General features: G+C 46.3%; 9 protein-coding genes and 2 long non-coding RNA genes across 14 annotated transcripts; 8 read left to right on the top strand and 3 right to left on the bottom strand.

Annotated features, from left to right (window-relative positions):
• Positions 1–45,808: 45,808 nt before the first annotated feature.
• On the top strand, positions 45,809–47,529 carry LOC104582595. The gene is made up of 3 exons (XR_730384.3): positions 45,809–46,131; positions 46,666–47,157; positions 47,242–47,529. It is a non-coding gene; the product is annotated as an uncharacterized LOC104582595 (long non-coding RNA).
• A 573-nt stretch (positions 47,530–48,102) lies between these two features.
• On the top strand, positions 48,103–55,404 carry LOC100838981. The gene is made up of 8 exons (XM_010232742.2): positions 48,103–48,441; positions 48,540–48,768; positions 48,884–49,000; positions 49,120–49,248; positions 53,886–53,935; positions 54,015–54,112; positions 54,246–54,530; positions 54,653–55,404. The coding sequence occupies exons 1-8, from the start codon at positions 48,372–48,374 to the stop codon at positions 55,172–55,174; spliced, it is 1,500 nt and encodes a 499-aa protein (XP_010231044.1). The 5' UTR covers positions 48,103–48,371; the 3' UTR covers positions 55,175–55,404.
• Positions 55,405–55,929: 525 nt separating this feature from the next.
• On the top strand, positions 55,930–60,222 carry LOC100829900 (50S ribosomal protein L21, mitochondrial). Of its 2 annotated transcripts, XR_730383.3 has the most exons (6): positions 55,930–56,431; positions 56,522–56,602; positions 57,193–57,294; positions 59,114–59,188; positions 59,287–59,438; positions 59,978–60,222. XR_730383.3 is itself a non-coding variant. In XM_003567874.4 (5 exons), exons 1-5 carry the CDS (start codon positions 56,003–56,005, stop codon positions 59,386–59,388), a joined length of 789 nt encoding a protein of 262 aa, XP_003567922.1. In that variant the 5' UTR covers positions 55,931–56,002; the 3' UTR covers positions 59,389–59,783. The 2 variants fall into 2 exon arrangements, 1 of the variants encoding a protein (XP_003567922.1); XM_003567874.4 differs by lacking the exon at positions 59,978–60,222 and having other exon boundaries at positions 55,931–56,431; positions 59,287–59,783.
• Positions 60,223–61,961: 1,739 nt separating this feature from the next.
• Positions 61,962–66,399, bottom strand: LOC112270623. The gene is made up of 2 exons (XR_002962929.1): positions 63,088–66,399; positions 61,962–62,937 (listed from the first exon to the last, which is right to left on the bottom strand). It is a non-coding gene; the product is annotated as an uncharacterized LOC112270623 (long non-coding RNA).
• Positions 66,400–66,586: 187 nt separating this feature from the next.
• On the top strand, positions 66,587–74,291 carry LOC100829591 (probable ubiquitin-conjugating enzyme E2 23). The gene is made up of 10 exons (XM_003567873.4): positions 66,587–67,006; positions 68,894–69,596; positions 69,679–71,096; positions 71,215–71,340; positions 71,425–71,562; positions 71,631–71,834; positions 71,940–72,003; positions 72,815–72,954; positions 73,034–73,345; positions 73,673–74,291. Exons 3-10 carry the CDS (start codon positions 69,690–69,692, stop codon positions 73,898–73,900), a joined length of 2,619 nt encoding a protein of 872 aa, XP_003567921.1. The 5' UTR covers positions 66,587–67,006; positions 68,894–69,596; positions 69,679–69,689; the 3' UTR covers positions 73,901–74,291.
• An 835-nt stretch (positions 74,292–75,126) lies between these two features.
• On the top strand, positions 75,127–79,792 carry LOC100829288 (putative ubiquitin-conjugating enzyme E2 38). The gene is made up of 8 exons (XM_014899228.2): positions 75,127–75,287; positions 75,375–75,498; positions 77,430–77,564; positions 77,644–78,081; positions 78,158–78,221; positions 78,414–78,553; positions 78,652–78,963; positions 79,193–79,792. Exons 1-8 carry the CDS (start codon positions 75,268–75,270, stop codon positions 79,490–79,492), a joined length of 1,533 nt encoding a protein of 510 aa, XP_014754714.1. The 5' UTR covers positions 75,127–75,267; the 3' UTR covers positions 79,493–79,792.
• A 1,458-nt stretch (positions 79,793–81,250) lies between these two features.
• LOC106866218 lies at positions 81,251–84,365 on the top strand. The gene has a single exon (XM_014899227.2). It carries the CDS (start codon positions 81,359–81,361, stop codon positions 84,080–84,082), a length of 2,724 nt encoding a protein of 907 aa, XP_014754713.1. The 5' UTR covers positions 81,251–81,358; the 3' UTR covers positions 84,083–84,365.
• Positions 84,366–93,537: 9,172 nt separating this feature from the next.
• On the bottom strand, positions 93,538–95,370 carry LOC100828988 (ribosomal L1 domain-containing protein 1). Its single transcript, XM_003567871.4, has one exon. It carries the CDS (start codon positions 95,222–95,224, stop codon positions 93,917–93,919), a length of 1,308 nt encoding a protein of 435 aa, XP_003567919.1. The 5' UTR covers positions 95,225–95,370; the 3' UTR covers positions 93,538–93,916.
• Positions 95,371–95,503: 133 nt separating this feature from the next.
• On the top strand, positions 95,504–98,584 carry LOC100828685 (cytochrome c oxidase assembly protein COX19). Its single transcript, XM_003567870.4, has 5 exons — positions 95,504–95,824; positions 95,968–96,033; positions 96,243–96,331; positions 96,412–96,509; positions 98,246–98,584. The coding sequence occupies exons 2-5, from the start codon at positions 96,024–96,026 to the stop codon at positions 98,352–98,354; spliced, it is 306 nt and encodes a 101-aa protein (XP_003567918.1). The 5' UTR covers positions 95,504–95,824; positions 95,968–96,023; the 3' UTR covers positions 98,355–98,584.
• Positions 98,585–99,074: 490 nt separating this feature from the next.
• Positions 99,075–103,187, bottom strand: LOC100828383 (exosome complex component RRP41 homolog). 3 transcript variants are annotated; one of them, XM_010232741.3, is made up of 12 exons: positions 102,983–103,187; positions 102,853–102,899; positions 102,681–102,741; positions 101,957–101,998; positions 101,810–101,877; positions 100,580–100,658; positions 100,448–100,484; positions 100,069–100,185; positions 99,893–99,978; positions 99,589–99,678; positions 99,345–99,427; positions 99,075–99,265 (listed from the first exon to the last, which is right to left on the bottom strand). In XM_010232741.3, exons 1-11 carry the CDS (start codon positions 103,037–103,039, stop codon positions 99,383–99,385), a joined length of 729 nt encoding a protein of 242 aa, XP_010231043.1. In that variant the 5' UTR covers positions 103,040–103,187; the 3' UTR covers positions 99,075–99,265; positions 99,345–99,382. The 3 variants fall into 3 exon arrangements, with proteins under 3 accessions (XP_010231043.1, XP_010231042.1, XP_003567917.1); XM_010232740.3 differs by having other exon boundaries at positions 99,075–99,262; XM_003567869.4 differs by having other exon boundaries at positions 99,086–99,427; positions 102,983–103,186.
• Positions 103,188–106,096: 2,909 nt separating this feature from the next.
• LOC100828080 (aldehyde oxidase GLOX) lies at positions 106,097–108,284 on the top strand. The gene has a single exon (XM_003567868.3). The coding sequence runs from the start codon at positions 106,446–106,448 to the stop codon at positions 108,282–108,284; it is 1,839 nt and encodes a 612-aa protein (XP_003567916.1). The 5' UTR covers positions 106,097–106,445.
• Positions 108,285–142,017: the final 33,733 nt, after the last annotated feature.

Below are 142,017 nucleotides of genomic sequence, written 5' to 3'. Positions count from 1 at the left end.
TAGCGGCCTCATCTTCATCGGGCGGGTTGTCGACTCAGGCGGAGTCGATGACTCTCGACTCCTTCCACTTCACCGCTCATTCACCAGCCAGGCGCGCAGCCTTCGACTCGCTGCAGTCTGGTGTCGATCTCACGTTTGGAGATTACCACATACGGGCCGACGAGACCGGAATCCTGCAATTCCTTGATCTCATCGCACCCCCACTCGAGCAGGATCGACCTTTCGCTGCGGTCAGATCGCCCTCGACATCCGACTTCTCACACCCCAGCAGCGTCAGGAAATCGGATCCCGATCTGTTCTCTACCGGATCGGAACAGTCTTTTCCAGCAGAAAGCCCCGTCCCTAGCGACGCTGGCGACTACTCTGATCAGGCAAGTAGCCACGCCGGCAACGACTCGGAGGCTCGGACCAACATTGCTCAGGTCTTCATGACGACCGCCGCTGACCCTCAAGCGGCTCAGAACAACTGCACTCCAGAGGAGACGGCTCGCGTCCATGAAGCCAACAACTCTGGAGCAGCCATAACCAACCCTACCGCCGCAGAGTTGCAACTTCTCAACAGTTGTCTCCTCCAGGCCCGTGGGGATCTGGTCAAAGAAAGACAGGACCTCGACCTGGCGAGGAGGCAACACGAAAAACGAGCACGCCGAATGACTCGAGTGGACTCGCTCAGCGAGCCATCTCGCGACTCGTCCCCTCGCAGGCGAACTCACCGCAGGAACCGACTCAACAGGGTGCCAACCGGCGACCGAGCCACTCAGAACCTTGAGTCGAGCTTCCTGTCGGTCGATGATCGAGGTGACATGATCCCCGAAACCCCGGAAGCTGCCATCATCGCGGCCACGACCTCCCTTCGGACGATCCAACCGCCGGAAGGAGACCCGCGGTCTGACATCCACAGGCAGATCCTGGATAGCTTGAACAAGGCGGGAGCCTCCTGCATTAGCCAGGAGCCTCGCGACCGAAGAACAAGCCGGGTCAGGACTCCACCTCCCAACGCGACCCGTCGCGAGCACCGTTCTCCCCGACCGAGGCGAGACCCCCGCCCAGCACGAGAGACGCCTCCTCGGGTTGAAGAACGCGACCGCAATCGCAGAGTCGATCGTCACGACTACTCCTCCGAGTCAGATCAAGACTCCGAGGTATGCGGAGCACAATGCTTCAGCCGACGCATCCGCCGCACCCGGATGCCGCGAAACTTCAAACCGCCGTCTGACATGGCCAAGCACGATGGCACCCTGGAGCCGAGAAGCTGGTTGGAGGACTACCTCACCGGAATCCGCTGCCAGGGAGGCTCCCGCGCCACTGCCATGCAGTGCATACAGGTCCAACTCAGGGGGCCAGCATGCACCTGGCTAAACAACCTTCCCAATGGAGAAATCGCCTCCTGGGACGATTTGGTACAAGCTTTTACTCGTAATTTAAGGTCAACATACAAGCGTCCAGTCTCCCTGGAGGAATTCCGAGCCTGCTCCCAGCGAGAAGGCGAGTCCATCCGTTCCTACATCCAGCGGTGGACCACCACCAAGCACGCGGCTGAAGATATCTCCGACGAGAGTGCAAACGACACATTCAAGTGGGGACTCCGGCGAGTCGACTCAAGGAAGAGCTGGGTCGAGTCCGACCTGCTACCATCAACTACTTGATGGAAATAGCAAACCAGTGGGGTGACGGCGAAGACTTGGTACGCAATGAGCGACGCCGATCCCTCACTCCGGTGGGTTCTCCGGAGCCGACAAGCACAAACCGCAGTGGCAACGGAAGCCACGTGAAGTAGGGCAGCCTCGCCTCGCCCAGAAGCTAGCAGCTCCCTGCCCCTTTCACGTCTACAAGGATGAACAAGGCAAGATCAAGCCTGGTCATTCACTTATGGACTGGAGGCGCTTTAAAGAGCTGCACAGCGAGATCGTAAGAACCCAGCAGACATCTACAAATGCCGGGTTCTAGCAGGTACCAGGGACTCACCCGTACGCAAATACGGGCGTGTCTGCACCTCTGCCGCCTCCCATACCGGGAACTTTGGCCATCGGTGCACCGCCACCTCCACCACTACCGGGAAACTTCGCCGGAGCTGTTCATCCAGTCCAACGCGCGCCGCCACCAGAGCCTGCGCCTGTTGTTGAGGAGTACTATCCCACCCCGGTGGGCTATATCTGCATGGTACAAGCGGCTACCACAGTCGAAGGAGCACGGGAGGAGGAGCAGAACTTCGAGTCGATGAGCATCCGTCCTCGTTCGCCCGACACCTCCATCGTCGCTCAAAACGGAGCCGGACGTATTCGCGACGGCTCCACCTCACTTCACGAGCACCTCCACGAGGACCGCTCAGTCCTGCGTCTGGCAAACCAGGTTGCCGACTTGACTCTCAGGCACTCAACCTGATGATAAGAGCATCTCCACGAAGATCTACAACTCAAGAGAAACGACGCGAGTCCTCATTTATCCTTTTTTGTATTACTTTACACAAAAACTTTATCTTAGGATGCTTTAATTTTTTAGCCTTACTGTGCTTTGTTTTCTTCCTCGACTATGTACTCCGGTGCACAATAAAGATATCACTCATTCTCTAAGCATCTAATAGTCTTGGCCGCACCCCTCACTCGGGGGCTCCGCCAATCGACTTGCCTGATAGTCTTGGCCGCACCCCTCACTCGAGGGCTTTGCCAATCGACTCAACTAATAAGTCTTGGTTGCGCTCTCATACGAAGACTGTTTCCAATCGACTCGCTCAAAAGTCTTGACCTCACCCCTCACTCGGGGGCTCCGTCAATCTACTCGCTCAAAAGTCTTGACCGCACCCCTCACTCGAGGGCTCCGTCAATCGACTTGCTCAAAAGTCTTGACCGCACCCCTCACTCGGGGGCTCCGTCAATTGACTCGTCTAAAAAGTCTTGACCACATCCCTCACTCGGGGGCTGCGTCAAACCGACTCATGGATAACATCTGGTCCCCCAACCTACGGGAAAATTAAGGCACAAACAAATGCCGCCCGAGCTTGGCTCGGGATTTATTGGCTCTTCTACAAGCAGCTCATAATATGAGCCTAAGATACCTACATCTACTCGTCAATCGCTGTACTCTTCACGGAACCTCACATCAATATTTTTTACAAATTGGGATCTAACACCCCAAAGGTACGCACTTCAGTTGCTTCTATTACATTCAAAATTCTGACATTACAGATACTCAGATCTATCCCTGACTGTGACTGCATACAGTCACGCATAGACCCGGGGGCTACTCCCATCGGGAGCGCTGGCCGCGCACCCGACAGGCTCCAAGCTTACAACTGCTCTGACGTCACAGCTGCGATCAGCTGGCGAGCCGCGAACTCCACTGAGTCGTAAACAAGCCTTAACGGAAGGTCTTCCGGCACTGACGGAGGTGGAACATGCAACATGTCTAAATTGAGTGAAGGGTAGCGAAGCCGAACAAATGCAAAGGACACAACTGCTCCTTCCACCATTTGTTCCTGCAAAATCCCCTTCACCAAGCCACCCGCACTAAATCTCCGGATCAAACCCTTCAGGTCCTTCGGACTCGTCAGTTCCGGAAACAGGATGTTGTGCTCAGTTGCCAAGCACTCTTGGCACGACTCAAGGCAGTCCGCAGCCTGAGCAACTCGGTCTTGTAGCAGCGCCAGCATGTACCCTCGGTCACGATTGGTCCAAAAGTTTGGGACAGCAGGACTCGCATACAGGATCTGATTCAGGCGATTCCTGACTCGTTCAGCTTCGGCGTGCGGTTCTGCCACAATCCCTAACCAAAAAGAGGATGATTAATCAAAAGGCACCTTCATCAAGGACTACAGCAAGAAGAATTATTCATACCTCTAAGATCAAGACTCATCTTTGCCAGCTCTCCAAGAAGAAAGTCCTCTCGACTCGAGGCAACTTGGAGCTTTGACTCAAGGACATCAATCTTGCTATGGGCACTTAGAACCTGATGCTCCGCGTGTTACAGCCGCGTGCGCGTCGACTCAAGGTCATCTGAAGGACTCATCGCAAGCGCTCTTTTTGATGGACTTAAACCTGAGTCTGCGCTTGACTATTTATAGTCAACCACACACTCGGGGGCTACTCCTATCGGGAATCGGATCCAAATCTGAGTCCATATCAAACCTTATTGGATGACAGTATCCAGCTTTCAAGTAAAACTCACACCTGAAGTCATCAAGCTTTATTCAAACTGACATTTTCTTTTTTTATTGCACGATCACAAGATTTCAGGTTTACAAGATTACAAGACTCAGTCCAGTCACGACTCCATCACAGTCGCAACTGGACTCGGGGCTACTCCCATCGGGAGCGCTGGTCGCGCACCCGATAACTTCTACTTCAACCTTGAGTCATGGGAAGCACTTCATTCTTCACGCCGCAGTGCGAGTCCCTCTTCAGCTGCTGCTCGCCACTCTATGATGGCCTTCGCTATGTCAACGACCGTAGCAAAGTATGGGCGCATATCAAACTCATCCCCAAGATTTATCGGGAGGACATGAACATGACTCAGGTCAAGCTCCGGATAATGGATCTTCACATGAGAAAGCACAATCTTGGCTCCCCTCAACATCTGGAGTCGAAGCATATCTCTGACAGCCAGCCCGTTCTGGAACTTCTTCATCAGCTTTCCAAGGGTCAAGGGGTCATCCTTCTGATGCCAAATCGATTGATAAATCAAGGCAAGCGCATCTCTACACAAGCCAAAGTACTCTTGGACTTGCTCGACTTGAGCCATGAGTAACGCCAGATCGTGACCCCTCGTTCGGTCTGACCACAACGAGGAGCGGTCACTTGTATGGCGAGCATTTTGCATATCTTTCACCCGTTCTTGCTCGCCACGCGAGTCAAGTTGGAAGCCTGCACAAAAAAGCAGGTCGTTACCTAAAGGAGTCGATGCGCTAGAACGACTCAAAAAGCTCTTACTTTGGAGCGCGGTGCTGAAGTCCCGAAGCTTTGAGAAGACAAGCTCCTCCCGAGTCGCAGCTGCCTTCACTTTGCTTTGGGCAATCTAGATCTCGGCGGCGGACTTCCGTGCTGATATCGTAGCCTCCTTGGCTCGAACCTCATCGTCCTGCAGACGCGTCTGCAGGTACTCCAGCTGACCTTTGGCTCTAGGCTCTCTCTAGAGCCAAGGCATCAGTCTTTCCCTTCGATTGCGGGGTCCTCATCATTTGAGTCGCACCCGTCGGAGCAGTCGAAGGAGCCGACTCTTTGCCTTTTGGAGGAGCCGACGTCTCCCGCGCCCGAGTCCTCTTGGTGGACTCACTCGTCATCGAAGGACTCGGCGGGGGGCCGACCCTCTGCACAAGGAAAGACTAACTTATACTCTTTTTGCAGCAATTGAAGAATTCACGACAATGATTTTTCAGGGTAACTAAAGGTTATCATTTCAGTATTTCTTTCAAAATATACAAGTACATTGTTTTGCAGGAACAAAATCAAAAAAGGCTATGGCAATTCTAGAAGTCAACTTTGCCAACCTCTTGGTTTGCCAGGTCGCCCAACTGCTGGGCCCAAACACCTGATAACTCTCTGCTAAGAGAGAAGTAAAGCGTCAGGTCAGCCTCTTTGCCACTCGCCAGTCGAGGAGGCCCAGTCGCCACCCGGCGCAGCAGGTCTTCATCAACACCGTGCGCAAGCGCCAGCAGAAATACCGACTCAGCTCCCGCAATGTTCTAAGAGTGGTAATAGTTCCCCAGCGGATCGGGCGACGACTCGAACAAGGCAATGAGCTCCGCCGGCGACTCAGGGATCGGCTGGCTCAGGAGCATCCTCTCCGCAAGACTGGAGACAAGCCTTGTCGACCGGCGCAGCCTGCTCTTGGCTTCAGCATTCACGGCCTCGACTGCTTTGAGAGCTTCAGTTATTGATTTCCTTCTTGGAATAAACTGAACCTCAGCAGTCGGGTCGAGAGCTCCTACACAAAAAGGGAGTCGCATTAAAAACCAGCTTCGGTTCAAAAGATAAGCGGATAACAGGGTCGCTAACTTACCAGCAACAGAGCGTACCGCGCTGTCAATACAGTCACTCCAAGCTCCTTCTCGCTCCTTCTCTGCAGCGAGTTGGGAGTCGAAGGCCTCCTTCGCCTGGCGCCCTTCAGCCGCCAAGTCTTTGGACAACCCTGCCATCGCAACAACGAGCAAATACTAGAGTCAGCAGCAAAATTGACTCGCGAAGCAAACTAGCTATCTACAAGCTTACCTCTGGCAGCCAGCAACTCGGTCTGGCACTTCTCCAATTCCGATTGGAGACGATCACGATCGGCCTTCATCACCTCGAACTGATCGATAAACTCCACCATGGAGGAGACGATTGGCTACAAACATATTGGAGTCATTTTCTTTGACTCTTACTCCCATCGGGAGCACAAACAAAAACAAATTTCGTCATACGTAAAATACTTACGTGGCGGATTGAGGAGGATACACCAGTTGACGAAACCACCTCAGCACCCTCCAACTGAGCCCGAGGTTGAGTCGACTCCTTCCGCTCGTCCCCAGCGGACACTCTTGCTCAACGGCCAGTGCATGGCATGTTGAGGATGACGGACCCGTTAAGTCCATCACCACAACACTCTTCGGCAGGGTTTGAGGTTGAGTCGACTCATCATGTCGACTCCCTCCGCTCGTCCCCAGCGGACACTCTTCCTCAATTGGCAGTGCCTGCCAGGATGAGGATGACAGGCCGGTGGGGCCCATCACTTCAGCATCCTTTGACTGGGCCTGAGGTTGAGTCGACTCGTCATGTCGACTCCCTCCGCTCATCCTCGGTGGATTCCTTTGGGTCGCTGCCCCATGGGAGGCAAAAGAACATGCAGCCTTCGGGTTTGACCCCCCCATGAGCTTTGACTTGATGCAACATCTTGAGTCCATATCTAGGCACGGGGACAGTCCTGCGCATCTTCTTCGGCTGGTCACAAGCCTCAGCAGAAGACACCTCTCGGGTGCACTTGCTGCTTGACTCCGCTCCAGCATCCTTCAGTCCAAGCATCTGAGGAACAAGGTTGCCGGCTTCACCACCCAACGTGCGTGTCGCATTTCCCTTTCTAGAACTCATCTCTCGGCTCATTTGCCTCTGAGAATCGATTTCGGGATTTGTCACGTTCTGCAAACAAATTCAAGCTTCGTTAATGGATTCAATCTCCAAGACACCCAGCACGGGTTAACTTCAGGAAAGAGACACGAGATTACCTTTTCTCCGGAAAAGCGAATCCGATCTTCTCTTGGCAGTTCTTCTTCAATGGCGGCAATCCGATCGCGGTTCTCCTTTTCCGCCGATCGGTCGCTTGAGGAGCACGCGGCGCTCGCATTGGCGGAGGTCTTCTCAATCTTCTCCATCTTTCCATGCTTGGCCGAATCTAATCTCACTTGCTTTCGGCCGAGTTTGAGTTGTGGGCGCTAGGGCGTGATGGCAAGAGGAAGAAGAAGAGATAAGAACTGGTTTATCCCAGGGCTTCTTAAACTGGGTTAAAAACCCTTGAATCCGGGCCAACCGATTCCAATTCTTGGCCACGCGTCCCGCATCCATAGGAATGCGAAGAGACGAAAGTGGGAAATAAACTGCCCGCCTTCCGGGCTCAAGAATCGAGGAGGTTATCATTACGCCTCATTAACCGCATACTGAACGGTCACTTCACTACTGGCGCATGCTAACAGTGCCCTTAGCCTGTCAAGCTAGACTGCGCACGGGTCTTTTTGATTGACCAGGAGCGACTCCTCAAACTTACCAGGTACGTTACCCGTGACGATTATCATCCAGCATTACTTTTCGGCTCAACAGTCGATGCTAATATCTGTTCATACAGCTTTTTGATTCTTGATTGAGTCATCATATTCGACTCCATGCAGTCTACAAACTTATTACGCACAGCTAAAAAGGCTTGCATCCACTTTGTAAAATATCCCGTATACCATGTCCTTGACATGCGAGTCGACTGTCCACAGTCGAAAAGATCTTTGAGTCGCACCCACAGCAGTTAAGCACTCAAAGATACGCTCATTGCGTACAAACTAAGTCTCCAGGATCCAATCCTTGAGCCCAAAGTCGCACCAGCTGCGTCACTGCGGTTAATATGCGCTCATTGCGTACCGATAAGCCTCTAGGGTCTAACCCTTGAGCCTGAAGTCACACCAGCTGCGCAACTCTAGTTTATCCATGCTCATTGCATGAAGGTAAGCCCCTTCATTGGGCCTGGAGTCGCACCAGCTGTGCAACTCTAGTTTATCCATGCTCATTGCATGAAGGTAAGCCCCTTCATTGGGCCTGGAGTCGCACCAGCTGCGAAACTCTAGTTTATCCGTGCTCACAGCGCGAAGATAAGACCCGTAGATCCTCTATTGGGCCTAGAATCGCACCAGCTGCGTTGTTCTAACAATCCACATTCATTATGTGAAGATAAGACCTGTTATCAGGCCTGGATACGCATCGACTGCGTTAATCTAGAAACCCTCGACTCAGGGAGCATCAGCTGCGTTTATCTAACTTAGGAATCATTTCCTACATACCATACTAATTGTATGAAGATAAGACCTGTTATCAGGCCAGGATATGCATCAACTGCATATTATCCGGAAAATACACGCTACGGGACTTCTCTTACATTCACGTTCATAACGTGGTGACTCGCAAGTTCTCTGATGACCAAAGGAAACGCACCAGCTGCGTACTTCGATTATGCTCACAACATTAAGATCATAACTCCTCACATACGAGTCGAGTACGTGAAACGTCAAAACTGGAATTCCACTTCGTAAGACTCCATTGGGCTGAGTAAAACTCGCCAGTTGCCAGGTTCGAGCCCGGGGACTCGAGCCTGAAGGAGATAATAGTCTTTGCCCTAGCGCAATTAACTGGACTTGACTCAGCAAGAATTCCAGGCATATTATGCATCATCCCTATGACTCAAGCTTCAACCAAGGATTCGATGCACTTCCGAATCAATAGCTTCTCAGCTATGCATTGGCTTCTCAGTTGTTCATCATCATCAACAGAGACTCGACTCAAGCATTCTTGTTGAGTCAACCCTTCATCATTTGAAGCACAAACATCAGCTCAAGACTCAAGAACTCTTTACGAGTCGATCCTTCATCATTTGAAGCTCAAGCAATCAGCTCGACGCACTACCGAGTCAACAAGTCCATCAGCTGCAACTGGCTCGAATCAAGATAGATGAAGTCTTTATAAAAGTCCCTACTCAAGTCTACGACTCAACTAGACACTTGGGGGCTACTGACGTGGTTATGACTAATCACGTACTCAACTCGAAGATACCCGTCATGGCCCACCACGAGGTCCATGAGGTGGACGACTACAACTCCTGGAGTCAACATGCCAATCTCGACGACTCGAGATAAGGAAGCTTTAAACTTAGCATATCTTACCATTGTAACGGGCTTGGACTCTCCCTGAGACCTAGACTCCTCCATATATAAAGGACTAGGAGGGGGGAGCCAACGCAGATCGAACACCACGCGCACACATCGCATACACCCATCCTTGCCAGATCAACTCTGCGCACCCTATCCTCCGAGGCTCCATTGTAATCTCATCGTCAATACCAAGCTCAGACAAGCAGACGTAAGGGTATTACCTTCTGAGGGCTCTGAACCTGGGTAAATCGTGTCCCTTGTGTCCTTGTTAGCCGACGGAGTCGCTGATACGCACGCTACGTGTCTTCTCCCTGATCTGAAGCTCATCAAGATGGGCATTGTCGAAGGTAACACCTCGTCAGATAAGCCTCTAGGGTCTAACCCTTGAGCCTGGAGTCGCACCAGCTGCGTAACTCTAGTTTATCCATGCTCATTGCATGAAGGTAAGTCCCTTCAATGGGCCTGGAGTCACACCAGCTGCGTAACTCTAGTTTATCCATGCTCATTGCATGAAGGTAAGCCCCTTCAATGGGCCTGGAGTCGCACCAGCTGCGTAACTCTAGTTTATCCATGCTCATTGCATGAAGGTAAGCCCCTTCCATGGGCTTGGAGTCGCACCAAGACCGTAACTCTAGTTTATCCATGCTCATTGCATGAAGGTAAGCCCCTTCAATGGGCCTAGAGTCGCACCAGCTGCGTAACTCTAGTTTATCCATGCTCATTGCATGAAGGTAAGCCCCTTCAATGGGCCTGGAGTCGCACCAGCTGCGTAACTCTAGTTTATCCATGCTCATTGCATGAAGGTAAGCCCCTTTAATGGGCCTGGAGTCGCACCAGCAGCGAAACTCTAGTTTATCCGTGCTCATTGCATGAAGATAAGACCCATAGATCCTCTATTGGGCCTAGAACTGCACCAGCTGCATTGTTCTAGTAATCCACATTCATTATGTGAAGATAAGACCTTTTGTTAGGACTGGATGCGCACCAGCTGCGTTAAATCTAGAAATCTTCAACTCAGAGAACACTCCCTATCCGCACTCATTGTGTGATGATAAGACTTCTTATCAAACTTGGATGCGCATCACCTGTGTTCATCTAATTTAGGAATCATTTCCAACATACCATACTCATTGTGTGAAGATAAGCCCTATTGCTAGGCCTGGATATGCATCAACTGCACATTATCCAGAAAATACCCGCTACGGGATTCTTTTAACATTCACGTTCATAACGTAGTGACTCGCGGGATCTCTGATGAGCCGAGGAACCGCACCAGCTGCGTACTTCAATTATGCTCACAGCATAAAAAGTCATGACTCCTCACGTAAGAGTCGAGTACGTGAAACGTCAAAACTGGAATGCGACTCCGTAAGACCCAATGGGCTGAGTCGAAACTCGCCAGTTGCCAGGTTCGATCCCAGGGACTCGAGTCTGAAGGAGCTAATATAGCCTTTGCCCTCGAGCAATTAGCTGGATTCAACTCAACAAGAATTCCAGGCATATTATGCATTATCCATGTGATTCAAGCTTCAACCAAGGATTCGATGCACTTCCGAATCAATAGCTTCTCAGCTATGCATTGGCTTCTTAGTTGTTCATCATCATCAACAGAGACTCGACTCAAGCAGTCTTGTTAAGTCCACCCTTCATCATTTGAAGCACAAACATCAGCTCAAGACTCAAGAACTTTTTACGAGTCGATCCTTCATCATTTGAAGCTCAAGCAATCACCTCGATGCACTACCGAGTCAACAAGTCCATCAGCTGCAACTGGCTTGATTCAAGATGGGTGAAGTCTTTATAAAAGTCCCTACTCAAGTCTACGACTCAACTAGGCACTTGGGGGCTACTGACGTGGTTATGACTAATCACGTACTTAACTCGAAGATACCCATCATGGCCCACTACGGGGTCCATGAGAAGGACGACTACAACTCCTGGAGTCAACATGCCAATCTCGACGACTTGAGATAAGGAAGCTTTAAACTTAGCATACCTTACCATTGTAATGGGCTTGGACTCTCCCTGAGACCTAGACTCCTCCATATATAAAGAACTAGGAGGGGGGAGCCAACGCAGATCGAATACCACGCGCGCGCACCGCATACACCCATCCTTGCCAGATCAACTCTGCGCACCCTAGCCTCCGCGGCTCCATTGTAATCTCATCGTCAATATCAAGCTCAGACAAGCAGGACGTAGGGGTATGACCTTCCGAGGGCCCTGAACCTGGGTAAATCGTGTCCCTTGTGTCCTTGTTAGCCGACGGAGTCGCCGATACGCACGCTACGTGTCTTCTCCCTGATCTAAAGCTCATCAAGATGGGCATTGTCAAAGGTAACCCCTCGTCAGTAAGGGTATTACCTTTCGAGGGCCCTGAACCTGGGTAAATCGTGTCCCTTGTGTCCTTGTTAGCCGACAGAGTCGCCGATACGCACGCTACGTGTCTGCTCCGTTTCTAAAGCTCAGCATTGTCGAAGGTAACCCCTCGTCATTGGTGCCGACCGTGGGGAAGACGTGTGTCGGATCTACGACTCCAGCGGCCTCATCTTCATCGGGCGGGTCATCGACTCAGGCGGAGTCGATGACTCTCGACTACTTTCACTTCACTGCTCATTCACCGACCAGACGCGCGGCGTTCTGATCTCGGGGTCTTGTGGTACACAAATATGCTTCTCAAACCATATGGTACCTTGATCGTCCTCAACGAATCCTTTTGCCTTCTCGTTAGCCATATTATCCTTTATCGTCCTAATTTCTGAGTCTTCTTTCTGGGCTTCTCTAATTCTGTCCAGCAGAGTGGGTTGTACTTCCATGTTGGTTAAGTAACCTTCCGGGACAATCTCTAATCTGAGATCCTTGAATTGCTCACACAATTCAGCAGGCAACTCTCCAGCTGTAAGTCCATTAACATAGCCCTTGCGGCTCAAAGCGTCGGCTACTACATTAGCCTTGCCTGGATGGTATTGCAGATTCAAATTATAATTCTTGATTAACTCTAACCATCTTCTTTGTCTCAAGTTCAACTCCCTCTGGGTGAATATATACTTCAAGCTTTTGTGATCGGTGAATAACTCACAATGCTTTCCCATGAGATATTGCCTCCAAGTCTTGAGTGCGTGCACTACAGATGCTAGTTCCAAATCATGAGTGGGGTAATTTCTCTCATGATTCTTAAGTTGTCTTGAGGCGTATGCTACGACTCTTCCTCCTTGCATCAAAACACATCCCAATCCTAGACGCGAAGCGTCACAGTAAACTTGGAAATCTTCCAGTAAGTTGGGTAAAACAAGGATGGGTGCTGATACTAGCCTCTTCTTCAAATCTTGAAAACTTTCTTCACATTTATCAATCCATTCAAATTTCTTCTCTTTCTTCAATAGTTCAGTCATAGGTTTGGCAATCTTGGAAAAATTCTCAATGAACCTCCTGTAGTATCCAGCAAGTCCTAGGAAGCTGCGAACATCTCCAACGTTCTTAGGAACTTCCCATTCAGTCACCGCTGCTACTTTAGCGGGGTCAACGGCAACTCCGTTTCTTGACACAATGTGTCCCAAGAAACCAACTTCGGATAACCAAAATTCACACTTGCTGAATTTTGCATAAAGCTTGTGCTCTCTAAGCTTTTCCATGATCAGACGCAAATGTTCTTCATGCTCTTCTTTGCTCTTCGAGTATATCAAAATGTCATCGATGAACACTACGACAAACTTATCCAAGTATTCCATGAATACTTTGTTCATCATATTCATGAAGTATGCTGGGGCATTGGTAAATCCAAAAGGCATCATTGTATACTCATACAAGCCATATCAGGTGGTAAATGCTGTCTTGGGTATATCTGCTTCTCGGATCTTTAACTGAAAATATCCTGATCGAAGATCGATCTTTGAGAATACACGGGCTCCTTTCAATTGATCAAATAGATCATTGATTATGGGTAGTGGTTACTTGTTCTTTATCGTCACCTCATTTAGTGAACGATAGTCTATGCACATCCTTTGACTCTTGTCTTTCTTTTCCACAAATAGGACAGGTGCTCCCCATGGTGACGAGCTAGGGCGAATAAATCCTTTAGCCAACTGTTCTGCGAGTTGCTTCTTTAGTTCCTTGAATTCATCTACAGCCATCTTATACGGTCTCTTGGCTATAGGTCCACTTCTGGGCAATAACTCAATAAGGAATTCCACATCACGGTCCGGTGGCATGCCTGGTAATTCCTCTGGAAACACATCCGGATATCCTTTCACTATCGGTACATCCTCTAGGCTAACCCCCTTAAGAGAATTCACCTTGGGTATCTCAAGCTCATAGGTTGACTTGAAACGGATTCGCTTCTTTTCCGAGGTTGTGAGTGTAATTGTCCTCTTGACACAATCTATAAGTCCTTCATACTTGGTTAACCAATCCATTCCTGGGATCCCATCCAAACCTTTTGATCCTAACACTATCAGGTCTGTGGGGAAACTATGTTTTCCAATTTCTAGCGTCAGCATTCGGCATTCATAAGCCGCTACCATCTCTCCCCCAGGTGACTTCACCTTCATAGGGTTCACTAAAGTACTAGTTGTTAATCCATTCTTATGCACAAAACTCCTTGAGATGAAAGAATGCGATGCACCAGTATCGAACAGTACGAGTGCTTCAAAAGAATTTAGACGGAAGGTGCCGATTACGATACCTTGCTCCTCCGTGATTTCCTCCACGTTGACGTGGTTCACATTGCCCTTCTAGAATGGATTAGGCTTTGCTCCAGCCTCATTGAACTTCTCCGGACAATCATTGGAGTAGTGCCCCATCTTGTGACACTTAAAGCATTGCACTTGGCTCAGATCCCTGCCAGTGGTGTGGTTCTGCCCTGGGTTGACTCCATTGTTATGGCCACTGCCCTTGTTGTTGTTGATCCTTGGACGCTGGTGCTGATGCTGGTGCTGGTGGTTCCGGTTGCCATTACCTCCCTGGTGGTGGTGGTGTCCTTGACCTCCATGGCGGTGATGGTGTCCATTCCCTCCATGGCGACTCTGATGATTTCCACCATGCTTAACCATCGAAGAGCTGCCACTACCCTCGTACGAGGTGCGCGGCTTCTGGTGTGGACCAGTGTGGTTGTTGCCATGGTGAGGCCTCTTCCTCCTGTTTTCCATCTAATTCTGCTTGTTCTCCAGAATGATGGCTTTGTCCATGAGGAACTGGTATGTAGGAATGTAAATAACTGCCAGTTGAACGGCGAGTTCCTCGTTCAAGCCATCCAAAAACCTTTCCCGGCGTTTTGCATCAGTGTTGACGTCGTCCGGGGCATAGCGTGACAACTTGTTGAAAACTTCAATGTATTCTGACACGGTCCTGTTCCCTTGCCTCAGTTCGTGGAACTCCCTCTTCTTGAGGCTCAGCACGCCCGCAGAGATGTGGGCGGTGCGGAAGGCATCTTGGAACATTTCCCAAGTTACTTCTTCCATGGGAGTGGTAATCTGATAGGTCTCCCACCAAGCTGCGGCAGGTACCTCAAGCAGGTGAGCAGGAAACCTCACCTTGTCAGCTTCAGTGCAGCCCACTGTTACTAGGCATTTGCTCAAAGAACGGAGCCAATCATCGGCCACAATTGGTTCCGAGGAGCTGGTGAAAGTAGGTGGACGCAATCTCAGAAATCTGGTTAACATGTCCACTTGAGGTGGTGGGTTGGGGTGCTGGTTGTTGTGGTTGTGGTTGTTGTTGTCGTTGTTCATCTGTTGGGTCAAAGCTCGCAGGATTTGGGTCTATGCGGCTAGCAGTTGCAGCATGGTGGCAGCGTTGTTGTCATGGCTCTCCTCACTGTTGTTGTCACCACGGCGGGTATCGCGTCTCGGCGGCATCTGTTTTGGGACAGCATAGATGAGAAATAGATAGATGTGGTCTAAAAGGACCTTAACCCAACAACGAGCAAGCAAGGCATAACAATCACCAAACAAGTAAGATCCAACAAGCAAATAACTTGGTCCAGGCATCCAAGCCCAAGAAAAGAAGTACAAAAAGGAAACGAACAAAGTTTTGTTATCCAAAATAATTTACTACTATTATTTGTGGCATCAATAAAACCAAAAGTGACAGCTCACATATTACGTCTACCATGAGTAAGTACGTACCAATGGGTTATTATCCTATCAAGGTCAACTTCAAATCTTGTAGTTCTTCATAACTTCATTCGTTGAAATCTTCACGAACCCTTGTCGCAATCTCGATCCTCAACTTCTCCTTCTTCATCCTCTACGGTAACTCTAATACTTTTGAAAAGGAGAAGAATGTTTCAAAACTTTCAAAATGGAGACAAGAACATGGAAGAGTAGATGAGTTGAGAATATGGGTCACGATCCTACAGGCAACACAATGCTCTGATACCATCTGAAGCGACCGCCCCCGTACACGGGTTCGATCTCTGTGCTTTAGTGCTAGTCCCTGGATCGACTCACTAGCACACACATTTTCAAGATGTAATATCATAGAACAAAGGTCTCAATATTACAATGTATCATCCAGAATTTAAAAGTACTTACAACTCGCATAACCCCACGGGTTAGCTGGAAATAAAACAAATGTTTAGCAGCGAAAGCGAAAGATACAAGGGCACATCAACACCACGGGGAGAACGTGTTGGAATGTAGGCCCGTAACCCAAACAAGCAGAACGTACATCTTACTCGTCGTCGGAGTTTCCTGCATCATTAAACGATGCAGCCACTAGGGTCAATACATTGAATGTATTGGCAAGATTCACCAGGAGTTATAACAGAACCTAGCAAGTATATGCATAATGTGGCAAAGTGGGGTTCAACGCTATTTGCATAAAAGCTTAGTTATTTAATCCTATCTTTTAAACAAATAGATTTTATCACTATTGGACATGGGGTAGACACATCCATGTTCCTATTAAACTAAGGACATTGAGTAGACACATCGATGCTCCTAACCCAAGTTCAAACCATTCATTTTATTAAGAAATTTGAATGAGTGAGACTTTCCTTACAGCTCCACATCTAGTTGCTCATATTGTCCATTACCGGGGACGCGGCTAAGTACTTAGTTTTGACGCTCTCGAGAGTTTGTACACATTCCCCACAAAAAACCGACGGGTTAATTCCTTGCTGTCCTCAGGGTAGAGTAGCAACGGCATCGATTACGAGATTTTCAGAGGTAATTCCCTAAACCACGAGAGAATCACACTCCCCCTACACATTCTACCTCAGTACAATTTCTCGGGTCTAGGTTCATACAACTTACTCTTGTCTCGCCAGAGCCCATATAGCATTGTGGTTGTACTGGAAGCTGCTAAATAGGAAACTAGTCCAGTATCTGTTACCCCAGGTGGCATTCCACATTTGCAACGTAGGCGCTCCCCGAATCCACGGGAGAGACGTCCATGGACGATCCATTCCCGAATCCACGGGAACTCGACTCAGAGGGACCCATAGAAATGGACCTGACGCCGCTAATCCTCAAAATCTTCAAAGCAGCCCACCCAGGACGGTTCATCGAATTAATGGTTTTGCCTTAAACTAACAAAACATTTCATATCACCAAAGGCATAACAATATCATAATGTGGTTATTTCCCCCGTGATACTACCATAGCCTAGCATTCAACTACAATCGATGGCAATTTGGTACTACGGTAATAGCGAGGGTAAACTATACTACCTGTGATTTATAGCTAGCATAGAGGTACGAGTAATATTCCTAATGCATCTAATAAAACATCTAGTGCATAGTAAAATATTTAGGAGAATGATCAAAATGAACTTGCCTTGTCCAAGGTTGTGGTAGTTCTCGCACTCTTCGCAACAACAAGGAATACACTCCACACAATCTAAAAGAACATACACACAATAAACACAACATTCGATACAAAAACATGCTATGATGCATATGCCATGACGATGCAAACATAGGTTACTTCTAAATGTAACAAGTTTTGTTTCTGTTTTGGAAAAAAATTCAAATGATTTGGACAGATTATACAATAAACAAAAGATAACTATTATGCATGAAACAAGGATGGCTTTAATTAAAAGATTATATGGTTTTTGCAACCATAGAGCAATATTTAAACTCGTGTGCCATTATTATTCACAAAATAATTTCTCTTCTCGTCCTAATGGACAGAGAACATGCTCAAATAATTTTACAGCAAGTTAACATGTTCAAAACCATTTTGAAACAATTCATTTGAAATTTAAACCATAATGTAACATCCCAAAATTTCAAACCTTTACATGTGCATTGCATCCATGAGCATCATGCCACAATTGCATGTTTGAATTCAAATTTTGAATCACAGACTTTAAGAGATTTTGTTTACATCCCTGTAACCTTTGGATTCTCAAACCAATAGGGTTGAGGTATAAAAAGGGTTTAATGCATATATAAGCTATCCCATAATTTTTGGTTAACTAATTGGAGTTGAAAAAGTATTTTATTCAAACAGATATATAGCCCTAAAGTCATGTATAGGGCAAATGTATTTTTATATATTTTATTTTGAAGAGAAACTACTTCCAAAAGTTGTATCATGGTAGAACATGATTTTACAAATTTTCTGGAATTCATTTGGGCCAATTTGGAGTTCAAAATCAAAAGTTATCAAAGGATTGAAAAAAAAAAAGAAAAGAAAAGAAGAAAACCGGACCGAACCGGCCCAGCCCGACCGGACCGGCTCGGACCGACCGCGTCCGACCGAGCCGGACCAGCCCGGTCCGCCCGCGCGCGCCCGGGCCGCTGACAGGCGGGGCCCGCCTGTCAGGGCCTTCTTCCCCGATGGAAGGCGCCGCGATCCCCGCGTGCTTGCCGTTTTCGCCAGCGCGCGCCGTCTCCGCCGCAATCCCCTCGCTCCGTCCCGTTCTCGCAGCCCCGAGCACGTCCCTATAAAGCCCTCGCCCCCGCTGTTCTTTTCCCCCTACTCGCCCCCGCTCGAACGCCGCCAGGCCGCCCCGATTTCTCGCCGTTGAAGCTCCGTCCGCCGCCGTTTTTCCTCTCTCCGACGACGTCGCGGTGAGACACCTTCGAAGCGGCCGCCCTCTCTCTGTTTCCCTCTCTCTCGCGCTTCTTCTGACACGCGCGCCGACATTTTTGGTCCACTGCAGCGCCCGCCGACCGCCACCCGAAGCCTCGCCGGAGTCCGCCGCCCGCGCCGTCGCGTCTCCGCCGTCCTAGGCAAGCCCTCCGGCCTCCGGAAGCCGCACCGACCCCGTCCCCGTCTCCGCCGTGCCGCGCTGCGCCGACCCCGGCCATCCCCGCGTTGCCCGCGTCGCCGGAGCACCCCGCGCCGCCGCCGCCCGTGCCGCGCCGTCGCCGGAGAAGGTCGCCGGAACCCTAGGTAAGCCCGAGAGCCCCCGTCCGTCCGATCTTTGATCAACGGCTCGGATTAGATCGGGTTAATTCCCTTAAGTGAACCGGTACGCGCCTATCAGAAGCTGCCACGTGTCACCCGGTTTTATAAAATAAAAATGTAATTTTAATCCCCCGGAATTAATAAAAGGCACTTTTGCAGATAGGCCCCTGTACCTTCAAATGATCATAACTTTAAATCTGTTTGGCCAAATTTAGTGATCCACACCTTTTTGGAATCCTTAGGAAATTTAGAATCTTTTGGCACTGTCCAATTTCAAATTTGAATAATTGAATCACATTCAAATTACAGATTAGGGTTTTATGCCTTTTAAATCATAACTAATTATCTAGAAGTCCTTTTTGAATGAAACAAGTGCCCAAAATTTTGTTTCATTGTCCTCTGTCCAATGGGACAGAGAAACAAATATTTTGAACTAATCTATCTGGCTGATGCCAATAAAACCTCATTTTAGAGTTTAAATCCTAGCCATTGCAATTTATTTAAAAACCCTAATTGCATGTGCTTAATTATCAACGCCTTGGACCAGTAGATCACCCAAATAAAACCAACCCACCCATGTCATATGTTTTGCATCGCATCATGGCATACATATTCTTTTTGTATGTATTATGTGTTTATGTGTGTGTATATGTTTGTTGATTGTATAGTAGTCTCGGAGAGCGAACCTTGCGATTGTGACGAGTGTTTGAACTCCATCTACTATCAAGGCAAGTTCACTTTGATCATATACCCATTATTTTATTATGCACTAGATTTTTATTAGTTGCGTTGTCAGGATTATTATTGTATCTATGCTAGCTATGATCTGTCCTAGTAGTATAGGATACCTTTGCCATGACTTCACCACCAATTGCCATCGTAGTAGTAAGAGGCTATGCTATGATAATATACGAGGGTGGTATTATTACAAATATGATACTATTGAATTACAATATGATCTTCCTAGTGTATGGCAAAACAAGTAATTCAATGAATCGTCTTGGGTGGGCTGCTTTGAGTTTTCGGATGTCGTGATGTTAGGTCCATTTCTATGGGGCCCGCTGAGTCGTCTCTCCGTGTGATTCGGGAGCGTCCATGGTCGCCTCCCCGTGCGATTCGGGGAGCGCCTGCGTCACAATGTGGGATGCCACCCGGGATAACCAGAAACTGGACTAGTTTCCTGTTTAGTAGCTTCCAGTACAACCACATGGTATTATGGGCTCTGCCAGGATGGATGTAAGAAATATGAACCCGGATCCGAGGTGACATCGGTATGTAGCAGTGTAGGTGGGGGCGCGTCCCTCAGGTGGTTTGGGAGAATATGTTCTGAAAATTCCTGTAATCGATGCCGTTGCTACTCCACCTGGAGGACAGCAAGGGATTAACACGTCGATTTCTTGTGGGTAAAGTGTACCACCTCTCGAGAGTGTCAAACTAAGTACTTAGCCGTGTCCCCGGTTACGGACAATTATGAGCAACTAGACATCGGAGCTGTAAGGAAAGTCTCACTCATTCCAATTTCCTAATAAAATGAATGGTTTGAACTGGGTAGGAGCATTGATGTTTCTACTCAATGTGCCTAGGTTAATAGGAGCATGGGTGTTTCTACCCCGTGTCCAATAGAATTCAAAACTATTTGTCTAAAAATGATAGGATTTGAACAATGATGCTTTTATGCAAAATAGCCAAACCCCACTTAGCCAAACTATGCATGTACTTGGTAGGTCCTTTATAACTCTAGTGAGCTTGCCAATACATTCAAATGTATTGACCACGTAGTGGCTGCAATTAATAATGCAGGTGGGTCCGACGATGAGTGAGGCTCGTCGTTTTGTCATGGGTCATGTGCTTACATTCCAACATGCTCTCTCCTCTGGGGGTAGATGAGGCCCTTATACTCTACTTTTCCGCTGCAGCTTCATGATACATTGTTGTCATGGTTTTGAACATTATTTGTTTATGCTGGCCCAAGAGGTCATGCAAGTTTGTAAGTACAATTTAAGTTCTGGATGATACGATGTAATAAAGTACATTTGACCTTTGTATCTTGGTATTACATCTTGAACTGTGTGTGCTAGTGAGTCGATCCAGGGACTAGCACAAGTAAGCACAGAGATCGAACCCTTGTGAAGGGGGATCACTTCACATAATCAAGCATTCTGTAAATTGCTTCTGACAAAGTTGTTCAAAATTTAATTTGGACAGTGTCAAAATATTCTACAAGTTGTGACGATTCCAGAAAGGTGTGGATCGCAAAATTTGGACAAACGGTTTGAAAGATATGATGCTTTGAAGTTACACGGGCTTTTCTGCAAAATTGCAATTTTTAATTTCGGCCGAAAATTAAATAAAAAAGGTTCGCCACGTGGCGTGACGGGATTGGTCGGAAGCTAGGGTTTCCCCTGTCGGCAGCGCGGGCGGCGGACGGCGGCGTCGCGGTGGCGCGCGGGCGGAGGCGGCTCGGGGGCGGAGGCGGCTCAGGGGCGGCGCGGCGCGCGGGCGGAGGCTGAGGCGGCTCGGGGCGGCTCCTCGCGGGAACGGGCGGAGGGGCGCGGCGGCGGCACGGGCGCGGAGGCGGCGCGACGGTGCGGGGAGCACGGGCGGCGGCGGTTGGCGCTGCGGTGCGAAGACGACGAAGGCGACCGCGTCAAAACGTGCGCAAGAGGAAGAGGAGAGAGGGTAGGGGGGTCGGCGCGGGGAGAGGCTCACCGGAACGGCGGCGAAAACGCGAAGAACGGCGACGGCAGTAACGAACTCCGGCGAGAAATTAAACTCTAACCGGTGCGAAATCGGACGTGAGGTTTGGGGAAAGTGGAGGAGAAAGAAGAGGGTGTCAGGGTGACGCGCAGGGATTTGAGAGAGGGCTCGTGCGCGGAGAAATCGAGGTTGGATCGTGCGCGTGCTCGCGGGCGTCGTGGCCGGGGATCTCGCTTGGTAGTTGGGGAAGAAGACAATGGTGGGGCTCGCCGGTCAGTGGGGCGTCCGGGCGGCTCGGGCTGGGCCGGTCCGGTCCCGTCCGGTCCGGTTTGGCTTCGGTTTTTCTTTTCTTTTTTCTATTTTCTGTTTTTGCACCTCAAAATTGATTCAAAGCTCCAAATCACTCCAAATAAAATGCGACAAAATTTGTAAAATCATATCTTCATATGATCTAACTTTTGGAACAAAAGTTGCCTCAAAATAAAATATTTAAAAATACATTTGCCTATAAAATGGCTTTTAGGGCCCTTAGGCTATCAAAATAAATTATTTTCAAAATAAATTCAAAAGCAACTTTATGGGATAGCTTTATATAAGCATTAAATCCCTTTTTATACCACAACCTTCATGGGTTAAAATACAAAATGCTCAAAAGCAAGATTAAAGACCAAAATCAAATAAAAGCACTTTTGAACAGGGATTCTCAAGATAAACTTTAGGGTTTTCAAATGTGATTAAATGCAAAGGTGACATAATGCTTATGATATGCAATGCATATGAAGGGTTTTGAAAATTGGGATGTTACACATGAGGTCGGACCCTGATCTGTTCTCTACCGGTTCAGAACAATCTTTTCCAGTAGAAAGCCCCGTCCCTAACGACACTGGCGACTGCTCTGATCAAGAAAGGTGCCACGATGGCAACGACTCGGAGGCTCAGAGGAACATTGCTCAGGTCTTCATGACAACTGCCTCTGATCCTCAGACGGCACAAAACAACTGCACTCCAGAGGAGACGGCTCGCGTCCAGGAAGCCATCAACTCTAGAGTGGCCATAACCAACCCTACCGCCGCAGAGTTGCAACTCTTCAACAGTTGTCTCCTCCAGGCCCGTGGGAATCTGGTCAAAGAAAGACAGGACCTCGACCTGGCAAGGAGGCAGCACAAAGAACGAGCACGACGAACGACTCGAGAGGACTCGCCCAGCGAGTCATCTCGCGACTCGTCCCCTCGCAGGCGAACTCACCGCAGGAACCGACTCAACAGGGCGCCAGCCGGCGACCAAACCACTCGGAACCTTGAGTCGAGGTTCCTGTCAGTCGACGATCATGGTGAGATAATCCCCGAAACCCTGCAAGCTACCATCCTCGCCGCCGATACCTACCTTCGGACGATCCAACCGCCGGAAGGAGACCCGCGGTCTAACGTCCACAGACAGATCCTGGCGAGCTTGAACAATGCGGGAGCCTCCTGCATCAACCAGGAGCCTCGCGACCGAAGAACAAGCCGGGTCAGGAATCCACCTCCCGCCACGAACACCGTTCTCCCCGACCGAGGCGAGACCCCCGCCCAGCACGGGAGACGCCTCCTCGGGTCGAAGAACGCGACCGCAATCGCCGAGTCGATCGTCGCGATTACTCCTCCAAGTCAGATCTCGACTCCGAGGCATGCGGAGCACCATGCTTCAGCCGCCGCATCCACCGCACCCGGATGCCGCGAAAAACTTCAAACCACCGTCTGACTTGGCCAAGTATGACGGCACCCTGGAGCTGAGAACCTGGTTGGAGGACTACCTCACGGGAATCCGCTGCCAGGGTGGCTCCCGCACCACTGCCATGCAGTGCATACAGCTCCAACTCAGGGGGCCGGGGGGCACCTGGCTAAATAGCCTTCCCAGTGGAGAAATCGCCTCCTGGGACAAGTTGGTGCAAGCTTTTACTCGCAATTTCAGGTCAACATACAAGCGTCCAGTCTCCCTAGAGGAACTCCGAGCCTGCTCTCAGCGAGAAGGCGAGTCCATCCGTTCCTACATCCAGTGGTGGACCAACACCAAGCACGCGGCCGAGGAGATCTCCGACGAGAGTGCAATTGACGCATTCAAGCGGGGACTCCGCTGAGTCGAGCAAAAAGAAGAACTGGGTCGAGTCCGACCTGCTACCATCAACTACTTGATGGAGATAGCGAACCGGTGGGCCGACGGCGAAGACTCGGTACGCAATGAGCGATGCCGATCCCCCGATGGCGACGACGACCGCGGCCACGAGCGTAGGAGGAAATGCAAAGGCCGCGCTTTCGAAGAAGCCAACACCCCAGAATTCGTTGCAGCCGGTTTCGGCTCCGGCGACGAGAGGAGCCACTCCGGTGGATTCTCCGGAGCCGACAAGCGCAAATCGCAGTGGCAGCGGAAGCCACGTGAAGGAGGGCAGCCGAGCCTCGCCCACCAACTGGCAGCTCCCTGCCACTTTCACGTCTACAAGGATGAACAAGGCAACGTCAAGCCTAGTCATTCACTTATGGACTGCAGGCGCTTTAAAGAGCTGCACAGCAAGATCGCAAGAACCCAGCAGGCAGCTACAAACGCTGGATTCCAGCAGGTACCAGGGACTCACCCGTACGCAAATACGGGCATGGCTGCACCTCTGCCACCTCCCATACCTGGGACTTTGGCCATTGGTGCACCGGCACCTCCACCACTTCCGGCAAACTTTGCCAGAGCAATTCATCCAGTCCAACGCGCGCCGCCACGAGAGCCTGTGCCACATCTGCATGGTACAAGCAGCTACCACAGCCGAAGGAGCACGGGGGGAGGCGCAGAAACTCAAGTCGACGAGCATCCGTCCTTGTTCACTCATCACCTCAACCGTCGCTCGACCAAACGGAGTCGGACGTGCTCACGACAACTCCACTTTGCTCCACGAGCACCTCCACGAGGACCACTCAGTCCTGCGCCTGGCAAACCAGGTTGCCGACTTAACTCTCAGGCACTCGACCTGATAAAAAGAGCTCCTCCATGAAGATCTACGACTCAAGAGGAACGGCGCGAATCCTTATTTATCCTTTACTTTACGCAAAAACTCTCTCTTAGGATGCTTTAATTCTTAGCCTTACTGTGCTTTGTTTTTTCTTCCGCGACTATGTACTCCGGTACACCAAAAAGATATCATTCTCTGAGCATACAATAGTCTTGGCCATGTCCAATCGACTCAACTAATAGTCTTGGTTGCGCCTCGCATACGAAGACTGCGCCCAATCGACTCGTCTAATAGTCTTGGCCGCACCACTCACTCGGGGGCTCCCCCAATCGACTCGTCTAATAGTCTTGGCCGCACCCCTCACTCGGGGCCTCCGCCAATCGACTCATCTAATAGTCTTGGCCGCACCCCTCACTCGAGGGCTCCGCCAATCGACTCGTCTAATAGTCTTGGCCGCTCCCCTCACTCGGGGGCTCCGCCAGTCGACTCAATTAATAGTCTTGGCCGCACCCTTCACTCGAGGGCTGCGTCAATCGATTCGCTTAACAGTCTTGACTGCACCCCTTACTCGGGGGCTGCGTCTGACCGACTCATGGATAATGTCTGGTCCCTCAACCTACGGGAAAACTAAGACGCAAACAAATGCCGCCCGAACTCGGCTCTAGACTTATTTGCTCCTCTACAAGCAGCTTATGATACGAGTTCAAGATATCTACATCACGTGAATATCTTTACAATCGGGATCAAACACCCCAAAGGTATGCACTTCAGTTGTTTTTACATTCAAAATTCTGACATTACAGACGCTTGGGTCTATCCCTGACTGCATATAGTCACGCATAGGCCCGGGGGCTACTCCCATCGGGAGCGCTGGCCGCGCACCCGACAAGCTCCAAGCTTACAACTGCATTCAAAGAAAGACTCGATCAAGAGATATTCTGCTCTGATGTCACGGCTGCAATCAGCTGGCGAGCCACGAGTTCCACTGAATCGTAAACTGGCCTTAGCGGAAGGTCTTCTGGCACTGACAGAGGTGGAACATGCAACATGTCTAAATTGAGTGAAGGGTAGCGAAGCCGAACAAATGCAAGGGACACAACTGCCCCTTCCACCATTTGCTCCAGCAAAACCCCCTTCACCAAGCCACCTCCACTAAATCTCCGGATCAAACCCTTCAGATCCTTCGGACTCGTCAGTTCTGGAAACAGGACATTGTGCTCAGTTGCCAAGCAATCTTGACACGACTCAAGGCAGTTCATAGCCCGAGCAACTCGGTCTTGCAGCAGCGCCACCGTGTACCCTCGGTCACGATTGGTCCAAAAGATTGGGACAGCAGGACCCGAATACAAGATCCGGTTCAGCCGCTTCCTGACTCTTTCAGCTTCGGCATGCGGTTCTGTCACAATCCCTAACCAAAAAGGGAGGATGATTAATCAAAGGGCACCTTCATCAAGGACTACAGCAAGAAGAATTATTCATACCTCTGAGATCAAGACTCATCTTCACCAGCTCTCCAAGAAGAAAGTCCTCTCAACTCGAGGCAGTCAGTTTCGACTCAAGCACAGCAATCTTGCCACGGGCACTCAGAGCCTGACGCTCCGCGTGTTTCAGTCGCGTGCGCGTCGACTCAAGATCATCTGAAGAACTCATTGCAAGCAATCTTCAGGTTGGATTTAAACCTGAGTCTGCGCTTGACTATTTATAGTCAAGCACACACTCGGGGGCTACTCCTATCGGGAATCAGATCCAAATCCGGGATCATATCAAACTCCTACCGGAAGTCAGTTTTCAGTTTTCAAGTCAAATTCACATCTAAAGTCATCAAGCTTTATTCAGACAGACATCTTTATTGCAAGATTACAAGATTACAGGATTGCAAGTTACAAGACTCAGTCCAGTCACGACTCCTCACAGTCGCAACCGGACTCGGGGGCTACTCCCATCGGGAGCGCTGGTCGCGCACTCGATAGATTCTACCTCAGCCTCGGGTCACGGGAAGCGTTTCATTCTTCACGTCGCAGTGCGAGTTCCTCTTCAGCTGCTGCCCGCCATTCGATAATAGCCTTCGCTATGTCACCAACCATGGCAAAGTATGGGCGCATATCAAATTCATCCCCAGTATTTATTGGGAGGGCGTGGACATGACTCAGGTCAAGTTCTGGATAATAGATCTTCACATGAGAAAGTGCAATTTTGGCTCCCCTCACCATCTGGAGTCGAAGCAGCTCCCTGATAGCCAGCCCGTTCTGGAATTTCTTCATCAGCTCTCCAAGAGTCAAAGGATCATCCTTCAGTGGCCAAAGAGAGTGATAAATCAGTGCTAGCACGCCTCTGCACAAGCCAAAGTATTCCCAGACTTGCTCGACTCGAACCATGAGTAACGCCAGATCGTGACCCCTCGCTCGGTCTGACCACAAAGAGGAGCGGTCACTTGTGTGGCGAGCATTTTGAATATCTTTCACCCGATCTTGCTCGTCACGCGAGTCAAGTTGGAAGCCTGCACATAAAAGCAGGTCATTACTGAAGGATCCTCCCGCTTACCAGGGTTCGATCTCTGTGCTTACTTGTGCTAGTCCCTGGATCGACTCACTAGCACACACAGTTCAAGATGTAATATCAAGATACAAAGATCAAAAGTACTTTATTACATCGTATCATCCAGAACTTAAATTGTACTTACAAACTTGCATGACCTCCTAGGCCAGCATAAACAAATAATGTTCAAAACCATGATACCAATGTATCATGAAGCTGCAGCGGAAAGGTAGAGTAAAAGGGCCTCATCTACTCCCAGAGGAGAGAGCATGTTGGAATGTAAGCACATGACCCAAAGAAATGTCGACGAACCTCACTCTTCGTCAGTTTCACCTGCATTATTAATTGCAGCCACTACGTGGTCAATACATTTGAATGTATTGGCAAGCTCACTAGAGTTATAAAGGACCTACCAAGTACATGCATAGTTTGGCTAAGTGGGGTTAGGCTATTTTGCATAAAGGCATCATTATTCAAATCCTATCATTTTTAGATAAATAGCTTTGAATTCTATTGGACACGGGGTAGAAACACCCATGCTCCTATTAACCTAGGTACATTGAGTAGAAACATCAATGCTCCTACCCAGTTCAAACCATTCGTTTTATTATGAAACTGGAATGAGTGAGACCTTCCTTACAGCTCCAATATCTAGATGCTCATAATTGTCCGTAACCGGTGACACGGCTAATGTGAAATCATATGTGATGTGTAACATTGGCAAGTGTTTTAGATGAAACATTGATGTGGATACTTTGGATAATATGGATATTTAAGTGATGACATGTATCTTGTTTGGACTTAGTGTTTTGCTAGTGGTGTGCTGATCCATTAGTTTCTTATGTGAAAACATGGCGTGAGTTGTGTGAAACTTACCCTGAGTCAAGTCATGGACTTGTGCTCGTACTGGTTATTAGTATGTTCGCTTTCAGGTGTTGCCGGAGCTAGAAGAACTGGTCGATGACGGGATCGAGAGACGAAGCTTGGGAAACTGAGGTCGAGGTTCAAGGTCATGCGGGACGTTCGTGCGAAGGAACAATGGAAGTGAAGGCTACGATGATCCGGAAGGGCACCGGTTTTTCGTATGTTGTTTATACCGGAGATGTACGGTATTGGAGATATTCGATACGTGATGGTCGAGTTTTGAAGACATCACAAGAAGAGTTGATGGCATGAAGTGACATCGAGGTGAAGATATGTAAGTCCAGCCGTGGCTGGATGAGAGCTGTTTAAAGATTAAACAGTAGCGTCATCAAGATGGCGTCGGATGGAAAAGTGATCCACATGAAAGTTGTGCGCGTCGTCGAGACGAACAACTTTTATTTTGGAGTCATATCAATCCGCGGTCGTATGCGGGCCCCACAGGCAAAATACTGACCGGGACAGAGGAGTCCGTGTTGGATTCGGATTCGGTTTAGGGTTGCGAATTTCCCCTTATAAGGACGTGAGGGAACTCAAATCTTTCGATCTAGATCAATTCTTAGAGAGTTCTTGGATGCATGGTTGCATCTTTTGTAATCGATCGACATCGTTGCAATAAAGAGATTCGTTGGCGGTGTCATCTCTGTTCTTCTCGGATCTTCGTGAAATCTTCGTGCTAGATCTTTCTAATACTTTGGTGCAGGTTCATCACAAGTTCATAATACTTTGCTGCAGGTTTATCACGAGATCAAGAGAAGATTGCGATTAATTCATTTTTCTTGTTATTCCTCGAAATTGGTTTTAGATTAATCCTCGTAACTTTCTGTCAGCTGTTACTATTTTGATCATATCTTTTGATTGGTAAGTCCGATTGAGCTGATTCTTGTTGCGTTGGTTAGATAATTTTAATACCTTTCTTTTCCATACTCATACGTAATTTTTTGGTTCATTCAATCAAAAGTTACGGCTGTTTTACTATCACAGACAGAAAGCTGATTTAGGGTTTGAACTCTCGGGAAAAGTTTTAATTTGCTTCCGCGCAATCATTCACCCCCCCTCTGATTGCCTATCTCGATCTCACAGCTAAGTACTTAGTTTGACACTCTCGAGAGGTGGTACACTTTACCCAGAAGAAATCGACGTGTTAATTCCTTGCTGTCCTCAGGGTAGAGTAGCAACGGCATCGACTACAGGAATTTTCAGAACATAATCCCCCAGACCACCTGAGGGACGCGCCCCCACCTACACTGCTACATACCGATGTCACCTCGGATCCGGGTTCATATTTCTTACATCCATCCTGGCAGAGCCCATAATACCATGTGGTTGTACTGGAAGCTACTAAACAGGAAACTAGTCCAGTCTCTGGTTACCCCGGGTGGCATCCCACATTGGGACGCAGGCGCACCCCGAATCGCACGGGGAGACGACCATGGACGCTCCCGAATCACACGGAGAGACGACTCAGCGGGCCCCATAGAAATGGATCTAACTTCACGACATCCGAAAACTCAAAGCAGCCCACTCAGAACGGTTCATTGAATTACTTGTTTTGCCATACACTAGGAAAATCATATTGTAATTCAACAGTATCACAATGTAACAATACCACCCTCGTATATTATCATAGCATAGCCTCTTACTACTACGATGGCAATTGGTGGTGAAGTCATGGTAAAGGTATCCTATACTACTAGGACAGATCATAGCTAGCATAGATACAATAATAATCCTGACAATGCAACTAATAAAATCTAGTGCATAATAAAATAATGGGTAAATGATCAAAGTGAACTTGCCTTTATACTAGTTGTTATTCAAACACTCTTCACAGTCACACAGTTCGCTCTCCGGGAAAACTATACAATCAAGCAAACATACACATACATTAACACACCATACAAGCAAAAGAATATGTATGTCATGATGCAATGCAAAACATGTGACATGAGTTTGGTTTATTTTATTTTTGGGTGATCTACTGATCCAAGGCATTGATAATTAAGCACATGCAATTAGGGCTTTTAAATGAATTGCAAAGGCTAGGGTTTAAACCCTAAAATGAGGTTTTATTAGCATCAGCCAAATAGATTAATTCAAAGCATTTATTTCTCTGTCCCATTGGACAGAGGACAATAAAACAAAATTTTGGGCACTGGTTTCATTCAAAAAGGACTTCTAGATAATTAGTTATGATTTAAAAGGCACAAAACACTAATCTGTAATTTGAATGTGATTCAAATATTCAAATTTGAAATTGGACAGTGCCAAAAGATTCTAAATTTCCTAAGGATTCCAAAAAGGTGTGGATCATTAAATTTGGCCAAACAGATTTAAAGTTATGATCATTTGAAGTTACAGGGGCCTATCTGCAAAAGTGCCTTTTAATTAACCGGGGAAATAAAATTACATTTTTATTTTATAACTCGGGTGCCACGTGGCGCATTCCTATTTGTTGGTACCGGTTCGGTTTAAGTGAATAAGGACGATCTAATCTAGACCGTTGGAGATGGATGGACGGACGAGATCGATCGGGGGAGCCCACCGGCGGGTTAGGGTTTCGACGGCGGAATCCGGCGGCGGCGCGGCTCGGGCGTGGAGGCGGGCGGCGTTCGGGTGGACCTCGGGCGTCGGGGAGGACACGGAGAGGCGCGGCGCGGCACGGCGGAGACGGGGGCGCGGTCGGCGTGGGCTCGGGCGGCGCGGGTCGTCGCCTAGGTCGAAGAAGACGCGGCGGCGCGGGTGCGGCTCCGGCGAGGGATTCCGGCGGCCTGGCAGCGTGCGAGCGAGGGAAAACGGGGGGGGAAAAGAGAGGGGGTCGCGGGGGTTATATAGACGTGCTCGGGCGTGAAAATGGAAGGCGGAGGAGGAGATTGCGGCGGCGGGCGCGCGGGAAAGCCGGCCGGAAATCGTGGCGGCGGCGCGAGGGTTTCCTTCCGGGGAAGAAGCCCTTGACAGGTGGGCCCCACCTGCCAGTGGGTGCGGGCGCGCGCGGGCGGCCGGGCGGGCTGGGCCGGTCGGGCGCAGTCGGACTGGGCCGGTTCGGCCCAAAGTGGCCGGGCCAGTCCGGTTTACCCTTTTTTTTTTCTTTTAGACCTTTTCTTTTTGTGTTTTTCTCATTTCTTTGATATCTTTTGAGTTTAAACTCCAAATTGGTCCAAATAAATCCCAGAAAATTTCTAAAATCATATTCTACCATGATACACTTTTGGAAGTAGTTTCTCTTCAAAATAAAATATATAAAAATACATTTTCGATATAAATGCCTTTAGGGCCATATATCTATTTAAATAAAATACTTTTTGAACTCTAAATAATTGTCCAAAAATTATGGGATAGCTTATATATGCATTAAACCCTTTTTATATATAAACCTTAATGGTTTGAAGATCCAAAGCTCAAATAGGTGTAAACAAATTCTTTTAAAGCCTTTTGTGATTCAAATTTGAATTCAAACATGCAATTGTGGCATGATGCTCATGGATGCAATGCACATGTAAAGGTTTGAAATTTTGGGATGTTACAATTACCTAAAGGATTCAATGTGCTACCACGACTCAAAAAAGCTCTTACATTGGAGCGCAGTGCTGAAGTCCCGAAGCTGCGAGAAGACAAGCTCCTCCCGAGTCGCAGCTGCCTTCGCTTTGCTCCGGGCAATTTCGATCTCAGCGGCGGAGTTCCGCGCCAATGTCGCAGCATCCTTGGCCCGAGTCTCAGCATCCTGCAGGCGCCTCTGCAGATACTCTAGCTGACCTTTGGCTCTCTCTAGAGCCAATGAGTCAGTCTCTCCTTTCGACTGCGGGGTCCTCATCGTCTGAGTCGCATCCGTTGGAGCTGTCGACGGAGCCGACACTCTGCCTACTGGAGGAGTCGACGTGTCCCGCGCCGGAGTCTCTTTGGTCGACTCCCTCACCATCGAAGGACTCGGCGCAGGGTCGACCCTCTGTATGAAAGAAAAACTAACTCACCTTTTTTGCAGCAATTGAAGAATTCACGACAACGATTTTTCAGGGCAACTCAAGGTTTATCATTTCAGGATTTCTTTCAAGATATACAAGTACATTGTTTACAAAAACAAACTCAAAAAGACTACGGCAGTTCTAGAAGCCAACTTCGCCAACCTCTTGGTTTGCCGGGTCGCCCAACTGCTGGGCCCAGACACCTGACAACTCTCTGCTAAGAGAGAAGTAAGGCGTCAGGTCAATTTCTTTGCCACTCGCCAGTCGAGGAGGTCCAGCCGCCACCCGGCGCAAACAGGTCTTCACCAGCACCGTGCGCAAGTGCTAGCAGAAATACTGACTCAGCTCCCGCAATGTTCTGAGAGTGGTAGTAATTCCCCAGCGGACCGGGTGACGACTTGAATAGATCAATCAGCTCCGCCAACGACTCAGGGATCGGTTGGCTCGGGAGCATTCTCTTCGCAAGGCTGACAGCAGCCTTGTCGACTGGCGCAGCCTGCTCTTGGCTTCAGCATTCACGGACTCGACTGCCTCGAGAGCTTCAGATATCGGTTTCCTCCTCAGAATAAACTGAACCGCGGCAGTTGGGTCGAGTGCTCCTACACAAAAAGGAGTCGCATTCAGAACCAGCTTCGACTCAAAAGAAAGCAGAACACAGTGTGATCGACTTACCGGCAACAGAGCATACCGCACTGTCAATACGGTCACTCCAAACCCCTTCTCGCTCCTTCTCTGCAGCGAGTTGGGAGTCGAAGGCCTCCTTCGCCTAGCGCCCTTCAGCCGCCAATTCTTTGGACAACTTAGCCGTCACAACAAGGAGCAAATATTAGAGTCAGCAGCTCAATTGACTCACGAAGCAAACTTGCTATCTACAGATTTACCTTTGGCAGCCAGCAGCTCAGTCTGGCACTTCTCCAATTCTGATTGGAGATGATCGCGCTCGGCCCTCGTCGCCTCAAATTGATCGATAAACTCCACCATGGAGGAGACGATTGGCTACAAACACATTGGAGTCATCTTCTTTGACTCTTACTCCCATCGGGAGCGCAAACAAAAACAAATTTTCGTCATACGTAAATACTTACATGGCGGATTGAGGAGGATACACCAGTTGATGAAATCACCTCAGCATCCTTCAATTGAGCCTGAGGTTGAGTTGACTCGTCGGGTCGACTCCTTCCGCTCGTCCCCAGCGGACACTCTTGCTCAGCTGCCAGTGCGCGGCGTGATGAGGGTGACAGACCCGTTGAGCCCATCACATGAACATCCTTCAGCCGGGCTTGAGGTTTAGTCGACTCATCGTGTCGACTCCCTCCGCTCGTCCCCAGCGGACACTCTTCCTCAACTGGCAGTGCCTGCCAGGATGAGGATGACAGGCCAGTTGAGCCCATCACTTCAGCACCCTTTGGCTGGGCTTGAGGTCGAGTCGACTCGCCATGTCAACTCCTTCCGCTCATCCTCGGTGGACTCCTTTGGGTCGCTGCCCCATGGGAGGCAGAAGAACATGAAGCCTTCGGGTTCGACTCCACATGAGCTTTGACTTGAGACACAATTTTGCCACCTGCCACAGCCGGGGCACTGAAATTATTTTCAGCAAAATGAAGACTATGGAGAACGAGGCAAAATTAGAGAAGACCAAAATACAAAAGCTGCTTACCTACTTCGAGTGGTGTTGGCGAAGAGTCCATACCGACGCATGGGGACAGTCCTACGTATCCTCTTCGATTGGTCACACGCCTCAGCAGAGGACACCTCTCGGGTGCGTTTGCTGCTTGGCTCCATGCCAGCACTCTCAAGACCGAGCGTCTAAGGAACAAGGTTGTCGGCTCCACCACCCAATGCATGCGCTGCATTTCCCTTTCTAGAACTCGTCTCTCGACTCATTTGCCTCTGAGAATCGGTTTCGGGATTTGCCACGTCCTGCAAGCAACACAAGCTTCGAATAACTGATTCGATCTCCAAGACACCCAACACGGGTTAAATCCAGGTAAGAGATATGGGATTACCTTTTCTTTGGAAAATCGAATCCGATCTTCCCCTGGCAGTTCTTCTTCAATGGCGGCGATCCGATCGCGATTCTTCTTTGCCGCCGATTGATCACCTGAGGAGCGTGCGATGCTCGCATCGGAGGAGGTTTTCTCGTTCTTCTCCACCCTTCCACACTCGGCCAAATCTAATCTCACTTTCTTTCAGGCGAGTTTGAGTTGTGGGCGCTAGGGCGTGATGGCAGGAGGAAGGAGAAGAGATAAGAACCGGTTTACCCCAGGACTTCTTAAACTAGGTTAAAAACCCTTGAATCCGGGCCAACCGATTCCAATTCATGGTCACGCGTCCCGCATCCAGGGAAATGCGAAGAGACGAAAGTGGGAAATTAACTGCCCGCCTTCCGGTCTCAAAGATCAAGGAGGCCATCATTACGCCTCATTTACCGCATACTGAACGGTCACTTCGCTACTGGCGCACGCTAATAGTGCCTCTAGCCTGTCAGGCTAGACTGCGCATGGGTCATTTCAATTGACCAGGGGCGACTCCTCATACTTACAAGGTACGTCTGTAGGGGCGCGTAGAGATAAACAAAAACTTTTCCTACGCGAACTCCCAAGATCTAGCCGAGGTAGAAGGCCACGAGGATTACCACTAGACGCGCAGTTGCGGATTATTGATGCGGCGCCTTGATGCAGTGCAGTCCCTCGATCCGATCCAGCCGATCCAATCCTGCGATCGTCGAAGTGCTGAACGTACAGCACCTCTGCCGGTATCCACACGTGCGAGGAGGAGCTCCGGCGGCGGACTGCTAGGTCCGGTGCGACGGTTGAACTGAATCGGGCTAGGGTTCTCAACGCATGAGAGTGGAAAAACCGTGCCCCTTAGGCATCCCACGCCCCTGCTTATATATCGAGTGGAAGTGGGCTCCAAACCTTGTGGCCCATCCACCCTGCGAGTCCAACTCGCATTGTCAGCCCAATTCCAGTTCGGGTCCAACCCGACCAAATACTTGCTCCCGCTCTTAAGTGTGTGACCCCACAGGCTCATGGCGACTTGGACACGATTGGAGTCCGACTCACAATCGATCAATCGGTAGCGGCTCCTAGCAGAACGTGCCGACTCCCAAGTACCATCGAGTCATGACGACGTACCTTCCAATGTGACATACGTCTTAGTCCTTTTTGCCTCACGATATACCTTGTCGAACTATAGGCGATTAATCGTCATCCCTTTAATAGTTCAACTCTCTTCTCGATCTGTGATATACGATTCATCCGACTAACTCTTAGTCGATCGACCCGGTTAACAATTAACCAAGTCGCGCATGGCCATGCTTCCCGAATCATATCACTCGAGAGGGCCCAGAGAATATCTCTCCAGTCGGAGGGGCAAAATCCCATCTTGGTTATCCACATCACACAGCTTGATTCTCAGTCAACCCGAACTCTGCCTTTATAACTGCCCTGTTACGGAACAACGTTTGACAGAACCTAAGTTGGTGATCCACAACTCGGATTGTGCGATAACCTCAGGTCTAAGGATTACATTGATTGAGACATGCAAATGACGACCTACTCGTTGCATCTCAATATGGGTCAGTCCGACTCGCTAAACTCTTTAGCCGAGTCCGTGTAAGCTAGAATGACATCACCATGCCCATGACAAGTGGAACCGAGTCATCAGCCAACTTTCACATTAGTCTAGGTTATGTATCCAGCACAACCTCAATGACTAAGGACAATTTAGTATGAACAACATGAATACATAGTTCCACAATCAAATCACATATTCAATGATACATATCAGATGTTCAAACAAGGACAACTCAATAATATTTATGAATACATTGGGAATTACATCATACATGATTGCCTCTAGGGCATATTCCCAACAACGTCACCCGTGACAGTTTTCACCCAGCATTACTTCTTCAACTTGATAGTCAATTCTATTATCTGTTCACACAGCACCTCGACTCTTGATCGAGTCAAATGATTCTCGAGTCATCATATTTGATTCCATGTGATCTGCAAATTTGCTACGCACAACCAAAAAAGGGTTGCATCCGCTGCATAAAATACCTCGTATACCATGTCCATGACATGCGAGTCGATTGTCCGCAGTCGGAAAGATCTTCTAGTCGCACCCGCTGCGGTTAAGCACTCGAAGATACACTCATTGCGTACAAGCTGAGTCTCCAGGATACAATCCTCGAGCCTGAAGTCGCACCAGCTGCGTCACTTCGGTTAATACGCGCTCATTGCGTACTGATAAGCCTCTAGGGTCTAACACTTGAGCCTAGAGTCGCACCAGCTGCGTAACTCTAGTTTATCCATGCTCATTGCATGAAGGTAAGCCCCTTCAATGGGCCTAGAGCCGCACCAGCTGCGTAACTCTAGTTTATCCATGCACATTGCATGAAGGTAAGCCCCTTCAATGGCCCTGGAGTCGCACCAGTTGTGAAACTCTGGTTTATCCGTGCTCATAGCACGAAGATAAGACCCAAAGATCCTCTATTGGGCCTAGAACCGCACCAGCTGTGTTGTTCTAGTAATCCACATTCATTATGTGAAGATAAGACCTGTTATCAGGCCTGGATACGCATCGACTGCGTTAATCTAGAAACCTTTCGACTCTGGGAACACTCCCTATACGCACTCATTGTGTGATGATAAGACTTCTTATCAAGCCCAGATACGCATCAGCTGCGTTTATCTCAATTCAGGAATCATTTCCTACATACCACACTCATTGTGTGAAGTTAAGCCCTATTGCTAGGCCTGGATATGCATCAATTGTATATTATCCAGTAAATACCCTCTACGGGACTTCTCTAACATTCACGTTCATAACATGGTGACTCGCAAGTTCTCTAATGAGCCAAGGAAACGCACCAGCTGCGTACTTCGACTATGCTCATAGCATTAAGATCATGACTCCTCGCATACGAGTCGAGTACGTGAAACGTCAAAACTGGAATTCGACTCCGTATGACCCCATGGGTTGAGTCGAAACTCGGCAGTTGCCAGGTTCAAGCCCGAGGACTCGAGCCTGAAGGAGCTAATATAGCCTTTGCCCTAGCGCAATTAACTAGACTTGACTCAACAAGAATTCCAGGCATATGATGCATTATCCCTATGACTCAAGCATCAATCAAGGATTCGATGTACTTCCGAATCAACAGCTTCTCAGCTACTCATAGGCTTCTCAGCTGCTCATCGTCACCAACAGTGACTCAACTCAAGCATTCTTCTTGAGTCGACCCTTCATCATTTGAAGCACCAACATCAGCTCAAGAACTCTTTATGAGTTGATCCTTCATCATTTGAAGCTCAAGCAATCATCTCGATGCAATACCGAGTCAACAAGTCCATCAGCTGCAACTGGCTCGAATCAAGATGGATGAAGTCTTTATAAAAGTCCCTACTCAAGTCTACGACTCAACTAGGCACTTGGGGGCTACTGACGTGGTTATGACTAATCACGTACTCAACTCGAAGATATCCATCATGGCCCACTACGGGGTCCATGAGAAGGACGACTACAACTCCTGGAGTCAACATGCCAATCTAGATGACTCGAGATAAGGAAGCTTTAAACTTAGCATACCTTACCATTGTAATGGGCTTGGACTCTCCTTGAGACCTAGACTCCTCCATATATAAAGGACTAGGAGGGGGGAGCCAACGCAGATCGAACACCACGCGCGCACATCGCATACACCCATCCTTGCCAGATCAACTCTGCGCACCCTATCCTCCGAGGCTCCATTGTAATCTCATCGTCAATACCAAGCTCAGACAAGTAAGACGTAAGGGTATTACGTTCCGAGGGCCCTGAACCTGGGTAAATCGTGTCCCTTGTGTTCTTGTTAGCTGACGGAGTCGCCGATACGCACGCTACGTGTCTTCTTCCTGATCTAAAGCTTATCAAGATGGGTATTGTCGAAGGTAAACCCTCGTCAGATAAGCCTCTAGGGTCTAACCCTTGAGCCTAGAGTCGCACCAGCTGCGTAACTCTAGTTTATCCATGCTCATTGCATGAAGGTAAGCCCCTTCAATGGGCCTGGAGTCACACCAGCTGCGTAACTCTAGTTTATCCATGCTCATTGCATGAAGGTAAGCCCCTTCAATGGGCCTGGAGTCGCACCAGCTGCGTAACTCTAGTTTATCCATGCTCATTGCATGAAGGTAAGCCCCTTCCATGGGCTTGGAGTCGCACCAAGACCGTAACTCTAGTTTATCCATGCTCATTGCATGAAGGTAAGCCCTTTCAATGGGCCTAGAGTCGCACCAGCTGTGTAACTCTAGTTTATCCATGCTCATTGCATGAAGGTAAGCCCCTTCAATGGGCCTAGAGTCGCACCAGCTGCGGAAGTCTCGTTTATCCGTGCTCATTGCATGAAGATAAGACCCATAGATCCTCTATTGGGCCTAGAACCGCACCAGCTGCGTTGTTCTAGTAATCCACATTCATTATGTGAAGATAAGACCTTTTGTTAGTACTGGATGCGCACCACTTGCATTAAATCTAGAAATCTTCAACTCAGGGAACACTCCCTATCCGCACTCATTGTGTGATGATAAGACTTCTTATCAAACTTGGATGCCCATCAGTTGTGTTCATCTAATTTAGGAATCATTTCCTACATACCATACTCATTGTGTGAAGATAAGCCCTATTGCTAGGCCTGGATATGCATCAACTGCACATTATCCAGAAAATACCCGCTACGGGATTCTTTTAACATTCACGTTCATAACGTAGTGACTCGCAGGTTCTCTAATGAGCCGAGGAAACACACCAGCTCCGTACTTCAATTATGCTCACAGCATAAAAAATCATGACTCCTCACGTACGAGTCGAGTACGTGAAACGTCAAAACTGGAATTCGACTCCGTAAGACCCCATGGGCTGAGTCGAAACTCGCCAGTTGCCAGGTTCGATCCTGGGGACTCGAGTCTGAAGGAACCAATATAGCCTTTGCCCTCGAGCAATTAGCTGGATTCAACTCAACAAGAATTCCAGGCATATTATGCATTATCCATGTGATTCAAGCTTCAACCAAGGATTCCATGCACTTCCGAATCAATAGCTTCTCAGCTATGCATTGGCTTCTCAGTTGTTCATCATCATCAACAGAGACTCGACTCAAGCATTCTTGTTGAGTCGACCCTTCATCATTTGAAGCACCAACATCAGCTCAAGACTCAAGAACTCTTTACGAGTCAATCCTTCATCATTTGAAGCTCAAGCAATCAGCTCGATGCACTACTGAGTCAACAAGTCCATCAGCTGCAACTGGCTCGAATCAAGATCGATGAAGTCTTTATAAAAGTCCCTACTCAAGTCTACGACTCAACTAGGCACTTGGGGGCTACTGACGTGGTTATGACTAATCACGTACTCAACTCGAAGATACCCGTCATGGCCCACCATGGGGTCCATGAGGTGGATGACTACAACTCCTGGAGTCAACATGCCAATCTCGACGACTTGAGATGAGGAAGCTTTAAACTTAGCATATCTTACCATTGTAACGAGCTTGGACTCTCCCTGAGACCTAGACTCCTCCATATATAAAGGAATAGGAGGGGGGAGCCAACGCAGATCGAACACCCACGCGCACACATCGCATACACCCATCCTTGCCAGAACAACTCTACGCACCCTAGCCTCCGCGGTTCCATTGTAATCTCATCATCAATATCAAGCTTAGACAAGCAGGACGTAGGGGTATTACCTTCCGAGGGCCCTGAACCTGGGTAAATCGTGTCCCTTGTGTCCTTGTTAGCCGACGGAGTCGCCGATACGCACGCTACGTGTCTTCTCCTTGATCTGAAGCTCATAAAGATGGCAATTGTCGAAGGTAACCTCTCGTCAGTAGTCCTCCGAAATGAAATTCTCTTGATACATCCTCTGCATCTTGATGTTTCTACACATATTCGTTGACAAAATTGCATAATATCATGCTTGAACAAACTGAACTAACGTCATAAGTTTTGAAAAGCCGCATGAGCCGACCACGTCTGTAACATCCCAATTTTCAAATTCTTCATATGCATTGCATATCATAAGCATCATGTCACCCTTGCATTTGATCACTTTCAAAACCCTAAAGTTTGCCCAGAAAACTCTTTTGCAAAAATGCCTTTATTTGACTTTGGGCTTCGATCTTACTCTTGACTATTTGCATTTTTAACCCATGAGGGTATTGTGGTAAAAAGGGATTTAATGCATATATAAAGCTATCCCATAGATTGGCTTTTGAAAGTATTTTGAAAGATAATTTGTTTCGATAGCCTAAGGGGCCTAAAAGCCATTTTATAGGCAAATGTTTTTATAAATATTTTATTTTGAGGAAATTCTTGCTCCAAAAGTTAGATCATATAAAAATATGATTTTGCAAATTTTGTTGCTTTTTATTTGGAGTGATTTGGAGCTCCGAATCAATTTTTGAGGTTCAAAAACAGAAAATAGATAAAAGAAAAGGAAAAACAGAGGAAAACCGGCCGAACCGGCCGAACGGGACCGAACCGGTCAAACCGGACCGGACCGGACCGAACCGGACCGGCTCCGCCCCGCCCGAGCCGCCCGCTCTCACTGACCGGTGGGACCCACGCATCATCTTCGACCTCCGTCCGAAAAATCCAGCCACGCACGCCCGCGAACTGCCCACGACTCCACCTCCGATTTCTTCGCGCTCGAGCCGTTTTCTCCAAATCCTTGCGCGTCATCCCGAAGCCCTCGCTTATCTCCTCCACTTCCCCCAAACCCCACGTCCAATTTCGCACCGGTTAGAAAGTAATTGCTCGCCGGAGTTCGTTGCTGCCACCGCCATTCTTCGCGTTTTCGTCGCCATTCCGGTGAGTCTCCGCCCGCGCCGACCCCCTAGTCTTCCTCCTCTCTTCCTTGCGCACGCTGTGACGCGAGCCGGCCGCGATTTGGAGCTCTGCGCCTCCGTCCGCCGTCTTCCTCGGCGCCGGCCGCCGCCCGTGCTCCGCCTCCGCCTCCCGCTCCGCCTGGCCGCACCCCCGCGCCGCCCCGCGTGCCCCGCCCGTGCGCCGTGCCGCCCGCCGCCCTCCGCGCGCTGTCCGTGCCCGCGCCGCCGCCTGGGCCCCCCCGCTCCGCCCGCGCGCCGCCCGTCGCGTCCTGCCCCCCCGCGCCGCCGTGCGCGCGCCGCCCCCGCCGCTCGCCTGCGCCGCCTCTGCCCGCGCCGCGCCACCCCGCGCCGCCGCCGGCGAGCTAGCCGCCGGCCGGAACCCTAGAAACCGGCCAGTCCCGCCATGCCACGTGGCAGGTTTTTTTTTTTTAATTCGGCCGAATTGGATCATGAAATTTTGCAGAAAAGCCCCTACAACTTCAAAATTCCATATCTTTTAAACCGTTTGTCCAAAATTTACGATCCACATCTTTCTGGAATCGTCACAACGTGTAGAATATTTTGGCACTGTTTAATTTCAGTTTTGAACAAATTAGTCACAAGCAATTTACAGATTGGTTGAATAGAGTTTAAATTTCAAATGAATTGTTTCAAAATAGTTTTGAGCATGTTATCTTGCTGTAAAATTATTTAAAGTTGTTCTCTATCCATTAGGACCAGAGAAGAAATTATTTTGTGTATAATCATGGCATACAAGTTAAATAATGCTCTATGTTGCAAAAGCCGCACAATCTTTTGTTTTAAACCCTATTCATGTATCATGCATATTAATTACCACTTTGATGTTGTATAATCTGTCCAAATCTTTTGAGAGCCTTTTCAAAACAGAAACGAAACTTTGTACGTTAGAAGTAACCTTTGTGTGCATCATCTTGGCATATGCATCATGGCATGGTTTTTGTATTGAATGTTGTGTTTATTGTGTGTGTTTCTTTTATTTTAGATTGTGTGGAGTGTATTTCTTGTTGTTGCGAAGAGTGCGAGAACTACCATAACCTTGGACAAGGCAAGTTCACTTTGATCATATCCCATTGTTATTGTTGTTTTAAAATACTTATGCATTAGTGTTGTTGGTAGAGATGCATTGATAGGACTATTACTCGTACCTCTATGCTAGCTATAAATCCCAGGTAGTATAGTTTACCCTCGCCATTACCTTGCTACCAAATTGCCATCGATTGTAGTTTGAATGCTAAGTTATGGTAGTATCGTGGGGGAAATAACTACATTATGATATTGTTATGCCTTTGGCTATATGAAATGTTTTGTTAGATGTAAGGCAAAACAACTAATTCAATGAACCATCCTGGGTGGGCTGCTCTGAGGATTTTGAGGATTAGCGGCGTCAGGTTCATTTCTATGGGTCCCTCTGAGTCAAGTTCCTGTGGATTAAGGAATGGATCGTCCATGGACGTCTCTCCCGTGGATTCGGGGAGCGCCTACGTTGCAAATGTGGAATGCCACCTGGGGTAACTGAGACTGGACTAGTTTCCTATTTAGAAGCTTCTAGTACAACCACAATGCTATATGGGCTCTGGCGAGACAAGAGTAAGTTGTATGAACCTAGACCCGAGGAATTGTACTGAGGTAGCCGTGTAGGGGGAGCGTGATTCTCTCGTGGTTTAGGGAATTACCTCTGAAAATCTCGTAATCGATGCCGTTGCTACTCTACCCTGAGGACAGCAAGGGATTAACACGTCGGTTTCTTGTGGAGAATGTGTACAAACTCTCGAGAGCGTCAAAACTAAGTACTTAGTCGTGTCCCCGGCAACGGACAATTTGAGCAACTAGATGTGGAGCTGTAAGGAAAGTCTCACTCATTCCAATTTCTTAAATAAAATGAATGGTTTGAACAGGGTAGGAGCACTTGAAGAATCCACTTCAATGTACTCTAGGTTAATAGGAGCATGGGTGTGTCTACCCCGTGTCCATTAGTTAACATTATTATAACATTCCTTTGTAGTAGGGTAATTTATGTTCTGCTTCCACGCAAACAGCCTGAACTCCACCTTGCCAAATACTGCATATACTTGGTAGGTTTTGATATAACTCTTAGTGAATCTTGCCAATACATTCAATGTATTGACTCTAGTGGCTGCATCGTTTAATGATGCAGGAAGCTCCGACGACGAGTAAGATGTACGTTCTACTTGTTTGGGTTACGGGCCTACATTCCAACACGCTCTCACCGTGGTGTTGATGTGCCCTTGTATCTTCCGTTTTCCGCTGTTAAACAGTTGTTTTATTTCCAGCTAACCTGTGAGGTTATGCGAGTTGTAAGTACCTTTTAAATTCTGGATGATTCGTTGTAATAATGAGACCTTTGTTCTATGATATTACATCTTGAAACTGTGTGTGCTAGTGAGTCGATCCAGGGACTAGCACTAAAGCACAGAGATCGAACCCTTGTAAGGGGGCGGTTGTTTCAACGTCAAATGGTGGGAACATAAGATCATTGACGTACCATGGTCGGGGTCATACTCCTTGCAAGATAAGCTGTAAAAATGCTTCTCCGTCGATGAATCAACAAGGAAAAAGACCAAAAACACGAAAAGACGCATCATGAGAACCACTGACTCCATGGCATAGGTTGCAACGCTTACACAAGGGCGACGAAGAAGTCAGGACACCAATCTTCTAGATGACGGCATCTCCATCGCCAAAACGCCACGAGAAGCACACAATAACCTAACAAAAGAAGGTAGCAAAACTTGATGGCGGACATTGATCTGCGGTTCCCCTCGTCTCTTATGGCCAACTCAGCCGTGAGAGACAAGGGGAACCACTGGAGATTGAAACTTCCTCGAAGACGACGGCGGCTAGCATCTTCACCACTTTATTTGGGAGGATTTTTACGATACCTTTTGCTACTACTAAGAGATAGAGTAGTAAAATCTAATCAACTGTTTGGATATTTTAGACTTTTTATGTCTAATCTTTTTCGGCCCAAGGAAAGGCCCATTGAGCCAACTGATACGCCGTAAAAGACCTCTTGTGTGGAGTGCGTTTCATAGCCAAGTCGGCTTGTGGTCTCCTTAGGGTTGTCATGTGCGACAGCTCGTATGCGTGTTGTAACGTTTTTTTGCTCGGTTTTCCATTAATTAACCCGGCATCGAAACTTTTTAATTAATGAGCCTCCGTTTCGAAAAAAAAATAACTGGACCGGGGTTGGGATCGAGATCCCGAGAATGGAGCTGCGGTTCGCGGGGGCAGCGATGCTGGCACCGCCAGGGAGATGTGGCACCCGGGGTGAAGTGCGTCGGGGTGCGGGAAGGGGCGTGACCTGGGGTGTCGGTGATCGGCAACATCCATGATTCAGTCTACGCACCGATTTCTAGTTTGTTGTCCCAACGGCCAATGGATGTACTGAACTATATAAATTTGAAATTTTGTTGCCAACTACTGTAGTTGTCAGCTGAATAGGTGATGTTCAGCTCAGTAAATAAGATATCATAGCTGGAAACATAAAAAACTTCTGATCACTTTAACAGTAACAGATAACAACATATAGTTTGATCATTCTGAAAAAAATAAGTTATGTCTTACATAATGCAATCTGGTCACATAAGTAACACAGCCAAAAGTTCTAGCAGAGGGTAGCCTTAATGGACGACAACTAGAAAAAAAAAATACTAACATGAAACAAAGCTTGTGATCTCTGTAACTACTCTATAGATCGGCAGGAAGAACCCACAAAGCTTTATCTGACGTTGGAGCTTCATCAAGACTCTGCAATTCTGGACTTTCGTCCTTTACATCGAAGATCTGCAGTACTTTCTGGCGGGGTAACACAAAATAGACGCGGTTCCGTTGCAAATAATCACCACAGCCTGAGCACGAAACACCACAGTAAAACAGGGACAAGAAGAAGGAGCGGTCGCCGAGATCGTCTACCGTGCACCACCGCCGTGCGGAAAAATCCATCCTATGGATTCTGGCAACATCGCCAAGGGTCGCCCCCGAGGAGAGCGAGGCCGTCAGCCGGCGTACCAGGAGAGCTCGTCGTTGGATTCCACGAGGAAATAATTGGCCGCAGCATATTCTCCTCCATACCCGAAGCTCTCGTGGATCGTCTCTTCGATCGCGATAGAACTGAATTCCGGAGCAGCAGGGCCGGAGAAGTCGATGACGCCGAGGCTGGTGGGCGTGCCGTTGAAGTAGAACTTGCCCCGGCACGCCGCGATCGGGCATATGACGTTCTTCTCGTAGTAGTTCATCTCCGGGACATCTATGGCTCCAATGTCGTAGTCATGTTTCCCCCAATGATCGTCGTCTCCGACACGACAGTACCAGATGAAGGTGGTGTTCGGCTCGACGACGAGCGCGACGCACCCTGGAGCTGTCGGCTTGTCGGAGAGCAAGCAGGCGCAGTCCATGAGTTCATCGGCTTCGAGCTCCAACGGCGGGAGCTCGATCTTGGTGCTGGTATGAGGACTCCATAGGAAGGTTTCCTCGGAGATGGGGTCCCAGGCGAGCATGAAGCCGTGCGTGGTGGCGCAGACGGACATGTTCTCCAGCTCGCCGATGTCGGCGTTCACGATCGGTTCCTTCCCGGACACCGTGAACAGTACCGTTGATGGGTTTTCGGTATTGTTGTGAAAGTTGTTGTGAAAGGCCAGGCATGGGAAAGGCACCGGCGTCGTCGACATCGTCTTGGTGTCTGATTCTAGTCGCTGATAGACTTTTCCGTCGGTATGCTTTCCTGGGCGGAACAGGGATGCTTAAGTAGATGGATTTATCAAGCAGAAAACAGAAGCGCTGCACATGAATCGGTATAGGAATCGGGATCTCGATTTTAGCAAGGAAATCAAATTTAGGACAGTAAAACTGGGCACCCTAGCAGCCCTCTCAGGCCATCACTCCTCTTAGCCGTCAGATTTAATGTCTTCATTATTCTTGGCCGTTAGATGGGAGTGATTATAACATAATCTCGCAACTGGGCCAAGTGTCCTATGGGCTGCTATTCTGGTAGAAAAATCGGTGGCTCAGGGTTAACTGGGCCTTTCTGTCCGAGCAACCGGCCCACGCAGAGATGTTTACCGGAAAGCCCTGAAGAAGAAACGCACGCACGCACAGAACAGTTCGGGCCTTCGGGGGTCTCGGGAGAATCAGGGGCGCCCGGCGAGAGAGACGCAGCGGCTCACCGCTGCCGGCCACCGCAGCTAGCCCCCACCGGCGTTCTTCCAGCTCCGCACGCCTGCGCCTAAGCTCCACGTTGCTCCGCCGCAGCCCGCCCCAACGTCTCCCCCGGCCCCTGCCCGTAGGGCTAGGTCACGGATCCCCGTCCGGTCTCGCCGACTCGCCGTGACACCGTCTGTCCGTCTCCTCGACTCCTACGAATCACCGCCGATTCTGCAAACTTCAGCGGGCAGCAGTCCATCCCCTGCTCCTAATCGGTAGTCCCAACTCGGCAACTCTCCTCTCCTCTGTTGTTTGATGTTAGAGCTTCTGTAGTCCGTAGTTTAGTGTACAAATCAATTAATCAAATGATTCTCTTCTATAATCTGTTGTTTCAATTTAATTTTACACGAGGACAAAATGTATAACAGAAAGATGATATTAAAATATGTCTAAATATGTACGTATTTATATACTAAAATACGTCTAGATACATGTAATAAAAAAATCATTTAATATGGGACGAAGGGAGTACATTTTTTTCCACCACGAACCACCCAATGAGAATTTCATGGTGTGTCCTCTCGTGTCTGAACCATTCCCTAACGATGGATGTTAATTCAATAAATTGGATAGTGGGTGCGTTATTCTCCTTTCTTGATTGGACAATCTTCGCATTTTTATTTCCCTTTGTTTGCGCATCAACTCCGGTTCCTTCCGAAGCCATGGTTATTGAATAATCGTTTTATCTGTGTCCTTGCTCTTTGTTTTGCCCGTTTGAGTACACAACTTACTTTTTGTGTTTGTTTCAGGAATTGTCGGGCTCACTGCCGGGGGCTGATCTTTTGTGAGGATGGCGCTTTTATTGTCTCCTTCCGCTCTTCCGGTCATTGAGCTCACCTCTTTGGTTCACAGCGACTCGGGTTGATAGCACGAAGGTTGCTTCCCTTCCCCTTCCCGACTGCAGGCTGTGGCGGCGCTCCCCTGTCGATGGATAGTTGATCTATAGTTGATAACACATTGGCACCCTTTTTTAGCTGAACTATAGTTGATCGCCTCAACAGTTCAGATCGTGAAAGCTATTGCAATATTTACGCATAGTGTCTTGTCATTTCTCATGAATTTTATCTTCAGTTGTTGACTTCTTCAATTTTTAAGGGTGCATGAAGTGTATTTTTAAGCTGGTCTGGATTACAGAGCTTGTCACTCTTGCCAATTTATTTTAAAAACTATCTGCAGTTTTTTGTGAGGGGGCCATCCAGCTTTATTTCTCTGATGACCCTGTCGAGCTGGCATGCAAACTGGTGGAGCCATTGGACAAATTCTATGTGTATGATTCAAGTTTTCGTTTCATACTGGTTATTCAGTTTTTTGTTTGGATTTTTCAGTTGGGTGTTGAGAAGGTAAAGACTCTGCAGAAGGTGCTTACATGGCAGGAGGAAAAGGTGTAATGTCAGTGTTGAAAACTTGAAGGCAACATATTATGCGATTTTCAAGTGACCAAATCTTGATCTTTATATTGCTTTCAGTTGGAACACGGGTTCTAGAATACTTTTGCGCACATTTCTATTAAACAAATTATGTTTATTTTTTCTTCCCAGTGTAGCAACAGTTGTATTTATTTTACTGTTGTTGCAGTCCTACGGGTACCTAACAAGGAGTTGCAATTACCTCTTGATAACCTTTTCTAGAGGGTTACCTGTTGATAACTTGATCCTATTTGAACTTATTTCTTCTTCTTTTTTGCGGGGAAAATTTCCACATATTTCAACCACTCCAATTTAACATGTTTGAACAAATCTCTATTATTTCTCATCCATGATAGATAGGTTGTCGCAACTGACGCCTTCACGATCTAGTCTGAATGTAAAATCTTTGCCTCCGCCGCCGACTCTGCTTCGGTTCCTCGAGAGTTCCTTCTCCTTGAGGAAAAGCGGAAACCAACTCGCTCGTCAAGTTGGACCATGGCCCCTGTATGGATGCGTTTCTACAGGCTCAAACTTATGGGTTTATTTTCTTTGAGCCCATGGAACCAATTTATATTGTTAAATCCTCTAAAAAATTATAAACAAGATTTCCATCAAAAATAGGAAGCAGGTGCCCTGCCGTATCATTCTGCAGGGCCCAGGAAATTAAGGTGGCAAAGTCTCCGGCAAACCGCTCTTCTGTTTTACCGCCGCCCAGGTGTTTCGAGTAGTGCTGAAAACGAGGGAGTGGATAGGGATCTTCTTGGCCAAAAGCTCCAGAAACATTGGCGCTCCCATCCCCGATAGATCTCTGCCGTGCTGCGTGGCGCGTCTCAGCAAGAGTGTATATATAGTCCACGGCACACGCGGCGCGCATGCGGCGATTGGCCCTCTCTGCCTGCGTCACCGGATAAGCAGCAACCATCCCAGGATCGCCGCGGAGCTTCTTTCTCTTTGACTCTGCTCCTACGTCAGAAAGAGAAGGAAGGAAATGGAGACGAAGCCGATATCGCCCTCGCCATGAACCTTGGTTGGCAAATTAAACTCGAATAATGGAGGACTGCTTTTCACGCATCCTGAACCTTGCTTGGGAGCTACGACGGCACTTGACGCATTTCATAGGTAGTACCAAGTTAATCGAGCGTGTAATCGTTGTTCATGTCGACAGTTCTCTTTCTTAATTCGTTTCTGATTATGCGTTGGTGTTTTTTCTCTGACAGAAAATTTGTTTGGGTGCATCGACTGGATTCCTCAAGGCCATGAAGTTCAGTTCTCTACTTGTTATAGGGAATCATTGCCTGCCACTGAAAGATATGTTCATGGATGGAGTCCCGCGTCGTCCATTAGTGATGCTCCTGCACAAGGGTTGTCCGTTGGTAATACTACTGCAGAAGAGGAGCTATCTGAAGCCATAATTTTCAGAAATGTCTCGTCCAAAATTTGTCAAAGGTTCAGTTTTTCACCTGGCTTCCTTATTCAGATAAAATTGACTTTCGAAGATGGTATTATTGCTTACACCACTAGCTAGCTAATTAAACCAATTTGCAACGGTCTGTGCTGTCAGATCGTATGCCAGGTCTTCGTGTCTTTTGCGTGGCTTCAGATTAGTACAAAGATTGGCATTCCATGTGCGACGGCTGTGCAGTCTCCTTGCAAATGAATTTCATGACAGACTAACCAGGCTAGTTAGTAGTTACTTCCTTCTGGCTTCCAACTGGGGCATCTTGCCATCCCAGTGCTCAAGCCCATGTAGTGTGTATCTCTGTTTACAGACTAAAACCTTATGGGTGCTCACTACAGGTTCTTGCATCGTTTCTGGACAACACTGCAGGGCTCTTCCGAAGATATAGGATGGCTGCAAAGAACTCAAATGTCGCTTTATTCAGTTGATGGCACGTCTCGCTTTAAGGAGCTTTTGCATGATGTCAGGTGAACTGTTTTCCCTGTCTGGCAAAGTACTTATTAGTGAATTTCGTGCAAATTAATGCATTGCTATGGTTTGCAGAACATGCGTAGAATAGTTATGAATTATTACATCCATTTGTTTTCGTAAAGGCGCTGTTTGAGTTGATGCTATCTCCAAAATTGAGTGTTACCATTAAGATCTTGTACACTACTTCCATAGCACAAGATCATAATTATATGGAAATACTTTTGTTTTCGATAAAGTTGTGGAAGTACTTTTGTCACGTGCTTGGAGAATTTGCGAATTAGAGAAAGATCGCAGGAAGTAAGGGTGCTCTACGGGAGGACGAGGCTTGTAACCTCGTCACCCCGTGGCAGGGAATTGGGGCGCCCAAGGCGCAGGGGAAGATAGGGGTTGGGTTTTTGATTGCTTACTTTATTGATTGACTAGGGGGGACTATAAATAGTCCTCACAAACTTGGGGATCAAGCTAGACTCTTACAGAATTGGAATAAGACTCCTAATCAGATTGGAAACAGTAGGGAAAACCTTCTACGGGACGAAACCTTTCTATCTCCAATCTGGACTCTTAATTACTCAAATTAACTAAGCTGACCCAGATGTTGGGTCCTTCTCTGCCCTAGTGGCCGACGCCTATACGTGCGCCCCCACATGACATCTCCCCCTGCATTCTGAACCAGCTCGTCCTCGAGCTGAAAATCTGGGTAGCGCTCCCTGAAGACGGGAACATCCTCCCAAGAAGCTGCTGAAGCCTGCTGTCCTGCCCACTGGATGAGGACTTGCTGTACACCGCGGGCAAGGCGAGCACGGAAGGCTTTTGCTGGCGTAGGCTGGACGCGTCCTTGAAACATGGCGGCAGAATAGGCGGCGCATTCGGGGGAGGCCCATGGTATTTCTTCAAAACACCAACATGGAAGACATTATGGATACGAGCACGAGGTGGCAGCTCCAAGCGATAAGCCACTGAATCAATCTTGCCAAAGACCTTGTAGGGACCATAAAATTTAGGTGCCAACTTACCCTTTGCACTTGCGCCGAGGAAGGCTACTGGTCTATGGTGTAAGCGCAGCCAAGCCCGTTCGCCAACGTCGAAGGAAAGCAACCGATGCTCGCCATCATAATAATGCTTGTAGTGCTGGGCAGCCTGGACCAGACGCTCACGGATGTCAATCAAAAACTGGTCACGGTCGGCGATGTTGCATTCCACAGCTTGATTGCGGATTTCGCCCAATGTATATGTCCATAAAGACGGAGGATCACGTCCATAGACCACACGGAAAGGTGTGTCCTTCAGTGTAGTGTGGAAGGAGGTGTTGTAGCAATACTCTGCGCAAGGGAGCCCATGAAGCCACTGCCGAGGACGGTCGCCCGTGAAGCAGCGCAAATAGATGGCAATGACTCGATTGACAGCCTCTGACTGGCCATCCGACTGCCGGTGGAATGCCGAACTCATATGCAGGCGAGAGCCAGAAGCTGCAAAGAGAGCTTTCCAAAAACTGGAAATGAAAACCACATCGCGGTCAGAACGATGGAGGCTGGAACACCATGGAGGCGAACAATGTCGGTGAAGAAGGCCTTGGCTACCGACTCCACAGTGTAGGGATGCGCCAGCGGAATAAAGTGGGCATACTTGGAGAAGCAATCAACGACGGTGAGGATGATGCTTTTGCCACCCACCTTTGGCAGCCCTTCGATGAAGTCCATGGAGATATCTTCCCAAACACGAGATGGCACGGCCAAAGGCTGAAGTAGACCAGCCGGATGGAGCTCCTCGGTCTTGTTGCACTAACACACCATGCAAGCCCGAATGTAGTCCTGGAGAGCAGCACGGGCTTGCGGAAGGTGGAAGTCGCGGCGAAGCCGATGAAGTGATTTTTGAATGCCTTCATGGCCCTCGTCGTGAGCGGCCAGCAGGACATCCGCCACCAATGGAGATGATTGGGGCACGTACGCACGGCACTCGAAGGTGACAAGGCCATCCACGAGGGCCCAAGGGGACCCTAACTCGCCAACCTCCAACCGCTCACACAATGTGACGAGAGCAGGGTCAGTGTGGGCTGCTTGGCGAAGAGCATCTAAGAGGTCGAAGGCAGGACCCGTGATTGCACAGTCACGGGCGTCGGGGAAGTCGCGTCGAGAGAGAGCGTCGGCCACCGTGTTAAGGCGGCCAGGTTTATACTCCACCGTGAAGTCGAACCCCAAAAGTTTGCCAACCCAATGATGTTGGGGTATTGTCGCCAGGCGCTGGTCGAGGAGGAACTTGAGGTTGTAGTGGTCCGTCTTGACGATGAAGGAGCGACCCCATAGGTACGGCCGCCAGTGCCGTACTGCCTGGACCAGGCCAATGAGCTCGCACTCGTAGGTTGCCAGGTGCGCATGGCGAGGAGTGATCGGGCGACTGAAGTAGGCGATAGGACCCGTGCCTTGGTGCAACACAGCACCAAACCCCGAGCCTGAAGCGTCACACTCCACGGTGAACGGGAGGGTGAAGTCGGGAAGCTGCAGCACGTGTGCCTTTGTGAGCGCGGTCTTCAGCTGAAGGAACGCCGTTCAGCCTCCTCTGACCAGAGGAACCCGTCTTTCTTCAGCAGGGCCGTGAGGGGCGCAACCATGACGCCGAAGTCACGGATGAACTTGCGGTAATAGCCTGCCAATCCCAGGAAGCCGCGGACTGCATGAACAGATCGTGGCGTGGCCCAGTCGATGATGGCCAGCACCTTCTGACTGTCCATGGCGACGCCATCCGCGGAGATAACATGACCGAGATACGCCACTGATTCCTCCCCAGAGACACACTTGGAGCGCTTGAGATAGAGTTGGTGTTGCTGCATGAGCTCCAGGACAACCTTGACATGACGGATGTGGTCTGACCAAGATGAGTTGTACACCAAAATATCATCAAAAAAGGGGGGTGTAATGTCATGGGCGTACATCCCAATAGGGGCACAGCCCTAGGTATCCAAATAAGGGACAATATCCCATTAGCATCTCCTAAATTAGTTAGTCATGAGATAAGATAGGAATATTGAGATATGGTTTGTTAGGAAAGTAGAGATATGGTTTGTTAGGAAAGTACGAGGTGACCCTGGACTCAAGAGGCACGACGACACCATGAAAGGCAGCCGCACCTCAAGGGCAGGGAGGAGGTATAACTAGATTGGTTTATTCTTGCTTCCCTCATAACTATTACAGGGGGGCCCTTTATATAGGGAACACTCGACTTGACATCCAAGAAACTAATCTCTACTTTCCTAACAAACCATATCTCAATATTCCTATCTTATCTCGTGCCTAACTAATTTAGGAGATGCTAATGGGATATTGTCCCTTATTTGGATACCTAGGGCTGTGCCCCTATAGGGATGTACGCTCATGACATTACACCCCCCTTTTTGAGCAGCTCGTCCTCGAGCTGCGGTGGTGGCCACGGCTGAAGTCCGAGGAGGCCCCAAGCTGATGGCCGGCCATCGTTGTCATGGTTGTGCAGCAACTTTGACTTTGGATGATGAAGCACCCATGTCCCTGCCACCTTTGGAAGAAGTGGCCTCTCCCTTGCACCCGCGCCTGAGGGCAGGAACCACCATATTGCTGCAGCACGTCTCACCACCTTTTCCTACGCCCGCCCCGAGAGGCGCTTCTTCCCGGTTGCTGGACAACCAAGGCGCTTGTTCCTGCTCCTCGCAAGCTTGGCAGGTTGCATTACCACCAGGGCTGGCTTTAGTTGTGTCACCCATAGAGGCGGCGACGATGAAAACAGCAGCGGCGGTGAAGGCAATGGCGATGGAGATGAGATTAGCGGTGCTGCAGTTGTTGGCGATATGGTTCTTGGCGTGGCTGCTTTCCGTTGATCCACCCACGCGCGGATCTTGGTGCAAATTGCATGCACCTTATTGAGCGCAGCTTTAGCCTTTGCGATTGGGGCTTGCAGTTCTTCGAACGCAGCTTTAATCCTGTCGCATGTAGCTTCAAACTTGGCGGAAGGAGATAACTCCGTGGCATCAGGCATGATGGAGATCGACTTCTCTGATACCAAATTGTCACGTGCTTGGGGAATTTGGGAATTAGAGAAAGATCGCCGGAAGTAAGGGTGCTCTACGGGAGGACGAGGCTTGTAACCTCGTCGCCCCATGGCAGGGAATTGGGGCGCCCAGGGCGCAGGGGAAGATAGGGTTTGGATTTTTGATTGCTTGCTTTATTGATTGACTAGGGGGACTATAAATAGCCCTTACAAACTTGGGGATCAAGCTAGACTCTTACAGAATTGGAATAGGATTCCTAATCAGATTGGAAACAGTAGGGAAAACCTTCTACGGGACGAAACCTTTCTATCTCCAATTTGGACTCTTAATTACTCAATTTAACTAAGCTGACCCAGATGTTGGGTCTTTCTCTGTCCTAGGTGGCCGGCGCCTATATGTGCGCCCCCACATCACAACTTTCAAATAGGAATTGAACTAATCATTTTTTTTTGTTACAAAAATTGTATATTGTTGGATTAGTTGCTAGGCAAAACAAACTTTTTAAAAAATTGGGATGCACGGACACCTTATAAAGAAATGACATCTGAAGTTCCACGTTTCGAACTACAAATCAATTTGGACGAACCGTGCAATGACACTGAGATCTGGTTAATGTTACAGAAATGGCATTCATTATCTACCTAATACTTTGGTCTACTTGTTCATCCCTGGTAAGACATCTTTCTCAGTTTTGACAGATAACCTTAATATGCCGCAGCTTAATAATGACTCACTGCCTTCCTTACGCAGGCCTTTTTAGCAACCATAGTCCACTTTACTTTGTCAATACCAAAAGGTTCTTCTCCAAAATGGGGCTTACTTGCCATATTGCAAAGATTCATAGCGAGGTAATCCAGGTTAATAGGGGTGGCCATACAAGATATTTCCTATAAGTTTTTGCATTTTCTTGTTGGTTCCACTGTATATTGCACAAGTCCTTTTCTTCTGCTGGGCGCTAGACTTACCTTTCGCTTTGACTAGGCATCGGTGGAGAAGAATGCACGGGAACTAAAACTATACATCGAAGAGCTTTACTGGGGATCTGGCAAACAGGTTTTGCTCCTGGGACACAGCAAAGGCGGAGTTGACGCGGCAGCAACACTTTCATTGTACTGGTCTGAGCTCAAGGGCAAGGTTGCCGGCCTGGCACTGGTTCAAAGCCCATACGGTGGTACCCCGGTGGCTTCCGACATCCTTCGCGAAGGCCAGATCGCTGACAGGGAGACAAGGAGGATCATGGAACTGATAGTATGCAAGCTCATCAAGGTCCACACTGTCTTAATTTGGTTCATGTGTTACTTAGCTAAAAGCCTAAAATACAGTAGCTCATGTAGCAAATTGTTATTTTTTGTGTGTTCTGTTTAACAAGTGGAATTGACTTAGTGCAGGGTGATATGAGGGCTTTGGAGGATCTTACATATGGCAGGAGAAAGGAGTTCATTTCCAGGCACAAGCTGCCCGTGGGCGAGCTACCGATCATCTCCTTCCACACCGAAGCAAGTGTCGTGCCAACGGTGCTCGCGACAATGACCCGCATCGCGCACGCCGAGCTCCTCCCATTGCTGGCGGTGGCACCCTTGCCACGCTTCTTATCCGAGTACATGGAATCATTGCTTGCTTCTCTGAAGCTGCCGGTTGTCATGCCGGTATCGGCAGCAATGGCGGTCAGCGCGCTCCACCTGCGGCTCCGGTACGGGGAGAGGAGCGACGGGCTTGTGACGCGGCGCGACGCCGAGGTGCCGGGGTCCGTGGTGGTGAGGCCGGAGAGGAGGCTTGACCATGCGTGGATGGTGTTGTCGACGCTGAGAAAGTGCCGTGGCGAGGCTGATGCTACCCAGGTGTGCGAGGCTCTGATGGCCATGCTCGTTGAGATCGGCAGGAAGAAAGAATCGCTGCTGATCAGTTGTTGAGCAGATGTTCTTTCTTGCTTGGACTGGATTTTCCTCTGCTTCTCTTTAGTTGAGCTAGACTTTACTACGCTTGCGGAAAATGTTTACAGGACACGGTGATACGTGGTACTTACAATATTATCAGTGTTCTTTTCTTTAAGAGCATATCAAACAACAAATATGATGGTTATGTTTTTGTTCGTTGCTTCCCTGGTCTTCATCGACACAAGTCCTGAAACATGCTTCCTCCGTTTCAGCGTGTAACTTTTGTTTCAGGAAGAAAGAAAATGCTGCTGATCAGTTGTTGAGCAAGCTGTGTTCTTCTGCTTGGTCTGAATTTTCCTCTGCTGATCAGTTGTTGAGCAAGCTGTGTTTTTCTGCTTGGTCTGAATTTTCCTCTGCTTTTCTTTTGTTACAGGACAACAGGGGACAATGTCAGCGTTCTGTTTGATCATCATGATCCACCTCAAATATTAAATCAGTCCTTGAAAAATTGACTATTGATATCCAAATCGACAACTTTGACAGAACGGAAAAGTTTAAATTTGGACATATATTTATGTCCAAATCGACAAGTTTAACAGAAAGGAAGTTCTAATACAGTTCTCCTCAGACGTAAACCTTTCGTGTTTACGCCTTCACATATCGAACACGTAAATGTTGGATCTGTGCTTTCTCCACGACGCATTGCGAGCTTGGACCCACAGGCAGTGTCACACTGTCACTCCACCGAGACGTCTCCTACCTCTTTCCTTAAACCCTCGTGAAATCACCCCGGAGAAAAATATTTCCATTTCTACCCTCGCTTCCTCTCCGCCTCCCTCCGCCGCCAACGCCGCCGCCGTAGCCATGGCGACGCGGCGATGCCTCCTCCGCCTCCTCACGCGCCGCATCGTCCCTCACAGCCCTCAACCGCTCGCCCCGTTCGCGATCGCGGCCAAAACCCTAACCTCCCTTCCCGAGCCCCTCGCTCCCGCTCCTCCCCGCGCCGCCGCCGCCGCCTCGCTCGGCCTCCTCTTCCCCTCGCGCCGCTACTTCGCGACCCGTTCCTCCGGCGACGAAGGAGACGAGGACGACGAGGAGCACTACGAAGACGAAGGGAGCGGGGACGAGTGGGGGGAGGGCGACGAGGAGACGCCCGCGGCTAAGCCCCCCAGCGGGAAGACGGAGGAGGAGAAGCTGGCTGAGGCGGAGGAGATCGGGTACAAGGTGACGGGCCCGCTCGGGAGCGACGAAAAGCCCTTCAAGCCCTATGAGCCCGTCTTCGCCGTCGTCCAGGTCTGATTCTGAACCCTCTCGTTCTGCGATTCGGCTCGATAGTGGGCGTGGATCTAGTGGGTGACTGGGTGCGGTTGCTTGTTCCTGCAGATTGGTTCGCATCAGTTTAAGGTGAGCAATGGCGACTCCATCTTCACGGAGAGGTTGAAATTCTGCGATGTGAATGATAAGGTAATGTGGCACTTTGAGGACACCTGTTTCAATGATATATGGTTTAGATCATGTCCTGGTACCTTAATTTATGACCAAGACTTGTAGGGTAACCGTTTTGATTATGAGCTTAAGTTCCCATTATGAAGCGTTTATCTTCTATTTCATTGGAGATTGAATTATATTACGGAGTACTCCAGCATGAAATTTTTTAAATTCTGAGCTGATACTAGAGCCACATGAGGCATAGACTTGTATTGTATCCAGTGCATGATGTAATCTTTGTATTATGTGGCCACTGTCTATCTTCAAATATTTTGTACCACTTTGGACTTGTTGATTTTGCTCCATTTATGATGGGAACTGAAAACTTTGAATCGTCAGATTACGGGTTTAAATTTGCTCAATATTAGGTGCATTTGTCACTGCACCTCAACCTTGTAATATTTTCCTCCGGCTTACCAATTTTACAAATGAAATACAGAAATACAGACTACTCATAAATTCCTTTAATAATTTCAGTAGCGAGCATATATCTCTACTTGCTTCTTCTAATTCTCATTCCATCGATAATTTTGCTGATGCTTTGTCATCTGAACCACTTGATGCAGTTAATTTTGAATCGAGTTCTCATGCTGGGCTCACAAGCTGAAACAATCATTGGGAGGCCAACTCTTACTGATGCTACTGTCCATGCTGTTGTAGAAGAGCATGTAAGGGGGATTGTTCTTTTAACCTTTGTTATTTTTATTTTTTAGGTTAATCAACTACTTCATTAAAATGGAGTTCATGGAACAGTTTAGGAAGTATAAGCTATATTTGTTGAAACAAGTTTGCAAGGGTATGAGCTTAAATATTACATCTGCATCTGGCAAACTATGCACTGGGCAATATCTATGCGGATTCAGATTTATCTAAATCTGCTTGTACTAATGATAGTACTAATGAATCATTAGTATGTGCGCCAGTCTTCGTATTCATGAACCAATTAGATGAGCTTATTGTTGCACACTTGCACTTGTAAGCTGATAGTACTTGGGGTATTTCTCCATTACTTTGCCATCGGTAAAGCTGAGAATGTACCTGATAGCAGGGGCGTAGCGCCCTGTATGGCAAGGTGTGGCACCTGCCATACCTTGGTTTCGTGCGCCATTAGATTAGGATCCCTTCTTTTCTGTTTTGTGAACGAGAATTGAAAGAAGAGGTAGAAGATGGTGGTGTTTGGACTTTGCACCTTAGGTGGACAGTGGGCCTTTTCTTTTTCAGTTTCTGACCAGAAAGAAAGCATGATAAGTATACAATCGATTCCATGATTATTGCTGCCGTCTTTAATTTCTCGTCTTCCTCCTCAAACCTTCCGATTGGCAAAGCAACCGGCATCGGCGCATCGCCGAGCGCCGAACAAATATCCCGTCTGACAGCTCACGGCCAACCGCGACCATTCCTCACACGGCCACACACCGCACTACAAGTCTACGACGAAGTCAAGCACTAGATTAAGCTGGTGTCAGAAATTTTATAATTTAGATGAGACTATAGTGCATCCATATGTGACAGGTTATTGTTATTGTTCTTTGTACGAATATATTCGATGAATTGGTGGGGATTTTTTGTTTGGGCTTTACTTATCAAGGTATGTTTCTATCAAAATATGTTCGCGTAGAGATTATACTTCTTGCCGTGCCAATTAAATATTCCGGCGGGGCTGACTTTGTCACCTATGCCTTGATTTCTGTTTTTGTTGTAGATACTCTATCTTCTTCTAACCGAATGGCAATCAACTGCCTTTTTTTCAAAATAAAAATGTTACGCCATATGCTTTAATGTATTCGTTACTTTATCATCTTACGCATTAACACTCCCACGCTACCATTTCGCCACACCAAAAAATTAGTTCGTCCTCCGCCACTGCCTGATAGAAGGATTCCTTGACTTATTTCGTTTGAGTTCAGTAAATCCAGTGCTGTGTATCAGTACACTTTCCTTGATTATGCCACCATCAGCTGATGATATTCATATGCTAAACTTTTTCAAAGTTACGAATGCATTGAACTTTTTGGGAACAGTATATTGGGTATTGTAATCATGCTTATCATATGTGGCAGAGTCTAAATGAATGTGTGCTCAACATATATTTGCATGAGACAAGTACTACATACCCTTTTGGTCCCTCATTTGATGCATTACTCTTGTTTCTACTTTTTATGTTTCCTCCAAACTATCAAAATTTAACTGAAATGACATGTTTATAAGTTATAACGTGAAATGCATGTAATGGTTGAGTCTACTTCTAATGTATGTTAGTTTAATTTTACTGACATCATTGTTCAAACGTGTGCATAAACATTGGTAGTTGCTTGACAGTATTTACCTCCATGCTTTACTGTTTCAATTTTTCTTGTGATGCAGGCATATATACTTTTCTAGAATTACTTAACCAGCGCCCAGTTTTGAACTTTTGATACAATAGGGTCCTTCTGTAGTATAATATTACACCATTTTGAGTTCATTGCTTTCAATAATCTTTCTTAGGCTCTAGACGCAAAAGTTATTATATTCAAGAAGAAAAGGAGGAAAAATTACCGCCGAACAAAGGGACATCGTCAGGTAATTGCAGTATTCACTATTCTCAAAATAAAAGGTTTTCTCATTATTGATCTTATCCTCTAGATTATGTTCTTACTGTCTGTCGTGACAATTTCCAGGAACTGACTAAGTTGAGAATAACGAACATAGAAGGAATAGATAAGTCCTGTCTTCAACAAGAAGGAACAGATAAGTCAGAGAGTGCTGCTGTTGCTGCTTAAATGAAGACAATGAATCAAGGAACATTGTTGTGACAGCCGCCTTCATGCATGTACCAGATATTCTTTGATTGATTCTCGATACACGCATAATATGTTGCTTTTGCTCTCATTAACTAAAGCAAAGATTGAACCAAAGCTGAAGGTCTTGTCTCTGTATCCACATTTTGGTCCACGGGCTTCTCGAGCTGTGCCTCACATGCAACACCGCTATCTTGAAAAGTTTGCGGTCTGAATTCTCTGATGCGGGGTCAGCTCCTGTGGTTTATAGCTACACTGATTTTCCATTCTGTTTTCCTGTACTGCTCACCCTGTTGAACGACTGATACATCACTGTCATGTCTACTGTCCCAGTAATGAATAATGAAACTAAAATATTTGGTATCCATCTGGTTAGAGATCTGACACTGTTCATGCTGCAAATGCTACTGAAATGATGTGTTAAGTTCTTATCCAAGGAATGATGTGTTAAGTACTTATGCTTCTGCGATGGCAATCTAGTCTTTCACAGATGTCTCGTTACTAAGCTTTTCCTTTGTTCTTATCAAATACTACCTTTTTTTCACTGATCTGAACGTGTTTACTCTCTCAGGAGTTATCCGTTCGCTGCATATGAAGTTGGGCACCAGTTTGCAGTAGAGTAGATCCGTTTTGATTCTGGAGCTGCATCAGCCAGCCATAGTGTGGCACTAACTCTAGCAACAAGGAGAAAATGTTAAATTTACTCGGTGGGTATGAGAAATTGTTGTTTGCCTACTGTCACTTTCAGTGAATTGTTAATTATATATTTTATTTTGATGTGTCCATGAAAACCATCGATCTACCTGTAAAACACAAGGAAATTTTGAATCCTACCTGTCTTCTCATGTTCACTCGAGTCAACTTGGCTATTTAAAAAAAAACATACACAAAAGGTTTGTGCGTCCAATTTATTAAGATCAACTTGGTCACACGATTTGCCATATAAACTTTCTCCCCTCGGAATCCACTTTGCAAGGCAATATATATGCAATGATGCAATGGACATTAGCACCAAGGAGTACTTTAGTTTATTTAATCCTTGTGCGATAATTTTATTTACCTCCTGCTCAATAATTTTTAATCTGTGGAGCTTATGGGGAACTTTCTTGATCGCTATGGGGGATTGTACTTTCTTTTGGGTCATTTTGTGTGGTTGTGGTTGTGCAGACTTGCATTTTGCTTTAGTTTGCAAATGCAAACATGCATGTACATTGTTATTCTGCCATAGAATGATATTGAAATGTTGATTATTATTTTGTTTGAAATGGGAGGCAGGAGCTCTGCCTGTTCAGATGAGATGAAAAGAGTATGAAAGAGACAAACAACTGCCCCGGGGCAAGGAAGTATTTCACCTAGTTTTGAGTTGGCTTGTTGAAGGTGCCATTGCTGTTGTCAGATTATGATTTCTTGAATTTGCTTGCTCTTATATATTGAACTTCACAGCATATGCTACAAGTCTATGGATATGCGCATCAGATGATTGCATGAACATAGGCTTCTCTTTCAGACCAAGGGGTATCATATACATGCATGTATGGAATTCCAGACATGCAGTATGGATAAACAATTCGGCTACTATCATGCTAAGCCTACAAAGAAGTCAGCAGATGTCCAGGCACAGCACTAACAAAACAAAAGGAAATGTCAATCTAACATGCAAGTGCCATGGAACCATGATCTTTGTAGATCTCACACTGAAGGCCAGTCTCTTGAGGCAAATTGGAAGCCTTGTTCACCTACAAAGCCTCCACCAATCAAAAGTTGCCACACCTGAAGAAAATACATAGGCAGGGAGAGGGAGGTTGGATGCAGAGTGATGCCTACACAAACAAAAGCACTTTTTCCTAAAGGCAAAGCATGTCCATGCCATGGCACCATTGGTGGGTGCTATTGCATTTGCAAGGTCACACACAAAGCATCACATCCTTGAATTGTAATGGAGGAACTGTTCAGATTGGAGCATATCCTCTTCAAGTGCTTGTTTTGGTTTAAAGATTAGCTGACTTGGCATCCTGCTTCGCATCTCCCTTTCTAGGTGTCATCTCACATCCCCACTTTGTGTCATGGAATGGAAGTTCGAGCTTATCCAATCCCTTCTCCCTATCTCTATACCTTTCACAAGCCTATTTTGTGACAACGGAAAGGTCACCATCCTTCCTTTGTATTGATCAAACCCAGCTTCTTTTGACACTGAAATATATAATAGCTGAAAACAAACATATACATGGCTGAAAATAATTTTTCGGATACTTCCAAGTTGAAGCTCTGGTCTGCATGCTCTAGCGAATTTAAGCTAAAGGCTATTTAAAGGGAGCAGAAGTGTATGATGCAAAGAAAGAGCCTTTTTTTTCTTGCAAGGTCCCATTCACAAAATCTCGACCTGTTAGGCTGTTACCCCTAGATTGGAAAGCTAAAGAGCAAAGCAGAATATGCCGAAATAGTGGTTCGAGCTTTTTCTCTGTGTAAAGCTTTGGCTCAAGAAGATTCTGAGACAATCCTAATCTGATGATTTTTCTGGTGAGCTCCCATCCGTAAAACGTCGATCTGCTGAGCACTTGAAAAATAACTTCTTTCAATGAGAATTATGAAAGCTTGAACTCCATGGAAAGTTCATGTGTACAAAAGCATGGCAAGGCATATGCTGCAAGAATAACCTGTACTTTTACTATAAGGCAGATTCTACGGTGCCCATCACTCCCTAATACTCCAGGGAGTATTAGGCGAGTGCATTTTTTACTTTTCGTATTAGTAGTAATAAAAATAAAATAAAATAAAAAAGCAGCAGATCTCTCGTCTCTCTCCCCGTTTCTCCGATCCCAGGCCGCCTCCACCGCCCCAGGCCCCAGCGAGCCGATGTCCCTCCAGCGCGCAGCCGCTGCCGCCCTCCAGACCATGCTCCGCCACCGCCCCAGCGGGCTGCCGTCGCCGCATTCCAAGTGCTGCGCCGCCACCGCCCCGGCGCGCTGCCGCCGTCGCATCCGCCCTGCCCCGCAGCACCGCCGCGGTCTGCCCAGCGCGCCCCGCCGCCGTGATCCGCTCTGCACCACGCTGCCGCCGCGGTCCGCTCTGCGCGCGCCGCCGACATCCCAGCGCACGCCTGCCGCCTTCCTCTGACTACTCCGGCGAAGGGGAAAGGAAGAAACCGCTCATGATGTTTATTCTTACGTTTTTATCCTTACCTTTCTACTACTCTCCTCTTCTTTGAGTTGATACTCCATACATCTAAATTGGAGTAATAAGGAATGTGAACTAATCTGCACCCTTGGATCAAAGGAAATGAACGGTCCAAATTAATTTTGAGGTACCGTAGAACAGCTCTACTGTAAAGCTTGACGCATAAAGACTCTTAGACCTTTATTTTACAGAGCTCAATTATCAATTGTACTGCAAAATGAACTTTGCTGCAAAACGAATTGCACTCACCAAAAATCATACAGCACAAACACTGGCATCACTCGTCGACGTTTCTGAATTATCTTTCTCAGTTCTCACCAAGTCCATTTCTTTGCCATCACATTTACAAAACATTGTCTAATACCCGAAAAAAAGATTAAATAAGCCATGTTAGCATTATTGATCCGATTTTCATATTCGTATGTATATCTATTCTCCACTATTCTTTAAGATTCGCCCGACTTTATCAAAAGAGGTGAACCAAAGCAAAACCCAAATCTAGCGAACCTGGTCGGTGCACCGAAGCAAAATCCAATTCTAGCGAACCCAAGTCACAAGATCTGTGAGGATAGAGAAAGAAGAAGAGACACATTCCCTGACCTAAATGCTCTTGTACTTATAGCTAGGTTCCATTAGTTTTTGACTGCCTTGTGGCTCCAAGATCTAGTGGGGTTGCGCAGGTACACCACTGGCTGCACTGCACGCTGAAGCAAACTTCTTGTGCCGTTGAATTTGGTAGGGGAAAAGGAGATGGAACTAATAACTAGCAGGTGCACCGTGAACAGCAGCACAGTCCTCCCATTGCTACAGTGCAAGGATTGGATAGTGGAAGATCTGTCAACTGTTAGAAGCTCTACATGATCTTGATCATAAAATCACATCTGAACTTCTGGTTCATTCTGTTCTTGGCCCTGAAGCCTTGTGAATTTGCAATGGAGGGTTTTCAGACACAATGGTTTTTGTTGTATGCATGCACAGGCAAACTACACACCTTTACAGTCTGTTTTAGCACTAAGCCGGTCACTTCTAAAACATAAAGACATAAGAAGAGAAGAAGAAAATGCGTTTCATATTTTCCAAATGGAGCACTGAACTATCACCGCCTAGCTAGGCATGCACCTGCCTACTCCACCCACTAGAGCTGCTAATGGACATTAATTAACCCTTCCAAAGAAAATGCTAAAGAACAAATTTGCATGGTGTTCGGAACTAAACATGTTTAGTCACAAAGCGTGTCCCATGAGCCTCCCTTAAGTGGGTTTCCGCCCTACAAAATATGACACGTAGCCTAGCGAGGCATGTTTTTTGGCATCGGAGTTAGATCCCTTGAGGTAGTGATGCCTCTACCTGATGAAAAATATATAGACTCCCTCCACCCCATATTAAGTGGGTTTTCGCCTTATAAAATATGACGCATGGCCTGGCGAGGTATACTTCCTGGCCATCAGAGTTCGATCCCTAGATGTAGCGATGTGTCTCTACCAAAATTATACATATATTGTTGGGTGGCAATCGTGTCTCTTCTACAAGTTCTTTTTTCAAAACAGAGCTGAATTGAATTGATATATACTCTCGAAACGAAATAAAAGTGTGAAACTAATGCATATATAAACGAGTGAGAAAACAGAAAGGCTCGCGCAAAACCTAGATTGATGCCGTGGACATCCGGACTCTCTTTTGTCGGGATTGGTCGGATAATGTTCGAAAAGTCGAGACATGCTAGCTTTTTAACCTTGGCCTGATACCATAGTCCGAGTAAACTAGCTAAGACAGACAGATCCTAAAACTCAAAAGTTAGATAAAAGCGTGGTTGTCCGAACCCGTGCTCTCCAATGCATGGATCAAAGAGGAGGTATATCCTCCAAATTATCCCCTCTCCTTTCACCATCGACACTTGATCCCTCTCTTCTTCCCCGGAATATCCTTCAAGATTCCTTAAAAGGGAAGGGACATCACAACATCCCATGCACACACCACTTCTTCCATCACAAGATTCAGGTAACCAACCAAAGAAAAGCTGATCAAATATGTCACGGTTGGTGCCTGGAAAGTGCAAGGAGGCTAGCCGGCTTTCGGTTATTTGCCACATCAAAATCACTAATTAATGAAAGCTGAAACCAATGCTAGCTAACTTCAAACACCAAACGCAGCCACTCGCGTGTCTTGACAGCTTATTATTATTATTGTTATGATGTGTTAAGACCGGAAATCAAAGATCTGACTGGTATTTTTGGTGCAGAAAGCTGAGGGAGGGAGCAACCAAAGAATGGCTTTTTGACGTGCTGCACTTTGAATGGCGTATGCAGGAGCCATGTGGATGGATATTCTGTATGAGATCCCGGGATCCTGTAAAGGATGATGGGTGCACTTTCAGGGGCTGCTAAGAGAAGTTAGCAATGTCCTAAGTCCATAATTATTACTCCCTCCAATTTATAAAAAAATATCGTCCATTTTGTATTAATTTTGTACTAAATTAGTACAAATTTTGTACCAAGTGGATGATAGTATTTTTTATTGATCGGAGGAGTGCTTTTCGAGCTAGCTGGACTTTAATTTTGATCATGGTGATTCACTTAAACAAATTTAGAGAGTCTTTTTTTTGCGGGTAAGAGAGTTTTCCTAGGGGTGTTCAGAACGGTTTCAGTTGAAAAACTTGAAATCGTGAGTTTTTTTCTAGTGCAATTTTTGCCTGGATGATTAGACCTTAGAAGGAAAATGAACTAGTTTACCTCTGACGGCTTTCCACGTTTTCAGTGAAACCGAATTTGAAAACCCTACTTTTTTCCAGTATTTCTGTGTAGAACAGGAATAAAAAATTGAAAATAAGTCGACCAGACAAGTGCAAGAATTGTTATTTTTTTACTCACTCTAAAATCCTAATATCGGCTAGCTAATTACTTAGCTCGAGCTGCTTGTGAGTGGTGAGCAGGACGGTCATTAATAAACACTATTCTTACAAGGTAACATGGGGTTCTGAATCAAATCAGTGTCAACACAATAAATAATGATTATGTATAAATTTTAGATGCATAATTAAATTATCCTGAGAAAATCATATGCATGATTAGAAATTTAATGAACACCAACTAAATTCATAGTCCATGAAAAGCTAGACTTAATCTTTATCTTTACTATATAAAAGACTCTATTGACGGCAGTAATCCGTCACGTTCTTATCTTAGAAAAAATAAACTCCTTGCTCCCTTTTGATGCAATGGCAATGTTGTTTGCCATCAAACTTGTGATAAAATTACAATCACATCCACTAATATTATATTATGTACATAGTGATAATGATTTTTCATAGTCTAATTTATCTATAGCAAACATAATTTGTTCTAACTTATGAGTTATGAATAACAACCCTTAACAAGAGCAGAGATAACTAAGCTAATAAAATATATAACGAATTGAAAAATGTGTCCAACTTGTTATTCTTTTTATTAGCGAGTCTGAGTCAAATCGCGATCTTTGATTTTTTTTTAAAAACTTTACTCCCTCCATTTCGATTGCGTATTTGTTTTGTTCCAAGTTTATTGATTCTAATATTTATAAGATCAAATGAGAGTTATAAAAAATGTATTTCGTGAATTTAGTCAAAGTTAAAAAGATAACTTCAAACAAAATTAGTACAGTACGTGTTAAACAGATAACTCACCAAGACGGGAAGCCTATTTCGAGTTTTCGATCGAGGTTAGGTAATCTGATAAATTCTTGATTTAAATTTGTCCAAATATAAATGTATCTATTCTTAAAAACGTCTAGATACATGTAATATTTCGATAACAATGTAGCACGAGTAACTTCCATTTCTACCCGACGCGAGTCAAGCAGCTGAACGAGGAGGCTCACAATCATTTCAGAGGAGTGACAGGACAAGGCGGGCAGTAAGCACGGGGAGAAAGCAAAGTCCAAAACTCAATTCCTTTTTTTCACTTGGGGAATTCTCTCTCGGGGGCCAACCAAAATGGAGCGGGAGCATAAAGGTGTGGCAGCGAGGAATCCCATTAGCGCCAACGATTGAGTATACTAATTAGCAGTATCGGCACGATTAAAGAAAGCAAAAGAATTTGGGCGCAGTACCGGAAAGGCGAGGCCTTGCGCACCGTAGAAATTGGCCATCAGTCCATCACGAGCAGGGCCGAGCACCGAGCAAAGAAGAAGCTTCCCTCTCCACCTTCTCTCTACGCGGAGTCTCTTCCTCCCACTGCCACTGCGCCGTGCTGCGATTTGGTCTTCGGAGGAGAGGAGTTTGCGGGCGGTTGTTTGTTTCTTTGGAGGTGCTGGGGGGTCAAGGAGATTGCGTGCTTGCCATGGTCGAAGCGCTCGGGGATGGATTGAGGCGTGGGGGAAGAGGAGGCTTGCTCCCTCTTCTTCGGTGATCGGTTTTGGGCTCCGTCATGGCGGCGGTCTGGGCTTGGCACAGGTATTGGCCTTTTTCCGTCTTAAGTTTTTTTTCGCATTGTGGTAGAGGCGCCGCCGCCCCGCCTTCCCGGCCGGCGGCCGCACCACCGCGACGCCGGCCTTGCCTACGCTGCCGCGACCCACGGCGGCCCTGCGCTTGTTCATAACGAGGGTGGGTCTGTGTGTCCTCAATGGCGGATTTCTCATTTTTAAATTCGCTCTATCAGTGTCATGTTTGCTGGGTAAAATTTGGTCAAGACTATACATGCAAAAATCCAAAAACATGTCCATCAAGATTACGCCACCCAATTCCTCGGAATGAGGAATATGCTTCAAGATGCCTTTTCATCTATTTTGGTCCATTCCATTTGTCCAATCCTCAGCTGGATCTGCTTCTTTTGACTGTATTTAATCAAACAATATTAAGTTGAGGTCAACCCAAATCGATTGGGCCAACAAAGGAAGCTCTGGTAGAGTTGTAGTCGATTACAGCTTAGCCCAGCAACGGCGCTGCCGGCGCATCTCGGCAGCCTATCCAGGTGACGACAAAGGTGGCAACTAGTAAATTGGGTGTCCCAGGCGTTACGTCATAATCTGTTTATAGCTTATAGTGAAACACCTGGAATTTGTCGGCCAGCATAATAATGGTGGGAGTGGATGGAGCTATATTTGAGTATGGTGGTATGGGATATTATTATATTTTAGTTTGCTGTTCTCTTTTTCTTTGCCGGTTTTAGGTGATCATAACTAGCACGGAAGTTATTGTTTTGATGATTTGATCTGATTTGTTTGGCTGGCCTACTCATCAGTGGGTTGTCTTTTAGCTGTTTTCGATCAACTGTGATGTTGAATTATGTACAATTTGTCGTTGTCATGATTTTTACTATGAAAGGATTCAAGTTTCATGTAAAACAAAGAATCAAAGTTTGTTAACTAAAAACCAGGTTCCTCAGATTAGACTAATTAATCCCAAACATCTAATTATTAAGTAATTTAATACAAAGTTTTAGTTTTCCAATTAGATTTATTCAATATTGCTTTAGCATAGACTTTTTTGTTTTCCCTCCTTTTCAGTTTTGACTTGGGCTCTGCCTTAGGCATTTTAATTACACTTTGGCTAAAGAACGCATCCATCGATTGGTGAAACAAATTTTAACAGTATATGTATGTATTTTCGTAGTGATATAAGTTCTTATCTCTGGTTTGTACTGATAATTTTGTGTCATAATCATAATATTTGTACCATGTCTATCCCCATTTTTTTAGCGATGCAAGTTCTTATGTCTGATTGGTGTGTATACCCATGTTCTTAAGCACACAAGTCATTGTGAAATTGGTCTTTGCAGCACAAAGTGGCTTCACAGAAATGCTACCAAGTGATTCTTCTCATTTTGAGTCCAATTGGTATTTGGAGTTTAGAGTTTATCTGACATCTTTTTTGGAATATAAGATTTTTCATTACCATCAGTATCTAGCATATAAATAAGATTTTCCATGATGACTAAGACTGTTGGGTGTGACAAATCTTCGAAAGCCATGCGACTCGATCTGCTTAAATTATTATATATCATAAGTATCTCTACTATTGTATGCTAGAATGCTATAATAAATAAGATGTACCTGAGCTGCACAATCTCTTCTCAGTTTTCACCATGGTTTTTAATTGAGAAATTGGCTTAACTTATATAGCATATTGCTTCTGTAGGATCTTTTTAGAAAAGGAACTGTAGGAGAGGCTCCAACAGTGAAATGTATTAATAAGAAGAGATATATACAAGTATTTACAAGGGTGAAAGATCCCAAGACACAAGCACACCCGCAAATACATTAGTCTATTTCTCAACTTTTTAAATTGTATTGTTTTGTTAAGACAAACAGTTGGACTAACCTCCTTCTGATATGGTTGCAGGATCTGCTAATCTGTGTACCTGGATTTCCTGCGATCCCGTCATATGTAAAGTCATCTCTGATGAAACATTGTGGGTTGCTTTCTTGACGAATATTTGTCATTGGGTGGTGGCATATTCTCTGATGACTACTTATGTCTGGTGATTATTGAAAGTAAACGCATCTTTCAATTGGACTTTCCTCTCTGGGAATTATCTTCTGTGAGAAGCAATTCCTAGTTTGAGGGCAAATCTCCTTTGGCAAAACCTACATACCTATAGTTCTGGGCACATCTCCTTTGGGAAACCTACATACCTATAGTTCTGGGCAAATCTCCTTTGGCAAAACCTATCTATAGTTCTGGGCAAATCTCCTTTGGCAAAAGTACCTACTGTTCTTCTGTCCTCCTTTGTCATATGCTTTTGCTTCCAATTGCTCCCTGGACAAATCTCCTTTGGCATTAGCTTTAGCAATAGTTTGTTATCTGGGCACATCTCCTTTGGCATTAGCTTTAGCTTCATAGGCCTTTCTGGGCAAATCTCCTTTGGCATTAAGTATTACTGTTTCTTATTTCCTATTTGGGCAAATCTCCTTTGGCGGTTACTGATTACTATATCAGGGAATTCTCCTTTGGCGCTAGCAGTCAAGTGTGCTTGCTGTACACATTGGCCGAACGCCACCTTGCTGCTCAAACCATATCACAGAACACAGCTTATACCAAACAGGTGGGCATGGATTAAATCTAATATTTCTTAACAACATTGGTTGTCTCATACCATATAAAAATAACCAAATGTGGTGCTACAGGATTTGCAGACATGGACTTGTTTGCAGTTGACTCAGACAGTGAGTCGTACACTGGAACCAGTGACAGCGAGGACCAAGAAGAATGTGAATTTACATACAGCGACCATGCACAGAGCATCTTATCAAGCTTGGATGAGAGCATCGGCAAGATTGATGATTTTCTTACTTTTGAAAGGGGGTTTCTTCATGGGGACATAGTCTGCCCTGTGTCTGATCCTTCAGGTCAGTTGGGCCGTGTTGTTGGGGTTTCAATGTTTGTTGACTTGGAGACAAACTCAGGTGATATAATAAAAGATGTGAACAGCAAGCAGCTTTCAAGAGTGAGATCATTTGTCTCGGGTGACTGCGTGGTTATGGGACCATGGATTGGGCGAGTGGTCCGGGCATTTGACCTGGTCACCATTGTGTTCAGTGATGGAGCAAAGTGTGAAATGCTGTTAAGGGACTCTGAGTTGCTGAAGCCCATCCCTCCAATCCGTTTTGAAGATGCACCTTACTTTTACTACCCAGGCCAACGTGTGAGGATTGCTCATCCCTCTGTTTCCAAGTCAGGAACATGGTTGCGTGGATCATGGAGGGCCAGTCGAGATGAAGGTGTCGTGTCTGATGTTGATGTAGGGCTGGTGCATGTGAACTGGATAACCTCGGTGACGAATGTTTGGGGGAATCAATCAGCAAGTCCTTCAAACTTTCAGGACCCAAAGAACCTCAGTTTGCTGTCATGCTTTCCTTATGCCAACTGGCAGTTGGGTGATTGGTGCACTCTCTCTGCTTGCCTCGATGGAAGTCTCGGGACAATGGATGCTGTCAAGTCTTGCTTCTCAACTGAAGAGCATAAGTGCAATTCCCACATGCAGATAGATTTTGGGACTTCCCGGTCAGAATGTTCTCAAACATATGTCGTTGCCAAGACAAAGAGCACTTTTGATGTTTTATGGCAAAATGGAAATCTATCTCTTGGTCTAGAACCCCAGACATTGGCTCCTGTTAGCACCCCTGGTGATCATGATTTTTGGCCAGGGCAATTTGTTCTGGAAAAACTGACAGCAGAGGAGGATGCTGAATGCCAGCGGATTGGGACAGTGAGAAATGTGGATGCACTTGAGCGGACTGTAAATGTAAAATGGACTGTTCCAGTTGATAGTGACATTATCAGGCATGGAAGTAGCCCCACTGAGGAGACGGTGAGTGCTTATGAGCTAGTAGAGCACCCGGATTTCTCTTTTTGCACTGGTGAAGTCGTTATTCGATCAGCTCTTAACATCGATAAGTCTGAAGCCGATCTCACCAATGGAACCATGACCGTTAGCAGGGAAAGTCTGGATACCTCCTCTGGCTTCTTATCATGCATTGGCAATGTTCTTGGGTATAAGGATGAAGGAGTTGAAGTCCAATGGGCCAGTGGTGCGATATCCAAGGTAAGCTTTGTGTTGCTTTGTTCTATTATCATTTGTTTACCCACTTTTACAAGATATATGGTTTGGCCAGAATATTGCTAACTTATCTTTCTACCTTGCTCCTTTTTACCAATTCCAGGTGCAGCATTTTGAAATAATTGGATTAGAGAGGCTTCTAGATAATTCACTGGGATCTATGAATGAGGTGCATACTTCTGTCGATGACGAGGCCGAGCAGGACGAAACTCAGCATGAGAGCACAAAGGTCAGCTTGTGTCTATATCTTTCGTTGTACCTATTATTAAGTTAGAAGTACTGAAATTTAAGCAACTTAATATTTTTCACCCAGAATGCTCTGGAAGAGTCTGCTGAAGACTGCACCGGTTCGTTACGCAGTGCTTTCCTCTTCCCCAAAACAGCTTTTGTTTTTCTGACAAATGTGGCTTCTAGTTTGTTTGGTTCCCAAGGTTCTACATCTTATAGCTCAGTAAGTTCTATATCTTGCTAATTTAAGATTATTATTTTCACAACTCTAAGATGAAGTTGTTCGTTCAGGTTACTGCAGATCTGCAGTATCAAATTGTGAAGACAGCAGAACTACATCCATCTGCAGAAGAACTTTCTGAAGAAAAACAGTCCGTGGAGTTAGTGACGCAGATTCAGAAGCCACAATTACCTTCAGAAAATGACATAAAAAGATTTGATGTTGTGGTAGACTGTTCTGATCATCACTTTGTGAAGGAACGTGGCCACGAAAATGTAATAATTTACCTAGTGCAAATTTCCACCTTTCTTTTGGAGCTATAGTGGATATTGGATCATGTGCTAGTTCTTTGTTATAACTATTAACTCCTGATCTATTAGGTTAAAAGAGGTTGGCTGAAGAAAATACAACAGGAATGGACGATCTTACAAAATGATTTACCAGGTTTGTTTCTCTCTTTCTTTATAGTCTATTACAAGTATGAAACTGAATCTTGTCATTGGCTCATTGCATCTGAAAGTTTGGTATATTTTTATCATAACTTGCTATTATTTTGGAGTCTATCACGACATAATCTGAATAATCTATATGTACCATCACTCTCCATTTGAAACTTCGAATATTACATGTAGATGTGAATCTTTGGTCGCACTGGTGATGCAATCATATAAAATTGCTTTGCGGTTCAAATTAAGTTAAGATGTTGTACGCTCCACAGGATAGCATAGCATGTAAGGGTTCCTCTAAATTCTTGTTTGCCATCTTTATGAGATAATTGCGGTGAGAAAGCCTAGCTCATTATAGTTGCATTGTTCATGTGACATCTTATCTATTGTTCTTTTTACTATGATGAGTTAATAGAGCTGTCAAAGATGTGTGAACCAGAACATGGTTCTTTGGTTGGAGTTATTCCCTTCCCTTGCTGATTAAAATAACAAGTTCGTAAATGACAGCTGGAAATATGTAATTGTAACCTTGGTGCGTAGAATTTTTTTACAAAATTAAAGTGCGGAGTAGTGATTTCATGAATAAAATTATTTTGGACAAATTCAACATATATTGGCATTTATATACGGCCAATACTAGCTCGGCTTCAAGATCACTGTTATGCAAGTAATACTTATGTAGTAAAACAACACTTCATTGTAGCTATTGGATTTAGTATCAAGTACAATATTTTATGAAATAACAAAAATGAGTCATGAAACAGATTTTCTGATACAGCATTTACATGTTCTTCGCTTTTACTTTGCAGATGATATCTATGTTAGAGTTTATGAGGAAAGGATGGATCTTCTGAGGGCTTGCATTATTGGGGCAGTTGGAACGCCTTACCATGATAATTTGTTTTTCTTTGATATTTTCTTCCCACCTGATTATCCTCATGAACCACCTGTAAGTTAGGTTTTCTACTGCTCTTGCCTGTATCTTCCTGTTGACATCGTCTCTCTGAACAGTAACTTCCTTTTTCCAGTCTGTTCACTATCACTCTGGAGGCCTCCGCCTGAACCCAAACTTGTACGAATCAGGCAAAGTATGTCTAAGCCTTCTCAAGACATGGGCAGGAACTGGGAATGAAGTGTGGAGTCCAGAGGGCTCGACTGTTCTTCAACTGCTGTTATCCCTTCAGGCTCTGGTTCTCAACGAGAAGCCTTATTTCAATGAGGCGGGCTACGACAAATTTGTGGGTAAAGCTGATGGAGAGAAGAACTCCATCACATACAATGAGAACGCTTTCTTGCTGTCATGCAAGTCCATGATGTACATTTTGCACAAACCACCAAAGGCAAGTCACCAGCTCCGAACACTTTGTACTTGACAAGTAGTCAGAAAATCCCATGCATGGACAACTATCGAACAACTGATATGGCTCGACTGAATGTTGGTAGGCCTTGCTAAATTATAGAACTAAATATTGTCTATAAAGTTAGAATGGTAGTGATTTTGAGTATAATTTATGATGCCAAATGTTCTTTCTTTTCTGTCTCTCTATATGCATCTCATAACCAACCTTAAACTTCATATTTTACTAAGTTCCGCTGTACCTTTCAGTCGTAAGATATAACATGTGTACTGAATACTGATGGATTTTTTCCCACTTATCTTCATTCAGCATTTCGACAAGTTTGTCAAGGAGCACTTCGCTGGTCGCGCGCCGGACATCCTCGAAGCCTGCAGCGCTTACCTCGGCGGCGATCTCGTCGGCCATGCGCGCGACACCGCATACATATCAGATGACGGCTGCAAGAACTGCTCAACTGGATTCAAGATCATGCTCGGCAAGCTACTGCCGAGGCTCGCCGCTGCCTTCTCCGAAGCCGGGATCACCTGCGGCGAGTGACTTCAGACCAGGTGCGCTCTCCTACATCCGCAGCGACGGCTGCGGTACTCCAACGTGCCATCGGTATTGTATAGGATTTGGAATAAAATGCTACCTGGCGGAGTATATATGACAACACTCGTAATGTGCTGTGTGAATCTTGTAAAGCTGGGAAAACTTGTGTATATATGATTGCTGAACTGTAGTGTGCCCAGAATCCCAGATGTTGTTTGCTGGCACTTGGAGTTGGTTTGTGCTAGTGCCTCAAGAGTGTGATGGAATGGAAGTGTGTATGTAAATTCGTGTGTTCAAATAGTAACCTGTCTGTGTAGTTGACAGCGAAGGTATCTGTTTTGTATGGACGTCCTCAGTTTGAATCACAAACATGGCTTAAATTATTTTATCATCTTCAGTTTGTTTTGTAGCTCTCTCTCTTTTCTTTGCATCCTTCTGCATATCCATCTCCTGTATTGTTCCCCAGTACCCACACAGCAATACAGCTCCCCGTGAATGGCTTCCATTCCACCGGCCGGATCTTGTGAACTGTTTGACTTCATTAATGAAATTAATGAAATCGGGAGCTGAGCTCCTTAATTCAAAAAATAAATGGGCTTTGTGAACTGTTTGACTTCATTAATGAAATCGGGAGCTGAGCTCCTTAATTCTAAAAAAAAAATGGGCCATGTGGTTGCCGATGCCTCCTGCATCCTGGCCCTTGCTGCCTCTCCTCTTCGCCGGCAACAACAAACGCAAAACAAGGACTTTGGCAGATTCTAAAAAAAAAAAGAAGAAGAAGAAGAAGGAATTTGGCATCTCGAACGGCTCTCGGTTTGTCCTAATATACTCCAACGGCCAACGCTCAGCTCCTCGGCTTGCCCCTTTGAGAAATGTCTGGTTTTATTAGTCCGATAAACAAAGTCACAAATGAACGAAGACTGAAACAAAAACAAACAACAAAATTCCTAACAAACTGTACGAAATTACGGAGTGGTATAAGTTTGAGATTTTGGCACGGATGAACTACCAGCATTTTTTTAGATGTGCCCACAATCAGACGCAGAAGGCCCACTTTTCAAAGGGAAAGGGGCATTTTCCCCGTAAATCCCTTTTCAGAATGGCCCAAAAGGCAAAAGCCCAAACTCATGCATTTTACACTCACACGCACTCCAAAGTCCAGTCCACTTTTCTTACTCTCGGAAAAACATTATTTCCTTATTTATAAGGACTTTATAAATATATTTCTCTCTCTCTCTCTCTAGTCCTCTCCCAAGCGAAACGCCCTTCCGCGGCGCACCCAAACCCCTCCTCCCCCATCCCAGCGCCCGCCTCGCCGGAACCCTAACGGGCGCCGCCGCGGGGGCCCGGCGATCGCATTGGCGGGGCCACCGATGGCGACCCACCCCTCCAAGTGAGTACCCCCGCGCCGCCGATCTGGTCGGAACGCCCAATTCTCTCCCCCCTCCCCGTTTCGTCGCTAATTTTGGTTTGGTCGCAGGAGGAGTTACCTCTGCGCGGGGAGCTCCACGTTCGATGATCCCGATGTGGTCGAGGTGTCGCCGACCTCCGCCGCCGCCGCCGGGGGGTGGAGCTCCGGCCACCAGAAGAGGAAGCGGAGTCAGGTATATCTCTTCTTCTCGTTGTTGTTGGAATTGGGAGCTGTGGCGCGTGTATTGAATTCATGATGCGGCCTGTCGATCGCCCGTCGGAGTTTAGGGGAGGAATGGTTGGTTAGGCGATGCCCTTCGATGTTTTTATTTTACCTGCTAAGTTCCTGATTCCAGACTGCACAATTGGAACATGGTTGTTTGTAGCTTTACGTAGTGTCATGGATCGGGCCTGGTCTGCGGGTCGATGGTCTGTTTAATGGTCTGTGATTGTGTTTGGAAATAGGCTGGTACTGGTACCTCGTTATGTTTGCTGAATTTTATTTGTTGTGCCTGTATTTTGATATTCTGTAGGGTTTTTAATGCTTGTGTGTTGGGTCCCTGTGCTACTGCGGTTTCACTATTGTCTGATTGGGGGGATTATAGTTAATTGATTGGTGAAACTGTAATTTTTCAGGGTTTGTTTGGTTGCCTTGTTTAGTTGATATGCTTGGCAGGAGGGAAGCAATCTGGAGTCTGGGGGGAATCTGGAATTGCAACCTATTTTGGCCTCTTAGTTATGGATGAGAGGCTGTTCAGGCTGGGATGGGGAAACTGGAATTCATTTTCAAACGAAGTATAGGGTGTCATAGCCTGTATAATGCTCATTTGTTAATGATCTTAAGTTGTTTTATCTTTTAGGTTGCTACTTTTATGTATTATGTGCTTCTAGATTTCACGTTTGGAGTGATAATTCTAGGACCATTCCCTTCAAGTATTTTAGAACTCCCTTCAAACTTCAGATAGTCCTAGGACCATGTAGCTCTGGAAAAGCTAATACCAGTTGACATGCCGGTGATTTATACACGTAGTTTTGTGTGAAATCCTTTGCAAAAAATACATTGACAAAACCTGTTGACTATTCTATGTCATTAGTTTTCTGTAAATAGTTTGAAACCATTTAAACTAAGTTTGCATTTTGCACATCAATGTTGGCTCTTAATATGCTTGTGCTGTTAACTTCCTGTACCCTGTTCTATTGGTTTTGACACTAAATAATACCACCCATGTCCCCGCTCTGTCATATGTTTTTTTTTAAGCGGACCTGTTAACTATTCAATGTCATTAGTCTGTTTCTCTTATGAAATGCTATTGTTCTAACATACTGCTATTTTTTTTAGAGCATTTGACTTGGTAATCTCAGAGCTTGTGAATACCTTACATTAATACTCTATTATATGAAAATGCTGCTGATGCTAGAACCAAAATTGAGATTGCAGAAACCATTCTGGTTTGGTTAAAAATTGCATGACATTTCACTGATTTTTTGTGTATACTGCTTCAGCCAGAGTTGGGACATCCTATGTAAGATTAGCTTTGTCCATAACTTCATACAATATTAAGCTTATAGGTGTTCTAGTTGTGTCATAGGAAAGCAAGGAAGAGTTTGGGTGTATTGATAGGCAAGATAAGCAGTGGATAGTCTAGGGTAAGACAATGTCATGTTCGAAGATTTCACTCCCACCTGGACTTTTTTTTATGGCTCTTCTTTTATTAGTGGAAGGTGGGTAGTTTATCTGGGGCGGATGCCTCCTAAAGAGTAACGGAGGTGTGCGAACGTAGTCTCAAGCGTTGATTCTGCTCGTGAGCGTAATGGTATAAGCCTGCCTGACTGTGAGACTGACTGGTCGAACAGAGACGAAAGTCGATCCGGGAGGGATTTGAGACCTGAAGTCAGATATTGTACTAGAAATGGAATAGAGGAGGAAGAGGTGACTGCTAGGCAGGCAGTGGTAGCGCATGCTAGAAAGCTAGTAAAGCGAGCTTTGATTGGTTGGGTCAACTATCCAGAAACAATATCATCAATTGAGTTTTTGTGGTAGAATGCCATTGTGCTAGCGAGAATGGCATATTGATTTATTTTGCACTGAATTAATATGTTTCTTTTTTGCCGAGGGAAATAATAGGTTGTTCCTCATGAAGTAATTGATCTTGATGGTGATGATGATCCTGATGGAGTTACGATTATTGGTCAGAAAGCACCAGCTGAAAAGAATAAACAAGCACTTGGATATCCTCTTGATTGGCCGAAGCATGTGAAGGTAAATCTCTTGTCTTTCCTTTCCATAATATTTACTTGCATACTCTCTGACAGGTGTTTATCTGTGGGAACAATTCCAGACCAGTGTGGCTGATGACATTGCAGGACCAAGCACCTATGCTTCAAAGAATACTGCCATTATGGGTGGTTTGAAAAAAGTTATAGAGTATGATTATGATGACTTCACTTTTGATTCATTCGAAGAAGATGGTTTCTTTGAAGATGAGTATGATTATGAGGATGGCTACGACTATGATGCTACACTTTTTGAAAGTGAATATAACTATAATTTATCTGCCAAGTTTGATGACTTGGATATCCCACCTGGTGTGGAGGCTCCTTTACCATGGCTGCAGAAAACTGCTGCTGAGATGTCAAATAAGACCAAACCCATTATGATAGTGGATGATAAAGTTGACGAAAAATACAATGCATTTAAGCAATTCGATACTGTTGACTGTCACAGTGATCATTATTATTCAAAGCCAGAGTTAAGAAGGGTTCAGGTAGTGAAGAAGGTAAGGGTTTTGACATGCCCTGTTTATATCCTTCCATCTTAGTTCAGTACTAAGTTGGTCCTATTCCTATCGACAGCCATCAAAAGACTGGGCGAAACGTATTCAGCATGAGTGGAAAGTCTTAGAAAAAGACTTGCCAGGTAGTTTGCCTTGCTTATGCTCTTTTTTTTCATGAACTTCCTCTTGGTACTGATTTTATTGGTCAGCATCTTGCTGTCATAACTTTATAGTTTAAATGTCTTTTGTCTTGATGAAAATTCCTTTTGTGTCGAAAGACACTGCATTTGCAAGTCATTTCTTGATTATGTTTGGCTTTTGTCCAAATTTAATAGATACCATATTTGTGAGGGCATATGAGGATAGAATGGACCTTCTTAGAGCTGTCATTATGGGACCAGCAGGCACTCCTTACCATGATGGGCTCTTTTTCTTTGACATTTATTTCCCTCCTCAATATCCAAATACACCTCCAGTAAGATTTTGTTGACCTTTACCTCCATGAATAAGTGTTGTTCTTGATTCAGTTTGCTTTTATAGGCAACATCTGATAATGAGTTAATTTTTATGCAGCTTGTTAGCTACCGTTCTGGTGGGTTACGGCTTAATCCAAACTTGTATGCTTGTGGAAAGGTGTGCCTTAGCCTCTTAAACACCTGGTCGGGTAGTGGATGTGAGAAATGGAATCCATCCAATTCAACCATGCTACAGGTCCTGGTCTCCATTCAGGCTTTGGTTTTGAATGCCAAACCTTATTTCAATGAGCCTGGGTATGCTAATTCAGCTAATACACCTAGCGGGGAGAAGCGATCCCTAACATATAATGAAGATACTTTCCTGCTGTCATGCAGGACGATGCTGTATTCTCTTCGAAATCCACCAAAGGTATGGATATACCTCTGCTTATCTGAAAAGCAACCCTACTTGTTTCATTGACAGTAATACTACTTTTGAGAACCAATGTAACCATGCCTAGTTGATAACTGGCATGGACTCTGATAGATCTGTGGACATGAATGTCTGTTCATGAATACATTTTTATGATGAAATTACTTGTGCTTTTGGCATGTGCCTTGAATCCTACACACCTTTAACGTGGATGAATTTTCTGCAGCATTTTGAGAATTTCGTCGCTGGCCATTTCCGCAAGTATGGGCACAATGTCCTCGTAGCTTGCAAAGCCTATCTGGATGGTGCCCAAGTCGGATGTCTTGTTGGAAACGGGGTTCAGGATGTCGATGAGGGTGACAAGAGCTGCTCGCTGAAGTTCAAGACATCCCTGAAGAGATTATTCGAGGAACTGCTTATGGAATTCACCGTGAAAGGAGCAGACTGTGACAAATTCCTATCCGAGAAGGCGAAATCCGCTGCTGCCGCTACTAGAGCGACAACAGACACCACATTGAGGCTATAATGGGTGGGTCTGTGCGCCAGATGAAACGAGAGTAATAATTTTGCCATCCAAAAGTGATTCTAGCTACTCCTCCTATCTTCGGTATGATAGGAGTGAATTTGCCCGAGAAAAAATTCTCGCTGTTTTCCTGTAACTAGTTTGTAAATACCCCTGCCTAGCTCTTCCGGTGAACATAGGTGCCGTAGTCCATTTATATATTTAGGAACAATGTCGAGGGTATTTTACCTCCTAAGCTTATTCCCCCATCTCTGATTAATGTCACCATCCTAGGCTGAATATCCAATGAAGTTTCTCAGCGCATACCTGCCTTGCTCGTTCTCGGGATCTCAGACCGATTGTCTGCCGGTATATCCTGTTATTTGCCTTTTTTTAGTACAAGATGACGATCTGATTCTCCGGCCTGTCGTGATCCCCTTGGATGGTTCTATCATTCTGAACTCGGAATTGTCCTACGTGGGATTGGCAATGGCCGGCAGGTACACTCTTGTTGACTAGCACTCCGTTGCAGTTGTGATTTTCGTGGGATTTAGGTTGTTGATCAGCCCTTACGCTGATTTTCTTCACAACTAGGCACCATCCTGAAATTGTTTTCTCCAAACTGACCACATTCGATTTGTTTCCACGGATTTCCACACGAAGAGAAAACGTGTTGTTCTGTCGTTTTTATTTTATGAACAGCTAATGCTTAGCAGTAAGAATGTTGAGCAGGTTCCATGTGCATTCGCTGATTAAACTGTGAAAGATGTTTCGTATGAGATCCCTGACACGCTAACATGCTAACATGCTAACATGCTCCGTGCATCTGCCACCGTTATCGGCGGAACAAAGTTATTAGTCCAACCAACTTGCTGTTACCAATCCTAAACTAAATATCACCCGTTTTTTCTTCTAAAAAGTAAAACTAATCGGATTAATGTCATGGGGAATAGTAATCATAGCCTCATACTACTATGTCAAGAGATAAAGGTTAATAAGAGCAAAAAGAAGAGAAGATCAAAATAGTCTGGGGCAGGTGACCGAAAGTTGGTCAAAAAATCATCACCAAATACTCTCACACACATATGTTCATTTAAATCAAAATGACAAAAGGAAAATATTGCCATGTACTCACTTAAAATCGTTAAAAAGAAAAAGATGTGTAGTCAGACGGGCCAGTCATAAACGCCTCAGCATAAATGTAAAAAAAAGATACTACTCCTATCAAAAGCAAGTATAATAAACCTAACCACCAAACTACATATCCTTGCTGATGATGATTGCCCTATTGGCTGTGCTATAAGCGAATCTCACACACATTTGATCTTAGTGTTTTCCCGTTCTCTGCTTGTCTTTCAGCTGTTGGGTGTCGATAACTTAGAGATGGAACAAGTTGAGAATATTATTGCTCTTGGCAAAACGATTGCCGCTCCCGATAAGGTGGCTGCCTGGAAGGTGATTGTTGTTGCTGTGCTTTGGAACATTGGACTAGCAAGAAATTGCAAAGTCTTTGATAATCACGTTATTCCCCCCGACGATTGTTGCGAAGCATTGTCTGAAACGCTGGTCTCATCGTCTCAAAGGGATTGAGAAGCGGGCTGCTCTCGCTGGCTTTAATGAATTACGTGGCGATGGCATGAGCAATACAGCCAGCAGCCGGCTGTGCTAATTAATCAAAAATCAAAAATAAAATAACAGGAGAAATTACCATGTACCGACTACCGAGAGTCTGAGAGAGACGAGCACCATGCGGGTGGCTTCTTAAACCAATAAACCCCATCGCAGTCAATCCTGGGTCGTCCACCTTCTCCGATCTCCATTTCCTTCCCCAAAACCAAACCGGGGAAGAGAAGAGGAGGAGATCTCACTCCTGCACCTCCTCCCGCTCCAATGGCGTCGCCACGCACCAACCCTGCCCCCTGCCTTCTCCTCCTCGTCGTCGCCCTGCTGCCGATCCACGCCGCCCTCTCCGCGGCCGCGCCTTCCCCGGCCTACTCCACCCACTGCCCCGCCTTGCCCGCCGCCGCGGACCTCCTCAGGGGCAACGACAAAGACAACGACGACGGCGACGGCTCCGCCCACACGCTCCAGGTATCCTCGCCCACGCTGCAACTCTCCACGGGCTACTTCTCCGGCGGCGGGGAGCGCCTCTTCGGCCCGGACCCGTCCTTCCGCCCGCGTTCCTTCTCGCTCCTCCCTTCCTCCGTGCTCCGCACCGCCGACCCCAACCTCCTCCACGTCACCGCGGCTCTCACCGTCTCCGGCGGCCGCCGCCCTTTCCTGCCGCCGCGCGGCGGGCGGCACCTCTTCCAGGTCGACGGGCAGACACACCGGTTCCGGCCCCGCCTACCGCGCTTCGTTGGCCGCCGCGGCACCCTCACCTTCGAGCTCGACGGCTACTACTCCTCCGCCTCCGGGGACCTCTGCATGGTCGGCTCGGGATCCGGCCGCGCCGCCGACGGCACCCCCGTGCGCCTCGTCCCCGCCGTGCTTCGCCTCCGCTTCCCCAGCCCCGCCAACCTCACCAGCTCCTTCGTCACCGGCCGCCTCCAGAGCACGGACTCCGACTCGTTCGACCCCGTCTCGCTCCTCGCCTACGCCGAGGAAGGGTACGCCTACGCCGAGAGCGCCTCCTGCCCTCAGGTAACACCCGCTGCGCGGAGCGCCCGTGATGTGTTCGACGGGAGGAATTTCTCGTGCAGCAACCTCAAGTCAGCGCTCAAAACGGCGTTCAGACTGGACTATGCGAACGGCGGGCAGTTGGCCGCCTCCTCGCTGGGGATCCACCAAAGGTACATGTTCGTCAACCGAATCCACTGCGCCGCCGACGGTGCTGTGCGTGCCTATGTGGCGTTCTCAAACGTTTCGGATTTTTCCATGTATTACTTCATGGTCGGTGAGAAGGCGATCGTGGCAGAGGGGTTCTGGGATCAGAATGCTAACCGGCTTTGCCTGAAAGGGTGTCATGTGGTGAATTCAGGACCATCCCGTGCCGAGTTGGCGGTGGGTGAGTGTGGGATTGGGATGAGCTTCTGGTTCCCGGCATTGTGGTCGATTCAGGAACGGAGCATTTCTGCAGGGTTGGTTTGGAATACAAGCCTGAAAAGTGAGGAAGGCATTGTTGGACATTCCAATGCAGCTCCGAACTTCAGGGGCAACATTGCTGGTCTGAAGTATAACTACACCAAAGTTGACGAGGCAAAAAAGTATTACAAGGAGTCTGGCCTGAACAAGGCGAGGAAGGGAAAGTTCCCGGATAGCAGTTCTTATCGTGACTTGGCATTCAGGTTCTACTTGCGGAAAGGAAGTGGTTCTGGATACGCATCACCGGTCACTATTGGGTCAATGTTGTATGATGGGAACTCGTTGGTGGTGCCTACCCTTTTCTCTCGCAATGCAACGATGGAGATGAAGCAGAAGGTACTTAATGTCAGCTATGACATTTACTATGTTGGGAATTGGTCACTGGAAACATTTAGTCGTCAGCATATCTCGGCAGAGGGTGTTTATGACACTGAGACAGGCACTCTGTCCCTGGTCGCATGCCGAGAGGTTAACGTCTCATCAGACTGTAAAATTATGTTAACTGCTCAGTTTGCTACTTTGGATGCAAAAGCGACACAGCATGTCCAGGGCAAAATTAAGAGCTTGAGGGAGAAGACTGACCCTCTTTTCTTTGAAACACTGGACATTGCTTCATATGGGATGTACACAGACCAAGTGGAAAAATCAATATGGAGAATGGACTTGGAAAGCACCATGGCCCTGATCTCAATGACATTATCGTGTATCTTCATTGCTGTGCAGCTATTCCATGTCAAGAAGGTTCCTGAAGCACTTCCTGCCATGTCAATCACTATGCTCGTTGTTCTCGCTTCAGGTTACATGATCCCTCTTGTGCTGAACTTTGAGGCTCTCTTCAAGAACAACAACAAACAAACATTTCAGTTCTCAGATGGCGGTTGGCTTGAGGTGAATGAAGTTATGGTGCGTATCATTACCATGGTAACATTTCTGCTACAATTGCGCCTTCTTCAGTTGGCATGGTCCGGGCGATCTGTGGATGGAAGCAAACATGAGATATGGGTTGCAGAGAAGAAAGTGCTCTGGATTTGCTTGCCATTGTACATCCTAGGGGGAGTTGTAGCTTCGGTTGTCCACGTGAGATCTAACCATAGAGGAAGGATGTTAAGGCACGTTGCTCGCATCATGCCGGTACGACATGCATTCTGGGAGGACCTTGTGTCTTACGGAGGATTAATACTTGATGGGTTCTTGCTCCCCCAGGTCATCTTGAATGTGTTCTCAGCCTCCAAAGTCAGAGCTCTTTCCCCAGGATTTTACATTGGTAGCGCCTTAATCCGTGCACTGCCTCATGTATACGATGTGTTCAGGGCCCGGCATTTCGTGCCTAGCTTGAGACCATCTTACATATATGCAAGCTCCCATGATGATCTCTTCAGCCTGGCATGGGACATCGTCATACCCTGTGGAGCAGTACTGCTGGCATTGCTTCTGTTCTTCCAGCAGCGGCTTGGGGGTACCTTCTTCCTTTGTTCAAAGAACAGGAAGTCGAGCGAATATGAAATGGTTTCCACGGCAACTTCGCCGTGAGATAAATAGAGGAAGCTTTTACATGTAGAGTAAGAGAGATAGTTGTTCTGTTTCCTGATGGACGTCATGTTTATTTTACAAGCGCTCTTGTTTTCAGCAAAATTAGTCACATGCATGTATACGAGAGAAGAAAACAGACAGGCAAAGTTCGGTTCTTAATTAGCTACTCCTTTCTTCATGTTACTGTCCAGCTTTATTACCCTTGTTGACCGTTCTGGCTCCAGAGACAGCTCTGGTGGATCTGTATAGCGAATTACTTGAAATCTGCTTCTGTTTTTCCATCTGGGCTCGCGTTTTCATGTGTTCCCTGTGCATGCATCCGAGACTTGCCTGTCTTTGATAATTTGTCATTGCAGATATCGATTCACTAGCCCATGGCTCAATATGATGCCTCTTCAATTTGGTAACTCTACATCGATTTGCTTGTCATTTGTTCGAGATCTCTTTTGTGATCTGAACCGATGGCAGATGTATCAAACCCATGAAAAACGCATACCATTGAGTTACTCAGTTACATATGATTACTTAGGAAATTAGCATTCTTGCTATCAGGGAAAAAAATGAAATATAATCGGGCTTGATGCAATGATCTTAAAGAAACTGCAACTAAAGTGATGCTAGGAACCAACTGCAATGAGCCCTTTGGACTGTCCATTCCAGTTTAGTTGCCCGAGTCGCCTTTTGTGAAGCTAGATTTTGCACAGTGAACCAACTAAACTCGTCCATTCCATTCTCACAAACAAATCAAACAAGGAACTGGTGTTCATGAAGGATGTCTTAACTGCATTATCATACAAGACTAGTGGAGTGCCCGTGCGTTGCTACGGCGGATACCCGATCCAGATGTATGTCTATGAGTATACCCGAAGAGTCGTCTGATTATTCATGTGTAGGTTATGGATATAAGTTTATGCCAGCTTATCCTTACTTATCCTTACTATACACAAAATTAATTTCTAATACCAGTCTCAGCACATGACATGACAAATTGGAGGCAAGGGTTCACCTCAAATAAAAGATTGTACTATTTTTCAATCGGTGGCTCAGATCATTTTCCAGTGTAAAAAAATAAAAAAAGAACGGGACGATGGGTCTGCAGGTTGGAGCTCCACAATCTCCTATTTTTTTTTTTTGACTATTTCCAGGATAAGATACATTGCGTACATGACGGTCCATGAAGCAGCAAAAAAAATATCCGAAAATACTGCTAGCAATATATAGTACTCCTGCAGTCCTGCCCGCAATAAATTGCACGTAAGCAAATACATAACAACCTACTGAATGACAAAACTGCATGAATAAGGAGACTCAAATAGAGGTGGAACACAAAGGAAGTTATTGAAAGAATCTATTTAGCTATAGGAATACTCAAACTGAGTCGTGGAACGCAGAAAATGGGGATACACCAAATAATCTCAGCAAAGCTACCATCACCAATTTTGACATGTTGATGTACCTGAGTAAGATAATTTGACAATATGAAGAGAGTCAGCTTAATGGATTCAGCAAGTATAGCATGCTAATCTTAGAAAAAATGGGACGCTGAATCTAGAATGAGCATGTAGACAAGTTATAACTTAATGTGACAACAAATTAAAGCTTCAAACTGATATTTTTCAGATTAAATTGGATCTTGATTCCTTCAAAAATCTACTCGATCCGCTATAGCGCTGTAGAGAGAAAACATGTAGAGAACATATATGTATTCAGAACAGGCGGTCGAAGACTTTATTGTCTCTCATCAAAATCTATGTAGAAAAGTTAAACCTTAATGAAAGTATAAGTAAATGTTTATAGGTAAATTTTTCCTACGAAAGCATTGGTTGACTCACTATAGGTAGGAGAAACCCATAGTAAAATTTCTCTACAAAATCATTGGTTGACTCATGATAGGAAGAGCACGGGTGAGGACAGTCAAGATATGCAATAATGACCAAGGCCCTGCTAGAATTCCTAAATATTAAAGCTACAACCCTGCTTTGAGCAAGAATGGCATTATTATCACTGTCATTATCTTAAATGTGAACTGTCAGGACCCAACATTCAAATAATTATCTCGGGCACAATTGTATACCTTCTCCTCAGCACATGTCAGTAAGCCTTTTTTACCTCTCTTCACTGCAGCCATGTCATACCAAAACTAACAAAACTTGCAGTGAGATAGTTTGAAACAACACAAAATTGTAAAGATGGTGTAAATTCAGTCAATTGCAGTTGATGTAAATAGTTGATTGAGTCGAGTCTGTACCATAGCGCGGGCGTCTGCGTGTTGAGCGGCGAGTCATTGCCTGGCTCTGCCATCCCAAGAATGAATCACGCATCAGATCAACCTATATAGCAAACATACAAATGCAAATAGTCCATTTGCTAAGGACATATTGTAGGATTTTTGTGTCCTGCAATTTTATTATTTATTGGAATTCTAATACTCGGTTATCTCATTATGGAATCACGTGCTCATGGTTATATGATGCATGAAATGTATGCTTGTTGGATGGTACTTAAATACACTTCTGTGTTTTAAGGAAGCTGACGATTATCAATGGAATACAATATATCTTGTATGAGTATTGAAAAGACTGCCCGGGCACGTTGATAATCGGAAGGAGTTAGGTCATTGATTAGATTACAGCTCTAATGTCGACCTACATGATTAGTGGAATTTAAACATGATCATGGCACATTTCTCACAGGTGCGTGTTCCGAAGATCCACAGTTAGAGTCCCTAACGGATGAACTATATCGTGGTTGGTAGTTTAATCTGGACTCTATCTGGAAACTAGTTTAAATCTAAAGATTTAAAACTAGAACTCTTATCTGTAGATACAGTATAAGAAGGTTTTTACCTCCTAGTCTCAGATTGCGGAATTGTGAGTGGCACCACGAAAAAACGCAGAGGATTAGGGGGTAGACCACCAAAATTTCCAACATTGGTATCAGAGCTCACGGTCCGTTCATGGCGGCCAAAATCCTAATCCGCTGCCGTCCTCGCCGTCGCGCGATCCCGGAATCCTCATAGCTGTACTCTGCTTCACCTAACTCTCATGAGGACTCGCGCTGAAACAGAGGAAGAAAGGAATCGATCTGTGGCTGCTCCCTCGAATCAACTCCGCGTGCTTGCCGCCGGAAGTACCGGAGCAATCTCCGATCGTAGCAGGTAGCAGTGAAGCGATCAAGGCTGTTCATGCTCGCGCCGAACTCACGCCAGGATCACCACGTGATATCAATCACGGAAGTACTACTATCCAAATCCATCAACTCCTCAAGAATCGTTCAGCTCCTAGCTAGTAGCCTCCGTCGATCTATCTCCACCGCAACAGTCGGGAATCACGAAGCTGATCGATCTAACACACGCTCGCGCGGAACTCTCGGCGAATCAGTACAACTCGCCAATCACGTGATTGTGAAAATCACGGAAGTACAACTCGCTGATCGATCGGCTCGTTGGAATCGATGCGCTCTGCTCTATTCGCCATCACACGCGCCGACTGCTGCCAGGTCACGGCCCGCAAGGTGCGCGTGGACCGGGGCAGCCGTGGCTGCAGGAACCGCTGCCTCTCGCCGAAACCGACGCCGCCTCAAACTTCGATCTGGCCGCCCCGTCCTGCTTCGCACAGGAACCGCCGGCCTGCTCCGTTGCCAGGAATCACCGCCACCACCTTCGGGAAGCGACGACGGCTTGCTCCGCCGCTGTCCCGATGCTCCACGCCGGCGGCTGCTCTTCTTCCCATGACGCCGCCGGCCTGTTTGCTAACTGTCGCCAGCCTGTTCTGCCGCCGGGTCAGCCGGCACCTTGCCCGGCTAGCCTGGTCTTCCTCCCGATCGAGGCCGCCGCGAGCAGTACATGGGTCATGGACTCATGAGAATTGGAAACAGATTGATATTCCTGGGCGCTACTCGCCTGGATTGCTCGATTGTTTGGGCTCCTGCAAAGCAGAGGAAATACTCGTGGAAGGGAACCAACTGCTCGTATTCAACTACGATCAGGAATCAGCTATCATGTTCAATCTTTATGGGACAAGTCCGGATATTATTGGTTGAGGCTACTGGTGTAAAGGATATAACATTTTTCCTGAGCTAATCGCACTTATCATTGGAGGAAGATGAACAAACTCCGTGGAACGAAATGATTACACTTAACGGTATGTCTAGTAGTATTTTTTTTCCTTGTACTAAATGTTCGTTTACAACTATTTTCCCCAAATAGTTGGAATATGTTTTCCGCTGCTACATCTTATATAACTAGAACACTATAGCAACTTTAATGACTTGCAAACAATTCCAAAGGAAACATATATGTGTATTTAGGCTTTTATGCTAGATATGATAATACTTTGGAACTGGAAATTTTATCATCAAACTCGCTTAGGAGAAAAGCCATTAATATTGCTATAGGACACTATTTTCACCTACAGTTGAGAAGAAAATTATTGTTCTCAACTGGAATTTGTTGGTTATGACATACTATTTGGAAAGGGAAGAGCAAAAATATTGCTCAACGAAGAATATTAGTGCATCATGGATTTAAATACAATGGTCTCTTTTATTGACGATCCATTGGAAATTGGTAACCCATATTGTTTATCTGGTGGAATAACTTCATAGGGAGGAATACTCATAAGAGGAACACATGCTCAATTTTTTTTATTAACGATGGTATTTACAACTTGGTAATATTCAAGAAATATAATTAAATATCTTGTCGATTATGGAATTCTAAACTCTAAGTGGGAGGACTATATTATTGCTACTTGGATTATTTATTTTTTCTCTAGCACTCCCGCTAAAGGTCAGATGTTTTAATTTTTTTTATCTGTTTCATTGATGCATTTTATATGGTTATGAGTATCTTCTAAAATACAACTTGTGAGGTTTATTATGTGTTCGTAACATTTTATACTGAAGTGGGAAATAAGTTTCTGAAGGGATTTAAGTACTGATTGGTGGGGGAAGTACACACTTCAGGAATATTAATTGAAACTTATGGAATGAGCATGGAATTTTATAATTTTACACCACATTTTACTGTCATGTAATCCATAGTTCAATGAAGGAATAAAACATTTGGATACTCTCTTGTTTTTTTCTTTTGAAAGATGCATTACATACTGTTGTAGGTTCTATGATTAATCACCTAGCACAGTCACTCCTCATGGTTTGGGAACTGGAAAGGAATTCTTTTATTTACATTCTGACAGCATGGAACTGAAATAACTACAAAGCACACCAACATTTTTTTTGATTGGGTATTCTTGTGGATCAAATGGAATCAATTTTGATTTGGAAAGGAAAACTGGTGGAAAGTAAGAACACACTATTTATTATTTTGATCAAGAGTGGAATGATATTGACCCCACAGTAAAGCACAAGTTGAACTCCGGATACTAACTTGATTAGGATAAGTGGGAGTAATTAACTTGGACTATCATATGTGTTCTTGGAGAAAGTCACTCTAAAGTTTAGAGGAATGACTAAAGTCATATCAAATGGCTAGAGGTTATCATTAACGTCAACTATGAGTGAATAATGCGAGAAGGAATAAAGTTTTGGATTTGTTTTTCAAACTTCAGCAAGCTCATAGGTTGTAAATGAATTCTATTTACAAGGACTTACAGCTCAGTGGGAGTTGTTGATGCTAGGCTTATTACTACATGATTCACACAAAGGGAATTTATATACTTTGTGGATTTTTTTCTCCTATTGCAATTATTGTTTTTTTTTTTGCAATTTGGAGCAAGAGGAAATAAATAAAGGTTTGCAATGGAATAGATTAATTTATGTCTCGAAACAAGCTTCACATCAATGGAATTTAATGGTCTATGTTTATTTTTTCTCCCAATGACGGAAGGCGTTTATGTGCAAAGGTATGTCTAATTTAATGTTATTATTTATGCTAATGATATTCATGTTTCTTATGTTCACAAAGTCACATTGATGGAAATGAAAGCTTGGTTATTGTTCCATAAATGTAAAAAAAAACATAGATACCAATTTTTTTTAATAGTTCATCTATGGAAAACTGCAAAACCTGGAATGATACTTAGCGAGGAATAGTTTATGAACACTTAAGCAAAATATTCATGCAACCAAAACCTTAGTCATGTTGTTGGAATTATTGATTTCGATTTGCATGAAGATTGGCATTTTCTGGAAATATTGGTTAATGTCAAGCGAAACCTGGAAGGAGCATTCGAATTATTTGACATATTTACTTCATAATATCAAAGGAATTATATGTACTATTCATTATGTTCAATGGCAACAATCTTCGGCTGTTTTTTTTATTATGCTACATGGGAGAAGTATTTTGATGATTGAAAATCTAGCTCCTTCATGTTAAAACTTCGATGCATTTTAAGCATTGAAGGAAGTCTCATGGCTAAGGGAATTTTTCGCTATACTTAAGGTTGCGGAATATACATCGGAAGGTATCATTATTATCTTGGTAATGTGGAAGTGTCAAAGTGCTATTTTATTGTTGATCTGAAATTATTACACGATGGGATATCACTTGAGGAATTTATACATACTAAAGGTGTACTTAAGTAAATACTTAAGGAATATTAGTATTGGAACCCGGTATCAATATAATGGAAATATTCCATACTCCACAACAAGAGGAAACATATTGAAAGGAAGGTATCACAATATACCTTGTGTTAGTAATGGGCTTAAAGTTTGTTTGGATTTCTAACGTAGTATTAATATGCATGCTGATCCCTTGACTAAGCCCCTTAGTCATGTGGTATTTGGTAAGCATGTTAAAGCTATGGGTTTACGAGTATTTGAATAATCGTTTTGGACAAGTGGGAGATGTAGGATTTTTGTGTTCAGCAACTTTATTATTTATTGGAATTCTAATACTCGGTTACCTCATTATGGAATCACGTGATCGTGGTTATATGATGCATGGAATGTATGCTTGTTGGAAGGTACTTAAATACACTTCTGTGTTTTAAGGAAGCTGGTGATTATCAATGGAATACAATATATCTTGTATGAGTATTGGAAAGACTGTCCGGGCACGTTGATAATCGGAAGGAGCTAGGTCATTGATTAGATTACAGCCCTAATGTCGACCTACATGATCAGTGGAATTTAAACATGATCATGGCGCATTTCTCACAGGTGCGTGTTCCGAGGACCCACAGTTAGAGTCCCTAACGGATGAAGTATATCGTGGTTGGTAGTTTAATCTGGACTCTATCTGGAAACTAGTTTAAATCTGAAGATTTAAAACTAGGACTCTTAACTGTAGATACAGTATAAGAAGGTCCTTATCCCCTAGCCTCAGATTGCGGAATTGTGAGCAGCACCACGGAAAAGCGCAGAGGAATAGGGGGTAGACCACCAAAATTTCCAACACATATTTCCTTGTCGTTGCAACAACATCCATCTTGTCATTTTGACAAGCATCTGGTGTGCACAACATTAAAGCATCAGGAGCGGTGCTGGAAAGGTAGAAAACACGAAATCAACCAACTTGCAATGTAAGGACATGTTTTCTTCTCCCCGCTAAACTGCTCGAGCCAATCCTGAAAACATGCATCTATACACTTTTGAAAATAAATGGCAAATCAAAAGTACAGCTGATCATATTACACACATATCTAAACATAGGAACAACAGAAGAAAAAGATGATTAATTAACTCAGAGCGGACGAACCATACTAATGGGTAAACCCATAAGCTATGGATATCCCTAGATCAAATATAATTGTGCTAAAATCTTCAGAATAAAATCAAAAAGTGTCAATTCCAAAAGATGGCCATAGGTGTCCCATGTAAGAATAAATGTAATACCTAAAACAAATGAATCAAAACTAACCATTGTATTGCTTGTGCATCCTGCATCATGGCATGAGGAACATGACCTCAGGAATCACAATCAATGCATACTCAACATGACCCTCAATCACTGCTGCAACACGAACACAAAGCCAAATTAATTAGAATTGCAATTGTTTGTATATAGTACCGCATATCTGGTTCATAAGCAAACCATGCATCACCTCTTCCTGAAACTTAGCATTTCCAATCAATTCACTGACCATGGACGGGACATACAGCCATTACAGCATGCAGAAAAATAAACTTGTAAAGAAGAGAGAGGAAGAATAGATCAGGCTTTTCACCTTGCATGCAGTAGCCCGGGGAGCTCATCGGCTGCTCTGCTGCAGCGCAGAGAAGCGGAATAGCTCAGCGGAGGTCGCAGGCTGCAGGGCGATGGAGGAGGTAGTCGCCTGCTGATGCAAGGGGCAGCTCGACAACACCAGTTGCCCCCTAAGACGGAGAAGGCAGATGGGAAGCGAGAGAAACACCTGGGACGGAGGGGAACACGATGGAGAGAGGTTAGAGCATGGAGGCGGGCGCTTGTCGGTCGGAGGATGGAGCCAGCCAGGCAGGCGGTCCATCGGAGTACGGAGGCCTGGTCGGTCTCCCGCCGCGTCCGGGATGTGCCGATGTGGCGGGCGCGCCCTCGGAGGTGTCCATGGCTGCGCACCTTCTCCTCGTCCTAGAGTTTCCACAGGGCTTTGGCTCGGTGGTTTGTTCCGCCAGAGATACAACGGGGCGGCGAGGAGCAAGGAGGAGGCGGCGAGCTCGCTAGTGGGGACTGGGGACAGGGCGGCGGTCGGAGGCCGCCGCCGCCGGTGACAGCTGGATGAGGAGGATGGGAGGGGCGCGAGTAGAGGGATCAGCGGCGGCGGTTAGATGCTAGAAGGAGGAGGGCGGGGGTGCGAGCAAAGGGAGGAGGGGCGGCGGGCCGGCGGCGCACCCAGGGAGGGAAGAGACGGCGGCGCGAGCAGAAGGAGGAGGGGCGTGCGGGTTGAAAGACTTTTAGGCGGTGGCATACCTTGTAAATTCCACAAAAGGAAGCCCACCAGGGGAAGCGCATGAAGCGAAGTGCGGGTGCCTGCGGGTCGAAGAGTCAGACGGCGTACGATGGAATGACGTAACCGTAAATTAAAGAATAATAAAAAAATACACAGATAAGCCATTGCAACCAACATATATAATACGGCTACTAGACTCCACATAATTTAAGAGTTTCGGAAGCCAATTTTTCCTCACCCAATTAATACAGCCAGTACTGGTTGCTCAGTGCTCTCACGATGATAGCTGACCTTTAATTGCCACGGAAACGAATTCTCTGTTCACTGGTTGGAGTGAGGATGAGACCATAGCCAATGCAAAGGCTGAGATCAGTGAGCAGCCCCAGCATCTGCAACATTTGTGGCATGGCTGAAGAAACCAGCTATTATGCTACTGTCCAATGCACCTAGGCTAAAGCCCTGAGAAACCAAATGAGGTGTCACTGGGGTATCCTAAAGAATTAGACTTTTCAGGTCCAGATTGGCTGCTACACCTTCTCTCAACAATTACAAATAGAGACGAAGCCTGATTATGTTGATTCTTTGGGGCCCTTGGCATCTGCGCAACATATATCATCCATCGAGAGGTAAGAGCACCTTCGCAAATTCTCAGATTAACACACAAAAACACACATAGTGCCAGATGGAGAACAACAACACAAAAGGTACTAGCAGGGAAAAAAAATGCACCAGTTTCTTAACCTAAAGGCTCAAGCTACCAAAATTTGAAGAAAAACTTCAGAACTGCCTCCAAGGCAGCAATGTATAACACTAAGCAGTATAATATCAAGTTTCAAGAGAAGCCTACTAATACAGGAAATAGATTTTGTCGATGATTGCTTCTCCCTGCTCATGAAAATCAGATTAACCACAGATATTGAGGCATTGAACATGCAGCCTGTCTCCAGACAATGGCAATCAACTGATACATGCATATCCATCAGAAATGAAAAATGCAACCTCAGACCCTTGCCCTGGTTCTTTTCTTCATCTTATCACCACTTGATTTCTTCCCCTTGCTCTTCTTCTCTTCCTTGTCATGTGCATGGTTGCAACCTTCCTTGCATCTCCTTTTCTTGCTGCCAACTTCCTTCAATGCATGCTCACTCTTCTTGCCCTTCCCTTCTTCCAAACTGGCATCCTCCACCTCCTTCTCCAATGCACGCTTCTTCTCCTTACCCTTCTTCAAGACCTTCAGCCCCTCATCAGCAGAAACATCTACAGGAGGCACACTTTCCCTCTTACTCCTCTTCTCTGTTGGCCTTTGGACTCCTTCCATCACAACATCCCCAGACTGTTCCTTCTTATTCCTCTTCCGCTTGTATTTCACAGTCTCCTCCTTCACAACTTCAGCTCCATCATTGGCATCCGCATTTTTCAGTGCCTTCATCTTCTTGTCCTTCCTCTTCCTCCCAGTCTCCACTTCTGCAGCATCGATGACCTCCCCAGAGCCAACTCCTTCCAACTGCCCGACCGGAACCTCTATCTTCATACCGATCTCCGGCACAGCCTGGTATATTGGCAGTGCAACCGAATCCACTGCCTTCAGATGCAGAGCCCTCACATTGGCCCACTTCTTGGGCACCTTTTCCACAGCAGCCTCCACTGCCGCAATCACATTATCCACAATCTCCGTTTCCTCCATGTCCAGCCTACCCACCTTGATGCCTGAGCAGGTCCCCGTCCGCAGGTACAAAAAGGTGGAGTTCAGCACCTTGCTGACCTGCTCCGGCCACCCTGCACGGGCAAGGTTGACTGCAATGGGAGCCTTCTTAGTGGAGTAGAAGGCCTTGCCGAGGATGCGGGGCAGCATTGGGAGGAGCGCGCGGTCGGCCAGGAAGAGGTCATAGGAGGCGGCGAAGCGGCGGCGCGACTCGAAGGCGCGGTAGTCGGTGCGCAGGGCGGAGAAGGGGATGACCTCGGAGACGGGGAGGTTGAGGTAGCGGGCGGCGTCGAGGATGGCGGAAGCGGCGGGGTTGCCGGACCCCGCGCGGTCGTCGGAGAGGACGCAGATGGAGGCGGACGAGTGGGCGACGACGGGGTGCGGCAGCGGGAGGAGGTGCGGCTTGGTGGTGGGCTTGGCCGGGACGCGGCGGAGCGAGAGCTGGAGGACGACGAGGTCGTCCCGCTCGTCGGTGAGCAGGTTCGGGGCCGCCTCCGCCGCGCGCGCCCGCATCCACTTGGTCAGGGGCGCCACGGCGCCGGCCACCGTCTCACGCGGCACCGCGTGCGCCTTTTTCTTCTCATGCTGCACCAGCGCGGACGACATGGCGGCGGCGGGTTTAGGGTAGGGTTGGGACTTGGGAGGCGATTGGAGTCGCCCGCGGTTGCTGGCTGGATATGATATGCGTCGCTGGCGGCTAGGGTTTGGGGTTTGGAGGATTTTGGCGTTGGGTCGGGAAGAAGAAAGGATCGATCAAATCTCGACGATCACGAGAGTCTTTTCTTACCGGTATGCTAATGGGCTATTGGGCCTGGGCTGGTGTGGGCTGGGAATGGGATATGGGCTATTGCTGAAGTTGCCCAATTTCCTATTCTTTTGGTTTCTTCAGTAATCCTGGCCGAACTGCCGAAGCCTTCAGCCGTGCGTTCGCCCTCGCTGTCGACGGCGCGCCGCCATCCTCCTCCGTCCCCGCGCCGCGCTGCGCCGGCCAGGAGGGCGGCCGCTTCTTCGCCCCCTTGACCCCTTCCCGTGCTGTTCCGAATTGCCGTGAGTTCGACACTCGATCTGCTGCTCCTTCTATCCCTGCTGCCCCGGCGCGAGCTTCCTCCCTCGCTGACAAGCTCCGTCCGACTGCGCCAGCGCCCTCCTTGTCTACGGCACTCTGAATTATAGAATTCTGAACCCAAGCGCACTGTGGTGAACATTGTGAGTGCCTCCCTCTTCGGGTGCCCATAGTCATGTTGCATCCGTGCATGACATTGGGGGTGTACCCACTGTTTGATGAAATGCCGCATCCAGCGCATTCGCCTCTACCTTGCTGGTTGACTTTTTTCCTGTGTCACATGCAGCGTTCAAGGATTCCGAGCAACTGTATTGAGGATCTGAATCCTGACATACTTGGCAAATGAGTGCAGGTGAGGGCTTGTGTGTTTGTCTTTGGGTTGGCCTTGAATCCTCTTTTAGGTTCTTGTTCACCTTTGTTGTTAGCTTTGGATATCAGTTACAATGGCCAAGAACTTCGGATTGCTTCATGGATTACCGTTTGTCTACAGCATGACTAAGTTGCAATATGATGTTCACATACCTACTCTTTACTAACTTGAGTTAGCTTGAGTTGTCGCAGGTGGCGCTTTTGGTGGAAATAGGGGAGTGAGGCCAGTACCTCCTGAGAAAGGTGTATTCCCTCTCGATCACTTGCATGAGTGCGATCTGGTAAGTAGTAAGCTTGTGGCCTTTTTCATGTGTCATTATTGTTATTAAATGTGGTATATGAGAGCTACCTATTCAAACAGGAGAAGAAAGAGTATCTTGCCTGCCTGAAATCAACAGGATTTCAGTCTGAAAAATGCCGGCTGTTCTCAAAGAAATACTTGGAATGTAGGATGGAGAGGTCAGTTTGCTTAGTTGCCTACTCCCTCTGTACTAATTTCAGGACTACAACTTAACCTATCATATTGTAGTAATGTAGTGAGTTCAACCTGTTTTTTGGCTCATCGATAGCTAAACCAGTTATTTGTAATGATTTTTTTGCGAGATTATTTGTAATGATTTAGTGTGTATGTCTACCAAGTGACAGAACTATGTATTCACTTCAGTGCATCCAGTGTTAGCTGAAGAATATGATCTTTGCATGGCACCTTGGATACATGCATACACAGCCACCACATGTTTGATTGTTTTGGTCCTGTTAATACCACTCCGTCTTTGTGTGCGTAGAGAAGTGGCTGCAGTTGATTTATTTGATTTGGTTCCCATGCCCAAGGAGCTAATTCTATCTAGTATAACAGTAAACTGATGCATCCAATCTTTGAAAGGTGTATTAAACTATTAGTTAGTTGTCTTAGTTAAAAATTGACGCCTCGATGGTGCATTGCAAAAGTATATGTATATACCAATTGAAGTCATTAGAAATATCTGTAACTTCCAGAGTTTCTGAGTTCTGACTAGTTGGTATTTTACTTGAAATATTTATTGCATCTAGTTTCTGCACCTATATAGTACTCCCTCCGTTTATTTATATAGGGTGCGTATTTTTTTCTGCCATTTTTCCAAATGTAAGGCGCGAACAGGCCCGCCCACCCTCCCGCGATATCCACGTGCGCACGCAGCCGCTCGTCCACGCGTTTGCTAACTGAAAATTAGCGCCGGCTGTTGCATGCAGCTAATTCCAAGTGAGACCTGCCGTTGCATGTGGCCAGTTTCCATCCGTGAGACGTGCGTGCGACCAGACTTGCTCCTCAGATCGAGATCGTTACGTCCGCGTTGATATTCGTGCTAAATAATAGACGCCCTATATAAAAAAACGGAGGGAGTATGTTTTAAGTAAGTTATTCTTGAGAACATTGTCTTTAATAAGGTTGATTTATGTTTTAGTTTTGCATGAAGTCATTGTTATATGACACTCTTTTGTTTCTTGATAGTTCTAGTTCTAGTTCACATGCATGTTAGATGTTAGTATTTTACACCATGATCTGGACCATTTTTAGTTGTTGAGTGAAGAAATGGTTTATTGCTGGCTTGCTGCATTAGCCTACTGCATACCAAGCCTGTCCCATGGCCATGTTCAGTGCAATATATGTGTATATGGACCTTTTTTAGTTGTTGAGTGAAGAAACGGTTTATTGCTGGATTGCTGCATTAGCCTACGGCAAACCAAGCCGGGCCTCTCATCATGTTCAGTTGCTTGCCTCCTCTGGGAGTGAAGTAACCAATGTTGCCAACCGGGCAACCACAAATAGGAAGCTACTTCTTAGCCTTTTGGCAGATTTTTTGGTTCTAGCAGTAGCGACTTTTAAGATATACCCCCTCCGTCCCATAATTCTTGTCGAAATATGACATGTATCTAGACCCTTTTTAGGAACAGATACATCCATTTTTGGGCAAATTTGAGACAAGAATTATGGGATGGAGGGAGTAACATTCAGTATAATTTTTGCAATATATGAAGTTCTTACTTTGGACTGAGAAGAGTTCTTACCAACCTTGATCTCTGAAAGTCACTATTCAAGCTTATAAACAAGAAGAACTTCGCGTTAAAAATTTCAGTTTCTTGCTGCTCTTTCCTTTAGGATTCCAAAACATGATATTCTTGTGCAGTAAGTCATTCTGAACTTATCCTCCTTCCAGGAACCTGATGGCAAAGCAAGATATGTCAGAGCTTGGGTTCACTAATGCTGATGGCGTGGATGCACCCAACGGCAAGAAAGACAAACTGGAGAGTCCAGCAAGTGATTGAAAGAGAGAAAATAGATGTTTATTTTATAGGCAGCTTTGTCTGTATCTTTTGCAGAGTCCTTATCTAGGAAAACCCTTAAAGTACAAAGAGGAGAATAACATGAAAAATGATGAGAGCTGACGCTGAAATGTTGTAGTTTCTTGTTTATTTGATGGAATTTTCAGAGCTAAGGATAGTTGAACTTATTTGGAAATATATTTATTGTGGATGTACATCTCAAACTCTTCGAATCTGTTTGAACTGTTGGTAAGGATGTACCAACTTTTGCTTTCTTTCAATCTGCTCTGTGTTACTATGAGCAAATTCAGAGAGCGTTTCAACCTGCAATGCAGAAGGAACGAGTTTGAAGGTAACCTGCAATGTAGAAGGAACGATTTTGTAGGTAACCTGCAATGTAGAAGGAACGAGTTTGGAGGTTCGATGCCTTGACTGACTCAGTGAGCAGAAGTGATTTCAGTTTGATGTTTTCAGCGTATGGGCAGGTAGTTTAGATTTTACATACGAAGTACAACTTTTCCACCGGCAATCATCACAACAGTTTTAGAATGCATTTAGAGTATCGAGTACATGTACTTTAAAATGCTTTTGGAATATTGAGTGTATGTACAGTGACCATCTGCTGTTAAGTTAAAATTGTACGGTGTAAAGTTAAATATGGTTTATTTTGTAATTGCACATTAAGTGGCTCACATTGCAGGTTCCTCAAAACTTCAATCCTCCAGCAAAAATCGTGTACTATGGAAATTTCTGGAACTGTTTTAATATAACATCAAAGTTTCACATAGAATTTGTTCAGCCAATCAAGTGTACTACGAGAGTTCATCCTGAGCCAGCACGCCTTTACATGATGAATGGAGTCTACCATTGGCCAGCGATCTTCATTAAGTTCAACATCAATCTTTGTAATTCTACTAAGCAGAAAAATCATATCAAGCGCTACACAAAACAGAACAGGCTTCACATAGTACAAATTCGACCAACAGGCTTCACCTGCTTGGTTTAACTATGACACTCCAGCCTAGGATTAATTACCCACGCCGATATTCCAGCTGCTTTGTGTTCTCCAATAGAATCTGTTTCAGTATAATATGGTCAGCAGTCAACATGCAGATATGGCGAAATGAGGAATTGGCCATGTACCCACAAGTTTCAATGTGGCAAAATGCAAAAAGAAAACTGTGAGTAAGCAAGGGCGGACAAGAATAACAGAGCTGAAATAGCAAGGATTGTTCACCTCTCTGATGTAGGTTGCAATGGCTTTGCACCCTTCTATTGCAAGTTCCATTACAGTTTCAAATGTATCCATTGGCAATTTTGCATCCATCTAAAATTTTAACTTCAAAAGCATTAGCCTTGCTTTGGGTGAATAACAATGGAGTGCAGGAAACAAAGTGCATCAGAAAGACAGAAATGTATCACATAGCATAAAATTTGTATGCACAACTGATCTTGTGCTATTGTGCATATAGATTTTAAAAAAGAGAGGCTATGGGAATTCTGAAATTTGGAGCAATCAGAATTCATGATTCTTTTGTAACCTGCAGAAGAGTCACTTTGTCCATCTTTGCAAGAATGCCAACAGTGACATCTGGACCTCCAGCACTGTCTTCTATATAATTCAGATCTGAAAGAGCATATTACAATGGTTGAGGCTTCTTTGTGTCAGATAATTCTTAGCCTGTCATACATGAGAACAAAACTTTGGGTGACATACCAAGCAAAGGACTAGAGCACAGATACCCAGCACTGCAAGATGTAACAATGTCTCGCATTGGAATCCCAGCATCCGCAAGTGCTAATGTTGCAGCATTGATGCATGCTGACCTAGTTCCTGTTATACGGTCATGTTCAAGATAGAAATCAAATTCAGTTTACACAATCATTTCAAAATATGCAAAAACTAATAATAAGTTGTAGCAGGACTGAGTAATTCTGAAAGATTGTCTTCCGTCATTTAGGACATGTATCTATGGACAATGAGTAGCCTTGTCACTTTTGTTTGGCAAGGAAAAAAGTTGGTCGCACAGCAAATAACAGAGTACTTATAAAAGTGCATGTGCAGTGGAGACGGCTCCGAAAGATAGTGCACCTACCACCATCAGCTTGAAGAACTTGGACAAATATATCAATCTGTAAACAAATATGTAAGCATTGGAAGTGGATTCAGTTATCATAACTCCAGAATTATAAGTTTCTTAGCATACAAATGATCACATAGAACTCACCTGGGAATGTGGCATCAGATGTGTTAATATGCTTGCCTCCATTGTTTGTCGAATAACAAGTGAAATTTCTGTTGATCGCCTGTCACATGATTGTAAATTTAGTTAAAAATAAGGTACACTATGATTGACGCAATGTGAATTCACTTTGCACACTCTCTGTTCACCACACAAACACATACATGAATCAACTTATTTTAAGGCATAAATAACTAAGCTACACACTAGCATAATCTGCTTTATTATTTCACATGAGGAACATCCTGAAACTTCTGCATTTGCAATATTTGATTTTGGAGAGAATTGACAAGATACCACTATGCAAAACCAAAGGTTCCAAAATACCATTGAAATAACCACTCATTCCAAAATACCACTCTAAACCAGTTTTTCATGCCAAACTACCACTGCGGTGAGTTGACTGGTAGTCAAACCGTTAAAATGATGCAAGTATTCTTGTTATTCCAATATTGTCCTTCTTCTCTAAAAAGAAGAACAAAATACTCACCTTATCCCTCTCCTCAACTCCAGTCGTCCCCATCCAAGCTCCCAGCCATGGCGGCGGCGGCGTCCCCTTCCAATAATGCGCCCGTGAAGCTCCTACCCCACCGCCCGTGAGGGATCCCAGCCGTCTCTCTCTGTCGTGGCCCCCATCCAATGCTGCCCCGGACGTGCTGCTCTTGCCCCACCGCCCGTGAGATCTCAGTCGTGCCACTCCGCCGCGCTCACCGTCAACCCCCGCAGCTCTCGCACCGTGCCGCCCCGCCCCGCCTCGTCTCCACCGTGTAGTCAGGATCCCCTCTACCCCACTGGACGTCGGCTCCTGCGCCGTGAAGAGTAAGGGTATATATATGGCCATTTTTGTAGCTGTTAGGGGATATTAGTCTCTAGTGGTATTTTGGCATGAAAAGTTGAATTGTAGTGGTATTTTGGAATGAGTGGTTATTTGAGTGGTATTTTGGAACCTTTGGTTTTGCATAGTGGTACCATGTCAATTCTCTCTTGATTTTGTTCCAGGCTGATAAAGTTCTTTGGCTGATACCCACCCTTTGTTTTCAGAACCTTTTAATCTTGAAGAACAACCCAGACATAATTCTAAAATACTACTGCCCCCAATCCAGATAGCGGTAATGATATAGGAATGCGTGAAAAAATATAACATAGAGACAATTATAGGACTATTGTCAATGGTTCAGTTAGCTTGATTAAAAAATCTCTTAGGCTGGAACATACCTGTCACCTTTTGGCTTTCTCCTTCGATCACCAGTACTAAATTCTGCCATTCGATACTCACAACGCACCTGCAGACACATTTCTCAGGAATGCATCCTAACAAGAGAACCTTTAATACTTAATGCACTTGGATTGGTAAAACTTTACCAACGCCTCTTTGCTGTTTACTTGCTGACTTCTGTTCTGGACCTGCATGAGTAAAGACAAGCACATATAACATTAGGATTAACATGGGATTAAGTAAGTCCGTCCTATGGAGGAAAAAATAAGAAAGGGGTATGATAAAGGACTAGTATAGTTACACAACACAGAGATGCCCTGGTTCTGTGAACATCATATCAGAAATAGGAAAGCAAGTAGTTCTCTAGCTAAGGAAGTTCCCTTGATTGTAAAGTGCATCTTAGTGTCTCACTGTGGAATAACCGAATAACGCTCCATGTTCTTCAGGCAAAGTCGATCCTACTGGTTTCCTATAACATGCTAGGAAAAACGCTCGGCTGTACACATCTCCAGCATAATTGACTATCATCTCCAGCATAATTGACTAGTATGCCATTCCATGTCTGGCTTTGAACAAATCCCCAAAATAACTTGAACGCAAAAATTAAATAAAGACCTCACACTAAACCTCACAAACATCAAACATGCCATGTGCATTTTGAAAAAAAAATCCTAACTGCAAAAGGTTATCTGTAAATCCAAACACCAAATAGGCATCCCATCATGCATGCCTTATGCACTTCAGCCATATCCCCAAAACCACAAATCCGAGAATTAACTACAGACTTCACCCTAAAATCACTTGGGACATTTGATCAAACATGTCGCGTGCCCAACACATATGCCGAAACAAGACAAAGGACGGACCCACCTCTCGGGGGCCGTAGACAGCGGCGATGACCCTAGTGTTTCCCATCTCAAACAGCGCCGACCTGCGGAAGCATCAAAACATTCAGATAAAAAAAAAGTGAAAACCGCGCCACCACCAAATCCCTAATCAAATAGTTCCACGTCGATAGGCGCGGAAGTTTTTTTTTACTCACCCGTCGGCCCTGGAGACGACACCGACCTCGCCCTTGAGCTGCCGCATCTGCGAGGCACCGAACGCGAGTCAGAGGCAGTCCAGCGTGAACCGAGCGACGCAAAATAGGAAATGGGGCGAAGAGGCGTCACCTCGTTGGGACGGCGGCCGTCGACGCGGAAGCCGGTGAGTGGGTTCACATACTCCATCGCTGCTTTCTCCTCTCTATCTCTCTCCTTCCGCTTCTAGCTCTGCGCCGCCGTTGTGGCGGGGGTGCGGCGGCGAGGGGTTTTGTGTGGTTTCCGTCTCTTGTTCAGCTGTCCGCAATTTAGGTTTGAGGGGATTTTTGCCTGGGGGACTGGGGCTGGTGCCTGGGGAGTGGGGACCCTGCCTGGGCTTATTTTGGCTATCACTCGTTTAAGATTTGAGATTTAATTGAATTTGACCGGTCATATGAATTTTGACAACTAGGCTGTCAAATTCTGCTACTACTAACAAGGAAATCTATATCTATCTATACCTATCTAAAAGGTATGGACGGTTCTCTTCACTAATTTTTCGTCTCCTGTCAAACCCTCCTGCCAACTCCTCCAGCCGAGCTCCGCCGCCGCGCGTCCGGCTGCGCGCCGCCTTGCCAGCCCGACCACCTCCTCCAGCCGAGTTCCACCGGCACCCCTTTCTCTGCTCCGCTAGCTCCCCTCGCCATCTTCACCAACTACGCCGCGTTTCCCCCGGGCGCAACCTTGCCCAACTTCCCTGGCGCAAGCTTGCAGCCCAGCAAGCCCACCTTTACAAACCCCTGTATACGATTGTAATCTTTCCAAATCAACTCAAATACGATCCCGATGAGTAATGGATTCCAATTATGTTATTAACCACCAAATTTTCGTCTCCTGTCAAACCCTCCTGCCAACTCCTCCAGCCGAGCTCCGCCGCCGCGCGTCCGGCTGCGCGCCGCCTTGCCAGCCCGACCACCTCCTCCAGCCGAGTTCCACCGGCACCCCTTTCTCTGCTCCGCTAGCTCCCCTCGCCATCTTCACCAACTACGCCGCGTTTCCCCCGGGCGCAACCTTGCCCAACTTCCCTGGCGCAAGCTTGCAGCCCAGCAAGCCCACCTTTACAAACCCCTGTATACGATTGTAATCTTTCCAAATCAACTCAAATACGATCCCGATGAGTAATGGATTCCAATTATGTTATTAACCACCAAATTTTCGTCTCCTGTCAAACCCTCCTGCCAACTCCTCCAGCCGAGCTCCGCCGCCGTGCGTCCGGCTGCACGCCGCCTCGCCAGCCCGACCACCTCCTCCAGCCGAGTTCCACTGGCACCCCTTTCTCTGCTCCGCTAGCCCCCCTCGCCATTTTCACCAACTACGCCGCGTTCCCCCCAGGCGCAACCTTGCCCAACTCCCTTGGTGCAAGCTTGCAGCCCAGCAAGCCCACCTTAACAAACCCCTGTATACGATGGTTTTCTTTCCAAATCAACTCAAATACGATCCCGATGAATAATGGATTCCAATTCTGTTATTAATAGAGGAGAGATCGATCCGAACAGATTGAGAAGGCGGCACGCGCATAAGATAAATGCGCACACGATCCTAGTCTTGATCCGATCGATCTCCCACTGAGGTCGTCGACGAACTGAAGATGGCGGAGGCGAAGCACAGGAGCGGTGGTGACCGGCTGAGCGCCCTCCTGGACAAGAAGCTGGTGGGCCCAGCCGCATGCTCCGCCGCCTGCGCCTGGCAAACTAGAGCCTCGACCTGCCGCACCCATGACCATGTTGTCGTCGATGCCTCGATGGACAGGCTCTTCCTCGCGCAGAACATGGAGGTGCACTTCACGATTTCGCAGAACTCGCAGTAGCCACTTCCCGAGGACTCCCTCGTCCCTCCGCGTGCGCATGGGGACGCGGCGAGGCACTCCGCCGCGGCTGCTGCCATCGGCTGGGGGCATGCTGCGTTGGCGCGGGGTGCCGGGGTCGCTGTGAGCGAGGAGGCGGACGGGTGGAGGTGGCAGAGGAGCACCGCGAGGCGACGTTCCGTCGCCGGTGCCGGTGAGCCTGACCGCGCGACATCACGGGTTCGGCTCGGGATGGCGGTGGCGCGTGGCCTTCCCCTAGAGTTCGTGCGCAGCGAGGAGGGGAGAAAACAAGGGGTGCAGAGGGTGGTAGGTGGTTCGGTTGCTTGTTTGGTTGCAGCATTTATCCGGGGACCAGCGCGTGGGAACCCTGATTGTGGGGCTTCGACGTCGAAGGAGTAGAAGGACGAGCGGAAGAGCGACACGGCCACACGGGTATCGCATTGGTTGCTCCGGTGGAGGACGAGGAGGTGGGGGGGGGGGGGAGAGGAAGGGGTCTCGGAGCAGAAGGTAGGTACACAACCCTCCACCACCTCTCTCCCGCCGCCACGGGTCTCTATAATCAGAGTACAAAATAGTCTATTTGAGTGGAGGAATTTTGTTTTTGTTTTTGTTTTTTTGGTTTGTGCTATTTTGTTATCCCATTGCAACGCACGGGCGTTTCGGCTAGTAAGAAGAGAAAAAATGACAGTAAAATAGAAAACTTGCATGTAGGGAGAGATCGTGGAGGAGAAATATAAGGAAATAAAGTACATATTGAACGGATTTATCCTCAATGATCTTGGCCCAAACTCAAACTACAAAGAAGAGAGACGGCGCACGAACACGGTGGAGAAATATGAAAGGAAGTAAAGTACATACTGGTTAGATTTGTCCTAGATGATCTCCACCCAAACGGACCGAATGAACATTTCAGCCAAAGCTATCTCAAATTTGACACTCTCGTGCTTGTGAGAATACATGTGTCACTTGAGAATTATAAGAAAACTGGGTTGTTATGTCACAAGAGTCATTTCTCATGCCATGCCACACACGACGCGCGGGCAAAAGATAGATCGAATTAAATAAGGTGTGACTATAGGTCACATGATTTCTAAGCAAAAGACTTAATTTACACGTCATTGGATTAAAGTTTAGGTGACATCTGCACTCCATCTTTTTCCACATGTTGTTGTTTGGACTAAGATCTGACGGACAAATGCGTCTATTGATTTCTAACTAAAAACATGCGACCTCTCAATCAAATTGAATTAAATATGTAATGAGCATATTATTTTTTTCAAACGACCAAGGCTTGCTCTAGTGTGGTACGTTTTTTCAGGTGTTTCTTAATCCGACTTTGTGAATAGCCATAGGTAACGGTACCTTTTAACGTGCACAAACAAACGGGGTCACAACGAGGACGAACGGTGGCCGGAGCACGGCGAGCCGGAAGACATGCAGGCGGCCGGTCACGTATACACGCACGCGGCTTAATTCTCTACCTATATTTGAACACCGCGTTATGCATGTCCCCCCGCCTCCCGCGCGGATTAAACCACTCCTCGCTATTTTTACAAAGAGGAAACGTTAATCAAGCGATCCGGCGAACAGATTTTAGCAAGGCGGCAGCGGCAGGACAACGCACGCCGGCCGGAGCTAGGGGAAGCTATCAGCTCTTGCAGCTTCCGTTGAATCCTTCCAATCAAGGGCCCGGCGATCGAGCTGCTCAGGGAGCTCCATTGATCGATCGATCGAGCTACCAGGGCTCCGGCCATGGGGTCCTCCAGCCAGGCCGCCGTCCTGGCCATGTTGCTCCTCATTTCCTCCTCCACAGCCCAGGCCTCCTTCTTCGACCCGTTCAACATCTTCCGCGCGGGGGACTTCTTCGGCGACGAGCCCACGCCCCCGACGCGCTCAGAACGCGAAGAAACTGGCGCGTCGGCGGACACCATGGGCCTCACCAAGGTCCCCCCCACGGGCGACCCCAGCAAGGTCTCCCAGGACACCATCGTGCTCCCCGTCGACACCGACGACGACAAGCCGGACGGCGCGTGGTCCATCGTGAGCGACAACTCGGGCGTGTCGGCCATGCACATGGCCGTCATGCGGCACGGCCGCGCCGTCATGTTCGACACCTCCACCACGGGCCGGTCCCTGATGCGGCTCCGACAGGACAACTGCCGCGTCGACCCTCGCGCCAAGAAGCCCGGCACCGCCGACTGCTGGGCGCACGCCGTGGAGTTCGACTACGCCCGCGGCGCCATCCGGCCGTTGAAGATCCTCACCGACACCTGGTGCTCCTCCGGCGCCTTCGACGCCGACGGCAACCTGGTCCAGACTGGGGGATACTTCGACGGCGACAAGGCCGTCAGGTACCTCAGCCCGTGCTCGAAATGCGACTGGAAGGAGCACCCGAGAAGCTTCGCGGACGGGCGGTGGTACGCGACGCAGCAAGTGCTCCCCGACGGGAGGTTCATCGTGTTCGGCGGCCGCCGGTCCTTCAGCTACGAGTTCGTCCCCAAACCCGGGCTAACCAACCATCAATCCATCCCGCTTCCATTCTTGCGAGAAACCACAGACGACGTGGAGAACAATCTTTACCCCTTCGTCAACCTCCTGCCGGACGGGAGCCTCTTCGTGTTCGCCAACGACAGGGGGATCATCCTCGACCACAGGGCCGAGCTCGTCATCCGCGAGGTCCCGCCGCTTCTCGGCGGTGCCAGGAACTACCCCGGGTCAGCCATGTCGGCGCTCCTCCCGCTTGACCTCCGCAACAAGCTCCACGGGGCGGACCCGGAGCCCGAGGTGATCATCTGCGGGGGCGCGCCGAAGACGGCGTTCAAGGTGGGCGAGAACAACACGTTCCTCCCAGCGCTCAAGGACTGCGCCCGGATCAACCTGGCGAACCCGGGCTCCCGGTGGGCCGTGGAGGACATGCCCGTGGGCCGGGTCATGGGCGACATGCTCATCCTCCCCACGGGGGATCTCCTCATCCTCAGCGGCGCCGCCAGGGGTTGCTCGGGCTGGGGCTTCGCCAGGCAGCCCGTGCTCACGCCGCTGCTCTACACCCCTCACGCGCCCATGGGGACCCGGTTCAGGCCCCTCGTGGCGTCCACCATTGCTAGGGTTTACCACTCCACGGCGGCGTTGCTCCCGGACGCGACGGTGCTCGTGGCCGGGGGGAACACGAACGCGGCGTACAACTTCAGCGGGGTCGACTTCCCCACCGAGGTCCGGGTCGAGCGGTTCGCGCCGCCGTACCTGGACCGGGCGCTGGCGGCGAACCGGCCTGTAATCGACGCGCTGTCGATGCCCGGCGACGGGATGCGGTACGGGGCCCGGTTCGCGTTCCGGTTCACCACGCCGGTGGAGCCCGTTGTGGAGGCGGATGTCAAGGTCACCATGTACGCGCCGCCGTTCACGACGCACGGGTACTCCATGAACCAGAGGTTGCTGGTGTTGTCTATGAGCTTGTTCGTGGCGAATGGGTTGGGATACGCTGTGACTGTTGACGCGCCCGGGAAGCCTGAGCTCGCGCCGCCTGGGTTTTATCTCCTCTTTGTTGTCGCTAAGGACGTGCCCAGCGCCGCCGCCTGGGTCAAGATCCAGTAGCGCTAGCTAGGATTATATTACTGTACATTTTGAAAGCATTTTAATTTACGTGCTTTTGGTGCTTCTAGCTGAGAAATACGTCCAACACGTCCGGAATTGCTTCTCAGCTTCATGTGTAAACGGGAGAAGTGTTTTTGAGATTGCTAGAAGAAACAAAAGTTGAAGCAGAAGCCTAAACAAACAGATTGTGTCTACATACATCTAATTTTTGACAAACTTGAGACATTTTTTGTTGAACGGAGTGAGTACGAAGGTTTTAGATAACCAAATAAACCAAAGAAGCAACATTGCGAGATCAAAGAGAAGACGAATACCACGAATGCCGTCGTGAGGAAAAAGCAAAAAAAATGGAGACAGAGCAAGGCCACTCGAGCCATTGCTTCTTTGTTGGGCTCTTTGCACAATGAAAAATTGAAAATTCTTGGGACATACCTTGCTGGTGCTTGAGCTATATATAATGTTCAAAACTAGTGTGTCTGATCTTCTATTTTATTTTTTGCTGTATCGAATTTGTAAGTAGAGTGTGCCGGTTTCTAGACAAATCGATGGAAAGGCCCATTGTTTCAAACAAATAAATTATAAGGGCAGAAATTGAATCAGATATCTTTGGATGAAATCACCAACTGCATTGATTGTATCTGGTGTGTAGATATATAAAAAATCTCTACTACTGCAGTAACGTGAAAAATCTTTGTATTAATACAATGGTCGTAAGTGTATCAATGCACAAGCTTTACAAATAGGGAGTGTCTCTTTCTCGGTCGCCTAACAAATAGTTATGTTTCAATCGTAAACATCTAATGAAGATTTTCTTATCCATCAGACCTATATTAATCTTATGCGAATCTCAATGATTGAATCAACGTGTTGTTATCATTGACTAAGAAATAGTTATTTCTCAGTTACAAATAATACTGACACTGATACCATTAGATCAACTATGGGAACAAAATTGGTGCTCCTGAGATCCATAATAGTATTGATCTTTTCACCTCAATGTTACTTACTTGCTTCTTTTCATTCATTATTTCTGGATCGATTGGTCGGTCTTGATTTACTCTATTCGACCCAAATAATTAATGAAAATTATTTGCTTATTTAGACGAGAGTCATTGTTCTCTAATGATTGTTTTCATCTTGTAATTAACATTGTTGTGATATACATGTATAGGTGGATATGATATGCATGTCTAGGTGCTTATGATTTGGCTGCTCTCAAGTACTGGGGCCCGATCACGATGATAAATTTTCCAGTAAGCATATACTCTTCCAGTTCCAGGTTGTCCATTGTTTCTGAAGAAATATTTGTAACTTAACAATATCTTATTGGTCACTGGTCAGTGATGAATGATAACCACATATTGTAGATTACTGAAGTTGTACTTAAAGGATGCATATATGTTCCTGTATATTTTTCAGGTAGATAACTCTAGAAGGAGCTGGAGGAGATGAAGCATATGACAAGGCTGGAGTTTGTGGCATCCCTCAGAAGGTGGGTTTGGCAAATTCATTCGCGGTTCAGTTAAAATATCGATTCATTTTCTTCTGTTATTTTCCGAGGGCACTACAAGCCATCTTTGAATATATTATCCCGCGAGCAATTCCTTATTTTACTCATTTCTATATTATCTCCTGAAATCTCATGGAGCACCTCAATTGATGAAAATATGAATAGAATTGATATTCATTTAGGTCATACCATTTCTGTAAATTAGACTTGAGATAATTGCACGTCTTTAGTCCTGTCTTTTGGAGTAATTTATTCTGACAAAAGCATTGAATTCATGTTACAGTGGAGTGCTTGGCATGCTGTTCTTTGTTCTGGAAAATCGAAGGTTTCTTTGGCTGGACGATCTTTTGGAGGATATGGACAATTATGTTTTCTTTTAGGCCGTGATAGAGGTGTGTCAATATCATGCGCTTCTCCCGGAGAAGTACCATTATTGATAGCTTCCTTTTCCAACAGCAATTTCCTAATTAGTTAGATATATGGACATATATGTCACGCGAATGACATTCTCTAGCACCACACTAGACGGTAATCAGTTCCGATACACAGAATCGCACAGAAGAGGGACGATCTGGAGGAGGAAAAAGAGATTACAGGGAAAGCACGCAGTGCTCTAAGAGTTCTGATTCTACACGCTGAGCTCGATGGAGACAATGACGATCATATACCCTAGCTGGTGTTTGTCCTTGGGCCATTTAATCACGGACTCTGGGCCTTCTTACTCGGGTGCCACGTCTGGGCTGCATAGGTGCTGGGCCTTCTTGTCCTCCTGGGTCATGGGCCTCTTGGGTCGTGACATTTCCCCCCTCTTTAGGAACGGCTTGTCCCCAAGCCGGGTGCAGAGGAAACTGCTGTTGCATATCAGTTAGGTTTTTCCAGGTTGCCAATTGTTCTGGTAACTCTCGCCACTTGATCAAAACTTGAGGAGTAGCACCCAGACCATGTTTGATGAGACGGCGAGTTAGGACAGCTTCAGGTAGAGCAATATAATCAGATCCATGCAAATGTTGGGAAGTTCCGGACATACCTCAATAGTAGGAGGGACAACCTTTTTCAAAACTGAGACATGAACTATAGGATGAATCTTGCTACTTGCAGGGAGTTGAAGCTTGTAGGCCACTCACCAATGCGCTGCAAGATACGGAATTGCCCAAAGTATTTGAAGGATAACTTTTGATTACTGCGACGAGCGACAGTCATCTGCACATAGGGTTGCAACTTGAGATACACCAAATCACCCACAACATATTCGCGTTCCAAGCGTCCTTTATCGGCTTGGCTTTCATACGCTGTGGTGCACGCAGCAAATGGTGCTGGATTACGTTGCTCATGGCTGCTCGTTCTTTGAGCCAGATATCTAAGTCAGGGACATTAGCAGGAGTTGGAGTCACCACACCCAGCTGCCGTGGGTGATGTCCATACAACACCATGAAGGGGGTGTTCTTCAGTGCGGAGTGGTATGAAGTGTTATACCAAAACTCTGCAAGAGGAAGCCACTGGCACCATTTGTTAGGGCATGAATGGACAAAGCAGCGTAGATAAGTCTCCAAACATTGATTTAGATGTTCAGTCTGTCCATCTGTCTCTGGGTGTCGAGCACTACTCATGTTCAATGTTGTGTCAGTTAACTTGAATAGACTTTGCCAGAAGTGGCTAGTGAACACTTTATCCCTATCAGAGATAATTGTTTCTGGAAGGCCATGCAGTTTGTAAATATGATCCACAAAAACCTGAGCTATATGTGGAGCCGTATAGGGATGTTTCAGAGGAATGAAATGGCCATATTTCTTGTACTTGTCAATGATCACTAGAATAGAATTGTAAGACTGAGAAGTTGGCAAACCCTCTACAAAATCCATACTAATGATGGACCAAGGTTGAGTTGGAATTGGTAAGGGATTGAGCAACCTAGGTAGTTTAGTGTGATCAACCTTAGCTTGCTGGCAGACTGTGCAGTGTTTCACAAAATCATCCACTGTGTGTTTCAGGTTAGGCCAAGCAAACAACTGTTTGATGCGATGATAAGTGGCTGTTGAACCAGAATGCCCACCAATGCCACCATCATGTAAAGCTTGTAAAATATGTTGCTGGGCCAGAGAATTGTTACCTACATAGATTCTGCCCTTATACCTCAAAAGACCATCCTGGAGAGTGTAAGGACCAGCAGTATCAGATGTAGTTGCTAATGCAGTGAGCAGGCCTTTGGCAACATCATCCTCCTGATAACCAGCTATGAATTGAGGAGTCCATTTGGGAATGCAAGTAGAGATTGCATTTGATTCAGTGATGTCAAAACACCTACTCAAAGCATCTGCAGCCTGATTGGTTGGTCCTTTCTTATATTGCAGCTTGTACTGAAGACCCAACAGAGTGATGAATGCTTTCTATTGGATTGGAGTACTGAGGCGCTGATCAGATAAATGGGCCAAGCTCTGGTGGTCAGTTCTAATGATGAACTCCTGGTGCTGCAGGTATAGCCTCCATCGTTTGACGGCCATGAGCATTGCCATACATTCCTTCTCATAAGTGGATCTACCTTGAGACTGTGGGCCCAAAGCCTTGCTAGGATAAGCAATAGGGTGCCCATCTTGCATCAGTACAGCCCCAATGCCATTGTGGCAAGCATCAATCTCTACTACAAACTATTTTGTAAAATTAGGAAGTTTGAGAACAGGGGCTGTGACAAGAGCTGTCTAAAGTGTTGTAAAAGATTGTTGCACTAAGGAGTGCCAAGAGAACACCATTCCTTTCTTGAGGAGGTCAGTCAAGGGTCTACTAATGATACCATAATTGCGAATGAAACACGTATAGTAGCCAGCCAGTCCCAAAAAGGCCCGCACCTGTTTTACAGTTGTTGGCACAGGCCATTGCTGCACAGCTTAACCTTCTTAGGATCCATGGCTACCCCATGGATACCAATGATATGTCCTAGATACTCCAGAGTCTGCTAGGCAAAGGAACATTTGGACAACTTAACAAGGAATTGATTAGCTTGCAATATGTCAAATACTTATTGCAAATGGTGCAGATGCTGAGACAAGGACTTGCTATAGATTAAGATGTCATCTACAAAGACCAGAACAAATTTTCTGATAACTTCCTGAAATATGATGTTCATGGTAGCTTGGAAAGTGGCTGGGGCACTTGTTAGCCCAAATGGCATGACCTTAAACTCATAGTGGCCATTATGAGTTTTAAATGCAGTTTTTGGTTCCTCTCCCACTGCCATCCTGATTTGATGATAACCTGCCCGCAAATCTAACTTTGTGAACCACTGAGCACCAGCCAGTTCATCGAGAAGTTCTTCCACAACAGGCATGGGGTATGTATTTTTGACTGTGATAGCATTGACCTGCCTATAGTCTACACAAAATCTCCAAGTGCCTTCCTTTTTCTTAACCAAGAGAACAGGAGAGGAAAAAGGGCTAGCACTCTGTTGAATAAGGCCTTTTTGTAACATATCATGAACTTGTTGTTCCAACTCATCCTTGAGCAGGGGTGATATTCTGTAAGGCCGAAGGTTGACTGGTTTAGCACCAGGCAAGAGAGGAATTGTATGGTCAAATTGTCTGGCGGGTGGAAGGGCAGTGGGTTCAGCAAATAATTGAGCATTTTGATCTAATAATGTTTGAACTGCAGGGGGAATTGATGCAGGTTGGTGGGAGGACAACTCGGAGCGGACAACACACAGATGAAGCACTTGTTCAACTTGGCCGTTGCTAAGTAGCTTGCTCAATTGGGGAGAGGTGATAGCAGAGCAAGATGTAGTGTCTATTTTGATCCCCCGAAGTGTTATTCGCTTGCCCTGGTGTTGGAACCCGAGTTTCTTTGTCTTCCAGTTGACAAACATAGGGCTGCAATCAGAAAGCCAGTCCATCCCCAAAATAATGTCATAATAACCCAATGCCAACACTCTCATTGATGTACTGAATGTGTGTCCTTGAGTCCACCACAGAACTTGGTTTACATAGTAGTGCTCTGCATAGGTTTTCCATCAGCAAGAGCAACTGAAGCGAATGCGGCAGCTTGAGCCGGAAACTTGAGTAAGTCCACCAATTGATCTCTGATATAATTGTGAGAACTGCCTGAATCCACCAATATGAGAACAGATTGTTTGCCAATAAAGCCTTGCAGTTTAATAGTTTTACTTTTTGCAGTGCCTTGGACAGCATCTTCAGAAATACTCATAAGTTATGTGTCAGATTCTGAGTCACTGGTTGGAGTAGTACTGGACGTAGGTGCAGCATTGGTATCCAACCGTAAGGCCTCTAACAATTCATCCAGGACATGGAGAAATACTTGTTCTGCACACTTGTGGCCTGGACTGAATTTGTCACCACATTTGAAACATAACCCTTTTGCTCGGTGCATAGCACGAAGGGACTCATATTTTCCAGGCAGAGATGGTTTGTCCAATGCTGGAGGTGGACCCAATAAGCCATCTGAGGAAGATGTTTTGATAAAGAACCGAGGATAATCCTTATGCTCAGACTTGTAATAAGGTTTCTTCCGCAGTAAGTCGAGTTCCTCTTCTTGGACAAGAGCAAGAGATACAGCAGCATCAAGTGTTCTAGGATGGTGTAATCTAATAGCTATGCGAATGTTGGACTTCAAGCCATTAACAAAACGATTAACTAAGAACACCTCATCATATCGTGGATTGTGCACTAAAACCTTGTGCATTAATTCCTGAAACTGCAAGTGATAGTCAGCTACTGTGCCGACTTGTTTGAGTTTGAATAGTTGTTCTAAGTGTGTCTCATACTTGTTTTTATCAAATTTCTCAAAAACAGCTAGAACTAGATCAGACCAGGAAGCAATTCTGTGTAGAGATTCATGACTCTGTAACCAGGATTTAGCTAGACCCTGAAAGTGTAAAGTGGCACAACTGGCCCAATTTTGGGGAGGAAAAGAAAACATATGAAAGTATTTTTCACAACAATCCTTCCACCATTTTGGATCTTCACCATCAAAGCGAGGGAAATCTGTCCTAGGCATTTTAGCATTACCAAATCGACTGCCAGTATGGGAACCCTCTCCATGCGCATCAATATCAGCATGAAAAGTAACATGTGGAGCAAACTGAGCACTAGCACGCTCACCTTGTTCCAGGGGACGCCCACGAACTTGGTGAGTTCGATTGGGATGCCCCTGGGTTGGATGTTCATCGCTGAAACGACCCCCCCGTACACGGGTTCGATCTCTGTGCTTTAGTGCTAGTCCCTGGATCGACTCACTAGCACACACAGTTTCAAGATGTAATATCATAGAACAAAGGTCTCAATATTACAACGAATCATCCAGAATTTAAAAGGTACTTACAACTCGCATAACCTCACGGGTTAGCTGGAAATAAAACAACAGTTTAGCAGCGGAAAGCGAAAGATACAAGGGCACATCAACACCACGGTGAGATCGTGTTGGAATGTAAGCCCGTAACCAAACAAGCAGAACGTACATCTTACTCGTCGTCGGAGCTTCCTGCATCGTTAAACGATGCAGCCACTAGGGTCAATACATTGAATGTATTGGCAAGATTCACTAGGAGTTATAATAGAACCTACCAAGTATATGCAGTATTTGGCAAAGTGGAGTTCAGGCTGTTTGCGTGGAAGCAGAACATAAATTACCCTATTACAAAGGAATGTTATAGTAATGTTAACTAATGGACACGGGGTAGACACACCCATGCTCCTATTAACCTAGAGTACATTGAAGTGGATTCTTCAAGTGCCCCTACCCTGTTCAAACCATTCATTTTATTTAAGAAATTAGAATGAGTGAGACTTTCCTTACAGCCCCAATATCTAGTTGCTCATGATTGTCCGTAACCGGGGACACGGCTAAGTACTTAGTTTGACACTCTCGAGAGGTTGTACACTTTATGAAAGGGCGCGTAGAGATAAACAAAAACTTTTCCTACGCAAACTCCCAAGATCTAGCCGAGGTAGAAGGCCACGAGGATTACCACTAGACGCGCAGTTGCGGATTATCGATGCGGCGCCTTGATGCAGTGCAGTCCCTCGATCCGATCCAGCTGATCCAATCCCGCGATCGTCGAAGTGCTGAACGTACAGCACCTCTGCCGGTATCCACACGTGCGAGGAGGAGCTTCGGCGGCGGACTGCTAGGTCCGGTGCGACGGTTGGACTGAATGGGGCTAGGGTTCTCAACGCATGAGAGTGGAAAAACCGTGCCCCTTAGGCATCCCACGCCCCTGCTTATATACCGAGTGGAAGTGGGCTCCAAGCCTTGTGGCCCATCCACCCTGCGAGTCCAACTCGCATTGTCAGCCCAATTCCAGTTCGGGTCCAACCCGACCAAATATTTGCTCCCGCTCTTAAGTGTGTGACCCCGCAGGCTCATGGCGACTTGGACACGATTGGAAGTCCGACTCTCAATCGATCAATCGGTAGCGGCTCCTAGCAGAACGTGCCGACTCCCAAGTACCATCGAGTCATGACGACGTACCTTCCAATGTGACATACGTCTTAGTCCCTTTTGCCTCACGATATATCTTGTCGAACTATAGGCGATTAATCGTCATCCCTTTAATAGTTCAACTCTCTTCTCGATCTGTGATATACGATTCATCCGACTAACTCTTAGTCGATCGACCCGGTTAACAGTTAACCAAGTCGCGCATGGCCATGCTTCCCGAATCATATCACTCGAGAGGGCCCAGAGAATATCTCTCCAGTCGGAGGGGCAAAATCCCATCTTGGTTATCCACATCACACAGCTTGATTCTCAGTCAACCCGAACTCTGCCTTTATAACTGCCCTGTTACGGAACAACGTTTGACAGAACCTAAGTTGGTGATCCACAACTCGGATTGTGCGATAACCTCAGGTCTAAGGATTACATTGATTGAGACATGCAAATGACGACCTACTCGTTGCATCTCAATATGGGTCAGTCCGACTCGCTAAACTCTTTAGCCGAGTCCGTGTAAGCTGGAATGACATCACCATGCCCATGACAAGTGGAACCGAGTCATCAGCCAACTTTCACATTAGTCTAGGTTATGTGTCCAGCACAACCTCAATGACTAAGGACAATTCAGTATGAACAACATGAATACATAGTTCCACAATCAAATCACATATTCAATGATACATATCAGATGTTCAAACAAGGACAACTTAATAATATTTATGAATACATTGGGAATTACATCATACATGATTGCCTCTAGGACATATTCCCAACACTTTACCCACAAGAAATCGACGTGTTAATCCCTTGCTGTCCTCAGGGTAGAGTAGCAACGACATCGATTACAGGAATTTTCAGACCATAATCATCCAGACCACCTGAGGGACCTATGTTCCCACCTACACGGCTACATCTGCACAATCCCTCGGATCCAGGATTATATGTCTTACATCCATCCTGGCAGAGCCCATATTACCATGTGGTTGTACTGGAAGCTACTAAACAGGAAACTAGTCCAGTCTCTGTTACCCCAGGTGGCATTCCACATTTGCAACGTAGGCGCTCCCCGAATCCACGGGAGAGACGTCCATGGACTATCTATTCCTGAATCCACAGGAACTCGACTCAGAGGGACCCATAGAAATGGACCTGACGCCGCTAATCCTCAAAATCTTCAAAGCAGCCCACCCAGGACGGTTCATTGAATTATTTGTTTTGCCTTACATCTAACAAAAACATTTCATATCGCCAAAGGCATAACAATATCATAATGTAGTTATTTCCCCCACGATACTACCATAGCCTAGCATTCAACTACAATCGATGGCAATTTAGTGGCAAGGTAATGGCGAGGGTAAACTAGACTACCTGGGATTTATAGCTAGCATAGAAGTACGAGTAATATTCCTGATGCAACTAATAAAACATCTAGTGCATAGTAAAAATATTCAGGAGAATGATCAAAGTGAACTTGCTTTGTCCAAGGTTGTGGTAGTTCTCACACTCTTCGCAACAACAATGATTACACTCCACACAATCTAAAATAAAAGAAACACACACACAATAAACACAACATTCAACACAAAAACCATGCCATGATGCATATGCCATGATGATGCACACAAAGGTTACCTCCAAGGTAAAAAGTTTTGCTTCTGTTTTGAAAAGTTTTTCAAATGGTTTGGACAGATTATACAACATCAAAGTGGTAATTAATATGTATGAAACATGGATAGGGTTTAAATCAAAAGTTTGTGTGGTTTTTGCAACATAGAGCAATATTTAAACTTGTATGCCATGAATATACACAAAATAATTTCTTTTCTGGTCCTAACGGACAGAGAAAAAGTTTAAATAATTTTACAGCAAGATAACATGCTCAAAACTATTTTGAAACAATTCATTTGAAATTTAAACCATATCAACCATTCTGTAAATAGCTACTGCCTAAGTTGTTCAAAATTGAAATTACACAGTGCCAAAATAATCTACAAGTTGTGACGATTCCAGAAAGGTGCGGAACACAATTTTTGGACAAACGGTTTGAAAGATATGATGCTTTGAAGTTGTAGGGTCTTTTCTGCAAAAGCGCATTATCTAATTCGGCCGAATTAAAATAAAACAAAATGCTTTGCCACGTGGCAGCGCGTGATTGGCCCGGGGCTAAGGTTCCGGCCGGCGGGGCTAGCGCGCCGGCGGCGGCGCGGCGCTGGCGGGCGGGCGACGGAGGCGGCGCGGGCGAGCGGCGAGGGCGGCGCACGGGTGCGGGGCGGAGCGGCGGCGCACGGGGTGCGGCCAAGCGGCGCGGGCGGCGCGTCGCGCGGGCGGCCAGAGCAGCGCGCACACGGGCGGCTCGGGGCGGCGCAGGCGGCCGGAGGCGGGGAAGAAGACGGCGTAGCGCGGGCGGCGCTCCAAAAGCAAATTGGACCGCGTCACTACAAGCGCAACGAAGAGGGGAAGAAGATTAGGGGGTCGGCGCGGGCTAAGACTCACCGGAACGGCAGCGAGACGCGGAAAACGGCGGCGACAGAGAGTAACTCCGGCGAGAAATTAATCTCAAACCGAAGCGAAATTGATCGTGGGGTTTGGGGGAAGTGGTAGAGGAGTTCGGGGGCTTCGATATGACGCGCGGGGTTTCGGATTTGGTGGTTCGTGCTCGAAGAAATCGGAACGGAATCGTGGGTGACTTGGAGTCGTTCGTGGCCGGGCTTCTCGGGCAGACGGTTGGAGAAGAAGATGAGCGCGGGTCCCACCGGTCAGTGAGAGCGGGCCGGCCGGCTGGGCTGAGCCGGTCGGTCCTGTCCGGTTCGGCCGGTTTTTCCTTTTCTTTTATCTATTTTCTGTTTTTGAACCTCAAAATTGATTCGGAGCTCCAAATCACTCCAAATAAAATGCAAAAAAATTTGTAAAATCATATTTTCATATGATCTAACTTTTGGAACAAGAATTTTCTCAAAATAAAATATTTAAAAATACATTTGCCTATAAAATGGCTTTTAGGGCCCTTAGGCTATCGAAACAAATTATTTTTCAAAATACTTTCAAAAGCCAATCTATGGGATATCTTTATATATGCATTAAATCCCTTTTTATCACAATACCCTCATGGGTTAAAATGCAAATAATCAAAAGCAAGATCAACGACCAAAATCAAATAAAGGCGTTTCTGCAGAAGGGTTTTCTGGGCAAATTTTAGGGTTTTGAAAGTGATCAAATGCAAGGGCGACAAGATGCTTATGATATGCAATGCATATGAAGAGTTTTGAAAATTGGGATGTTACAATCGCTGTGGCCCTTGGCCCGCTGATCATCATCGATGTGGATGGGTGAAGCCGATGGGATGGCCTCTAGCCTGTCCACCCGATGCACCAGCCCCGCAAACTCCGTGTGAAGCGAATTGGTGGAGTTGACCAACCGCGTCACCGTGGAATTAGTCTGACGTGCCTCTGTCAGCAGCGTCGATTGAGTTGTGAGCACATAATCGATCTTAGCGGTGAGGAGATCGATCTGCTTGGTGTGCTCCTATGCCGTCGTAGCGTTGTTGTGCGCCACCGTCGCCGCCAAGGCGACCAATTGCTAGATCTCCTGAAGCGAGAGCTCGGCGGTCGTCATCCTCACCGTCAGCGTGGCCTTGCTTGATTTCGCCGTGGCGGCTCGCTCCAAAGCGATTCAACTGAGCTAGGGTACACCGGAGGTGTTTTGCGTCGAATCTCAAAGAGAAACAAGACCCGTCGCCAAGGATTTCACAAATCGCTCGAGAGAATTTGAGCAGCAGCAGAATTTTTTTTGGGAAGATGGCTCTGATACCAAAATGTCACGGGAATGACATTCTCTAGCGCCACACTAGACGGTAATTAGTTCCGATACACAGAATCGCACAGAAGAGGGACGATCTGGAGGAGGAAGAAGAGATTACAGGGAAAGCACGCGGTGCTCTAAGAGTTCTGATTCTACACGCCGAGCTCGATGGAGACGATGATGGTCATATACCCTAGCTGGCGTTTGTCCTTGGGCCGTTTAATCACGGACTCTGGGCCTTCTTACTCGGGTGCCACGTCTGGGCTGCATAGGTGCTGGGCCTTCTTGTCCTCCTGGGTCATGGGCCTCTTGGGTCGTGACAATATATTGACAATAAACTAGCTTTACATTCTTGAAGAACAGTTTGTTTGGCGTGCATGGAACTATCACAGTTACTATAGAATTAGTGTCACTCAACCAATCATCCTTCTTTTTGTAAATATCTTGATATTTTACTATAAGAATCATCCCCCTGCTTTTATGATGCGTACACTTTCTTTCATATAGGATTTCACCGAAAAGGATTAACGTTAAATTTAACTGAAAAGGCATGGTAAATTCTAGAGTTCAGTACAATTCTGAAATAGTTCTCCAAGAATCAAAAGTGCAGATTGTTGTTAACTTCAGTATATGGCATTGGCAACTTTGCTATCATTGGTTCTTACAAACTTTTGCCTAAATAAAGAGTGTCCTTAACAAGCCAAGGTTCAGTTAGAACAATGTCAAGCCTGAGACCTACCATCACTGAACAATTAGGACATGCTATAAGGAGATGGTAGGCTGCAAACAAGAAGCTATGACATGTGTTTGGTGAGAAAAATAACGAAACTCTAAGGCAGAGAGTGTATTTTCTCAAACGCTCCATGGGAAAGAAAAAGGTGCGGGCGTGCCAGTGTACTAATGTACACAAATAAATAAAACAAAGTAGGGAAACATGTATTTTATTAATCTCACCATGGAGAAACGAAATTGCATGTTCCCTTATACATCATGCGCTTTGTGTGGCCTGCTAGCACGGCCAACATGACATAGACGATTGCGGTTTCTTGGTTCACGGGGCCTCGGAAAGCTCCCGCTTAATTACGTCCGCAGGTCAAGCCTGCAGACCACCTTCGATTAAGCTGCTGCAATGGTGTCGTCTTCAAGTTTTGTCTTCTCCTTGTGCTTGGTGCAGAAGATGGTGGTGATGAATAGGAAGAGAGGGGCGGTACGACCCCGCTCCGTTGATGCTAAGCCACGACCATTCGATCGTGCAGGTGCCGAATGGCATGCTATGCCGTCTTGTCGATGTACGATGAAGTGTCTAGCTGACACGCGCCTTGTCAACTAGACAGGTTGATGAAGTGGCCTTCGCCTCGTCGGTACCCGGCCTGTAAAATGTCCGCCTCATTGGACCGGACAGGATGTCTTGCTGTCACGTAGTGTCGGTGCCCAGCAAGAGCATGTGGTGTGGTGATGTACTTCATCGATACAAGGACATGTCGGTGGAGTGGATTCGCGTCGCCGGTGCTTAGTCAGTGTTGGAGAAGATGCTTGGATGCCGGAATGCCATCGGCAAATACGGATGAGGGAGTAGACTTGATGTTGAAGACGATGATGTAGATGCTGTCGGAGGTGCAAGAGACCTCGCCATGAGTCAATGAAGGATGCGCCCAAGCGGGTGCCGTGTAGCGGTGTCTCGACGAACACCGCGTAGGAGGCCGCCATGAGTAGCGGCATGCTGATTCGAAGTTGGTGAAGAGTGCGCCAATGCGGGCGTCGTGTATGGTGGTGTCTCAGCGGACACCACGTAGAAGGCCGCCACGAGCGACATCGTATTGATGCCAAGTTGGTGAAGACTGCGCTAAGGCGGGCGCCGTGTACATAGTGGTGTCTCAGCGGACACCACGTAGAAGGCCGCTAGGAGCAGCACTAACCCGTGAAGAATGCGCCAAGACGAGCATCCCGTATGGTGGCAGGATTTGGGTCAAGGCTTGCAGGATTTGGGTCTGAGCAGCCAGCAGTTGCTGCATGGTGGCAGCGTTGTTGTCCTACCCCTCCTCATTGTCAGTAGCACTGCGGCGAGGTTCACGTCTCGGCGGCATCTGCTTTGGGACAACATAGATGAGGACAATAGATAGACAGGGTCTAGGGGAAAACTAAGCTCCACAACACAGGCAACACAACAATACAAACAACAGGCATATCACAAGTATAGCAATTCAATCGTGAACAAGACAAATATAACACAGGTAAAAGCATCCACTAAGGTTTTAACATCCAAAAGCAAGTAGTTCACGAGGCATACCAGCCTAAAACATAAGTAAAGAGTTGCAAGTAAACACACGAATCTACATTGCCATACCACAACGACGGCATGGTCAATGACTAACACGATAACGAATAAAATAAGATAAATAGTTTGGCGGGCTTCAAGCTGAGTCTAAGGAAGCGAGAGGAAGTTGGCGGCTCCGGAGGCCCTCGCCCTGGAACGGGTGTTAGTGGCAGGAGTGTTCATCTCCTGCGCCTCCTGAGGCTCCTCCTCCTGTGGCTCCATCTCCTCGTCCTGAGGGGGTGGCGGAGCCGGTGCAGGTGCAGGTGCAGGGGCAGGTGCGGGTGCAGGGGCGGCGTTGGTGACCTGGGCTTGGAGCTGATCAAAGTTGTGTTGCAGGAGATCCTTCTCGTACAGAATCTGCTCCATGAACTCGTGCATGTTTAGAATAGCAGTCCCTCTGCGGGTCAACTCAGTTGCCTGCTGCACCAGTTGTCCTTTGAGTATCCCCACCTGGTCTTCAGCTATGTCCGCTCGGGTCATCTCGTTGTAAAGATTCTTCCCCCTGAGATCCCACCGGCTCAGCGCGTCCTCGGAAGCAGGGTGCTGCCAGGTGCAGCGTCGTGCACAACGTCGCCAATTGCCTTCCGAAGGGGATGTCGTCCTCGGTTGTAGGGTAGTGGACGTGAGTGAAGGGGGGTTCGTCGCCGAAGTTTGGTGGGCCGTTCATCTACAATATTTTTTTGGTGGAAGGAGAGAGTCAGTCATATGCTCAAGTAGGTAGATGAATAAAGGTAACAATGACAAGGTGGTGTGTATGTTATGCAAACATGATGAGTAAATGCAATGGTGGAAACATGACAGAGTAGTATGAGATGGATATAAATGCATATGAAAACTGAAGATGCATGAGAAGGAATAATTTTTGCAAGTGTAGATGATGTAAAACACATGTAGTATGTATGTACTGAACAATGGTATGATTTGCAAGTGTATATGAATATGAATGTAACTCAATATGCAACTCAAAGAGGTATGAAATGCATAGAATAATCCTATGGTCTCTTTTGGTCTAGTCCATGCTAGGGTCACGTTCCTACAGGCAACACAATGCTCTGATACCATCTGAAGCGACCGCCCCCGTACACGGGTTTGATCTTTGTGCTTTTAGTGCTAGTCCCTGGATCGACTCACTAGCACACACAGTTTCAAGATGTAATATCATAGAACAAAGGTCTCAATATTACAACGCATCATCCAGAATTTAAAAGGACTTACAAGCTCGCATAACCTCATGGGTTAGCTGGAAATAAAACAATTGTTTAGCAGTGGAAAAACGAAAGATACAAGGGCTACATCAACACCACGGTGAGAGCGTGTTGGAATATAGCCCCGTAACCCAAACAAGCAGAACATACTCATACTCTTCGTCGGAGCTTCCTGCATCATTAAACGATGCAGCCACTAGGGTCAATACATTGAATGTATTGGCAAGATCATTAGGAGTTATATCAGAACCTACCAAGTATATGAATAATGTGGCAAACTGGGGTTCAAGGCTATTTGCATAAAAGTTTAGTTGTTTTTTTCCTATCTTTTAATCAAATAGAATTTTATCACTATTGGACATGGGGTAGACACACCCATGCTCTTATTAAACTAAGGACATTGAGTAGACACATCAATGCTCCTAAACCCAAGTTCAAACCATTCATTTTATTTGGAAATTAGAATGAGTGAGACTTTCCTTACAGCTCCACATCCAGTTGCTCAAAATTTGTCCATTACCGGGGACACGATTAAGTACTTAGTTTTGATGCTCTAGAGAGTCTGTACACATTCCCCACAAGAAACCGACGGGTTAACCCCTTACTGTCCTCAGGGTAGAGTAGCAACGGCGTTGATTACGAGGTTTTCAGAGGCAATTCCCTAAACTACGAGAGAATCACGCTCCCCCTACACATTCTACCTCAGTACAATTCCTCGGGTTTAGGTTCATACAACTTACTCTTGTCTCGTCAGAGCCCATATAGCATTGTGGTTGTACTGGAAGCTACTAAATAGGAAACTAGTCCAGTCTCGGTTACCCTAGGTGGCATTCTACAGTTGCAACGTAGGCGCTCTCCGAATCCACTGGAGAGACATCCATGCACGATCCCTTCCCGAGTCCACGGGAAGTCGACTCAGAGGGACCCATAAAAATGGACCTGACGCCGCTAATCCTCAAAATCCTCAAAGCCGCCTACCCAGGATGGTTCATTGAACTAATTGTTTTGCCTTATTCTAATAAAACATTTCATTTCTCCATAGGCATAACGATATCATAATGTAGTAATTTCCCCCACGATACTACCATAGCTGTAACATCTCAGAATTTTCCAATTCTGGAATGTTAAATAAAATAATTATTTTAATTAAAATATTGGCTTTGGAAATGTTTTGGTTGTGAATTTCTGAAGGATTTGAAATTTTTAGGACTTATTTAAATTTTTCCACACCATGTTTGAATATTCAACAAAAGAGTGGATTAATATGACTATCCAAATTATACAACATGGTTGGGACATTTATCTAAGTTCAAAGTTATTCTATTTTGGACCCATATGCATCTTATGATTTCCAACGAATTATTCTTTGCATCTAAATAAATCCTATGTTCTTTTTGAAGAATTTATTAGCACACTAAGTTTTCAATTTGGATGCCATGACCATTTGAGAGCATCGTTGGAATATTTGAATCAATTAGAAATGATTTCTGACATTTATTTAAATGTTTTAGAGAGGGAATAATATGACTTTCCTACTTATAAGGTTGGAAACATATTTAATGATGCACCTATGTTTTCTCGATTTTTATTTTGACATGTTAATTTTGTTTTTGAGAAGAAGTTATCAAATATTCGAAAAGAGGATAGCGTGACATCCTCATGTGCAAATGTTATTCCAACATTTAATCCATCGTTGAGAGGGATAACGTGACTTCCCAAATATATATATAGTGGATACATCTGTGATGGTTTACATGGTTTGTGATTTGGTGTTATAAAGCTATTTGGGAATTTAGTGAACCATGTAATTAATATGAGATTTTATTTGGAGTTTAACCCAATGGGGTATTTAGCTAAGAAAGGGTTTTAGTGCAAAGTATGCCAACCCAATATTTTGTTTGAGTTTAAACTAATTTATGAAACAAAGGTTTCATAATAGATTTCAAAACCTATTTTATGTATTACTTATAAAGCCCTAATGACATTTATATAAGCAAAAGTATTTTTACTTATTTTATTTTAAAAGGATTCAAGTCCCAAAAGTTCACACTTTAGAGGATTTGAATTTACAAATTTTCTGGAGTTTACTTAGACTTATTTGGAGTTAGGAATCAAAAGTTATTAATAAAAACAGAAATGGAAAAAAAAAGAAAAAGGAAAAAAAGAGAGAATGGACCGAGCCAACGGCCGGCCCATCTCCACCGAGCGCCCCAGCCAGAGCACGAGCACGAGCTCGTTCTTCCTCCTCTCCTCTGCACCTAAGGAAACCTCTCCTTTCATATTTTCATCCTTTGATTACTTTCCTTCCCGCGCGTCTCTCTCCGAAAGGAAACCACCCCATCAATCCTCACCATCCCGGGAACCCATTCAGGAAATCAATTTGAAGTTTCCTCTTATAATCGTAGTTTCCAAAAGAGGCGCCCCGAATGTTGGCCGTCGACATCCGCGCCCGATCTCCCTCCTCGGCCACTATAAAAGGATTCCACGCGCGTCACTTTGAGCCTTTGCCTCTCCTCTCCCATTCCCATGTAAAAAGTTTGGCCCCAAAACCTCTGTACAGCCGGCTACGTTGACGTCTTCCTCCGCCGGTCACCGCCACCATTGTTGCCGGTGAGATCACCCCGAACCTCCGTTCTTCGATTCCTTTCACCGGTAGACTCATGTGAGCCTTACCTACCTTCGTGACAAGATTTCGTGACCTCTTGACGTCGTTGGCCGCGCCGTCCCCGAACCCATGCCGAAGCCGCGCCCGGAGCTCCGCCCGTCGCCATCCGGAGATGCTACGACCGCGGAAGCCGCGTCACGGTGTCCGCCTTGACGTCTTCCACGGCCCCATCGAACCCTACGTCAACATCGTCACCGTCCTCCTTCAACTCCGGCGAACTCCGTGTCTTTTCCGGTGAGCAACTTTTCCTCTGCAGCAGTTTTGATTAGCCATGTTTAGAAGCCCATATCTTTTGATCTGTGTATCATTTTTGGCCGAATCTTTCTTTTGTAGTTAGAGCACGTCCACCTCTATATACCAGACCAGATTGTATACCCCTTATTCATGATATTCAGTACGGCATCTTCGTTGGAAATTGCTATTCACAGTACGCTGCTTCTGGATTAGCCACCTTTCGAAATTAATATAAATTGTTGCGTTGATCCGTTTGTTTCCAAACCTTCTGTAGATCATCAATTAGATCATGTTCTACACATTAGTGTACATCTTGTACAACTTAGGATTCATCTACAGAGGTGCATCTTCAATCAAAAATCGTATCTGTTAACACTGTCACATCAGTTAGCTTTCTTCCGGAGCTTATATCCTTTGAGGCATTATTTCAAATTAGATTATTCTTTCTGTCATGTCAATATCAAATCCAAATATACATCATAGACCTATTTTAAAACCTTTCCAAGTTCATCCACACTAGTGCATCGTCGTTGCAAAATAGTACCTTCAGCAATTTCCCACACTTGGCCAATTCTAAGCTTTTAGTTACAGAAACTTTGTTATATATTAGCCTTTTTTGTAAGCCTGTATCTTTTGACTCAAAACTCCTATTTAGGTTAAACCAGTGGCTGTTGAAAGCTTGTTAGATCTAGTTTAATTCATCCCATTATCCCTCTATCTTTTTAAGCCATTAGCACTAGTACATTTTCAGTAGAAGTTAGTATCTTTAATCTGTCAGAATCAGACTAGCCAGTTTTGCAAGCCAGTAGCTAGATTTCTCTAGATCCTTTTGGGATGAGACTTGTTGGTTTAGCAAGTACAATCTTAATACTATACATTAGTATACTTTTAATCCCATGTGCTGCCATTTAGCACCATTTTCCAAATAGCCAAAATATCTAAGTTATAACAGTTCCTATAGACTTGAATTCCAGACTTAGCCACACTAGTCCATGCCCAACCAAACTTTGTATTTGTTAACACTGTCTTATTGATTAGCAATGTTCCAAAGCCCATACATGTTGATCCATATTTTCAAACCAGTTCATTCTTTCTGTTGTGACAAGAGTACACCAAACTCTAATTTCTGGACCACTTTGTACACCTTCCAAAGATAATCTACAGTAGCCTATGACCCCTAGAAAATTGTAACAGCCCGTAGGTTACCAAAGTAATTCCGTTCCAACTCCGCTTTTGTCCCAACCTTGTTCCTACCTCTTAGATCTATGCCTAGGATAGCCTAACAGTAGTTAGGTACTGTTTAATTTAAACCTCGTATATTGTTTTGGTTCTTTATTTGGAGTTATGATTTGGAGTTCTCGAATAGTCATTTATTATTGCTTTTCGTTCTTCGTGATAGATTATACGGAGTGCGGTAACCGTGAGTATCGAAAAGAAGAAGAATACAAAGATACTAATCAGGCAAGTTCACTTTGATCATCATCCCATTATTTTATTATGCACTAGTTTTTATTAGTTGCATTGTTAGGATTATTATTGTATCTATGCTAGCTATGATCTGTCCTAATAGTATATGATACCTTTGCCATGTCCACACCACCAATCGCCATCGTAGTAGTAAAAATGCTATGCTATGATAATATACGAGGGTGGTATTATTACAATGTGATACTATTGAATTACAATATGATTTTCCTAGTGTATGGCAAAACAAGTAATTCAATGAATCGTCCTAGGTGGGCTGCTTTGAGTTTTCGGATGTCGTGACGTTAGGTCCATTTCTATGGGGCCCGCTGAGTCGTCTCTCCGTGTGATTTGGGAGCGTCCATGGTCATCTCCTCGTGCGACTCGGGGAGCGCCTGCGTCACAATGTGTGATGCCACCCGGCATAACCAGAGACTGGACTAGTTTCCTGTTTAGTAGCTTCCAGTACAACCACATGGTATTATGGGCTCTGCCAAGATGGACATAACAAATATGAACCTGGATCCGAGGTGACATCGGTATGTAGCAGTGTAGGTTGGAACGCGTCCCTCAGGTGGTTTGGGGGAATATGTTCTGAAAATTCCTGTAATCGATGCCGTTGCTACTCTACCCTGAGGACAGCAAGGGATTAACACGTCTATTTTTTGTGGGTAAAGTGTACCACCTCTCGAGAGTGTCAAACTAAGTACTTAGCCGTGTCCCCGGTTACGGACAATTATGAGCAACTAGATATTGGGGCTGTAAGGAAGGTCTCACTCATTCCAATTTCATAATAAAACGAATGGATTGAACTGGGTAGGAGCATTGATATTTCTACTCAATGTGCCTAGGTTAACAGGAGCATGGGTGTTTCTACCCCGTGTCCAATAGAATCAAAACTATTTGTTTAAAAATGATAGGATGAAACAATGATGCTTTTATGCAAATAGCCAAACCCCACCTAGCCAAATACCGCATGTAGCTGATAGGATATGTTATAACCCTTTGGTGAACTTGCCAATACATTCAATGTATTGACCCCCTAGTGGCTGCAACGTTTAAATGTTGCAGGTGAACCAGGTGAAGAGTGAGGTACGAATTGTTAGGGTTGCGAGTTTACATTCCAACATGTTTCGACTGTGGAGTTGTTATGGGACTCCTGTATCTTCTGCCTTCCGCTGCAATATTTTATTTTCTTTCGAGATAACCCATGAGGTTATGCAATATGTAAGGTACTATTAAATTCTGCATCAATGCAATGTAATATACTTTTGACCTTTGTATCTTGATATTACATCTTGAAACTGTGTGGACTAGCACGGTAAGCACAGAGATCGAACCCTTTGTAAGGGGGAGGATCGCTTCAATAGCCTAGCATTCAACTACAATCGATGGCAATTTGGTAGTAAGGTAATGGCAAGGGTAAACTATACTATCTGGGATTTATAGCTAGCATAGAGGTAGGAGTAATATTCCTAATGCATCTAATAAAACAACTAGTGCATAGTAAAAATATTTGGGAGATGATCAAAGTGAACTTGCCTTGTCCAAGGTTGTGGTAGTTCTCGCACTCTTCGCAACAACAAGGTTCACAATCCACACAATCTAAAATAAAAGAAAGCACACACACATTAAACATGCCATTCAATACAAAAACATGCTATGATGCATATGTCATGACGATGCACACATAGGTTGCTTCTAAATGTGACTTGTTTAGTTTTCTGTTTTGAAAAGCTTCACCAAAGATTTGGACAGATTATACAATAACAAAGAGGTACTTACTTTGTATGAAACAAGGATGGGCTTTAATTAAAAGCTTATATGATTTTTGTAAAGCATGGAGTAAGATTAAATTTGTGTGGCCTTATCATTTACAAAATAATTTCCCTTCTGGTCCTAATGGACAGAGAACATACTCAAATTATTTTTGAGCAAGCTAACATACTCAAAACTAGTTTGAAATAATTCATTTGAATATTAAACCATAATTAAGCATTCTGTAATTTGCTTCTGGTAAAGTTGTTCAAAGTTAATATTAAACTATGCCAAAAGATTCTTCAGGTCGTGAGTATTCTAGAACGGTATAGAACTTACAATTTGGCCAAACGGTTTGAGAGATATGATGGTTTGAAGTTCCAGGGGCTTTTCTGCAAAGTTACTTTTTAATTCGGCCGAGAAATAAATTTTAATTTTATACGGGACATGTGGCGCTATCCTATAGGCTGGTTAGGGTTTTAATCTCAGCCGTTCATGGAGATCCGACGGCAGAGAGAGGAGACAGCTCACCGGGCGGCGCTAGGGTTCGCCGGAGACGAGGAAGACGGCGGCGGCGGCTTCGGGCGGCGATGGCGCGACGACTCGGGTGGCGGTTCGGCTCGGGGAAGTAGGGGAACGGGTGTGGCTCGGCGAAGCGGTCCCGGCGGTGGTCGCGGCTTCGCTCAGGGAGCTCGGACGCGACGTCAAGGACGACGAAGGGCGGCGGCCGGCAGGGACGGGCTCGGGCGGCGACGGCCTCTGGTCTGCGGTGGTCCGAAACAGAAAACGACCGCGTCACACGGTGCGCGCGAGAGAGAGGAGAATGAAGTGGGGGTCGGCCGTGCGAAAAGCTCACCGGGACGACGGCGACGGCGAGGAGACGGCGGCGGCAGAGAGCTTTCTCCGGCGAGGAATTGCAACGAAGCGAGGGCGTAATTGAGCGTGGGAGTTGGGGGAAAAGTGAGAGAAAAGAGGGGGCTTCGGGGTGATGCGCACAGGTTTGAGGAAGGGGGCTCGTGCGTGGAAGAAACGGCGCGGAGTCGTGGGCGTGCTCGCAGGTCGTGGCCGGAGATTTCGGTCGGGCGGTTGGAGAAGATGACGGGCAGGGCCCACATGTCAGTGGCACAGGCGACTCGGGCGCGCGGGGCTGGGCCGGTTTGGTTGGTTAGCAGGCCGGTTCGGCCCATTTGGCCGGGTCGGCCACGGTTTTTTTTCTTTTCCTTTTTCTTTTTTTCTTTTTTCATTTTTTGAACACCAGAATTGATTCAATGCTCCAAATCACTCCAAATAAATTGCAACAAAATTTGTAAAATCATATTTTCATATGATTTAACTTTAGGGACAAGAATTCCCTCAAAATAAAATATTTAAAAATACCTTTGCCTATAAAATTAGCCTTTAAGGCCTTTTAGACTATCAAAATAATTTGTTTTTCAAAACAATTTCAAAAGCCAAATTATGGGATAGCTATATATATGCATTAAATCCCTTTTTACGCTGAAACCCTCATGGGTTAAAATGCAATTATTCAAAAGCAAGAACAAGGGCCAAATTCAAATAAAAGTACTTTAAAAGGGTTTACCCCATTGAGGAGGGATCCCTTGAGCTTCGGACAATCAGACTTGCTTTGTTTTTCTCCATTTACGAGGAGAGCTTGGATTTCTTTGCATTTACCCATTGAGGAGGGATACCTTGACTTGTTGATCTTCATGATTTTTTTTCTTTTCTTTACGGGAACTGCTTGCTTGAACTTCAGTTTGCTTGCTTAGGGGGGGGATCCACCTTCAGAATTCAGAAGGCAGCCGTCCATCTATGTGGACTAGGCGACCCTCATAGACCTTTTGGCTAGTGGAAGCACGCCCTAGGGGTGTCAAGAGGCAAAATTGTGCCATCTCGCTCTTTTGCTTATAGTTTAACCCGGGGCATGCTGCCCCCAGGAACTCAAGACACCTCAAGAGACGTGAGGTGCATGGAGCCTCGATGCTTTGAAGTATCCCAAGTACTTTCCTCCACGGCCTCTAGAAGCACGCACTTGGTACACGCCGCGCATTGTGGGCGTAGTTGCCGCTCCAACCCGTGTTCAAATTTTTTTGCCTCCTTCAAACTAGTCTCGGAGCAGCATAATCTTAGTCACCAGCTTGATGCGACATTGGGAAAGCCTGTTTTTTTGTTGGACTATAAAGTCCGTAGAGGAAACCGAATAAAATCAAACCCAAACCATGCATTGGTGAAGCATGTTGGATTCCGGTGGCAACTGGCCGGCTTTGAAGCGACCGTCCTCGTATAGGGTTCGATCTCTGTGCTTATAGTGCTAGTCCCTGGATCGACTCACTAGCACACACAGTTTCAAGATGTAATATCGAGATACAAAGGTCAAAGTACTTTATTACATCGCATTCATCCAGAATTTAAGAGTACTTACAACTCTGCATGACCTCTTGGGTCAGCATATCAAAATAGAGTTTCAAAAACTAAGCAGCGGAAAGGTAGAAGCAAATGAGCCACAACTACTCCAAGGCGAGAGCATGTTGGAATGCAGGCTCGTAACCCAAATAAACAACGACGAACCTCACTCGTCGTCTGATCCACCTGCATTGTTAATTGCAGCCACTACGTGGTCAATACATTGAATGTATTGGCAAGTTCACCAGAGGTTATAAAAGGACTTACCAAGTACATGCATATTTTGGCTAGGTGGGGTTTGGCTATTGAAGCGACCGCCCCCGTACAGGGTTCGATCTCTGTGCTTATTTGTGCTAGTCCCTGGATCGACTCACTAGCACACACAGTTTCAAGATGTAATACCAAGATACAAAGATCAAAAGTACATTATTACATCGTATCATCCAGAATTAATTGTACTTACAAACTTGCATGACCCCTTAGGCCAGCATAAACAAATATTGTTTCAAAACCATGAAAACATTGTGTCATAAAGCTGCAACGGAAAGGTAGAGCAAATGGGCCTCAACTAGTCCCGGAGGAGAGAGCATGTTGGAATGTAAGCACATGACCCAAAGAACATCGACGAACCTCACTCTTCGTCAGATTCACCTGCATTATTGATTAGAGCCACTACGTGGTCAATACATTGAATGTATTGGCAAGTTCACCTGGAAGTTATAACAAATCCTACCAAGTATATGCAATTGAGGTATAGTGGGGTTCGGGCTTTATGGCGTGGTAGCAAAACATAGTTTATCATACTACAATTGAATGTTACATTATTGTTAACTAATGGACACCGGGTAGAAACATCGATGCTCATAATAATCTAAGGACATTGAGTAGATACATCAATGCTCCTAACCCAAGTTCAAACCATTCATTTTATTTAAGAAATTGGAATGAGTGAGACCTTCCTTACAGCCCCCAAATCTAGTTGCTCATAATTGTCCGTAACCGGGGACACGGCTAAGTACTTAGTTTGACACTCTCGAGAGGTGGTACACTTTAACCACAAGAAATCGACGTGTTAATCCCTTGCTGTCCTCAGAGTAGAGTAGCAACGGCATCGATTACAGGAATTTTCAGAACATAATCCCCCAAACCGCCTGAGAGACGCGCTCCCACCTACACGGCTACATACCGATGTCATCCTCGGATCCGGGTTCATATTTCTTACATCCATCCTGGCAGAGCCCATATTACCATGTGGTTGTACTGGAAGCTACTAAACAGGAAACTAGTCCAGTCTCTGATACCCCAGGTGGCATTCCACATTTGCGACGCAAGCGCTTCCATAGACATGGAGAGACGACTCATAAAAATGGACCCATAGAAATGGACCTGACGTTGCATAACCTCTAAATCCTCAAAGCCGTCCACCCAAGATGGTTCATTAAATTGAAATAAAACCTTTTCAAAGCCTTTGGAGATTCAAATTTGAATTCAAACATGCAAATGTGGCATGATGCTCATGAGTGCCATGCATATGAAAGGGTTTGAAATTTTGGGATGTTACAGACCTAACCCCCTTAAGATGAATCTCGTCCTCGAGATTCGGTTTGGCTAGCAAAGAGGTGCGGGTGGTCTTCTCGAAGATCATCATCTCGTTCCGATGTGGCTTCCTCTTCTGTGTGATGGTCCCACTGAACCTTGCAGAACGTGATAGTCTTGGATCGAGTATGTCTCTCAGCTGTATCCAAGATACTGATCGGTTTCTCCTCATAGGTGAGGTCACTCTGCAGCTGGACTTCTTCTAGGGGTATGTACCCCTTAGTGGTGTGTCGGCCATCTCAGGATGACACTTCTTCAGTTACGATACGTGGAAGACGTTGTGGACATTGGACAGTGCTTCCGGTAAATCCAACTTGTAAGCTACCTCTTCTTGCCGTGACAAGATCTTGAAAGGTCCAATGAAACGGGGTGCTAGCTTTCCCTTGATTCCAAATCTCTTAATACCGCGTATCGGTGAAACTTTGAGATACGCTCTATCTTTAGCCTCGTAGGTAATTTCCCTAAGTTTGGAATCTGCGTAGCTCTTTTGCCTTGACTGAGTTACCTTCAGTCGGTCTCGGATGAGTTTACCGAACCATATGGTTCCTTGGTCATCTTCACGAAAATTATTGTTAACTAATGGACACCGGGTAGAAACACCGATGCTCCTATTAATCTAAGGACATTGAGTAGAAACATCAATGCTCCTAAACCCAAGTTCAAACCATTCATTTTATTTAAGAAGTTGGAATGAGTGAGACTTTCCTTACAGCCCCAATATCTAGTTGCTCATGATTGTCCGTAACCGGGGACACGGCTAAGTACTTAGTTTGACACTCTCGAGAGGTTGTACACATTCCCCACAAGAAATCGACGTGTTAATCCCTTGCTGTCCTCCGAGTGGAGTAGCAACGGCACCGACTTCAAGAATTTTCAGAACATGTTCACCCAAACCACCTGAGGGACCCGCGCTCCCACCTACACAACTACCTCAGTACAATCCCTCGGATCTGGGTAAACATTTCTTACTCCATCCAGGCAGAGCCCATATTACCATGTGGTTGTACTGGAAGCTACTAAATAGGAAACTAGTCCAGTCTCTGATACCCCAGGTGGCATTCCACATTTGCGACGCAAGCGCTCCCTGAATCCACGGAAGTGACGTCCATGGACGATCCATCTCCGAATCCATGGAGACTCGACTCAGAGGGACCCATAGAAATGGACCTGACGTCACATAACATCTCAAAATCTCAAAGCAGTCCACCCAGGATGGTCATTAGGGTTGTTTTTGCCAAGTTTCCAAAATCACTCCACATCATCATTTCACAGTGAATAAGATATCCTCCCACGTTTACTAACATAGCATGGCTAAGCAATATCTAATCACGATGGCTATTGGTGGAGGATTCATGGCAAAGGTAACCCTATAGCTAGTAGGTCAATCATAGCGAGCATAAGTACGAGTAATAGTCCTATCAATGCATTTCTACAAACAACTCTAATGCATAAGTATTTTAAAAACAATAGTAGTAGGATATGATCAAAGTGAACTTGCCTTGGTAGCAGTTGGAGTTCAGATACTCATCACAATCACAAGGTTCGCTCTCCGATAAAACTATACGAAACAAACAATATACACACATAAACACACGATTCACACCACGACAAAATAGAATATGCTATGATCCGATGCAAGCATGTGACATGATTTGGTTTATTTTATTTGGGTGATCAACTGCTCTTAAGCATTGGTAATTAAAAATAATAATGCATTAGGGTTTTAAACAAAAGGCAAAAACAATTTATTAAAACCCTAAATTATAGTTTTATTGGCATAAGCCAAATAATTTAATTCAAAATATTTATTTCTCTGTCCCAATGGACAGAGGATAATAAAACAAATGTTTGGGCACTGGTTTCAATTAAAAAGGACTTCTAAATAATTAGTTATGAATTAAATGGCATTAAACCCTATTCTGTAAATTGACTGTGATTCAAGTATTCAAATTGAAATTCAAACTTCTACAGGTTGAGAGCTTTCCAAAAAGGTCTAGTTTGTCAAATTTGGCCAAAGGGTTTAAAAGTTATAAGCATTTGAAGTTACAGCGCCTTTTCTGCAAAATTGCCATTTAAATCAATTCCGGGATTAAAATTTTATTCTCGTTTTTTATTTAAGCAGTGCTACGTGGCGCAATTCTATTGGTGCGTACCGGTTCGGGTTTTAATTAAAACAGGGATCTAATCTCGGCCGTTGATCCTATATCGGACGGCTCGGGAGCATCGGGCTCACCTCCGGGAACCTAGGGTTCCGGCGAGTGGCTCCGGCGGTGGCGCGGCACGGGCAGGCGGCGGCGGGGATGGTTCCGGCGACGCGGGCGGCTCAAGGAAGCACGCGGGAGGCGCGGCGAGTCGAGGTGGCGGCCGTGACGCGATCGGCGTGGCTCGGGGAGGCCGGCGTTGTCGCCTAGGACGACGCGAAGACGGCGGCGGGCGGCGTGGTTCCGGCGGCTAGGGGGCACCATAATCAAAATTGCACGCGTCAAAAGATGTGCACGGTCGAGGGGCTCCAGAAATTTGAAGTTTCGGCCGAAGATGCTCACTGGCGAGGTCGGTGCGACGCGAAGACGGCGGCGGCGGGCTCCTTGCTCCAGCGAGGCAATTCGGCGGCGTGGGCGCGTGCGAGCGGGGGCGAGCAGGGGGAAATGAAAGAGGACAGGCAGAGCTTTATAGGGGTGCGGGCTGCTCGCTTCGGGAAGGCCGGAATCGGCGGGGTGGCGATGGCGCGGGCGGAATCCGGTGCGGGCGCTTTCCTTACGGGGAAGAAAGCCCTGACAGGTGGGCCCCACCTGTCAGTGGCTGCGGGCGTGCGCGCGCGGACCGGGCTGGCTTGGTTCGGCTCGGGCGTGGTCGGGACGGGGCCGGTTCGGCCCAAAACGGCGGGGCCGGTCTGGTGTCTTCCCTTTTTTTTTCTTTTAGCCTTTTCTTTTTCCCTTTTTCTTATTTCTTTGATATCTTTTGATTTTGAACTCCAACTTGGTCCAAATAAATTCCAATTTTTTTGTAAAATCATGTTTTATCATGAATTCAACTTTTGGGAGTAATTTCCCCTCAAAATAAAATATCTAAAAATACATTTGCCCTATAAATGCCTTTAGGGCTATATAACTATTTAAATAAAATAGTTTTTCAACTCCAAATAATTATCCAAAAATTATGGGATAGCTTATTTATGCAATAAACCCCTTTTATAAATAAACCCTATTGGTTTGAAGATCCAAAGCACAAATGGGTGTAAACCCTAGAGTTTAAATTGAAATAAAATCTTTTCAAAGCCTTTTGAGATTCAAATTTGAATTCAAATATGCAATTGTGGCATGATGCTTATGGATGCAATGCACATGTAAAAGTTTGAAATTTTTGGGATGTCACAGACCTAACCCCCTTAAGATGAATCTCGTCCTCGAGATTCGGTTTGGCTAGCAAAGAGGTGCGGGTGGTCTTCTCGAAAATTATCTTCGCGCTCCCAAGTGGCTTCCTCTTCAGTGTGATGGTCCCACTGAACTTTGCAAAACTTGATGGTCTTGGATCAGGTTTGTCTCTCAGCTGTATCCAAGATTCTGATCGGTTTCTCCTCATAGGTGAGGTCACTCTGTATCTGGACTTCCTCAAGTGGTATCGTATCCCTCAGTGGTGTATCAGCCATCTCAGGATGACACTTCGTCAGTTGCGATACATGGAAGACATTGCGAACATTGGACAGTGCTTCCGGTAAATCCAATTTGTAGACCACTTCTCCTTGGCGTGACAAGATCTTGAAAGGTCCAATAAAATGGGGTGCTAACTTTCCCTTGATTCCAAATCTCTTAACTCCGCGTATCCGTGAAACTCTGAGATACGCTCTTCCTTCAATCTCATAGGTAACCTCCCTACATTTGGAATCTGCGTAGCTCTTCTGCCTTGATTGAGCTACCTTCAGTCGGTCTCAGATGAGCCTAACCTTTTTCTCGGCATCCTTTATCAAATCTGGGCCGAATAGGCTACGGTCGGGGGGCATGAGCCGGGATTCTCGTGAATCGTCCGACTGATATATGCTCCCCCGTCGTGGACTCCATCGATGATGTATGCCCTTCACTTCGGCTCGGATGTCTTGATGATTTTGTAGATTGGTAGAGGAACGCGAGGAATCCATCCCGCTGGACCAAACAGTTGGAGGTGACCTGCAAGCTGGCAGGCACTTCCATATGGATATCACCGGCAATGGCTCTGTGTCACGCCAATGACAGCATCTCGACAGACGCAAATCGGTTGTTGGTGAAGCCGACGACCCACATCGAGCGGGCGCTAGGGCGCACGGCCCGTAATGGCAATCACGAGCACATCAAAAGGTGGTCGCAAAATCATACGATATGCTTTCTGCCTGCATCCCCAATCTGCGGTGTGCGCCGCCGCCTTGGACGCGTTTCTCCGAGAGATCGAGCTGGCTGACCATGGCATTCGTGTGTTAGTTACGTGTATGGGCGGCACGTGCGGCCAGCACCATGCACGTGTCAAGGGCAACACCGCCATCTTGTTCTTGATGTCATCGGTTCTCTGGCCGGCCATGGCTAGCATGCATGCATGATGCATACACGAGACACACCTAACGAAATGCATGCATGCACGAACGTGCACCACATCCCAGCATATGTGCCAGCTCTTGTACACCATCGTGTGTGCTTCTTTCGCAAGCGGGCGGCCATCGACAAACGACGGTGTGTACGGCCATGTCTGATGGCACTGCCGAGCCCTGGTCGGGGTCGACGACGAAGAAAGCGACACATCCTTCCTGGCATCTAGGGCAAGGATGGCTCCCGCGCCGAGCTGTGCTCGGTGTCAATCAGCTCAGCGGTCGCCTCCTCATGAGGGAATAACATCCCACCTGAAGCGAGTGTCATTTGGTTGATGTAGATAATGCCCTTTCTTGGGCGCACACCGACACGTGGTAGGCTAGGGAAAAGCATCCCACCCACAGCCAGTGTCATGTGGTTGATCGATGACGACCACGCCCTGCCTCGGGTGCACACCGACAGGTGGTAGGCACGGGAAAAACATCCCACCTGAAGCTGGCATCGTCTTGTCGATGAAGACAACGCCTTGCTTTGGAAGGCATCAGTACGTGGCGCTCCTTAACATGGCGCCAGTGATGCGCATGACGACGTCCATGTCACGTTGAGAGGTGATCGCGGGTATCGTGCTGCCAAAAGAAGAAAGAAAAAAAAGTAACATGTCGTTCGTGAGGATCACCAGCCGTCTTCGTCGATGAGCTGAGAGAGTGCCGGTGACCAGAGCACCGCCAATAATGAAGTGCTTGACCTGGACCGGCAATATTCTTGCCGCTCGCCGTCGACGTGTATTCGACGCAACTTTGGCTTCCAATCCTAGGCGCCATGCACGCAATGACTCCATGAGGGCCTCCTGCCTTGTGGTGTTGCTGTGTCTTGTGGCTGCCGACTCATTTTCTATTCATCATTCGATGCCCTGTGCTTGACGAAGATACTAAGGCATGGGTTGATGAAGATGCCTGGTGATGCCACCAGCTCTGACCTGCAAGTTGACGATGAGGGAGCTTGATGATGCTTCCTCTTCTACTGCACGCCTTGTCGTCACCATGGTCATCGGGTACCCGGAGGAGACCTGTCCAGCATGTGTTCGTCCTTGGCGGTGGATGTACCTAGGTGTGTGGGCACATGATGCTTCATGATCCTCGATGACCTGCTTGGTGCCTCCGGCTTCGACTAAGGAACCTGGTCGCTCACCTTGCATCATCGGGCGCTCGCTTTCCTGCCCGTCTTCGTGCCTCCTTCATGCACAATAGGATGATGCGCATGATAAGGTTGATGTAGACATGTGCACGGACACCGGCGACTCCCCAGCTTCTCGGGCTTGTGGGCGTCCTAGACTTGGTGAAGTAGTGGTTGTTGGTGAAGCTGACCACCTCAAAGAGGTAGTCGTGACACCACTAGGCACTAGCGACGTGCACTAGAACATCGGGTCAGCAACATCTCGGTCCTCTTGTAAAAAGGCACATAGAGTGCCCCCAGCTCCTTGGAGCTATAGCAGAGGTGGACGAAAGCATGCCTATGCATGTAGAAGACACCCGCTTGCTAGAACTAGATCAGACCAGGAAGCAATTATGTGTAGAGATTGAAGCGACAGCCCCCTTACTAGGGTTCGATCCCTGTCCTTATTTGTGCTAGTCCCTGGATCGACTCACTAGCACACACAGTTCAAGATCTAATACCAAGATACAATAGTCAAAATGTACTTTATTACATCGTATCATCCAGAAGTTAATTGTACTTACAAAATTACATGACCCTTTGGGCCAGCATAAACAAATATTGTTTCAAAACCACGATAACATTGTATCATAAAACTGCAGCGGAAAGGTAGAGCAAATGGGCCTCATCTACTCCCAGAGGAGAGAGCATGTTGGAACGTAAGCACATGACCCAAAGAACATCGACGAACCTCACTCTTCGTCAGATTCACATGCATTATTAATTTGCAGCCACTACGTGGTCAATACATTGAATGTATTGGCAAGTTCACCTGGAAGTTATAACAGATCCTACCAAGTATATGCAATTGAGGTATAGTGGGGTTCAGACTTTATGGCGTGGTAGCAAAACATAGTTTATCCTACTACAATTGAATGTTACAATATTGTTAACTATTGGACACGGGGTAGAAACACCCATGCTCCTATTAACCTAGAGCACATTGAGTAGATACATCAAGTGCCCCTACCCTGTTCAAACCATTCATTTTATTTAAGAAATTGGAATGAGTGACACTTTCCTTACAGCCCCAATATCTAGTTGCTCATGATTGTCCGTAACCGGGGACACGGCTAAGTACTTAGTTTGACACTCTTGACAGGTTGTACACATTTCTCACAAGAAATCGACGTATTAATCCCTTGCTGTCCTCAGGATAGAGTAGCAACGGCATCGATTACAGGAATTTTCAGACCATAATCACCCAGACTACCTGAGGGACCTACGTTCCCACCTACACGGCTACATCTGCACAATCCCTCGGATCCAGGATCATATGTCTTACATCCATCCTGGCAGAGCCCATATTACCATGTGGTTGTACTGGAAGCTACTAAACAGGAAACTAGTCCAGTCTCTGATACCCCAGGTGGCATTCCACATTTGCGACGCAAGCGCTCCCCGAATCCACGGGGAGACGTCCATGGACGATCCATCTCCGAATCCACGAAGACTCGACTCAGAGGGACCCATAGAAATGGACCTGACGTCGCATAACATCTCAAAATCTCAAAGCAGTCCACCCAGGATGGTTCATTAAAGTTGTTTTTGCCAGGTTTCCAAAATACTTCATAATAACTGTTTCAAGGTAATTGAGGTTCCCTCCCACGTATACTAACATAGCGTAGCAATCAACTACTTACGATGGCAATTGGTGGAAGGGTAATGGCAAAGGTAATCCAATAATTTAATTCAAAATATTTATTGCTCTGTCCCAATGGACAGAGGATAATAAAACAAATTTTTGGGCACTCGTTTCAATTAAAAAGGACTCCTAAATCATTAGTTATGATTTAAATGGCATTAAACCCTATTCTGTAAATTGACTGTGATTCAAATATTCAAATTTGAAATTGGACAGTGCCCAAAGATTCTACAGGATGAGAGCTTTCCAAAAAGGTCAAGTTTGTCAAATTTGGCCAAAGGGTTTAAACGTTATAAGCATTTTAAGTTACAGGGCTTTTTTGCAAAAGTGCCATTTCTAATTATTCCAGGAATTAAAATTAGATTTTCATTTTATAATTCGGGTGCCACGTGGCAGCTCCTGATTGGTTGGTACCGGCTCGATTCAAATTAAAATGTGAGATCTAATCTCGGCCGTTGGATCACGATTGGACGGTCGGGGTGGGCTAGGGTTTACCTAGCGGCAGCGGCGGTCGCCGGAGACGAGGGAGACGGCGGCGAGGGCACAGGCGGGCGGCGGGCGGCTTCTCCGGTGAAGCTAACGGCTCGGGGAGGTGTACGAGAGGTGCGGCGCGGCATGGCGGTTCCGATGACGGCGACGAGGTCCTCCGGGAGCGCACGGGGCGATGCCCAGGACGACAAGGAGGCGGCAGCCGGTGACGAAGCTTCGGCTTGACGACGGCGATGGGCTGCGGCACGCAAAAGGAAAAAGCAAGCACGTCAGAAGATGCGCAAGGATGAGGGAAAGCGAACGGCTAGAAATGGGCGGAGTTTTGACCTTAGAGTTCACCGGCGGCGACCAAAACGTGCGGCGGCGGGCGAAGACCTCCGGCGAGCAATAGGGGCGGCGTGGGCACGTGCGGGTGCGGGCAAACAGAGCCGAAAGAGGCGGAGAGCTCCGAG

This window comes from Brachypodium distachyon, chromosome 2 (assembly GCF_000005505.3).
Source record: "Brachypodium distachyon strain Bd21 chromosome 2, Brachypodium_distachyon_v3.0, whole genome shotgun sequence".
Classification (NCBI taxonomy): domain Eukaryota; kingdom Viridiplantae; phylum Streptophyta; class Magnoliopsida; order Poales; family Poaceae; genus Brachypodium; species Brachypodium distachyon.
This window is presented reverse-complemented; position numbering and strand designations above follow the sequence as displayed.

Excerpts from the sequence above, each read along its gene's own strand:
- LOC100838981 (XM_010232742.2), top strand. The coding sequence starts at position 48,372 with ATGGAGGACTGCTTTTCACGCATCCTGAACCTTGCTTGGGAGCTACGA. Across the intron at positions 49,249-53,885 it reads GAGCTTTTGCATGATGTCAG|AAATGGCATTCATTATCTAC; the intron begins GTGAACTGTTTT and ends TTAATGTTACAG. Across the intron at positions 54,113-54,245 it reads TTGCAAAGATTCATAGCGAG|GCATCGGTGGAGAAGAATGC; the intron begins GTAATCCAGGTT and ends CGCTTTGACTAG.
- LOC100829900 (XM_003567874.4), top strand. The coding sequence starts at position 56,003 with ATGGCGACGCGGCGATGCCTCCTCCGCCTCCTCACGCGCCGCATCGTC. Across the intron at positions 57,295-59,113 it reads ATGCTGTTGTAGAAGAGCAT|GCTCTAGACGCAAAAGTTAT; the intron begins GTAAGGGGGATT and ends AATCTTTCTTAG. Across the intron at positions 59,189-59,286 it reads GAACAAAGGGACATCGTCAG|GAACTGACTAAGTTGAGAAT; the intron begins GTAATTGCAGTA and ends GACAATTTCCAG.
- LOC100829591 (XM_003567873.4), top strand. The coding sequence starts at position 69,690 with ATGGACTTGTTTGCAGTTGACTCAGACAGTGAGTCGTACACTGGAACC. Across the intron at positions 71,097-71,214 it reads CCAGTGGTGCGATATCCAAG|GTGCAGCATTTTGAAATAAT; the intron begins GTAAGCTTTGTG and ends TACCAATTCCAG. Across the intron at positions 71,835-71,939 it reads AGGAACGTGGCCACGAAAAT|GTTAAAAGAGGTTGGCTGAA; the intron begins GTAATAATTTAC and ends CTGATCTATTAG.
- LOC100829288 (XM_014899228.2), top strand. The coding sequence starts at position 75,268 with ATGGCGACCCACCCCTCCAA. Across the intron at positions 78,222-78,413 it reads CTTAGAAAAAGACTTGCCAG|ATACCATATTTGTGAGGGCA; the intron begins GTAGTTTGCCTT and ends CAAATTTAATAG. Across the intron at positions 78,964-79,192 it reads CTCTTCGAAATCCACCAAAG|CATTTTGAGAATTTCGTCGC; the intron begins GTATGGATATAC and ends AATTTTCTGCAG.
- LOC106866218 (XM_014899227.2), top strand. The coding sequence starts at position 81,359 with ATGGCGTCGCCACGCACCAACCCTGCCCCCTGCCTTCTCCTCCTCGTC.
- LOC100828988 (XM_003567871.4), bottom strand. The coding sequence starts at position 95,224 with ATGTCGTCCGCGCTGGTGCAGCATGAGAAGAAAAAGGCGCACGCGGTG.
- LOC100828685 (XM_003567870.4), top strand. Across the intron at positions 96,332-96,411 it reads ACTTGCATGAGTGCGATCTG|GAGAAGAAAGAGTATCTTGC; the intron begins GTAAGTAGTAAG and ends CTATTCAAACAG. Across the intron at positions 96,510-98,245 it reads TTGGAATGTAGGATGGAGAG|GAACCTGATGGCAAAGCAAG; the intron begins GTCAGTTTGCTT and ends TCCTCCTTCCAG.
- LOC100828383 (XM_010232741.3), bottom strand. The coding sequence starts at position 103,039 with ATGGAGTATGTGAACCCACTCACCGGCTTCCGCGTCGACGGCCGCCGT. Across the intron at positions 101,999-102,680 it reads CTGTCTACGGCCCCCGAGAG|GTCCAGAACAGAAGTCAGCA; the intron begins GTGGGTCCGTCC and ends TTACTCATGCAG. Across the intron at positions 100,659-101,809 it reads AGAAAGCCAAAAGGTGACAG|GCGATCAACAGAAATTTCAC; the intron begins GTATGTTCCAGC and ends ATCATGTGACAG.
- LOC100828080 (XM_003567868.3), top strand. The coding sequence starts at position 106,446 with ATGGGGTCCTCCAGCCAGGCCGCCGTCCTGGCCATGTTGCTCCTCATT.